Below are 144,179 nucleotides of genomic sequence, written 5' to 3'. Positions count from 1 at the left end.
GCTCAGGGAGTGAGTCACTACAATATATGTGGTAAAAGCATAGTGGTGCAGAGAATACCCTGTGTGAAGGCCCTGGTGGATACAGATTTGAAATATTAAAACAGTGGTTCTCAAAGGGTGGCCTGCATTTTTTCCTACTTAAAATGTCTGAATCAGGATTTTGATGTGGCCACTCCTCCTATGCTAGGGCATTGGGCTTGCCAGGTGGAGAACCTCCATCAATCTATTAACTAACCTCATCTTCCAAGTTTTCCCTCTATGTAAAAGCATCCACTACTTGCAAAGTGATGCTGAGGTTTAAAGAGAGCTTGTCCATCCAGGACTCAGTACCAGCCTAGGCATGTGGTAGGACACACTACCTGGTCTTTTTTTGGTATTATCACTGTACGGAAAAGAAAAAAGATGTTTTTCATTGAAATAGGCAAAATTATACTTTGGTTACAAAAATGCTCACATCTCATTTGCTCTTTTTCCCCATAAAGCCCACCGTGGATTCAGATGACACCAGGGCAGATGGTTCAGAGATTCATCCTGCCTCAGTCTTGTGGAACCGCCATCCCCCATGGTGCTGCCAGCACCATGGGGGATGGCGGTTCCACAAGACTGAGGCACAGCAGTGGATATGAGCACATAAGGGTCTCACGCAGGTGGTTAAATGCTTTAATCTGGAGGTAACACACCTCTCCTGTGCTTACAGCCCATTGGCCAGGACTGATCATATGACCCACCCAACAACAAAAGTAATGGTGAGGAGTGGCCCTCCCATGGGCTGGGAGCTGTATGTGGCCAACATCGGAAGTCCCCACCACAAAGGTCCATTCGGAAATGACTCTCCAAGATATATGGCTAAGCAGGGGCACTAACAGGATGAACACCAGCTCTGCCAAACTACAAAATCCTTGCTCTCCTACCACATCCCATGCTGCTACAAAGGTCTCCTTGGCAAATAGAGAAAATTCCTCTCAGATCTCAACTGGCTGCTGAGTAAAACCTGAGGTGGACAGACTTCCGAGGACACCACGCAGAATCTGTTCAGAGGAATCCCAAAGGAGCGAGATCACACACAGAGAGTCAGAGGAGGGATTCTCCCAGACTGAAGACCAAGGTAACACGAGCACATCTTCAAAGCAAAGACATCACATGTGATACTCTGGAAATGCCTCTTCACAACAGCATCCTCTGCTTATTGTCAGTAACCCACCCACCATCCCTGGGTCCGTACTTCTGGGAAAATGGCAATTGCTCTGTTCCCTAATCTCTAGTCAAATCAAATATCTGGCTTGTGTCTCTTTTATTGGACAGCTGCAAAAGGCACCATCATTGCTCTGGCATTCGGACAGCTGAGCAAAGCCTGAGCCCAACTGTCACCTGTGCGTGGAGAGAACCGGCTTCCGCTCACTTAGTTCATCCAGAATGGGACTTGGTTGCTCCCGGTCTGGAGTCTGGAGAGTCTCTGTGAACAACAAAGTGTTCCTTTGTAGACAGATCCCAGTAGAAACAAGCATCTTTTGACAAATCTCCACAAGACAATAATAGTGCTCAACAAGAAAACTCAGGAGGGAATTTCATTTTAAACATGTGCTCCATAAAATGGAAACCAAAAGCCCAGAGGATGCAGCTTTGGGGCAATTTCCCAAGTTCATATCTTGCTGCTTAAAAAGATCCCTTTGACTTCAGCACTAGTGGGTCAAGCCACGTTTCCTGCCCTTCATCAGGCTGCTTCCAGGCCAGCTGTGGTGCCAGGTAACACAGAGGAAAAATGCTGTCTTTTGGAACTAGAGTCCTGAACTCAAGGCCAAGTGCCCCATTCTAGCTGTGTGAGCAGCAAAGAGTGGCTCAGTTTACTCATGTGTAAAGTAAGGATGAAAATACTGCTCGTGCAAAGTTGAATTAGATAAAATGAGACATAGTGAAACACCTAGAATGGTGTCTGGCTTAAAATGACAATTCGATCTGTTGTGCCGGTCTTCTTAGTTATGTGAGTACCCTTAACCTTTGAAAGGAAAGTCAAAGACAGTGCTGATGAGGTGACATCAGAGGGTACCCAAAAAGTTGGTGGCCCTCAGTGGGGCATCCTTTGGGAATGCATCAGGTCCAGGGTCTGGTCCTTAGTCTCTGAGGTTGAGAAACTAGTTCAGCACACTCAGAGGATCAGTCTCTTACTGATGGGTGGATATAAGAAGTCTACCCTTTCCTGGGAACCCTTCCTAAATATCAAGTGTTAGTCATCAAAATCATCACAGATTGAGCAAAATGAAAGAAAAGGCACAGAAGGGCTGTATCCAGATGCCATCTAGACTGCTGTTCTCCAAAGTTTAATTTTCATTTAAATGTTGTGTTTTCTTTTAGATGACAGTCTAAAAAGAGCATGTAACTACATTCTGGATCTGAACTACCATATGTGGCTACCAAAATTTTAAATTCAAATTAATAAAAATTAAATAAATTTTAAAATTCAGTTCTTCGGTCACACCAGCCACATTCCAAGTGCTCATGGCTACATGTTGGACAGCACAGAAAGTTCTATTAGACATTGCTGTTCTAGATGACTATTTCATCCATGAGTATTGGTGTAAGATTTAAGACCTCCAATTATGATTTGCCTTTACCACTGAATAAGAGCCAAACAATACCACTTTGTTGAAGGCTGGTACTAAAACGGACCAAGAACATAATTGGTATGACACAGTCCCAGTAGCAGCAGTAGCAGTACTCAAAGTTGTCATATTAAAAGAGAGGAGAACAGGTGGGTGACAGCAGGAGTGGTCACTCTACTGGTATGTGCAATCACAGGAGTCCAAGCAGCAGAGGTTTAATCTGTCACTTAGAGTCCACGATCATAGTGAGAAAACAGAATTGTCAGGCTCTAAAGGAGCCCCTGCCTCCTAATTCCTCCCAACCCGTTCAGAAAGTCTCCACAGGTTGTCCCCTGTGTGCCTGCGAACACACAGACTGTTGTTTGGAAACGCAATCCTCTGGGCCGTGGGACACAGCCTGCCATTTTGTCTTTTCCTGCCAGGCCTGGCCAGGTGATACATCTGCCACTTCCTGCTCCAGAGACAGGAGACCCCTGTGGCCTCCTCCCAACCTGGGGAAGCTTCATGCAGAAGAAATATCTACCACCTGTATGCCTTTGTCTTACTAAGTGGCAGCTTTCAGACTTTTCAGTGATGTTGCAGCCTTTGTTAGTTTTTTATTGGTGCATCTTCCTCTTTTCAGGCACCGGCCTGAGTCCCAAGCAGGAGGCAGGGCCAGAAGGCTAGCCAAGTGCTACATACCATGCTTTACTCACCCATCCCTCCACACCTAAAGGTTTTGGGATCGGGGGGGGGTGGTGGAAATGTGCATCTTCATTTTCTTTCCCATTGAGGTGCCCTCCTCTGGGCTAAGTGGAAATTTTTTTAAATTTAAAATTAAATTTTTTTCACACTGCTATATTTAAAATAAATAGCTAACCAAAACCTACTGTATAGCACAGGGAAAGCTGCTCTATATTCTGTACTAACCTAAATGGGAAAAGAATTTGAAAAAGATTAGGTACATGTATAAGTGAATCTCTTTGCTGTACACCTGAATTTAATACAACATTGTTAATCAACTATGCTCCAATATAAAATATTTTTTAATAAATAAATAAAATTCATGATGACAAAAGTAAAAAAAATTAAAATTTTTTTAATTTAAAAATTTAAAGAAAAAGAACCTAAGATTCTCCATGTAGAACTACGTTAAATACATTTGTAAAAAGAAGGAAAGAAAAAGTATTTCCTGTGGTCAGGTCTGGGTAGTGGGATTCACTTTTTCCACAACTATCTATTGGATGCCTTCTAGGTGCCAAGTACAGTTCAGGCACTGAGGATATAGCTGTGAACACAACAAATATTTACCTTCATGGACTCTAGTGGAGAGACAAACAGTAAAAGCAAAACAAGTGAGATTTAGTCTATCAGATGGTGATGAGTGCCATGAAGAAAAGTGAAGCAGAGGTGGGAGACAGGTAAGGCTCGGAAGGTGGAGGTAAGTGCTGTTTGACAGTGTTCATTCAGCAAGGGCTCCACTGACAAGGTACCATTTAAGCATAGAAAAAGGGAAGGGAGTAACCCAAGCCCAGTGCAGATTCTGAAATTCCTCCTTGTGGGGCCTCAGCCCTCTCTCCTTCAAATCCTCATGAATCATTTCTGTCTTCCAAGTACCACCAACCCAGTTTTGTTGAACTTCCAGGAATTTGCATTAACAAAACAATACCCTGGGTTGTTTGGGGTTTTTTTTAAGCACTCCAAATATAAAATTATGTTCTAATATTAAATATGTTCTTTTAAATGAAACAGCCATTGCCCAGAAATTCTGATGGACGCTCTGTCCCCAGATAACTGCCTTATGGAAAACAATACTTACAGCAGGTGGCATTCTTCCAAAACCCACTTTGGCTTTTGTCTTTCTGAAAAGTCTGATTTTTCACATTTTCTCTTACTCGGAGACATTCGTGCATATTATACCTTATTAGTAGCAGTCAGGAATTAGTCAGAAAAATACACTGTAGGTATTTCAAACAGGAAGGGAAATAGGTTCTAACAAAATCATTGGAAGAGTTGAAGAAGAGAGAGTTAGGGAAAGCTTCCACCAGATCTCAGATTCACCACTAGTTTTTAGAGGATTAGCAAGTTGCAGTCATAGAACAACCACTGGTGACAACCACAGGCAACAAAGAGACAGGTAATCCGAGGATAACATCTGGAGGCCATTGCAAAGCCTCCCATTTGCCAAAACTCATGCATCTGCCCACCACTGCTGGAGAAGGAATAATATTGTTTTGGCCTCTGTTCACCTGGTGAATCACATCTTAGTGCCTGTGGTCATTGATGAAATCTAATCTGTAACCTTGCTGCAAGGAATTCTGGGAAATGCTGTTCCCAGGCTCCAGCCTCTGTGATTTAGGGGAGAGCATGATATCTTCACCCTAGATGGGTGAGAATGGTGCCTACATGGACAGCAGACTCTCCTGCCCAGTCAACTCACTGTGATTTTCAACTGATAAATGTAACTTGTGCAACAGTGGTATCCCTCCCCCACTATCCCAACTAAGCACTCCAAGAGGCTCAGTTTAGCATCTCAAGTAGAGTGACAGCACTTTTATCTCCTAGGTCTCCTGAGTCTTTCAGTTGTCCTGAGGGAAGACAACAGATAGAATTCTCCCAGTGACAGAACTTAGCTCCCTGCGGGAGTGGTCAGCTGGTGGGCTATTGACCCGGCACTGTTCCCACTCAGAGATGAGAGTTGACCAGCACCGGAAACAGGACACCCTGCATTCAGGTTCTCTCCCTCTTTTTCCCCTCCTCCTTGTAGCTCCATCACCCCATCCCATCCCACTTGGCATTCCACACAGAAAGCCCTGGAGTTTAAGATCCTTCTCCATTGACCCTGATGGGCCATCAGAAAGGGGTTCAATGGAGCGTTAAAATAGATACTCTAATTAGTAGAAATTAAAGCTCATTCCCTTCTCCTCAAGGGCCACATCTACACGAAACATTGTCTATTTCCATTCTCCTGGGGAGGTGTTTTTTATCAATCCAGGGAGAGATTACCCGCCCCTATAGAATGACCTAAAATATCACTTTCAGTTCCAGAAAGGAAGACAAAACAAGTTGAGTGTCCATGTAATTTTGTAAAGGTGTTGAGCCCCTGGTATGTGCACTACAATAGGGTTCCCAGGCACTGAGAGTGAGGGATGCAACAATTGTGCATTTGAGAACTCCCCAGATTAGGACTCTCCTGAGTTCTGACTGTTGGAAATTATGGCGAATTTTCAGGAATGCAGTCAAAGACAGTCAGACCGTGATAAAATCATATGGTGTGAAATTTACATTTTACAGAGCACAGAATTGTTTTTATTTGTTCCAAGTAACTTGGAATGGCTCTATCAGTAGACTGTGCAGATGAAGTAAATCCAAATGCAATATGTCTCCTAAAAAGAAACTGAAATCGCAAACACACTTAGTTTGCAGAGCAAGTACTCAAAGCACACTTGTGTGGCTGAAGCAAAAATGTATTCCTGTATAAAAACCGAATGTTCCATCTTCTTAAGTAAGGCCAGGAGAGTGTTTAATGTGACCTAGTACGAAGTCCATGATATGGCCTTTGGCCCTAAGAATACCTAAGGTTCTTAATCTTTTCGATCACAGACCCTTTTAATGTCTGGTGAATGGTGGCCTATGTTTGCTATAGTTTTACCTGCTCTGTGTGCTTTCTCATCTCCCTTCTTCTGGGGCCTGTGCAGGACTCCTCTCCCACTCCACGTGGTTCTGTAAGACTGTCAATATCACTGTGGGGCCACAGGGTGCAGATGTGACCCAGGTAGATCAACAAGAGTGGCTCAATGCCCTAAACTCAGTGAATGGTGAAGGCATGTCTGAGTGACCCAGGTAGGGGGCTGAGAGTCATTCTCTTTCTACTCGGTAGTACTAAGCTGGGAGGTGTGAGTGCAGGGTTGCTGACAGCCTTTATGTTTACCAAGTGCAAAGAACCTTGAATCAGAATGAAGTGAGAGGCAAGCTGAGTTGAGGGGTGGAGAAAGTGAGAAACAGAACAACCATATTCAGCCATTCTGGAAGCTATTATTGTCCTGGGTATGAGCCCATGGAAAATAAGCCAATAAATTACCTTTATGCTCAAAATTTCTCTCTTATCCAACTAATAGTTCAGGATAAACAGATCCTCTGCCTAAAGAAAACACACACACCTACAACCTGTGTGCATAAAATAATTCATATAATATCAGAGGCTGAAGTCCTTCCAAGGACCCTAGGTAAAGAGGTCCTGCCCATCCAGTTTTCTAGATGGTCCTAGAGTAGAGCTGATTTTACAGTAAAAACCATCTTCTTCCTACGCATCAATGTTCTGTTACACATTAAAATGTTAGCCCCTGGAAAGATAAATACCACGAGCCATTACCAGTTGTAACAACCATTAGCAAACAGTCCAAGGGTCATAACTATAATTCAGAACTACCTGCATAGACTTATTTGGCCACAGATGACAGACAAGTGACATTTTACTCTTAGGATTTGAGTTCAAGCAACTCATTTTCCCCATTTGTGCAGTTTCCCTATTTGTATAATGAAAACTTTGGACATGTTTCCAAAGGTCCTTTCACTACCGGGTCTGTTAAATTAACCACAAGTGCTTCTTCCATTTTCGATTATAATATCATCTAAAGCCAAGTCAAAAAAGGAAATATTTCTTCAGGGAGCACAGCACTTTGCTTTCCCCCATCTGTGAGTCCTGATGTTATACAGACTAGCTTTGGTTTCCTCTCTACCAGAGCTGTTTATTAGAATAGTATGCAGAGGAGGCTACAGATTAATAAAGACAACCCATTACCCTTTAATGGCTGTTCTTTTAGTTATTCCAGAAAGCCTCCAAACTCAATTAAATTCTCTAGGTTCACAATCTCCTTGGGAAGTTTGGGAAATGAATGTGTTAATAGTTATATTTATTCATAATATTTTTAAACAGATATATATGTATAATTAATATATATTGTAATTATATACATATTATATATAAATATATATTTAAAAATAAGTTCATATATGTGTATGTGTGTATATATATATATATATATATATATATATATATATATATATATATATACATATATGAACAGAGCAAAACATTTTAAGATACAATGCCCAAATACATGGGAAAATTCTCATTGGAGGAATAAAATTTAGATCTTGCAATTTGAAACATGGAAACACCTTTGTGCTAGAATCATCTCCAGAGGAGAATGTGTGAACAGATAACTATAGCCGAAATATAGTGTTTTTCTCTTTGAAATAATGTAATGAGGGTCCCACTCTGAGCCTCATCTCTGCCCACCCTGAGGTTTATTCACAGCCTGCAATGATGGATGCACAGTGAGGCCCCAATGAGATTTATTTCAATAAGGGAGAGAGAGGAGAGCACCCTGGTAGGGAAAAGCTTATGAGTGCCTTTATACAAGTTTGACCAGAGAGCAATGTGTCTGCACCTGTGGGGTGAGTCTGGGTACAGCTCACACTGTCAGTCAGAGATCCCTGAGTCCTACACAGGATCCGAGCCTGATTTGTGAGAAGGAGGCTACCATACAAAAGCAAATACAAGTTAGAACAATGGGACAAGTTACGTGTAAGTTACCCGCAACCTTGAAGCCAGCAGCTGAGGCACCGTTGGACAAGGTGTATTTCAGGCCAGTTTCAGTGGCCTTGAGCAGGCACTGGTAGGTACCAGCAGTCCTGCTGAAAGCTTTGACAATCAATGTCCAGAAAACATATTGCACTAGAAATCAAGACTGGGAGAGGAACGAAGCTAAAGCCAGACAACTCCAAAATGACAGGTTCCTAGAGGAGAGAAGACGGACCCACTTCCTGGGATTCTCAGAACCATATGGAAGGCTTTGGAGGATACTTGGAAGCTGGAGTTTCTCCCCATTCCACTCCCACCCTCCCCCTGACCCGTGCAGTAAGGCAGAGTTTCTTTATTTTTTATGTTCTGCATTCTATGCAGAAAACCACCCTATTACCCCTCAAGATGATATGGCCTGGGCAGCAGAAGTACCAGTGAGGTAGGCCAAATGGAGCTTTGCCCTACAGTGGTCAGAAGATAATTAGAACATGGAAATTCTGGGCTGGGTTCTACCATTTCTGGCCCTCTGCCCAAGTCGACATTATAGATTCAAACTGAGACCAGCTGCCAGATTTCCAGTTCTCCTTTCTCTGGATTCCCTATTTGTAAAACAATGCTACACCATTTGGATACCTTTGAACGGAAATATCCAGTGATTGTCAAGGTGATGAAATGAGATTGGAATAGTCCAGAAACAAATCTATATAAATGACACTTGGAAATCTTGGGCCTGAAATGAGGAAAGAGTGGGCAGACCTGTGTAATGGTGACTGACTCTAAAAGTCACAGTTCACTGTTCCCTGGTCTGTTACCCAAGAATCTAGACTGTATACAACTCAACAACAAAATCCAAACAACATGGTTTAAAAAGGGTCAAAGGATATGAATTGATATTTCTCCAAAGAAGACACACTGATGGCCAAAAAGCACATGAAAAGATGCTTAACATCATTAATAATTATGAAAATGCAAATCAAAACTGCAATGAGATACCACTTTATAACAGATGGGTGGATAAACAAAATAGGGTATATCAATGGAATATCATTTGGCCAGAAAAAGGAAGGAAATTCTGACACATAACAGGATGAACCTTGAAGACATTATGCTTAGTAAAATAAATCAGATACAGAAGGACAAATTTTGCATGATTCCACTTCTATGAGGTCCCTAGAGTAGTCAAATTCATAAAGAGCAAAGTAGAGAGGTGGTTGCCAGAGGCTAGGAGGGCAGGAAAATGGAGAACTATTGTTTAATGGGAACAGAGTTTGCATTTGGGAAGCTGGGAAAGTTCTGAAGATGGATGGTGGTGATGGCTGAACAACAATATGAATATACTCAATGCCAATGAACTGTACACTTAAAAAATGATTAAAATGGGGCTTCCCTGGTGGTGCAGTGGTTGAGAGTCCGCCTGCCGATGCAGGGGACACGGGTTCATGCCCTGGTCCGGGAAGATCCCACATGCTGCGGAGAGGCTGGGCCCGTGAGCCATGGCCACTGAGCCTGCGCGTCCGGAGCCTGTGCTCCACAACGGGAGAGGCCACAGCAGTGAGAGGCCAGCGTACCGCAAAAAAAAAAAAAAAAAAAAAAAAAGATTAAAATGGTCAATTTTATGTTATGTATGTTTTACCACAATTTTTAAAAAAGAATCTGGGGCCTCCCTGGTGGCGCAGTGGTTAAGAGTCCGCCTGTCGATGCAGGGGATACGGGTTCGTGCCCCGGTCTGGGAGGATCCCATATGCCGCGGAGCGGCTGGGCCCGTGAGCCATGGCCGCTGGGCCTGCGCATCCGGAGCCTGTGCTCCGCAACGGGAGAGGCCACAACAGTGAGAGGCCCACATACCGCAAAAAGAAAAAAAAAGAATCTGTACTTGCCACCCTTTCCACGTGCCTTTGAGCAATGATCACGTGTTCAGGTTGAGTGGCTCTGGCTCTCGCTGGCACCACACCATTTGCTAAGTTGGATGCCCTGTCACCAAGAGGTGGCTTCAAGTACTCTGATGAACAAAGTTTACACTCTGAACACTCCCATTTGCTGATGTGACTAAGTGATTCCACAAGATCCTGTGCAACCCAGGCTACCACCGTGTGGCAGAGAACAGGAAGGGACAAAGAAAAATTGGACATCAGTGTCAGAACGTCAAGCTCCTGCTGTCTCAAGTGGCTGGAGGAGCCCTTAGAGGCACCAAGCCCACTGCAGGGGGGCCGTGTGTCCTCAGTCCGCTCAGCCCCATCTCAGAGAGGCTGGCTTCATTTATGCAGCGCATGTGGTTTACAGAAAAGAGAAGCAGCAGCACCAAAACCACACCACTCCATATGCATATGAAGCCCTTGTTTAGAGAGGCTCAAAAGGGAAGTTCTTAGTCTATAATATCTCTTCCCTGAAAATTCCTTCCGGGCCTCCTCTGACCTCAGCACTATATAGAGATGTCAAGTGTTTATCCAAGTCGCCTCCTGCTTTCTGTGGCTCAGCCTATTCAGAAAGAATGTGGCTTCTCTGTTCCCTGCCCCTCTGAACATTCTGGCTCCCCTTGGATTCCCATAGCTGATTTTCTAGCTTTCCTCTTGCTCACCCATTCTTCTGGTTTTCAAATTGATTTTTACTTCACTTGCTTGTGCAAAGGACCGGTGAAGCACATATATACATAAAGATTAGCAAAATGACACAATCAGGATTGAAGAAGAAAAGGAGAAAGAAAATACTTAAGCTGTAAAATTTAGCATAGCTACTGTCGCTTCTGAGAGACGCATTGTTACACCAGCTCTCCATGCCAAAACGAAGACGCCTAGAAATTTCTAAGGGAAACAGTGCTTTTGAGGATAGTAAATTCTGAAATGTCTTACTTTATAAAAGGGACATTGACAGTGAGACATTGTCACACTTTCATGGGATATGAAAAATTTCATATGGCTTGTCGTGTTCCCATTTTTACTGCTTCCAGATTGGTTAGACCGTTTTTTCTCGAGTTCGATTCTCTTTTCAGTGGCCAACTTGGAGATCAAGAGTTCTTCAAGTTACAAACTTTTCTATGCCATATTTCCTATTATGTGGAAAAACTCGGGTCCTATGGTAAAGACAGTGAGGAGCTATGGTGTCAGCCTGCACCAGGAAGCCCTTCCTCCCCTATAGATTACTCTCTAAGTCAGGATATCTGACCATTAGATGCCTTTGACTACCTAACCCCTTACCCACTGCCCCATCCCATTACTGTGTCTAAACAGTTGAAAAGCAGACAGAAGAGCTTTGTGGTGTAAATTTTCCAACATGATTAATGGTGGATCAGTGACAGCAACTGGTCACAATGCTGCATCCTATCCCCTCCTCCTTGATGTGAAGGGAATAGGGCTCAACCTCTCATCCACCCTGTGTAAGACACAAAAGCAAGCACCCAAACTCATCTCCTTTAACTACTACAGGACAGACAACAGTCCAGGACACCTAAGATTAACCCACAGAGGAAGAGAGAGAGGAGAGGAAAGGGCAAGCAAGAAGCATGCTTGAACAATGACCTTTAATATGGTAAACCCACCAATTACTAATTTAGGACAGTAGTCTATTTTTAAAAAAATAATTTCATTGAGTCAAGTGAGACTGTAAGGTGTATTACCCCCTGGATAGACCTGCTTGGCTATTTGTTAATTATTTCCCAGTGTGGCAGACACTGTTGGTTGGCTGTCATGTCTCAGTGGCCATTTCCAGACCCTACTACATTATCCATATATTCTATATTGTTCTAAAAGCTAAAACTTGATCTCCTGGCCTGCCCTGAACTAGGGATGGCCTTGTGAGAGTCCAGTGAGAGACAGGAAATAGCCCCTTGGGGAAGGTGTCTGTGGTAGGCAGAATAATGGTCACCAAAGCTGTTCGTGTCCTAAACACTGGAACTTGTGGATGTTTCCTTCTCTGGCAAAAAAAAAGACTTTGCAGATGGGATTAAGGCAAGGATCTTGAGATGGGAAGATTATTCTGGATTATTCAGGTGGGCCTAATGTTACCCAAAGGGTCCTTATAAGTGAAAGAGGGAGGCAGGAGAGTCAGAGAAGGAGATGTGACACAGAGCAGAGTGAGAGTGATGTGATGAGAGAGTCAACCAGCCACCGCTGGCTTTGAAGCTAGGAGGGCTTCACAAGCCAAGGAATGTGGGTAGCCTCTAGAAGCTGGAAAAATCGAGGAAACAGATTCTCTCCTGAGAGTTTCCAGAAAAAACAAACAAACAAACAAGCAAACAACAACAACAAAAAAAAAACCACAGCTCTGCCCACACTTTAACCTTAGCCCACTGCAAATCCTTTTCGACTTTTGACTTCTAAACTTGTGTTGTTTTTAGCCACTGCTGCTTTGGTGTTAAGTTTGTGGCAGTTTGTTACAGCAGTAATTAGGAACCGTACAGTGTCTCTTCCCAAATAAACATGCTTCACTCTTTTTCTCCTTCCCCCTTCTTGCTGAGTGGGATGTAGATACAGGGTCTGGAGGGATAGCAGCTTTCTTGCAATACCCATGAGGATGAAGGACTCAGGATCAGGATAGCAGAGCAGAGTCTGGGTCTCCAAAGGCTTCACCAAGCCACCAGCCCTGGGCTGCCCATCCCTGAACTTTATGTCACATGAAACAAATAAAATGTGATATGTTTAATTCACTATTGTAGGACTTTGTGCAGTGGTGTGCTGGAGCTGACTCAACAAGCCCCTGAGAGGGAATTATTAAATTTTCAGGAATTTTGTGATCCAGTTATTAAGTACAAACATTATTAAAACTTGTTATATAGTCTTACAATCAAATAAATTATGTTAAAAATAAAGGTAATAGATACTTATACTCTTTGGTTTCTAAAATATTTTACAAATTTTACTCTTACCTTTGCTCTTGAGACTATGTACCTCTATTGTATCTGAATGATGTTTTTTATTTCCCAATTCTATATTATGTACATAGTATATACTATACTAGATACTATATACCTTCACAATTCCATATCCAGTTCCATCACACTCATAGCTTAAACCCAGCCATGATGGGAGTATTTCTACTATGGAAATCAGAAAACACTACTAGTCAGGGTTTTTTTTTTTTTTCCCAGCATCAACTGTTAATCATTTACTTATCCGACACTGGTTTTGTATTTCTGCAGCCAAATACATTTCTAATTGATGCATCCCTAATGGTTTTTAATGCTACTTATAGTAAGAGAAAAGCCACAACTTGTCAGTTCAAATTATATTTGTAGGGAACTGGATTCTCCTTGTTTCTTTTAAATAAAGATTTAGGTACCAGGCACTGTGCTAGGCAGGCTCTTTCATATTCTACCTTATATAATCCTTCCCGTATCCCCAAAAGGTAGATATTATAACCACATTTCACACATGAGGAGACCAAACCTCAAGGGAAGAAGGGATTTGCCAATGATCTGTGGCCCGTTAGAGGCCAAGAGAGGATTTGAACACCCTTTCGACTGAATCTGTGCTCATTCTTCCACAGCACAATGGGCTTTGAACATAGAAGGCACTGAATAGATAGTTGTTGAGTTATTGAAACAAATATTAACTCTTCCTTCCAGATAGTTGGGGACCCAAGATGCTGGACTCATGTGCAAGGCGGCTTTCACACCATATGTGCAAAAGACATTGGCACCAAGCAACTTTTCCTGAACATCAAAGAGAGCCCTGAAACACTTATGGTTAGAAGATTGAGTTTCATGAAAGTATTAAATTTATGTTTTTTTGAAAAGCATCACTGGGGGAGGCACCGTGGTTACAACTCTCTCATCTTGAAATAGACACAGAGTAATTTCCTCCTTTGCTGGTTGTCAGCCTGGCTCCCAATCATTCCCCCCAGAGCTGGCAGAATTTCAATGACTCTAAAATTAATCTGTGGGGCAGAGAGTTTGTCCAGTGCCTTGAAACTCTGGGAGCTTTGCTGTGGTCTCAAAGTCAGTGCCTGGGATGGAAAGTCAGGAGGTCAAAGGTGAAATCCCAATTCTTGGCCCAACTGGGGACTTTGGACAATCCTGTGGACACACTTATCCCCTGGTTTTATGACAGAAAGCCCCACAAATTATTCTGAACTAGAATGATCTAGTAACTAATAGAATTGCTAGGCACATATATGGAATTTTTAACTTAATTTTTTCAACATTTATTTGAATTCCTAAGAAAGACAGGCATGTGAACAGTTAATGTGATGTGTGTAGTGAAAAAGACATGGGCAGGCTGCTATGATTGCACATAACTTCAGGGTGACTAAGTCCAATGAGGTGGAGAGGGAGAGATCAGGAAAGGCTTTTTGAGATGATGATGCCTGAGGTTAGGTTTAAAGAAAAAATGGAACTAGATAAGTGAGAAATTGGGGTGGGGATTACAAGCAAAGGGAATCATGAACCTATGAAGCAATTAAGATGGCTAAACTACAAGCAGCTCAGTGTTATAAAGTAACACACAGAATGGCAGAGAAATAGTTACAGGAGTAAGCAAAGGAACGGACACATAGGAAACATGGATGTTACAGTAGAGTACCTGTGGTTTATCCGTTATGCAATGAGAAGCCATCAGAAGTTTTAAACAGGGGTTGACACAGTCCTGTTTGTGTTTAGAAACTATCCTGAAGGCCCAGAGATCCATGAAAAAGTTCTTGCAAAAGAATAGGTAGGAGATGAGCATCAAGGATGGAACTGTGGTTAGAAGGTAGAAGCTCAACATACACATTCAGAAATATTCATTGGAAGAAGCATAAGACGTACAGATTGAGGTTAGAGCTAACCTAGGGTAATGCTGAGTTTCTGACTGGAGCAACTAGCTGGATGGTAATACCGTGAACTAAGCATGGGCACTGGAACAGGTCTGGGTGAGAGTTATAGAATGAGTTTAATATAAGTTGTGCATGTGTCATCCAAGTGGAGATGTCCAACATCAAATGGACATATGAGTCTTCAGAGAACAGCATGCTTTATTCATGTCTGAATCCAATCTAGAGCAAATCCTGGCATATGCAAAGCTCTTGACATGTATTTGTAAATTGGAAGGATGGAAGCCTGAATAAAACTTAGGAGAAGGGTTCAAGGTAGGAACAGAGGTTTGATGGAGTGAGGTTAGCAACTTACTAAGTGTGGTTTAAACTGAGAAAGAATGAAACTCCAGAGAAAGAGAGAGTCTCTAAAGTGAGAAGAGGGCCAAGAATGAGATCCTTGGGAGCACCAACAAGCAAGAGATGGGCAAGACAGACCATGCAAGGAGATGGAGACTGGGGCCACAGAAAGACTGGAGGGGGACAGAGACAGACATCCCAGAAGCCAAAGGAGTCAGGTGGAGAAGCAAGATACACCCTGAGAAAGGTCCATGGGAGTTCTGTGGGAGCCTTTGCAAGAGCAATTCCAGTGGAATGGAGAAGGTGGAAGCCAGAATACCCTGAGATGTAACACAGGGGTGAGGCAAGGAATATTAGATAGGGTAATAGTGGGACTCAAGGTCAAGGGGGTGATGTTTTAGGACAGGAGAGCCTTACACATTCTGGAAGTGTTAAAGGGTTGAAAATATAAAAAAGAGATGGCATTATCTACACTATAAGATTCCATAGGAGGTGCCCAGGTAGGAGACTGGCAATAAAAGTGGAAAGAAAGGGAGATGTGGATTTGTCTGAGACTAAGATACAGGCTAGGCATGGAGATTCCTTTGAAAGTGAATCATTTACTTACATCATTTACAGAGGATGCAAAGTGCATCATTTACTGTAGCTAAAACGTTAGGGAAACCCTCTGTGTCCAAAAAAAGGGAAACGGTTGCATAATTATGATATGCCTATCCAATGAAATATTTTACATTTATTAAAAGGAATAGTTATGAAACCATGTCATCATATGAAAAAAGGAGTTATAAATGATGCTAAATGAAAAGGATGGAAGATTGCCAATTCAAGAGTTACAATTATTTTTAAAAGAAACTTCAGAAAAACTTCTGGAATATTAACACCAACTATGATCATGTTATAAAGATTTTGAGGGTGCTTCTCAGTACTTTGTGTTTGATTTTCTACAAATTTATTTAACTTATTTTGAAAATTAAAAAAGTAGAGTTAAAGTAGGACTTACTTGATGATAGCCAAGTTTTTCCATTAGCAATAATTCTCATTCTTCTGTGTTAATACAAGAATCAACGCTCCATATAGCATTTCCCTCTGCTAGAAACCTTTCCTCCATCTCAGCTGCCTCATAATTTATTCTTCATCTTTTCCTTCACAGCCCTTCCCCTGGAGAATCTGAAGAGTACCACTGTCATGGACATAGGTTTTCATTTGGAATGTCCAAAGAACTATGTCCAATCCACAGGACAGCATCTGTCCTCACCGTAAGGAAGGTGGCCAGGGTGCCAGCCAGCCCTGAAGTTAGAATATGTTTCATTTGACACTTTGCTTAAGGTCTCACTTAATTCTGAAAATGTAATTGAGACAGGGAATTTAGGGGGAGAACTCAGGTGTTGGAATGAGACAGAACTGCCTTAGAATCTCCATGCCTTCTTCCTATTAGGGCAAAACAATTGTGGAAATGGAGCTTCAGTCTCTGCATTTGTAAAATGGGGGTAATGAAACCTACTTCACAGACTTTTGAGAATCACAAAAAAGGCATCACATATGTGTGTGTACGTATATGTCTTATTATATCTATAAAGGACAATATCTATATCTATGTATCTATATTTAAATCTATATTAACTTTAGAATTTCTTAGCTTGGGTTTGTATTTTAGTGTGGTCACTTACAAACTATGTGAGCAGGTTACTTAACTACCAGTGATTGAGAATAAGACAGGATAATGGAGGAGGAGGATTGTAGTAAAGGTCAAATGGATCAGCCTCTAAAAAGCTTACAGAATTTGCTCATGACCCTGGGGAAAGATGGGACAGACCACTCAAGAGTAAATGGGACTTGAGACAAAAATTAAGTTCATTGTAGAAAAACAAAGGTATATTTCTTGCAGCCCTGAATTTGTGAAGTGAACATTACCTGGTAATTTGGGTGAAAAGGTAGTAGTGGAGATAGTTGGCAAATGTGGAAGGAGATAACAAGACAAACCTTCTGTTCCATTCCTGGTCTAATAATCTCATTTTACAAACCGGTCAACGGAGGCCCAGAAAGATGAAACAAATTGTTCATAGCAAACTAGAACTCAGGTCTTCTGGTTCTCAGACACATGCTGCCTCCCAAAATAGTTTTGTTATGGTTTTACCAAAAAAAAAAAAAAAAAAAAAAAAAAAACACAGAATAGGAAGGCCATGTGACCATGCTCTGGGTTAGAATGAACCAAAGCATTGAAGCTGAGCCATTTTCCCAAAGTGCAATTGCTCGAGGGAAGAGTCTTCATGGGAAAGGTAAAACCAAGTCTCTACATTTCATCTGATTCCTGAGTTATATCTGATGACACATAACCAGTGCATCCTAACTGGTTGGCCTGAGAGATTTTCATCTATAGAGTACACTTATATCAGGTTTGGCTCAAGCCATGATAGCCCAGGCTGATGACTATCAACTAATTGCTTCAGCTCTCTGGCCACTCCAAAATCTTTCAACAGGGTACATTCTTAGGTTCAGATTGCCTGTGAGAATCTCTGTCAATGAGCCTATCTTGAACTGATCCAAGTGACATAGGGTCATTTTCTAATCTAAATTATTGTGTTGCATAAGACTCCTTTGTCTGCAGGTGACTGCAACCTGCTTTGAACTAACTTAGGTAAGTGTGCAAGTTTCTTATAAGGATGCTGGGTCTCACTCAAGGACAGTATTTGGACTCCAGGACATATTGGAACCAGGGGGTTGAATGCCATCAAAAAATCTGTCTCCATCTTTTATTCCTGAGCCACTGTGTCCTTCCTAAATTGAGGAATCCTAAAGAAGGAACTCACTGGCCTGTTTGGGTCAGGAACTCACTGCTGATCAGATCAACTTGACTAGAGAAGGTGAGTCACAATAGTGTCTCTGTCTCAGCTTCCATGTAAGAATGAGGTAGGAATAGATAGGCACCAAGTGTTAATTTTAGTATTTACTAAGTGTAGGGCTCTATACTAGGTTCTAGGAAACAGGAAGCAAGGGCAACCAAAAGCTGGAGAAGAATCAGATTCCCCCTTAAGGATCCTCCCTCCCTGGAAGAGAAAATGACATAATACAGCCTAGGCACTGCCCCCACCATGTTGGGTAGAGAGAATGGAATTCCATCTTATACAGGGCTTGGATTCTGAAATTAACAAGCAAAACAAAAGAGGTCTATAGTCAAACGCATTTGCCCTAAATACTTGAATCACACACCACACAAGATGCTCGCGGCACGAGAGACAAACAGAACCAACACTGACTTAGACAACTCAGGTCCACATCTCCCACCTCTCACTCCAGGGTACGTGCTCACTGAATAGATGGGCAGGCAAAATCACCCCCACTGTCAATAATCATCCCTCTTCTTCTCGTGTTCTTTTACCAAGCTTGCGGAGTTAAATCTATGGAAGTTAATCACACATAGGATGTGACTTATTAACTTACCAAAGCCACACAGCACCAAGTTTGAGAACCAGGATCCAAGTCCAGGGTTGCCTGACTTTTCAGTCCATGATCACACCCTTACACTGGGAAGGCTGCTAGAATTACTTCATGCCCGATTCTCTGAGCCTTTTAAAGATGGAGGTCCCCACCTTCTCCTCCTTGGAAATCCCTGGCCCCCAGGATGGAGCAGCACAGAGATCTGCTTAGGTGGGTCCACATGTGTAGGATTGGGTTGGGCTAGGCTGGGCTGGGATGGGCCAAGCTGAATTGGGAGGTCATCTGGACAAGCACAGGGGCACAGTAATTCTAGGGCAGCTGGTGGGAAGCCATTCATTTTCCTACATTGTATATGCTATAAAGGGCTTATCAAGGAGATGTTTACAAATGGGGAGCCTTGCTGTTTTTAACAGATTAACTGTAACATACTGATTCAGTGACCTGACAACCCATTTCCATGAACTGCTGGTTTACATTTGACTCTTTTCCTGGCCGGTAGGTGGATAAAGAGGCCACCAGGTTGACAGGGATGAAGCTGGCCATGCCCATAGCTTCCATTAAGCAATTAAGCATGGGCTCTGCAGGCTCTGATACACCCTAGGATCCAGCCAGAACTCACACCTCACTCTTTCTTATATGGTCACCGAAACCTTCCACCCAACCCTGCCTAGGGCAACGTTCTGACCAACTCTGTGCCAAGCCTCTGCTCCAAACAACACAGAGGAACATTGCTGTTGTTTCTTTAGTCAATGAATCAGGTTGCAACCACGTTGGACAGGCCAAAAGGCCTCCAGGGCAGGTCCAATTATATTTTCTGGTCTGGAACAGGAAAATCTGACCTCTAGGGACATTAACTTGTATGTACTGAGCCCTAATCCATGTCAGCTGTTGTCACTGCCTTGATCTCATTTAACCTCAGAACACTCCAAGAGGTAGGCAGTATTCTCTTCATTGTTTGGGTAAGAAAGCTAAGACTCAGAGAGGTTAGGTTTACCAAACTGATGCAATTTACAGGTGGTAGAAATGGAGTTCCCACTCAGGTCTGTCAGATTTTAATGTATTTTTTTTCACAATACCATGTGGCCTAATCCAGATACCCTTCCTGTACCTGTATTGGCAGATGCATTTGTATAACTACTACACTGCCCTTTCTAGAACTTCAATTGGCTCAGATGTCCTATGGCCATGTTTTTCACTGAAGACTAGGATGCTCCCCACCCCAAGGATGGAAACTTGGAGAGTCTAAACCAATGATTCTCAACCCTAGATGCTCATCAGAGCTCTTTGGAGTGTACACACACACATACACACACACACGTGTGTATGTGTGTGTGCACAACAGGGCCCCAACTGAGCCCAGTTAAATCAATCTCTAAGGGTAGAACCTAGACATCTGTATGTATTTTAAAGACTCCCCAGCTCAATCTCAGTCAGAGTTGAGAATCACTGGCTCTAATCATTTCCCTTACCACTGGTCTGGGATGAGCATCTGATAAAAATTCTGGCCAACAAAAGGGGTGAGAAGTCTTCTGGAACCCTGGGTTTTGAGGAAATTATTCTTCTTTATTTAAAAGAGGCATGAGGATGGAATGGGCCCCCTTTTCTTTTTCTGACCTTTGGATTTCGTGCTGTAAAGATGTGACGCCTGGTGTTATTGCAGCTACCTTGAGACCACAAAAGAGCCAACCTAACAGCCAATAGGCTGAGGATGGCAAAGAAGAAAGGTAAGAATTTGGGAACTTGGTGGCATTTTTGAGCAGCTTAACCCCAGAATCACCTTACCCTGAGAATACTTGTTGTGAGAGGTGACCAATATTAATTTTTAAGACACTTTAAGTTGGATATTCTGTTGCTTGCAGCCAAAACGATCTCAACAGATAACACCCCCTAATGAGCTTCACCTGCCTACTGCCTGGGCTATTTCTAATAGGGGCAGAAGTACATCAACTGCTGGGGCCCACCAGACAGTAAGGCCTAAACTCAGTCTTGCTGCCCAAAGGACTAATAAATAAGTGAGCCTGGGTGTGTCATTAAACAACTAGTTACCATGAGAGCTATTCCAATAATAACCATGACATTTATTATGCACTTACTTCATGCCAGGAACTGTGTGAAGCAAAGTGCTATAAGTATGTCATCTCTTTCCATCCTTATAATTAGGCAGTGAGATAAGTATTGTTATCTATGTTTTACACATTAGGAAACAGAGACCCAGAGAAGCTAAGGAATTTGACCAAGTTTGCATAGCTAGAGAGTGGCAGAGACAGGATGCTAACCCCAATCTGTCAAACTCTCAAGATTTTTCTTAGTTCCAGGAGACCATGTTGTTTCATTTCCCTGTGACTTATGATGCTCTGTGTGCTCACACATTCACTGAAGTGCTTAACGATGCGAATAAAAGGCATTCATCATTGTAATCCCTAATGGAGATAACAGAAATATTAGCAAAGGCTGAAGTGAAAACAGTTCAAGTGAGGCCTAATTTTTCCAAGGCCAAGGAATAATTTACTTTATCACAGCAAAGAATTTTATTTGACAAATGCACACTTTATCATCTCTGGTCTGCTGAAAACGTAAGTTTACATTTTTCCTAGTCATAAAATTAAAATAATTTTGGCTCCAAAAACGTAGAAGAAATCCCATTCTAGGTTCAAGCATTTGCCTGGAAATTTAAATGCTAAATATGGAGCGTGAATAAACACCATTCCTGTCAGGCAGGGCAGACTCTTGAGTCAATCACAGCAGGGTTCAAATCCCAGTCCTGCCTCCTGCTGACCAGGTGACATTGGACAAGACGTTTCACTTCTCCATCTCAGCTTCCTGATCTGGAAGATGAGAATCACAGCTCCCACTGCAGGCCTGGGATGAGGGTTAAACTAGATGCCCTACATAAACTGCGTGGCAAAGGAGATGTGCTATAAAGCTTGGCTATTGTGAAAAATATATACAAAGTGCCTAGAATGGGACCTGGTGCAGAGTAGCTCCTCAAGAAATCTTTGATGCCTTCCCTCTCTCTTCCCTCTCTTGTTCCTCATCATCAACAGTCTTCAGGGGTGGGCCTTCAAAGAGAGCACCGAAAACAAACTAGACTAGGTCCCCCCTGTTCCTGGTTGTGGGAGGAGTAATGAGACAGCGCCCACATCTTGGTTCACTCAGCTTCTTGTCAGCTTTTACAGCATCTTCCCTACACCTCACCCAAACACAGGGCAGCCAGCCAATCTGTGAGTGGGCCACCTGCCAACTTGGAAGACAAATTGGAGAAAGTGTCAGAGGATTGGGATAAGGGACAGAACAGGGAGTAGAGGTGGGGTGAGAGGAAATGGTTAAGTTGGCTCAAGAGCCAAGGGTTTTGGGGAAGCTGGAAAGAGACGGTCCCCCCTCTCAAGTTAGAAACAAATGAGGGGATTTCAAGAGAATCTGGACTGCTAGTGGGACAAGCAAAACACATGGCCTCAGCAGGGCATTACCTAACATGGGGGGCTCTATTGCTGCTCTCTAAGTGTTGGTTAGCCAAAACTGGACTCCAAATCACACTGAGAAAAGCAGACAGAAAAGGCCAACAGTTCATGTACATGTTTAGAATTGTTATACGTTTTTAAGATCCTCCCCAACCATGATTAGAGTTTCAGTTCAGCCCCATGGAGTTCTCAGGGCAGTTACCATAGTTATCACCCCCATTTTACAGATTTGTAAACTGAAGCTTCAAAGCTGGCAATATGTTCTTTGTCATATAAGGGAGAAGTAGATACACAGAGAAATGAGCTTGTCTGGCGGTTCCCAAACAGAATCCAGGACCCTACATCTGGGGTGGAGACACAGAATCAGTATTTTTTTAAGCTTCCCAGGTGATTCTGATCATAACCAGGTTTGGGAACCACTGATAGCATCTAACAAACTCACTGCAGATAAAGAAATGGAGCCTGACGACAGAAGTGGAGGAATTTTCCCACATTCACATAGCTGGTTAGTGGCTAAGACAAGGTCAGTCTCTTAGCCGACAGTCTCCAGGACAGAGCTCCTCCCAGCTCACCCACTGGGCTGTTTAGTTGCTCATGACAACCTACAATACAGATGAGTTTCATTCATTCAATAAACCTTTATTGAGTGCTTCTTCAGTGCCAGGCGCCAGGGAGATACAAACAACAGGGTTGTTGGCCTTAGAACCCTGGGTGGCCTGGTGGTGCTATAAGCTCAGGGCTAGTGCTTCTAGCTCAGGGCCTCTGGTGAGGCTGTGGTGAGATGAAAAGCTGGAGGATTCACTTCCTTGTACAAGCAAAGGGTACAAGAAAGCTTGGTAACTTCTGTTTGGGGGGGTGGAGGGTGGGCAGGGGGACTTATAGGGAGGACTGAGGCTTCAGAGGAAGGGAGAGAAAAATAAGGAAAACAAAGGCTCCTTATATGGAAGGTGGGTTACTTTTGTTTTAATAAGCCACTTGTGTGCTGTGACTTTATACAATTCAAGTTAGAATAAACAATTCTGAACTAAAGCTTTCTAAGGATATTTACTGGGTATAAGAAACAATTTGACATTACTGAAATATGTTAAGACCAAAATAGAGGCACCAGGAAAACATCCCTGTAGGCACGAGTCTTCACTACCACACAGAGATCATATCTGCCTTTGCTCACGGTTGCTGGTGAAAGTCAGTCCACACCAGTGCCATGTAGAGGACTATACAGGTCAGGGAACCCACTACATTTGCATGAGGAATTTATCGTCTCTAATGCTGCCAAGGTCATGGGGAGGTGGGCACTTTCATTTGCCATAAGCAGGATAAGTTGTACAACATTTCTGAAGTGCAGTTTGGCAAATTTTATAAAAATATAAAATATTTTCAAAATACCCTTTGAACCCAGCAATTCTACTTTTAGGAATTTATCTCAAGGATAAATATATAAAGGAAAACATAGAAAGAGATACATAGGATGTTCAACAAAGCATACTTTATAATAATAGTGAAAACTTGAGGGGAAAACAAATGTCCATAGATTGCAGAATGACTAAATTATCCTGTTACACACTTGAAAACCATGAAACCATTAAAAATGGTGATGTGTATTTATGTTTATGGATGTGGAAAATGTCTATAACATCACTTTTATTGACAAAAGTTACAAAATGAGTTATTTAGTATAATGCAATTTATTATAAGTATAGCTTCTGGAAATATGCATTTATGCATATTTGGAAGATGGTTTTTCACTAAAATGTCAACAATAATGAGCAGGGGAGGGGTGATTTTAATGTCTTTATTTTTCTCTGTATTAAATATTTTACAGTACTTCTACAGTCAGAACAAATGATAGAGTTATTTTCATTTGGAGATTAAAATGTTTAAAGAAACTAGGCTAATTCCAACCTGATTTAATAGAGATTGCAAATATTCATTCATTCTTTATTTTTACAGGCTCCCCTTGTAAATATATATTCATGTAATTCATTTATATATTCAGTCATGAAAACAGTTGTTCATTCATTTGAAATTGTTTAATAAGCACCTACTGTGAATGAGTCACAGGAATGGTAATAAGTAAGTATAACATGATAGCTAAGAGGTCAGGCTTCTGAGCCAGGCAGACCTGGGTTTGGATCCCTGTTCCATCACTCCCCAATTATACAACCTCAGATAGTTTATCAAACTGCCCTGAGCCTCAGTTTCCCTATCAGAGATAATACAAGTACCCATTGTATTAGTCACCTATTGCTATGAAGCAAATTACTCCAAGATTTAGTGGCTTAAAACAATAATAATGATTTATTATCTCTCATAGTTTCTGTGGATCAGGAATTTGGGGGCACCTCGCCTGGGTTCTTCTACCTGGAGGTCTCTGGTGAAGTTGCAGTCAGATGAAAAGCCAGAGGGTTCGCTTCCAAGCTGGCTGCATCAGAGGGCTGGCAAATTGATGGCAAGGATCATAGGGGCCATCTTAAAGGCTAACACATATATCAAATGAGAAGAGGTTTATAAAGGGCTCAGTATATCTGCACTGCATCCATTGTAAGCCATGGTGATGATAAAGAGCACATATAACCTTATTCACAAATGAGCCTCAGGAAACAGCCCAGAGACATTAAGTGGTTTGACCAGTCACACAGTCAATTAATTTTTGAGCCAGGAGAAGAAGCACATTTTCTAACTTGTCTCTACAGGGTCCCTCTTTCCCTATGGGAAATCCCAGTGGGGAGACAGAGGTGAGGGACCACTTGCTAGAACAAAGTAGTCACCAGAGTTGAAGATAAACAGATGTTTCAGAAGGAAGGATGGGGAAGCTGTCAGAGGATTCTGAATGTCAGGCTGAGGAAGTCATTTTCCTGTGAAGGAAAAGGGCATGAGGAGCCATGGGGGGTTTGGAACAAGAGTGACTTAATTCAAACCTGTGCGTCAAATTCAGCAGGCTGTTGGAGCAACCCAGGCATCAGGGGATGAGGGCAGCAGCAGTGGAAGAGGAGGAGGGGCCCGTGAGACACGGTGGCTGAGTCCTATTCGTGTGCAACCTGCGGATCTAGGTTAACTAAGGATTAAGGAGGCTGGGTCACAAGGCTTCCATGAGAACGGCTAGCTGAGCTGGTACATGTACAGCGCTGACGATACTTGCCTCCCTCGGCCCGAACACCAGCCCTGAGTCTCTTTCAATCTACAGTGTAAGAGACCTAAGAACATTCAATATGACTTGGAAGCAGGGCTTTAAAACAAATAGTCTGCCTTTCCTCTTACTTCCAGCTCTCCAGTGTGGAAAACTGATGAAATGAAGGGCGAGACAGAATGGAATGTATGTGGTCTGAGCTCAGCCCAAAGGCCCTGCTCTACTGAAAGGCTCACTTCCTGGGGATGAAGGTGCTGGGAGGGTTGTCTCACTCAAGGCTGTCAGGCCAAGCCTCAATTCCCCTGTCAAACCGGTTCTGACCACTCCTTCACCCCTGTCTGGAGGCACTGAGCTGCTCTCAGCATGCTGCCTACCATTTTACCAGGATGGATTCTCTCCTGATACCTAGGATGCCAGGATGCTCTGCTAACTTGAGGGCAGAGACTGTTTCCCTAGGCACATCATGTCCTGAGGGCTTAGTCTGAACACTATGATTCCGCTCTCCAGAAGAGTTTGACAAATAATTTTCTCCCCTAATTTCATCAGCTTTACATCCAGACACTGAGGTTGTGATCCAAAGGGATGAATTCATCCCATCAATAGGGTTGCCATTCATATCACAGGTCTTGTAGATTTAATCACCCATTTTCCAGGACAATTAAGTGACTGGCTCTAACAAAAGTGTGACAATTTTCTAGAAGAGGGAAATAAAGCAATGTGAGAAAGGAACTTTTTTTTTTCTAATTGGCACAATGATTCTAATATATGGCTTAGCAGTAGCCTTATCCATACAGATTTTATTTGGCCAATATAACTTTAAAAATTGGATTGGAATGGCTTTAGACAGGCACATGCTCGCCAAATCACTGCCCACTCCCTACTGTCTTATGCTCTTTAACTGCTTTGTATTCATTCATTTACCTACCTAGCCCCTGATGCCATATGAGTTTGCAACCCTGCAACATGACCCAACACTTCATAAAGCATAAAGCAGGGGTTTGCAAGGTTCTTTCTTGGGCTGGATCAAAATCTTCTTTCTATAGCTTCTATCTATCCCTCCTATTTCTGGAGTCCTATAGGTTCTATATTGGAAGTTTAACCTTTTTCTAAAGCGTGGTCTTTCACCTATTTGGAGATGACCATCAGAGGATCTCTCAGGCCCTCCCTTTTCCATATTAAGCATACTGTCTCCCTTCAACTATTTCTTATGATGCTGGATCCCTTCACCATAATCAGAACATGCCCTCTTAAAGAGGGGCACCCATAAGAGGAAAAATAATGCAGGAATGGTCTAATCTCTTCTAATTCAAAGTGTAATCCAAAAGCCAGCAGCATTAGTATCACTTGGTAGCTTGTTATAAATGCAGAGCCTCAAACCCCACCCTAGATCTACTAATCAAGATTCTCCAGGTAATTCATATACACAAAACAACTCAAAGAACAGAGACTCTTTTGGTATTAACATAGCCTAAGATTACATGAGTCAGTCTTTTAAGAGGCAATTATATTGTTCACTCTGATTCCTGTTATCTGAATTCCCTGTTTTTTCACTCACTGCTAAGCCACATCTTCCTATACGATATTAGGGTTTTATTGAAGCATTTAACAGTCTGATTACAGAGTCTGGTAACTCTGTTTGATGAGTTATACATGTACCTAGACTAAGATTTTAAGGATAAAACACAGATCACATTCATCTCTTTGATGCCAAGCAAAGGCCCTGATACATGACAGTTGCTTATATAAGAAGTAACAAAAAAATAAACTAACACTTGCCAAAATGATAAAGGAAACTGAGTCACGCTGTTAAACGATTCGTGGCATGGCGTGATCTGGGGCTCAGTGTCGGAGACTGAGATTCTCCCCACTTCTCACCTCTGCTCCCTTGGGGTCAGCTCTGTACTTGGGTAGGGTCACCCTTTGTGTCCTCAAGACGGCTGCCAGTGTTGCTCAGAGCTACAGCCTTCTCATCCTAGTTCAGCGGGCAAAGAGTCATTTGGAAACTTGAGGGGGTGGGAGCTTTCTTCTTTTTTCTTTTTCAGAAACCTCAGCAAATGTACCCTCCAGTTTCATTAGCTCGGATGGAATTAACCACTCATTTCTGAGCCAATCACTGAGGCCAAGAGGAATTAATATCCTAATAGGTTTAAGCCAATGAGAATCTACCCCTAGAGCCATGAGTGGCTGAAAATGGAGGAGGGCTCCATCAGGAAATCAGGAAACTGTTGCTGGGAGAAGTGGTGACATGATGTTGGAGAGGAGGCCGACAGATGTCTGCCACAATGCTCAATAGGTCTGCATTTCCATTTCCTCTGAATCTTGCAACTGTTTTTCAGGATGTACAACATTATAGCAATCAACAGAATGGGTTATGGCCAGAAAACTTTTCTATTTTTAAACGGCACACAAATTATTATGCCCCATCACATTGTTTCAGTGATCGACTTTAAAGGGCCCTGGCTTACCTCCTCCTGGAATAATAAAGCAGTCACAGGAGGAGTTCTTTGGGCCACTCCAAAAACCACTCCAGAGTGGTTTGCCACACATAATAGAGGGTGCATTTGAAAGGCAGCATCCAATGACCAGTTCTGGCTGAAAACTTTTGTGTTTTCAAAAGTTCAATAAGCAGAAGTGACCACAATGTGTTTGAAACTTTATAGCATGCGTCTTCAGGAGACAAAGTGCCTAAAACTAGATGGAAAGACTTGTAATTTTTTAAATTAAAAACTGTAGACAGGAGAGGTAACAGTCAAAGTAAAATAAGCATGAATCCTACGTTTTTGTTTCAAAAATAAAACCCGAGGTATGGGGAAAATTGTAATATGGAATTCAGAAATCTGCTTTGGCCATATGCTCTATTGCATGTTCACTGTGCTTGCTTTCCTTGAGCCAAAAGGCTCTCAATGACTGGTCAAGCTTAGAGGGGAGAGACATAAAACCAATGAGACCAAAGGCAGGGGAGGCATTTTTCTGTCCTTACCTCAGTGATCAGAGGGCAAATTTACAACCACTAGCCTCTCTGGACACACAGCTTGCTCGTCTAGATGGTCGGTGTGATAAAGTGGTGATGGCCAGCACTGGCCATCACCGCTTCTCAAAAGAACAACATAACACCCAGGCCTGGTCAACCCCCAGGAAGGTCAGTTGTGATCTTCACAAATGGAAGGCAACCTAATTCAGTACCCAGCCTAGTCCATCCCATCTCAGAAATGGTTTGTGTGGACCCTGGCTTTACCACTTACTCGAAGAGGGACTTGGTGTAATCACTCACTTCCCACTTCGATGTCCTCATGTGCATGACAGGAACAGTGATAACCTTCTCATAGATCAGGGTGAAAATATAATAGCTCATGTGATAAGTGCCTGGAAATGTCCCGGACAGAGCAAGCCCACAAAGGCCATTCTCTTGCCTGCCCCGTTCAGGCCCATTCGGTGCTCTGACTTTACAAACATATAACTAAAGTATTTTGGTCTGATCATAGACCTTATATAATTTCTCTCAGCCTTCTCCACATGCCTGTACCATCATATATATATGTGTTAAGTTATACCTTTTAGTATTGCAATAATTGGGACTGAAAAAAAAGAACTTTTGAAAACTCTTCAAATTTTCACATACATATATAAACAACATGAAATGATCAAAAGGGCATGGCCTCACCCCTTACTGAATGTAAAGCCTTGGGTAAGTTTAGTTCAGTAGTAGACTTCAATCAGTCACAGCTTTAAAACAGCAGCAGCAATAACAAACATCTCTCCCACTGGACTGTAGGGTCCTTGAGGGTTGAAATCTTTTACTCAACTTTATATTCTGCTAAAGGCCCTAGCAGACTGACCAGCATATATTAGAAAGATGTTGAAAGGAAGGATAAACTGAACTATCTTGAAGGGCATGCCACCTTGAAAGGCTTAAAAAGGCTGTTTAGCTGTTATAAAATGAAAAATACAGAAATCAAAGTAATGAAAGACTGGACTCAATGTCTAACAAGTACAGCAGTCACAATTTTTTTTTTTTTTTTTTTTGCGATACGCCGGCCTCTCACTGCTGTGGCCTCTCCCATTACGGAGCACAGGCTCTGGACGCACAGGGTCAGTGGCCATGGCTCAGGGGCCCAGCCACTCCACGGCATGTGGGATCTTCCCAGACCGGGCCATGAACCCCTGTCCCCTGCATCGGCAGGCGGACTCTCAACCACTGTGCCACCAGGGAAGCCCCACAATTTTAAAATTTCTTAAATTTCAAACCACTCTTGAAAAAGTGTCACCCTGGCCGAGAGGCAGAAGATCTCCTATGGGGTTTACCTCTGTTATTCCATGACCTCTTGCAAGTTCCTTTTTTTCTCTCTCTTTTTTTTAATATGATTATACCAGAGGAGCTCACGGACCTGCCCCTGCCCAGGTACTGGGACAGCAGGGAGAGCCAGAAGCAGTCCTGCTCACCCAGCACCAGAACCACCAGGGGCTTCCCCACCTCTGGCAAGTTCTTTTTTCTCTCCAGACTTCGGTTTCCTTAGCCACACAAGATGTGAAATAACAAGTTTTCTAAAATCCCTTACAGCTGTAAAATTAAATGTCCAAAATTTCTACACATACCTCTGGCAAGTCTCCTATGAGGAACGCACCCCAATAGGCACTCCTGAAGGACGTGAGAAAAAAGAGACCCAGGACTGTCCTTCAATAAGCTCATGGTCTAGGAACAATAAAACACAAGGACACAAATAACTGTGATCCAAGGCTGGAAGGTGTAATGGCCATCCAAGAGGTGCTCACATGGAATTTGCAGCTGTGGAGACGGGAGTGGTCTTGCAGAGGAGCAGCATTCATCCCTTTTTGATGTGGCCAATACAGAGCACCCAAATGCCAGCCAGGCACTGTGCCTGCACACAGAAAACGCAACACAACTGTTAGCAAGACAGAGAGAGCGCTGCCCTCATGGTGTCTAAAGGCTGTCTGAAAGAAGGCAGACATTTGGAGAGGGGGAAGGAATTCCAGTCAGAGGGACCTGTGAAGCAAAGACAGGAAGGCAGAGCATCAGAAAGCATCAGTCACACAGGAGTGAGCCGTGGCTCCACTGGCACAGAGGCAGGCAGTACACAGAAGAGCAGCAGGAGAAAAGGTAGGCGGGTAGGATGCAGCTGATATGGAGCTCCTGAAATGCCAGGCTATGGGGTCTGGATTTTAACTAGTCCAACAAATACCCTAACAACTCTAAGTGACTGAATGTTTATTAAACTTCACATGATCACTGATTTGTATCCAAAAACACTTTGTTTTTCTGTAACTAAAGGGAAGATGGCTGGAAGAAAATTCTCCCCCCAAAGTAATTTAAATAAATTTATTTGCAGGAGAAAAACGTCTGAACATCAGGTACAGTCTGATCCACAATGATCCAACAATAGTCAGAATTCATTCTGGAAGTACTCTTACACAGTTGGCAGGAGAAAGTCCACATGCAGCATCAGCTGAACGTTTATCAGAATTCACAAAGCCATCTAACCTGAGTATTACACAATACATAATGACCATGATATAATAATAAAAATACAATATCTAATACTCACTACTTTGTGAGCTACAGTTAAAATATAAAGAATTTAGGCTCTTTTTTAAAAAATGAAAAAAAATATTTCTATTATAGCTTTATTTCAAGCATTTTCAGTTAGATACAGCTTTATATATTTTCACTCACAATAGACAGCAAAAGAATGCCTTCTTAAGTATCTGTAGATAAAATATATTACTCGTTTAAATGTTTGCACTCTGAAGCATACTTTGCCAGGTATGAGTTCAGATAAGAGTATGAAACTGTGCTGTGGCAAAATCCTGGCTGATGATCAAGACTTAGATAGTTTTCATATTTGTTTAAAACAACTTACATCAGGGAAAAAAGAAGTGAGGACATAAAGAGAACCAACATTATTCTTTTTCAATGAAGCAGTCTAATTCCAGAGAACGGGCTTTCCATTTTGAATTCAAAGTGTGTGGTCCCAAAGTTGAATTCTTTCCAGTCCAAGGAGCTGCCTGCGGCTGAGGCAACAGGCAATGATGAAGCGAGTTGAGAGGAAAGCGTTAACTGAACTACAGAGATGGTCACTGATAAAACAAGTTCCTACAGGTCCTCGAGCCCACACAGAGGCGAAGGGCAGCCAGAACTATCAATACAGAAGAAAAATGCGCTCACTGAACTGCACACACAGAGCTTCTAGGAGGGTTAACAGTTCTTGACATAGGTTCCTGGTTGTAGTTTACAATATCTGCCTTCACCACCCTCTGTCATAAAAGAAAACAAAGTTATTATCAGGACATCAGAACATTTAGAAAGAGCTCCTTAAAGTATATTTTTATTTTCTGAACTTTGGTGAACTCCTGATGATAGACATCATAAATGAAGCAGGAGCTGATATTAAAAGAACCAGCCAGGACCAACTAAGGTCAAGCTGGGATATATTTTGGTGGAGGGTGAGGGAGTAGCGGGGCAGGGGTAATTCTGTTAAGGATGTAATAGCATTTCTTTTACTGAGTCTTCTCTGGTTTTATGACAATAATAACTTAAGGTTACCACAAGTCTAATAAAAAATTGGCAAATCAATATGAAAAATTAAGCCCTGGTTATAATTTAAAGCAAAGGAATTAAAATTAATCATTTATATATCTTAATTCATAGATAAGACCTCACCATTTCAAAGAATATCATTATTAATATTTCCATAAATCATTATATCCAGTCATAACTTTTTAAAGAATGTTTATCAATTTGTGAGTTAGTGAAAAGAGATATAAATGTCAAAGAGAAGTTACATATAAAGAAGAAATGTTTTAAGCAACCCATTTTTAAAACTGTTCTCCCAAATCCCTAACTTACTTCCAAATAGCTCACTATTGGTTATGAATAATGACTCTAACAAAATATAGAATAATGAGAAAGTTAGAAAATTACCTCATATTCATGTTTTTAAAATAATTTAAACCAAAAGACACTTTTAACTCTTCCTTTCTTCCCTCTAACACACACTTCAAGGAATATCTTAAACAATGAATTTAGCAATATGCCCTAACATTCATCTCTAAGTAATTATTTAAGGTAAAACAAATCCTTCACTGGTTTCAACTCTTTTACTAACTCTGCACACACAAGCAGACAAAGAAGGGTAACTCAAGGCAAATTTTAAAAATACTCTTTCAATTATCAGGCTATTTCAGGAAAAAAATGGTAAGGAATGAATAATGAAATAACTGCCTCAATTCTCCACTTCACTGCACATGTAATAAACACAACCATAAAGACAAATACGTTTGAAAGTAACTGAAATATTATTTTAATTTTTTCCCCAATTCCTTGTGTAAGTCATAAGTCTCCCAGCAAAGGATCAATTTTTCAAAGTTCTAAACCAGGACTTATGCAATATTAATTCCCAATAATGTATAATAATCATTTGAACTTCTCTATTCATAAAGAATAAAGAACAAGACAGCATTCACTAGTTCTCCCCACCCTCCTCCCCCAAATTGCAACAGTTTATCAATTAATACCTGCACTACTGTACTGAACAGATTCTACTCTGAGCAGAGTTGGTATGTTGATTATCTTCTTCCGGGTACTTCACTATTTCTGCCCTGACAATATGCTGTCAATGCCGTACAACATAAATAAGATGCAGAAGAAAGAGGAAAAAAAGAAAGAAAAATGGAAAGTTTATTCAATGACTGAAAATAGAAGGGAACAAACACCAAAGTAGAAAAAGAAATACACACATAAATTTAGACATGTCACAAAAGAAATAGCAAAATATATGCATACAAAAGTAAAGAAAATGAACAAAGATCCAAGAAACATTATTCTCTACAATTCTATTTAATTACTGAAATAGACATGTCTACTGAACCTCTCAGAGAAGCTGTGGGTTCTATTTATGATATCACAATTACACACAATATATATAATGCCCAATATTTCAGAGGGCAACTAAGAATTTGGGGGCTTTTCTATGCTAAAGTGCAGCCAAGGTACCAATTCAATTTCTTTTTACAAACATTACTGAGGATCTACTATGTGCCAGTTGCTCTACACTAGGAACAAATGATGAATTACACAGGATTTGTTCATAAGTTGCTATGGACCTAATGGGAAGAGAACATGTACACAGCTAACTGTCATACCAGATAAGTGCTTTACTAGTGGACTTAAAAATATGTTGTGGGAACAAAGAAGGAGTGATTCATTTTCTTTGAAGGTGGGGAGAGGATGCATAAATCAGAGGAAGCTATATCATTTACAATTTTTACATTTAATAATATTTATTACCTTTCAAAGACTTTCTTTTGAAGCTCATTCCCCCACCCCTCACACAACCCTAACCTCCATGTTTCCAAATTCCATACAGAAATAAATAAGTTCAAAACACACTTTACTATCGTTAAAAAAAAATTCTGACATACAATATTTAAGCACAACAGCTGTTGTTTTCAATTATCTAAGAGTTTCGCTAAATAATCAAAACTAGTTAGGTTTTTTGATTGCTATAACCCTTAAGATGAAAAGACTACATATGACAAATATGATAGAGGTAACACGCTCCCCCAAGTTTTTGGACTTGAAACTATCCTCGCTTTTAATGAGTTCAAATATTTTATTTCAGAAATATCTTCCTTCATAATAGCATCTATTAATTAGCACATACAGAAAAAAACATGTTAATCAGGTTGCTGCTTGTGATAATGTTTATAAAGATAGGATAAACAACTGAGAGTGAATGAACAGGACACTACAGTATATTAGCCTTGGATGGGCTCTGCTTCAGTTCTCTAGCAGGCACTATTAACTTCTGGATAAGACTCATGATTTACTAGGCACTCAGCCTGATGCTATCAACAGAAGCATTACCAACTGCCACATGACATATGAGGGGGGTACATCAGTGAAACGCTGAACACCATCATCTGGCCTCCCCAAAACTAATTGTTTCACACCAAACTATGGGTTACAATAAAGAGAAGGGATTTTCATAATCAGTAAGCAACTCATTAATCCTCCAAAATGATGGTTTAAACCCTATCCTATAAACACAACCAGGTTACTGACCTGTGGTCAAGACATTCTGGTCAAAGTTATTGACTAACATAAATGACTTGGATTTTCACCATTAATTCTCATCAAATCAATGAAGAACTAACAAGGCAACATCTTTCTTGGGGGCCTTGGCTGTTTGACATAAAGCTTTGCACAAAGTTCCTGAACTGGAAGCCAGAACCAAAGCTCTGCATATTCAGAGCTTTGCTTTCTATGAGTAAAAAAAGCATAATTTCCATGTCATAAACTTCATGATAGGTGATTTCACAGTAGTCGGCTTGTTTACAAGTCATTCATTCATTGACATTTTCAGAGAAAATGTTTCCTACAAAACACCCACCTTTATTTTTGGAGCCACAAAGTACACTCAATTACTCTCTGCTATTAGTCAGTTGAGTGAAAATAATGCAGTGGCCCTAAGAGGAAGGGAGCTGTGTGGTTGAACACCAGCTTAACCCTTGTTTTGTCAAAGAGTTGTGAGTGGATACCGGGAATGGTAGCTCTCCATAAGGGTAAGAAAGAAAGCAACCTAGGAGTTGAGGTAAGGTATAAGCAATAGAGACTGACTCTTCAGAAGACACTAAAGATAAATTTGGTCAATTCTACAACTGTGTTTTAGTCCAGATAGTAGTAACAAATTTACCTTTGCAAAAGTCATAGTTTATCATGCTCAGGATATGGAGTAAACATACTCTGACAGCTGAAACACCTGTCACTATCACTCATTCAAAGCAAACCACTATTCTAGGTATTGGAAACATTCATGTAAATAATACATGATCTCTGTTTTTTGAGACGCATAAGAGTCTAGCATGGAAAACAGATGTGTAAACTATTAAAGAATATTAAATAAATTAAAGAATACTATGATTGATACAAATTCAAAGTGCAAAGATTATAGGTTACCATTTAAAGCATGGATATAACATTTTGAAAAGCATGATATTTTACAGACAGTGGGAGCTTTTTCTTCTGTATAATGTGCCATTATAGGCTGCCAGTGACATTCACAACTTTGGGCAAGTTACTTCACCTCTTTGGTCTTCACCATCTCCTAATTTATAAAACACAAGGTTTATCTACATGGTTTTATCCCACCTAGTTTTGAAACTATATGAAAAAATCAATTTTAAAAATGAATAGTAAAAGAAAAAAATGGAATATGATCTATAGGCCTTAGCAATATTTTTTGGAACTGCCTCCTCAGGCAAGGGAAGTAAAAGCAAAATAAATAAATGGAACCTAATTAAACTTAAAAGCTTATTCAGAGAAGCACAGGGAGATCAGCTCAGTGCTTTGTGACCACCTAGAGGGGTGGGATAGGGAGGGTGGGAGGGAGACGCAAGAGGAAGGGGATATGCGTATATATGTATACATATAACTGATTCACTTTGTTGTACAGCAGAAACTAACACTACATTGTAAAGCAATTATACTCCAATAAAGATGTTTAAAAAAGGAAAAAAAAAAGCTTATGCAGAGAGAAGGAAAGCATCAACAAAAGGCCACATTAAATAAGCATTAAATAATGAAAAGGCCGCCTAATGAATGGGAGAAAATATTTGCAAATGATATATCTGATAAAGAGTTAATATCCAAAATACAGAAAAAACTCATACAACTCAATATAAAAAACCAAAAAAACAAAAACAAAACAAAACAAAAAACAGACTTAAAACTGTTCAGAGGACCTGAATAGGCATTTTTCCACACAAAACATACAGAAGGCCAAGACACATGAAAATACGCTCAACAATGCTAATCATCAAGAAAACGCAAATCAGAACCTCAATGAGATTATCACCTCACACCTGTCAGAATGACTACTGTCAAAAGGACAAGAAATAACAAGTTGGCAAGAATGTGTAGAAAAGAGAACCCTAGGGCTTTCCTGGTGGCACAGTGGTTGAGAGTCCACCTGTCGATGCAGGGGACACGGGTTTGTGCCCCTATCCGGGAAGATCCCACATGCCGTGGAGCGGCTAGGCCCATGAGCCATGGCTGCTGAGCCTGCGCGTCCAGACCCTGTGCTCCACAACGGGAGAGACCACAACAGTGAGAGGCCCGCGTACCGCAAAAAAAAAAAAAAAGAGAACCCTAGTATACTGGTGGTGGGAATGTAAATTGGTGCAGCCACGATGGAAAACACTATGGAGCTTCCCCAAAAATCTAAAAATAGAAATACCATATGATCCAGTAATTCCATTCTTGGGTATATATCTGTAGAAAATGAAGACACTATTTGAAAAGATATATGCACCCCAATGTTCATAGCAGCATTATTTACAATAACCAAGATATGGAAGTCATGTAAGTGTCCATCAACACATGAATGGATAAAGAAGATGTGCCATACACAAACACACACACATACAGACACACAATGGAATATTACTCATTTTGCCATCTGCAACAACATGGATGGACTTGGAGGTTATTATGTTTGGTGAAATAAGTCAGATAGAGAAAAACAAGTATTATGTGCTTGCACTTATTTGTGGAATCTAAAAAATAAAACAAACAAACTAATATAACAAAACAGAAATAGACTCACAGATATAGAGAACAAACTAGTGGTTACCAGTGGGGAGAGAGAAGAGGGAAGGGGCAGGATAGGGGAAGGGGACTAAGAGGTACAAACTCCTAGGTATAAAATAAATAAAATACAAGGATGTAATGTACAGCACAGGGAATATAGCCAATATTTTTAAATAACTTTATATGGAGTGTAATCTGTAAAAATATCAAATCACTATGTTGTACACCTGAAACCAATATAATATTTTAAGTCAACTATAATTCAATAAAAAAGAAAAGAAACTAATGCATACCTAGTTCAAACCAAACAAAGTCATAGTTTATTAACTGGCCAGTGAAAATGTCACTAATTGGGAATTGTAAAAAAACGCATACTTAACATATTTGTCTGCCTTCATGTATTCTGGGAGTCCTTGAGGACAAGGACTTTAACTTATTCATCTTCGTATCCCAGATTCTAGTGTTCTGGCACAAAGTATCGACTCGCAAAAAGTGTTTGCTGTATTAATAAGCTGTATTCCCTTTCTTTTCTCCCTCTTCCCTTCCTTGAAAAGCTTGTAAAGTGTGTTGACAACTCATTTTATATGACTCCAAAACAGGAATATTCTAGGTTAGAATTAAAATAGCAGAATCTCTTTAAATAATCAGTGAATGGAACTAAGACTAAAACCTTATTATAAGTATTTGTCACAAATGAAATTACTATAGTGTCAACTTGCATGTAACTGGTGAGTCTATAGCCTAGCTCCTTCTGTATAAAATAATACAAAACACTTTATCACTTTGTGACACCAAATTCCCTCAGGAATCTTTCAAATGACATAAAAACTACAGAAAACAGGTGCATAAGCTCTCTCTCTCTCTCCCTCCCTTTCCTCCCTACTCTCCCACTCTCTATAGATATAAAATCTGAACTTCTTTGGTTTTAAATGAACTTTCAGAAGACATCAAATGGCCAACACGTACATGAAAAGATGCTCAATATCACTAATCATCAAATTAAAGCTACAATGAGATAGCACCTCACACCTGTTAGAATGGCTGTCATCAAGAATATAAGAGAGGGCTTCCCTGGTGGCACAGTGGTTGAGAGTCTGCCTGCCAATGCAGGGGACACGGATTCATGCCCCGGTCCGGGAAGATCCCACATGCCGCAGAGCGGCTAGGACCGTGAGCCATGGCCGCTGAGCCTGCGCGTCCAAAGCCTGTGCTCCACAACAGGAGAGGCCACAACAGTGAGAGGCCCGCGTACCACAAAAAAAAAAAAAAAAAAAAAAAAGAATATAAGAGAGAAGTGCTGGTGAGGATGTGGAGAAAAGGAAACAGTTATTCACTATGGGTGGGAATGTAAATTGGTGCAGCTACTGGAAAACAATATGGAGTTTCCTCAAAAAGTTAAGAATAGAACTACCATACCATCCAGCAGTTCCACCTCTGGGTATTTATCCGAAGAAAATGAAACAATAACTCAAAAACGTATATGCACCCGCATGTTCATTATAGTGTTATTTATAATAAGCAAAATATGGAAACAAACTAAGTGTCCATTGATAGGTGAATAAAGAAAATGTGGTATATATATATATATATATATATATATATATATATATATATATATACACAATGTAATATTATTCAGCCAGGAGAAAGGAGGACATCCTCTCATTTGTGAAAACATGAAGAGACTTTGAGCATATTGTGCAAAATGAGATAAGTCGGACAGAGAAAGACAAGTACTGTAGGATATTACTCATATGTGGAATTTTAAAAAGCCAAACTTGTAAAAACAAATAAAATGGTGGTTTCCAGGAGATGGTGGGGGGACAAGAAAGATGTTGTCCTGTCAAATGTTGTGTCAAATACATTTCAATAAAAAAAAACACTGTGCTTAACACAGCCTGCAAGTATGTTCTTAGAAACATCTTTTAAAAATAATGCATTAAAAAAATTTTTTAATAAAAAAATTTAAAAAAAATAATGAACTTTCAAAAATGTTTCCACTGTGAAATAAATAATTTAACTGGCAAAAGCACCAAACTCATTGATCTCAGGAATGGAGAATGAGGTTTCCCTATACAAAAGATTCTGACAAACACAATAAAGGAGGGCTCTAGCAGCTTGAATTCATCTTCAAATGAATGAATTCAAAGTCAACACCAACAAACTGAAGATAGAATTAAACTTTATAGCATAATAAAGAAGATGGGGTACACTAACAAACAAGGTGGGGTGCATAAGGAGGCTGGGGAACTATGTAGTTAACACATCTGATGCTGCTTTAGTTAAAATATGCCTAGATGTTACGTCCATCTCTAAAGTCCAAAGAGTAACTCTTTGGCTCCTGTGACTAAGAGTGAGCTACAAATATTAATAAAGCTTCCCTAGAACTCTGTCTTTCAAAAGTATCCCAGTTACTCCATCTCTCTGGAGTTGTCACTGAACCTGAGCACTGCTCTGGGGCTCAAGCGATGTACACTCCCTTCTCAGTGCAGCCTCCTGTGCCACACCAGTACACCTTCTCCTCTTGGGGGGGGCTCATCACTGGGTCTCCCCTTTTCTCCATTACTCAGGTGAGAAACCACAACGTGATCTTGGACTTCTTCTCCCTTTTACCCAGTCATTCCACAAGTCTTACTGATTCTTCTGTGAAATGTCTCTTATATCCATTCTTTCCCTTCCACCCCTATTCTGGTCCTTATCACATGAGGACAGTAACCCAGTCTCCTTGCTTTCAATCTCTTTCACATCCATACACACACACACAAATCCCATTAGATTAATCCTATCTAAAAACTGCTTTCATTTATTTCCCTGCTTAAAATTATTTTCCACTGGCAATACATGAGATAAAACTTATCAAACTTGGCATTCATAAATCTCCATAATCTTTTTCTCAAATTCCCTTCATACTCCAACACAAATGGTCATTTATTTTAACCAAACTACTCTTTTGTTTCCAAAATACAACTTAAGCTTTTCAACGTGTTCATGCCAGCTTCTTTTTCAACTCCCTACTCCAAACTACACAGTAAATCTTCCCCTAATATGGCAGAATGGAAACATTAGGGGCACTGTTATCAGACAGGCCTGAGTTCAAATCCTGACTCCACCACTGCCTAGCTGTAGATTAGTAGATCAAGTTACTTAACTTCTCCACAGTCTGTTTTCTACCCATAAAATGATGAAGTGCCACCTGCCCCACAGAGTTATTATAAGGGTAAAATGAGATAACACAGTGCGTACCACATAATATATTAATTTTCTTCACTGAAAGCAGGGACTGCATCTTTTTGTTGTTGTTGTTGTTTTGCGGTACCCGGGCCTCTCACTGTTGTGGCCTCTTCCGTTGCGGAGCACAGGCTCCAGACGCGCAGGCTCAGCGGCCATGGCTCACGAGCCCAGCCGCTCCGCGGCATGTGGGATCTTCCCGGACCGGGGCACGAACCCGTGTCCCCTGCATCAGCAGGCGAACTCTCAACCGCTGCGCCACCAGGGAAGCCCGGGAGTGCATCTTAAACTCTTTTAAATCTCCTCTGAATTCACCACTAAACCACACTTATAATATATGACTAATAAATCATTTATGATTGTTTGATAATCATTCATAGACTATCAAATCAGGGAGAAACATCATTTAGGAAGTGAAGCTAAAAAGCAGAGGAAATCACTTGACCTCTGGGGTCTGCCAAGGTCAGTATTATCAAGCAAATCATGGTAGTTTCTCTTTCTTGTATCCATCCTCCTAGGCCAAAACGAAGTAGCTATTTTTGTGTCTGGGAGCAATTTATATGGCACAAATATCGGAACACTGTGCCTGGCCACAGTAAGTGCTGAAATGTCTTTTGAATAATGAGAAATAAAAGTAGATTTCCAGAGTTCCAAATATTTTAATGAAATTCTAGGAACAGCCATATCAGCATAATAATTTTCTTTTATTTTTTAATTTTTTTTATTAAAAAAATTTTTTTTTACATCTTTATTGGAGTATAATTGCATTACAATGGTGTGTTAGTTTCTGCTTTATAACAAAGTGAATCAGTTATACATATACATATGTTCCCATATCTTCCCCCTCGTGCCTTCCTCCCTCCCACCCTCCCTAAACAATTTTCAATTGATATCTGCTCAAGTTGTTTAAACACACTCACATGCACACACAAAGAGCGACCATGACAGAACTAACTCTAAAAGAACTGAAGAAAAATTTAATGATGGGGAGAGATTGTTATACCTTTTTTAGCTTCACAGAGCAGGGACAGAGTGGAGGGGATTGAGGGAAAGTGTAATTTATATGTTGCTTCTAAGCAAATCACTTCCGAAGCCTGACTTTAAACTACAGACTCTTGCTCTGATTTTTCATTCAATCAAACATGTGAATTGGTATGCTATTGTAGTGGTATTTTTAAATGCTTGATTATTGGTATTCATGTTTATTTCTTAGTCTAAGAGAACTGTCTACGAATAGTGAAAGAATTCAGAAATCCCCAATAATTAATACCATTATTAAACTAACAATAAAATAACATGAAGAATTAATATCATTACAAGGCAGGACCTTTTAGAGAAGAACAGAGAGCAAGACTTTAGAAAAAATAATGTTTTACCAAAGCAAACATGGAAGATGCCAAATGGGGTAAATTCTTACTAGTTAAGACTAACCTTTGATAAATATTATAGTTGCGATTTTGTATAAAATATAAAAAGGATATTGTACAGTAATCATGGAAGAAGAACTTTAATAAAGAAGTACAAAATAATACAGTCAGTTCCTTAACCCATTATTTAACCACTGATGAAATTTTTATTGTATTAATCTCATTTTTCCAACAAAAAGGACAAAATGAGGTTTCAATGAGGTTCCATCATTTGGCAAAAAGTTAACATCCTCCATCTTCTGCAATAAACACTGATTCATACACACATTCTATTTTTAAGGCTTTTAGGTATATGTACATAGAATGCATGAATGTAAAAGGATTCAGGGTGAAAATTAATGTCTTTTAAGAAATAAATTATTTTTTTTAAATATACAGTTCAATTTAATCACCTGTGACTGTTCTATTTCTGCTTTGTTTAACTTGATTCCAAGGATTTCAGCAGCAACTTTCTGAAAACACAGGAAGACCTACATAACAAAAACAGGTTTAAATGATTTAAAACAGGCATGCTTAAGTTACCTTCAAATAAATTGAACTTTCTAAAAAGTGATAAACAGCAAAAACTGCAAAAAATATGATGTACCAGGTTATTCCAAAAATAGCTTTATTTGTCAAATACAGCAACATTTTAAGTATAATAATTTTTTAAATGATTAAACCATAATTTGAAAAGCCATACACTTCACTGAACTGGTCTAAATATACATTTATCCCTAAAAACTTAGGCTTTTAAAGATTTAACATAAGACAATTAATTATAGCTACCAAATTAAAAAAACAAAACAAAACTACTAGCATAATAACAAACTCCTATAAGTCCTGAAGAAAACGAAAATAAATTAGTCTATACTTTACTACCTGGGTAAAGTTTCTCACTGCCAGTTCTACAATGGTCTTTTGATCTGGCGTTAGCCTATATTCAAAGGTCTTACTTTACAAGTCTTTAATAATCTTTGTGGTTCTCATCAATTTTAATAAATTCTCCATATCTCTTGAGCAAAAAACTTATAATCTTTACTGTATTTTATCAAACAGAAAATGAGCAGTATACTCCATTATCATTAAACAAAAATCTATAGACACGAATCCAGTCACCGACTGTAATGCATAACTTGTCTTTGTTCTGTAAGTGCTCTATCATATTCTTATCCCTACTTATCTCATGATTACTTACTGAATATTTATCACAACTTTACTAATTTAACTTTGATCCCTAATCAAAAAGAGATACATATCCCCAAAAGGTTTATGTCATTTGTACCGCGAAGAGCATTATATATTATAGTTCATTGATGGTCAATGTTCAAGGAGAAATAAGAAAGCTAGTGTGGTGGAATGGAGAGAAAAGGGGGATTGTAAAAGAAAACTAGCAGAGAGATTAAGAGTGTACAAATCATGTAAGATCTGATAAACTATGTGAAGAACTTTGGCTTTCACTCTGAGTGAAATGGAGGGTGGATTGACGTGACTTCTATTTAACAAGGTCAACCTGGTTGTTGTATTGAGTATTCACTATAGAAGAAGATCAAGGGTAAAAAAGAGAAATCATCAAGGACACTAAGGTAAGAGATGATGGAGGCCTGAAACTAAGTGGTAGCAGTGGAGATGGTAAGAAACAGTCACCAGATTACGGATATATTTTGAAAGTAGAACCAACAGGACTTGGTGATACATGTGGTATGTCAAAGAAAGACAGGAGTCAAAGATGACTCCAAAATTTTCTTGGTCTTAGCAACTGGTAGAAGATCTGCCATTTATTTAAGTGGGGAAGACTGTGAGAGATCTGAAGAGGGAATATCAAGAGCTCAGTTCTGGACCTGAATTAAACTGGGACTGGCTGTTAGACACCTAAGCGGGAGTGCTGGGGTATATGAGTCTGGAGTTCAGGGAAGAGGTCTGGCCAAAGCCATGAGACTAGATGAGGTCGCTAAGAGAATAAGTTTAAAAAAGAGAGATATCCAAGGATTGAGCCTAGGGCACTTCAATATTTAGAAGTTGGAGAGATAAGAAATTAGCAAAGGCGACTAAGAGAGTAGTTAGCAAGGTAGGAGGGAAACCAGGAGGTGTAGTACTCTAGAATCTAAGAGAAGAAGGTATTTCAAAGAGCAGAGAGTGATCAACTATTTTATATGCTGCAACTAAATCAAGTAAGATAAGGACTAAGAACTGACCACTGAATTTAGCAAAAAGGAGGTGACTGGTAGACCTTAATAAGAGCATTTTGGGGTGAAATATTGGGGGCAAAAGTCTGACTGGAACTGCTCAAGACAAACTGGGAGGAGAGAACTGGAGACAACTCTTTCAAAACATTCCACTGGTAACTGGGGGGGAAGTAAGCAATAGCTAAAGATGTGGGATCAAGAGTTTTCTTGTATTTAAGATAAGTCATAATATTTTGTGTGCTGATAGAATAATCCAGTAGATAGAAAAAAAAATGATGCAGGAGTGAGAATTGCTAAGCAATGTTTGTTACTAGGCAAAGAGAAATGGGACTAATGCACAGTGGAGAGTTGACCCTAGCTAGGAGTATAGATTATTCATCCATAGTAACCTTGGAGGAGACAGAAGATATGGGAAGGGATACGGGGTGGGAAGGAGAGTTGGGGTAGATGTGGTGGCAGGAGTTATGTGAAAGTTGTCTTCTGTTTGTTGCAAATATTTTATAAAATAAGAAAAAAGGGCATCAGCTGAGAGAATGGACAAGGAAGTTTTGAAGATTTGAGGAGAGAAGAGAAGCTATGAAACAGTGGTATAGGTGAGGGGGAGAGATAATGACCTAAGGACATGCATAATTACTGAGCAGCATTAAGGGCCCACTTGAGGTTAGCTATTGTGAAATGTAAGTGAAACCTCCAAAATGCCTCTGGGTTTTTTTTCTCTGACCACGTTCAAATACAAGAGCGTAACCATATAAAGGCAGGGGCTTAGTTAAGGTTTATCCAGATGAATCAGATAAAGTGAATGAGCAGAAAGGGACTTGGTAGTATATGCATGGTAATGATTTCATTGGCCATGAGATTAAGCTACAAAGAAAGGAAAATGAGGACATGAAAGGAGGACATTGAAAAAGTGTTAGGATCAATGTCTTGTAGGTCCTGCTGGGGTTGCAGACTGATTGGGTTAGGGCATTCAAGGGTGTGAGCCAGAAAGACAAGATGGTCAGTGATTAGGATGCCTGATATTGCAATATGAGATAACAGAAGGGCTGCAGTAATTTGAAATGACAATGCATGGGAGTTTGTGGCTGAGGTGGGGTGGAAAACAAAGATACTGAAATCACTAAGAATTATGACAAAGGTAGTATTAGAGAAAGTACAGTAAGCCAGGAGCTCAACTCCCTAAGCAATGAAGGGAAGTAACCTGGGATTGGAGATGACTGCAAGTCTTAAAGTGACTTCACAAGAACAAACCATTTCAAAGTTGCATTTAAAAAGAAAACAATGAGGATTTTTGCAGGTGGTTCAACATAAGTACACAAAAGATACTAAGTGGTTAAACGCAAGCTAAAATACTGGAAGTTAAAATAATTCTAAAATGACAAAAGATCCCCAGGAAGATACATGAGGGTAAAAGCCTAATCCATGGATGGATTTATCAAGGAATATTGATATTATATATTTTTTAAATGACACATGTGGGTATGTGCCCATGTTTGCATTATCCAGGGGAAAGGGTTCCAAAATGTCACATTTTTAGATGAGTCTGATCCCCCCAAAAGATTAAATACCCTTTATAATATTTAATATTTACCCTAAGCATAAAAACCATCAGTGAAATCATACAGGAAGAACATCAAAAAGATTAAACCACAGAAAAAAATTCAAACTTCCTTTGGTTGAAAATGTCAAGAAAATTAATGGTCAAACAAACACCTGGGCAGTGGAAAATATTTGCAAAAATTATGACAAATGGCTGTTATCCCTAACATAAAAATGGTCATAGGAAATTTTAAAAAGCAATAGAAAATTATAAACATATAATAAGCAGAAAATTAATAAGTAATGAATTTTTTTAAAATTTCAACCTCAACAGCAAAGAAATTCAAATTTAAATAGCAAAATACCTTTTTTTCCTTGTCTACCAAATTGACAAAGATTTAAAAATAAATAAATAAATTCTGAATGTTAAAAAGAGTACAGTGATATGGCACTCATACAATGCTGGTGGTAGTATAAATTAACGTAGGCTTCCTGGTGGTAATTTGGCAATAGGTCTCAATTCCCTTCCAAGGAAATAATCAAAACATCACAGCTTATGGACAAAATTTTACATTAGAAATTTTGCAAAATTTTACAATGTACTGAACTTAGAAATAATCTATATACCCAACAATAGGGACGTGGTTGGATAAATTTTTGAACATTTATTTAATGGATTATTAACTCTAATGGATTATTAAATCTATTTAGTAATATTAAGTAACATAAAATTTTCTACAGATAAGTATATTAAATTAAAAAAAAATTATTTCTATATTATGATCTCAATTTTATTTTTAATAAACATTTAGCATGATTAATATGGTGAACCCTGGAATGTCAATCCTTAGGTTTACAAATCCTATATCCACCACTTATTCTGTGCACCCTGGACCCCCACTACATAACGTCTCTAAGACTATTCTATAAAATAGAGATAATCACTTAGGATTGCTGGAAAATAAATCTGAACTATATGTGAAGATATTCTGGACTATTTCAAAAATATTTTAACATCATTCTAAGTTTCTTGTTTAAATGGTTATGGTGATTTACACAACAAACATCCAGTCAAATATGAAAAAATAAATTAATTTAATTAAATAGAGATAATCAGAGTAGTACAGTGCCCATCATAAAGTAGGCACTCAGTAAATGCAATCCACTAGCACTAGTGGCAGAAGCACTAATATTTGTGAGCATCAGAAAAATAAGTCTAGAAGGAATCATATGAGGTTATGAATGGTCATTTCTGGAGCTGAGATTATGAGTGATTTATATTCTTTTTAACTTTTGTATTTTTTAATTCCCTAAAATAACCATGAAATTATGTTAAATGAATTATAAGAGGAACATAAATAGAATAAACATGTTATATCTAACCTGATATTTTATGTCTTCAACAGGAATTAATTTGTTCCAAAAGTTAAGTAATAGAAGTATACTTCCTATGAAAGTAAAAGTAAAACATCACTTGTAATATTCAGTATTCATTATTTTACTTACAGAGTCTCCTGTCTTTGCTGAGACAAAGTGGCTACTAAAACCATTTTCCTGGCAAAACCTTAAGTGTTTTTCAGGTTTTACTGTTCGCATATGCTCCAAATCAACTAGAAAAGTGAACAAAAACAGAGAACAAAATTCAATATTAGTTAATCAATACATTTTTAACATGTTTAAATTTGACTTATTTTCCAGTACTGTACCCCAGCTTAGATATGAGCTGTGTAATTTTGGGCAATTTCTTCAACCTCTTTATGCCTCAGTCTCTAAATCTAAAAGCTGGAAATAACAAATGTATCTATCATATATAGAGTTCTTTGAGAATTAATCCATGTTTACTGCATAAGGACCAGCACATGATAAGTGCTCAAAAAACTGAAGGCTATCATTCCTATTATCTATATAGCTCCAGTCACATTGATGATACTCAAAAAAGATCTACTTAGTATAATGTGTTTAAACATAGTGATTAATTGCAACATGCACTTACTCAAGCATATCTGGTTTGATAGTTTAATTACTTTAATAATTACAATAGTCCTGTAATCTCTATAAACGTTAATGTTAACACAAATGCATGACTAATATTCTGCTAAAAGATACCAATATTTCATTGTATATTTACTTTATTTACAGCCATGGTTTAATTTCACAAAGATACAGCTCATTTGCTTTCCAAAACTAAAAGTATCCATTTTGAAAGTAGTAATGGGCCAGGATATATTTTCTTGAATAGTTGTAGGTACTTTAAAGCAAAGCACAGTACTCATATCCAATACTGGTTTTATCCAGCACAGTCTAATTTTTTCAAATGTGATCTTTTATTGAACAGTTTCTCTTTTTACAACACTACAGACCCTATAAGGGTGTTCACTCAATGCTGTCAAATTATAAGGCAAATATATTCACAGGATTTAAGGACAACTAGGCTCTTTGAGTCAATATAGGAAAAAAAAACTTAAACTGATTTCCTGAGGAAGGGACCCAACCAACTTGTAAAAACTTGTAAATTTGCAAATCTAGTAAGCCTACATAATAGTGGCAATTGATTATCAACTAAAAAATGCTCTCATACTACATAAAAGGCTTTATTTAAAATTACATTGAAGGTCTTTAGTTTGTAAGCTCAAGAGATCTTTCTCTAGGAAATTTTTGATCTAGTGGGGGATTCCTTAGCCCCATTTATATTGCTTAGCTTGGATAACATGCAGCTTTTTTCTTTTCTGGCCACAAGTTGCTATTCCTTAAACATCACTGAGACTTTATTTACAAGAAGAGGCAAAAAAATGTCCAGATACCACAGGCATCAATTTGTAGAAGACTAAAATACTAAGCTATTAGCTCTGACATTTATACATCTAGTTTATCATAATATTGAAGTTAAAATACTTTCCTAATTCAACAAGAGTAAGAACAAATCATGTCACTAGGAAAGTTCCCCAGTGAAATTACTGTCCAGTTAAAAAAAATAAAGTCTGTCATTCAACATGTATGTGCATTTGTCTTTTCTAATGGAAGAGTCTATCATTGTGTCTTTTCTTCCTTTTTTCTTCTCTCCCTCCCCCTCAGCCCTGCCCCACAACTCCTCAACTACTTATATAGATAAACTACTATAAGCATTGGGGGATTTACTAGCCAAGCAAAAGTTTTTCTCCTAACAAAGATAACCATGAGAGACTAATACGATCACTGATCAATTGATAAAAAATTATTCAATATACATTTATTGAGTACCTATTATATACCAAGCACTGTGGTAGGCAGTGAGAACCCAAAGATGAAAAAGATACAATCCAGGTCCTAAAAAAATCACCACCAGTATTATGAACATAAAAGACCATGAAGGATCATAAAAGTTATTTTAAATAACCAAGTCTCTGAGAATTAGACAGCAGATATAGGAAAAGCCCTCACAGAGCTTGAGTATGAAGTTTTCCTCTATTGTGTTAGAATTTAGTGAGCAACATTTAAGAGGACTTAGTTACTAGAGTACTTCACTCTAAATAATGCAGAAATGTAAATTCTGAAGATGAAATTACAGTGAGATACTGGTAAATTCTTTCATTTCTTCTATCTTTAAAACCATCCTTAAAATTATTATCCAGTATTCATCTAACATACATGTGATAACAATCTTACTACTATGATTTAATTTCCCTTGTGTCCTTCAGTGAACAACATCATTTTGCTAGTTCTTGTATTGTATTTTTGAAAATTGAATTAAAATCTCTTAATAGCATTAATACGTGAACATTTCCCAAACATTCTGAACGACAATTATGAAAACGATATAAAAAATGCCACTAACTAGAGACAACTACTGTTAACATTTTGGTGTATATACTTCCAATATCTAAGCAACTGAAGGACAAAGGCATTAACATTGTAACATGCAACTTCTTTTAGCTCAACCATACTACACCCTGCTTAAAGTATGCTTAACAATTTCAATGGATAACCACTTTATTGATCATTCATTCATTCATTCAACAAATATTTGAGTGCCTACTATGGCCAGGCACTGTCCTAGGGGCTGCAGATACAATGAACTGACATTTTAATGAAAAGAGACGAACAAGTAAATTACAGTGTATGGCAAATGCTGATATATCTTATGAAAAAAATAAATAAAGGGTACATGAGAGGAATTACTATTTCAAACAGGTAGGTCAAAGACCTTAAGAAAGCTAAGAACAAGGAAATCCAGGGAAAATCCTTCCAAGCAGAGGGAACTGCAGTGAAAAAGGCCCTAAAGGAAGATTACACTTAGTAGATTCAAAAAAAAGCCAGGAGGCCAGAGTGGCTGAAAAGAGTTAGCAAGAGAGGGAAACAGCAGGAAATGAAGTTTAAAAAGCCAGGAACCATATAGGTCACTGTAAGAGAGATGGGAAGCTACTGGGGGGTTGTAAGGAAAAAGAAAAAAAAGACGTAACCTGACTTACATTTTAAAAGGTTCAGGCTGGGGCTTCCCTGGTGGCGCAGTGGTTGAGAGTCCACCTGCCGAAGCAGGGGATACGGGTTCGTGCCCCGGTCCAGGAAGATCCCACATGCCGCGGAGTGGCTAGGCCCGTGAGCCATGGCCGCTGAGCCTGCGCGTCCGGAGCCTGTGCTCCACAACGGGAGAGGCCACAACAGTGAGAAGCCCGCGTACCGCAAAAAAAAAAAAAAAAAAAAAAAGGTTCGGGCTGTTGTGATGAGAATAAACTGTAGTCAAATGTAAAGCAGAGAAGCCATCGAGGGGGCTATAATAAAAATCTAGGAAAGAGAAGATGGTAGTTTGGACAAGAGTAGGAGCAACAGAGATGGTAAAAAGTGGGGCAAATTCTCAATATATTTTTGGAATAAAAAGTGAATAAGAAATGCTAATGGATTTGACATGGGATGAACAAGATAAAGAGAAATCACTTGAAGATAGTTAACTTGAATTTTAAATGAGACAGTATATTGTAGGTTTTGTTCCAGGTACACTCAGCTGCAATGGATGGAGGTACTGAGCAGATGAAGATTTGCATTTAAGTAGAGCTGGGGTTTTCTCCATCATGTACAATTACTGAAAAGAAGGGCAAGTAATTGAAGATAATAAATGTAAGGGAGTGATTATATTTATAGACCATGGAACTTAAGTTGGTAGGAGGGGGGTTCAGGAAAACGAAAAATTGGTAAGATCAACTGATGTTAAGGTCTTATGTGGGTTTAAAAATTACTGGAATTGGGTTACCAAAGGATGTGAAGTGGAAAGACAGGAAATAATAGACTGGGATACATGAAACTGATAATTGATATTATGAAGAGGGTATGGAAACTAATACTGACTAGGTCTTCAGAACAACTATGTTAGTGTAGGTGGGTGGAAAGATTATGGCAGATGAAGAATTCAAGGAACTGAGAGACCAAAGTATTAGAAGGATAATCTGTATGTGTACCAAAATTACCAAGAATCATGATAGCAATTGTGGAGTGACTGTGACCCAAAGCCAAAATCTTTTAAGAAATTCAACGCAGTGATTCAGGGGTTTGCTGATAACTCCAACAAATATAAGTAGGAGTAGGTATAATCATATGGCTTGATATTCAAATCTAAGGGTTTTTAGGGAAGATGAAGGAGAATGTTCTGGAAAGAGCAATATGAAACAAGAAGGTAACTACCAGTTACCACTACTCCAGTACTAGTGATAAAGTAGATATAGAAGGGGATGTCAACATTTGAAAGAGCTTCAGGGGACAGCAGCACTGTCATTATGGGAGAGCTAAGTGACAGAAGTAGTTTGAAAACTTTTGTCAAGAAAGATGTTGAGAATATGTACAAGAATTTTATCGATACCTTATTTGTAAGCTCCTGAAGGCCCAATGGAAGGATCTCAAAAGTTAAGAAAGAACAGAAACTGGGGTCTGAAAAGTGAAGGACAGAACTGTATAGGATAAGAATGCAGGAGGTAAATCAACTACATCAATGTCAAAGGCTTTCTTGTGTAGCTGACATAAATGGGGATAAAAAACCATGAAGATGGGGCTTCCCTGGTGGCGCAGTGGTTGAGAGTCCGCCTGCCGATGCAGGGGACACGGGTTCATGCCCCGGTCTGGGAAGATCCCACATGCTGCGGAGTGGTTGGGTTCGTGAGCCATGGCCGCTGAGCCTGCGCGTCTGGAGCCTGTGCTCCGCAATGGGAGAGGCCACAACAGTGAGAGGCCCGCGTACCGCAAAAAAAAAAAAAAAACATGAAGATGAAAAAACTCTAAGACTGTGTTAGACAGACAGGAAAATCCAAATATTTCACTGTCAAACCCAACTGTGCAAAAAAAAAAAAAAAAAAAAAAGAATCACTTAGCTCACTTACCCTGACCTGGAAATTAAAATGGAAGGAAAGAAAATAAGTTATCAAGATACTAAGTCTATCTGCCATGTTCTTAAAATCACATGGTACGTGAAATAGTAGTCTTAAGAAAATCCAATTAACTTTGCCTAACAAGAATAATTTTGATAACAACTTGGAAAGCTGTTTGAAAGAGTAATATGTACAATTTTTAGTTTAATAAACTTAAAAAATACAAATTACAGTATTTCATATTTTATAATTTAGGTTTACAGCAAGGAAGAGATACTAACAAAAGTGCATTTCAGGGATTCATGGAATATTAACAATCCACTAAGAAGTAACATTTTCTCAGAAATGTAACTAATAATATTTTACAGAACGTTAGACCACCTTAAAAGGACTTTTATAATGTTTCACATAAACCTGTGAAAACATTATTCAATCTCAGTATGTAAAGAAATGCAACTGAAAAAAATGAAGTACTGAGTTCACCTTTCAAAATGAAAAAAGAGAGAGAGAGAAAGAGAAAGAGAGAGAGAGAGAAGACACCCGGTGTCTTTCTGAAAAGCGACTCAAAAATGTGTGTTGAGCTTTACAAACATTTCTACTCTATGACCAAGTAATACAATTTGGAAGAGTTTATCATGAGGAACACATTAGGGATGTATAATAAGAATTATAAATTAAGATATTCACCACAGTCATTTGTAATATAAAAAATATTGGAAGCAATGTAAATGTCCCAGAATAGAAATACAGTTAAATTATGATACAACCCCACAATACAATACTCTTTGGCCATTAAAAATTACAAACTTAAAGGGAATTCCCTGGCGGTCCAGTGGTTAGGACTCGGCACTTTCACTGCCATGGCCCGGGTCCAATCCCTGGTTGGAGAACTAAGATTCTGCAAGCTGCACGGTCTGGCCAAAAAACAAACAAACAAACAAACAAACAAATCATGACTAGTAAGTGAGGTCTTGGGGATGATTTTTTTGTATTTGATACCAAAGACAAAGGCAAATAATCAAAAATAAACAGTGGGACCACACCAAATTAAAAAGCTTTCAACAAAGAAAACCATCAACAAAATGAAAAGGCAACCTATGGAATGGAAGAAAATATTTGCAAATCATATACCTGATAAGAGATTAATATCCAAAATATATAAAGAATTCATACAACTCAATAGTTGTATGAAACAAACAACTCAATTAAAAATGGGCAGAGGAACTGAATAGATATTTTCCAGAAGAAGACATACAAATAGCCTACAGGTACATGAAGAGATGCTCAACATCACTAATAATCAGGGAAACGCAAATCAAAACCACAATGAACTACCACCTCACACCTGTTAGAATGACTATCATGAAAAATACAAGAGATACCAAATGTTGGTAAGGATGTGGAGAAAAGGGAACACTTTTGCACTGTGGGTGGGAATGTAAAATGGTATAGCCACTATGGAAATCAGTATGAAGCTTCCTCAAAAACTAAAAACAGAACTACCATATGATCTAGCACTCTTACTTCTAGGTATATAACCAAAGGAAATAAAAACAGAATCTCAATGAGATATCTGCACTCCCACATTTATTTCATCATTATTCACAATAGCCAAGACACGGAAGCAACCTAAGTGTCTGTCAACAGATGAACGAATAAAGAAGATGTGATACATACACATATATAACAATGGAATATTATTCAGCCATGAGAAAGAAGGAAATCCTTCCATTTGTGACAACATGCATGCAACCTAAGGGCAATATGTTAAGTCAGATAGAGAAAGACAAGTACTGTATGATATCACTTACATATGGAATCTAAAAAAGCCAAACTCACAGAAACAGAGAGTAGAATGGTGGTTATCAAGGGCTAAGGGTTAGGGGAAATGAGATGTGAGTCAAAGGGTACAAACTTCCAATTATAGGATGAATAAGTTCTACGATTCTAATGTACACATAGTGATTACAGTTAACAATACTGTATTATATACTTGAAAGTTGCTAAGAGAGTAAATCCTAAATGTTCTCACCACAAAAATGTTAATTATATGAGTTGATGATGGTAGTAATCATTATGCAATATATGTGTATCAAATCAATGCACTGTATACCTTAAACTTACATCATGTTATATGCCAGTTATATCTCAATAAAGCTTGGAGAAAGGCTATCAAGTGAAATACACAATAGTACAGGATGTTAAAGAGTATAAAATTACATATAATAAAACTCCTACTCTGTAAACATACTATATATGTATATATGTGCATTAATAGATGGCAAGAAAAATACACTCAAATTTTTAATAAATTTGTAAAAATTAAAGTTGAGAAAAATAAAATTTTTGAATGACAGATTTTGTTTTGGACTATTCTTTCAAGGATGTTTGTATGGCAACTTACAAAGAGAGAGTGTCTTCCTCAGGAATAAAGTGTAAGTTTGTTCGTCATCTGGTATAATAAAGATAATATCTCTCACCAGAGCAAAGTTCAGAGATTTACTTGGAGACCATTATAAAAGAGATAGGTTTCCTAAGTTCAGGATTCCTCAGCTGTGAGACCAACCACTAGATACAGATCATCTGTGTGGGTCCTCTCACACCGTCCTAGCAGAACCAACACAAACATGGAGCTCATCCTACTTGCTATGCTGGGAGTAATAAATTCCTTTATCTCTGATCCAGGAGCCTCATGTCTTCTGCCAGTATCCATGGCAGTAGCAGGCTAACTTGTTAGTTTCTAAGTAGGGTAAAATCTCAGATCCTTCACTATTTTTGACAAAAAGAAGAGTAGAACAGACACATAAGTATAAGATGAGCAGACTGGATAGCTGTTCATAACCTATACTACATTTTCCAGTATGACTTGCAGTTAGCTGTGGCCATAAGACTAACTTCTGACCAAAGTAATGAATAAATGATATGCAACACTACTAGGCTTGACCCACAAAAACCTTCCATGTATGGTAGTCCTTACTATCCTTTTTCATGGTAGCCCATGAAACCAACTGTTGAAGATAGCAGTTCCAGAAAATGGAAGGAGTTTGGGTTCCTGAAAGGGAGATGAGCCACTGATAAGCAGTACCTGGTTTTGGTCTTTATGTAAATAAGAAATAAATTTCTATTGTGCTAAGATATTGAAACTTTAGGGACTGTCTGTTTATAGCATCTAGCATTACCGTAACTAATATAGATTGCCTTAACTAATATAAAATAATATAGATTTTTATCTTTCTTGTTAACAATAAACCTCTCCCTGAGTATATACTGGGTCTTGAGTTATTAAAAATGATAACATTAAGTTATAACTAGCAAGATAATAAAATCTAAGCATTACAATTGTCTCTGAGATTCTGGTTACGTCATATTCAATTAAATAGTTAAAAATTACATTAAACAATTATAAATTGAGAGGCATTTGCATTTTTAGTTACCAGGGAGATAAAAACAAACAAAACACAAACCACTGGAGAAACTTTCTTTCTTCCACCATTAAATGGCTCAAGTAATACATGGAAAACAGTATGAAAACAAAAATGCATTCTCCTTTGTTAATACATTTTGCTGGAAAATATAAAATGCCTGAACAATAATCAAGTCATGACCAATCTTGTTCCATCCATATCCCTACTCTTAGATTATTTTAAAGCAAATCAAACATCATTTCATCCATAAATATTTTAGTATGATATACTCTTAAAACACTTTGTTTTGGTTTTATTGAGGTATAAAACTTTGATTTAGAAGCAACAAATTAGAATTCTGAATCTAAAGCTGTCACTTTCATCCTTCATTTGGCCCTGCTGATTCCAATGGAACATTAATTCCCTAAATTGATGTGATGGTTCAAAATTTACTTACTTGGATAACTTTCAGGATAAAGTGGCCTGTATATTAGGACACAGAAACAGATTTTGATGAGTAATAGAAAGTAAATGATGTTTAATAAACAATACATGATTCTGATAAAAAATGACACTATGTCAAATATCATCATAAAGAAAGTGTCATTAGAGCAATTTTTTCATATCCCAATAAATGATCTTTGTTAGTATTTTACTATCTAGGGTGGTAGCTTATATACAAACTCTAGTCTCATACAAGAAATAACTTTTCTGAATTTCTCAGTTGTCTGCATTATGGCAAATGCAGAAGAAACAATGGTTCCTCAATAATTCACTCATTTATTTGGAAAGGAAGTAGGACATGGTAGTAAAGAATGCAATCTCCAGAGCCAAAATGCCTGGGCTTGATGCCTTGTTACTGTTTGTGGAACCCTGAGCAATCAATCTCTCTCAGTTTTCTCATCTATAAAATGGGGACAATAATAGTACCTCATAATGTTATTGTAATAGATAAAATAACTAAATACATATAAAGCACACAGAACAATGACTGAAACATAGTAAGGTAACATAGTATGTGATTGGCACATACTCAACAAGTATTAGTGTTATTGTCATTTGTCTATCCATTTATTCATTCATGAACTATTTATCCAGGGCCTTCTAAGTGCTAACTGCTAGGAAGGCTGAGAGGAGCACATGTAGAAAAATATTATACAGTGAAATTCTAAGACCAAGGAACAACAGTGGTCTGTATAAGACAAGGTACAACAGGAGTAAAAGGGAAAGGAAATTTATAGAACTGCTTGGGGGTCAAGAAAGATCTCACAGAGAAGATGATGCTTCAGCTAACTCCTGAAGGATGAGGAAAAGTTAGGCAGACAACCTTGGAGACAGGGTAGATGGACATTCTTTGCCAAAAGAATGTGTGCAAAAGCATCTGAAAGAACCTGGCTTCCAAGAGATGATGAAATCAGCAGGGATGTGCATGAGGGTCTTGTATGGGATGATGAGAAGTTCATATGCATGTAGGTAACTTATACACCGATTCCGTTTTCACCCAGCTTACCTCACATATTTCAGTCCACCTGAGCAAAAATATAAGCACAAGAAGGAAATCCTACAGGTGATATATACTGGAAAGGTTTCAACTTTCCCCTGCTGGATTGAAAGCACTTCCATTAACTACACAGTGACAACTTTTGTTTCTAAATTCAGACACTATTCAAAAGAAAATTACAAATGTTAAAAAATGTTGCACTCCTATAGATTTCAGGAATATGACATTTTTTTTCTGTTCAGGCATCTTGTATACATAAATAGTTGCCATTATCTATATCATAACTTAAAAAACAGAAGATGGCAAGTTTTATACTTATACACATGCAGCTGATTATTCTTTCTCCCAAGTCATTACAGTCATTACATTGCATATTAATCAACCTAAAGATGATTCAGATTAACTGTGTAGTTGCAAAAATCACAGCCTCCCAAAAAAAAAAAAGTTCATGTACTTCTTCAAAAGAAGTAAAATAACACCTTAAAATTCATTTATTAAATGTAAACACTTATTATGTGTCAAGTATTCTGCTAAGCATAAGCAATAAATTAGAGAACAGACACTATCCTTACTCTCACATTCATGAGGGAGAAAGACTGATAAACAAGTGAACACATAAATAAACAAGTCAATGTAACAATTATAATCAGAAATTGCCGGGGGGTTGGGGGGATTGTTGTTGAGCAGGTAGAGAGTAAGAGAGTCACAGGAAACAAGATAGAAATTATGACAACTTTATACAGTAGCTCTGAAAGACCTCTTTGATCTGAGATCTGAAAGATGAGAATAAGCCAACCAAGTTAAGAGGAAGTTGGAAGAGAAAAATGTTTCTGTCACTGGAACAACTAGCATGCAATCTAGAAGAGGAAAATGACTGAGTGCAATTGAGGAAAACAAAGAAACATAATGAGCAAGAGTGGGGATGTGCAGAATAACAAGAGGATATCACTGAAACACAGCAATGCAAAGCCATTGAAGGCTTGTAAGCAGGGGCACAATGTGATCTTTGCATTTTGAAAAAAATTACTCTGGCTACTACGAGGAGAAAGAATCCAGAAGGGTAAAACAGATGCAAAGAAACCACTTTAGGAGACTTCTGAAGCAACTTAAAGTCTGTTTCAAAATTTACATAACACTTTGGGCCCTCATAACAGTCTTGACAAATAGGTAAAGCATTAATCTAACTTCACACACAAAAAACCTGAGGCTCAGAGTGACTTACCCCAAGTCCCACTGCTAGTCACCTGTAGCACCAGAATTAGAACCAAGCCATCTGGTTCCAAATCCAGTTAGTGTCTCACAAAGAAGAAGGAACATCAGCTTTGGGGATGACCACTTAACGGTCTTTTATTTAGAGTTTTAATTAAAAGAATAAAGACATACAAACTTTAAATGCTCATTATTATAAAAGAGTAAACTATTATATACCTGGTTATTGCTTACTGGTACTTTAAAAGCATTTATTAATAACAGTAAATCATAAAACTGAGCCCATCAGCATTATAAAATAAGATACTCTGCCTTAGCACTTGATTACATAAAGTCCTTTACAAAGTACTTGCAGCTGTACATACAAATTGTGAAATTACATAATGTTTAAAAATGATCCATCATGATTAGCCCACACATGACAAGTAAAATACCCTTAATAATTTATTAAATTTGATTTACATGTGCTTAAAATTATGTATATATTTTGACTTCTAAAATACACACACTAATGCTAATAAGCCAAGTACATGACAACATCTCTTTTTAAGTCCTATTTTTTTTATAAGTCCTATTTGTTTACTGGCATCTAGGCATCCATATTCAGGATCTCCACTCTATCTACTTATAGGATTACTGGTATAATGAACAGAATAGTCTTCCAATATACAGTACCAAATGTAATAAATAGCTTAAAAACTATATATCAAATGTATAATAATCAGAGCTACTGATCAAACTAAATAGAAAATTTTAAATTAAGTAAAATTTTTAAATTCTGAAAAACATTATGATAGTTTCTATATTATTTTTATATTGGCCTAGGAGTTTACAATATTCCTGTCTTCCTAAATATTCACTTTTCAACATGCTATAAGAATATATTCTATAATGAATATGACTTTTTCATTCAAACTAGAATGTATTACTTCCTATTTTTTTAAAAAAGGGAAGTATTCTATGATGCTAATTTATTATATTATTGTCTATACCCTGTCAATGGAAAGCATTAAAAGTATAAACTATTTAGGCTTCTTAGTCCATATATGGCAAAAACAGAATATTCTCTGTGAAATTACTGTAAAATACGTTGCTGCCTAACTTAAAGAAGCAAAATACAAATATAGCACTTGTACAGATTTTCACAGTAATTTTTAGGTTATCAAGGAAACATCTAGAGTGTTGATCTGGTTATACTCAATTCAAACAAACTACTTGTCACATTAACTACCTCCAGGAAGTTACTCCAAACACAAAATAAACTGTTTATGCCCCTACTCAGATAGATAACATGACAGATTGTTATTAGTTGAAGACAGATGAAATACATTAATTTGATTGTGAGCATATGTTTAATTTTACCCTGCCATGTACACTCTCTAATGCTGTCTTTCTATGATGACATAGTAAATCATACTGTATTAGAAGAATTGCTAATGCAAGAAAATAAAAAATTACCAGAACTTGACTTCGACTTTGTAGATTCTTAAACCAAACTTCTTAAAAAAACACAACTGCCTGAAAATCACTGGGTTCCACAAACACATAAAGAAAAAAGGTGTCATCAAAGAAACTAATTTCTATTATAAATCTAAAAACCTCAATGCAGTTTAACATTTTTCCTATATACTACTTTTTATATTGCTTCGTGAAATGCTTCTTCCCTCCTTTTCCCATTTTGTTTTCAGTGTTTATCTTGTTAATGTGTTTAAGTGTTTTCTATAAGAAGGACATTTGCTATATTTGTTCCAACATTTGTTTCCCTCAGGTTAGGATTTTCCTTTTCATGATGCTTTACATAGAAATTAAGATTTTATGAAATCAAATACACTTAGAAAATAAGCTCATTATTATTTAAGCTGCACTTACTTGGTTCTTCTGTTATAAGCAGCTGAAAACAAAAACAAATAAACGAAAAAGCACATAACACAATAGCCACTCAAAAGTACTTGTTGAATAAAGAAAAACATTTTTAGGCTCTTAAAAGAAATACAAAATATCAAAGGTGTCTAAAATAATATATATCCTTCATTTTACAGGAACACTATACAGGACTGAAAAATTAATGAGTTAGAGTCTCACACCACAATAAGAATGAATATCCCAAATGTTTTGAGCAAACGAAGAAAGACATTAAGGAATACACATAAATTATAGCATTCATAGGAAATTTTGTTTGTTTATTTATTTTTAATTTTTGGCTGCATTGGGTCTTCGTTGCTGCACGCAGCATTTCTCTAGTTGTGGCACGTGGGCTTCTCATTGTGGTGGCTTCTCGTTGTGGAGCACAGGCTCTAGGTGCACAGGCTTCAGTAGTTGCAGCATGTGGGCTCAGTAGTTGCAGTGCGTGGGCTCAGCAGCTGTGGCTCGAGGACTCTAGGGCATGCAGGCTTCAGTAGTTGTGGCACACAGGCTCAGTAGCTGTGGCTCGCGGGCTCTAGAGCACAGGCTCAGTAGTTGTGGTGCACAGGCTTAGTTGTTCTGTGGCATGTGGGATCTTTCCGGACTAGGGATCAAACCCATGTCCCCTGCATTGGCAGGCAGATTCTTAACCATTGTGCCACCAAGGAAGTCCCCATAGGAAATTTTAAAATGACAAAATTTACTATTACTTAGTAAAGCATACACAGATGATAAACTAAAAAGAACACCAAGGAAAAGATCAGGACAAAGGATAGTAGTTAACTCTAAAGGTAGAGAGAGGGTTGATAAAGGTGTCTGGTTGGCCTCTGGCGTGCTTGCCAATGCTCTATTTCCTGACCTAGAAATATCTATTCTTTATACATAAACTTTACATACTTTTCTGTGTGTATATCTCACTATATTAAAAATTACTAATAAAATAATAATATGACAATCTTCTCTTTAAATCAAATTTTTCATATAATCATAAAGAAGGGTCACTGTTATAAAAATATTCATGGTTTTCATAATCTTTCCCAAGGACCTCTAATAACCCCTTATTATCAAATCATACTCCTTTGACCTACCTATATATGTCATGAATCTTGTGGATTTTCTCTTTATTTATCACCTGACTCTAACAGATCCTCATCTGTTAATTACTTTTGCTTCTAGTAATTCTCCAACACTTTTATATTCTCTATATTGCTATAAGATTTACCTAATCACTTTTCATTGTATTTCTATTGTATAGTTATATACATATCTACAAACAAACCTATAAGGATTCTTAGGGGATAATGATGAGTACCATTAACTCTGTAGAGTCACCAGAACAACACCAACAGCAGCCAGTGTCGAAAGGGCAAAAAGGAGAGTATGTAAAAATTCATATTATTTCAACTGATTTAGTACCATTAATTACCTAAATTCCCTCTGGTGGTAGAAAATGACCAACTACCTCTCCTCTAACTTCAGGATAAAATGTAATAATAGATCTAAATGAGGACGTAACACCATGGGGTAGGTAAATCTTTCTATATTTGTGACTGTCTATAACTTTTATTGCTTACTGACGTTTCTTATTTTGATTCATGTTTTGGGCAGTCTCCACAGGAATTCTTATTAGAGAATTTCATACTGGCTTAGTACAACAGAGGTTTATTTGCAAAGTCTGCATGATAGATGAGTAAATAGTATAATAAGGTCCCAGTTCACTTATGCCTTTCATACATAGATTTGTATGAAAAAAAGAAGTGTAGGGCCTCCCTGGTGGCGCAGTGGTTGAGAATCCGCCTGCCGATGCAGGGGATAGGGGTTCGTGCCCCAGTCTGGGAGGATCCCATATGCCGCGGAGCGGCTGGGCCCGTGGGCCATGGCCGCTGGGCCTGCGCATCCGGAGCCTGTGCTCCGCAACGGGAGAGGCCACAACAGTGAGAGGCCCGCATACCGCAAAAAGAAAAAAAAAAAAAAAAGAAGTGTATTTGTCTTCCCTAGACACCAGTATACCCTGGGATTGTAGAAGGAACAGAAGCTATAGTAAGAACGGCTTCAATTGGCAATTATATTATGGTTATTTATTATTATTATTATTATTATTATTATTATTATTTTGGGTATGCGGGCCTTTCACTGACGTGGCCTCTCCCATTGCGGAGCACAGGCTCCGGACACGCAGGCTCAGCGGCCATGGCTCACGGGCCCAGCCGCTCCGCAGCATGTGGGATCTTCCCAGACTGGGGCACGAACCCATGTGCCCTGCATCAGCAGGCGGACTCTTAACCACTGCGCCACCAGGGAAGCCCTATTATTTTTTATATTTTCCTCTCTTTTTTAATTGCCCTCAATGACCATAAACTAGATCCACTGGGAGAGGCAGAATGATAAAACATGATTTTAAATAACAACAAAAAGTAAATAATAAAGACAAAACTGCCCAGTAACAATACAATTCAGAGTAACAAGAATAGCTAACATTTATCCAGCACCACACTGTTTTATAGGCACTTTACACATATTAAATCGTTTAATACTCACAACAACCATCATTTGACAGATGAAAAAACTAAAGTATAGAGAGGATAAGTGACTTTTGTAAGGATACACATCTAGCAAGGGGTGGAGCCAGAACTCAAACCCCAGGCAGGCCAGCTCCAGAGTCTGCATTCTCAAATCTGACACACATGACATTGTTTCATGCATGTCATCCCAAATGGAAAATATCATTCACTTTCACTGCCATATAAAATATCTTTGTATGAACACACCACAATTTATACAATTTTTCTCCAATCAACAATGAAGCACCATGACTACTCTTAGTATATGCCGCCTGATACATATGTATAGAAGTCTGTTTAAGATATAAAACTGTTGGGCCTCCCTGGTGGCGCAAGTGGTTGAGAGTCCGCCTGCCGATGCAGGGGATACGGGTTCGTGCCCCGGTCTGGGAGGATCCCATATGCCGCGGAGCGGCTGGGCCCGTGAGCCATGGCCGCTGAGCCTGCGCGTCCGGAGCCTGCGCGTCCGGAGCCTGTGCTCCGCAACGGGGGAGGCCACAACAGTGAGAGGCCCGCATACCGCAAAAAAAAAAAAAAAAAAAAAGATATAAAACTGTTGAACTGTAGGGTCTATGAATGTTCAACCTTACAGAATGCCAAATTATTTTCAAAGTAGTTTATCAATTTATAATCCATCCACAGTGAATATAAATTCCTGTATTCACATTATGTCTCTGTAACTTCTTAGCTTTTTTGATTTATACCTTATTACTTACCTGTGGTCTATTTTTTTTAAAACATATTTATTGGCATATAATTGCTTTACAATGGTGTGTTAGTTTCTGCTGTATAAAAAGTGAATCAGCTATACATATACATATATCCCCATATCTCTTCCCTCTTATGCCTCCCTCCCATCCTCCCTACCCCACCCCTCTAGGTGGTCACAAAGTACCGAGCTGATCTCCCTGTGCTACACGGCTGCTTCACACTAGCTATGCATTTTACACTTGTTACTGTATATATGTCAATGCCACTCTCTCACTTCATCCCAGCTTCTTGTTCTCCTTCCCCATGTCCTCAAGTCCATTCTCTACGTCTGCATCTTTAATCCTGTCCTGCCCCTAGGTTCATCAGAACCATTTTTTTTCTAGGTTCCATATATATGTGTTAGCAAACAGTATTTGGGTTTTTTTTAATAAATTTATTTCTTTTATTTATTTATTTTTGGCTGTGTTGGGTCTCCGTTACTGTGCACGGGCTTTTCTAGTTGCGGGGGGGGGGTGCTACTCTTTGTTGAGGTATGCGGGCTCCTCATCATGGTGGCTTCTCTTGTTGCAGAGCATGGGCTCTGGGCGCACAGGCTTCAGTAGCTGTAGCATGCAGGCTTAGTAGTTGTGGCTTGCAGGTGCAGGCTCAGTAGCTGTGGCGCGTGGGCTTAGTTGCTCTGCAGCATGTGGGATCTTCCTGGGCCAGGGCTCAAACCTGTGTCCTGTGTTGGCAGGCGGATTCTCAACCACTGTATCACCAGGGAAGCCCATGTTTTTCTCTTTCTGACTTACTTCATGCTGTATGACAGATTCTAGGTCCATCCACCTCACTATAAACAACTTGATTTCGTTTCTTTTCATGGCTGAGTAATATTCCATTGTATATATGTGCCACATCTTCCTTATCCATTCATCTGTTTATGGACACTTAGGTTGCTTCCATGTCCTGGCTATTGTAAATAGTGCTGCAATGAACATTGTGGTACATGTCTCTTTTTGAATTATGGTCTTCTCAGGGTATATGCTCAGTAGTGGGATTGCTGGGTTGTATGGTAGTTCAATTTTTAGTTTTTTAAGGAACCTCCATACTGTTCTCCATAGTGGCTGTATTAATTTACATTCCCACCAACAGTGCAAGAGGGTTCCCTTTTCTCCAAACTCTCTCCAGCAATTATTGTTTGTAGATTTTTTGATGATGGCCACTCTGACCTGTGTGAGGTGATACCTCACTGTGGTTCTGATTTGCATTTCTCTAACGATTAGTGATGTTGAGCATCCTTTCATATGTCTGTTGGCGACTGTATATCTTCTTTGAAGAAATGTCTAATTAGTTCTTCTGCCCATTTCTGCATTGGGTTGCTTTTTTTTTTTTTGATATTGAGCTGCATCAGCTGCTTGTGTATTCTGCAGATTAATCCTTAGTCAGTTGCTTCCTCTGCAAATCTTTTCTCCCATTCTGAGGGTTGTCTTTTCATCTTGGTTATGGTTTCCTTTGCAGTGCAAAAGTTTTTAAGTTTCATTAGGTCCCATTTCTTTATTTTTGTTTTTATTTCCATTTCTCTAAGAGGTGGGTCAAAAAGGATCTTGCTGTGATTTATGCCACAGAGTGTTCTGCCCTGTTTTCCTCTAAGAGTTCTATAGTGTCTGGCCTTACAATTTAGGTCTTTAATCCATTTTGAGTTTATTTTTCTGTATGGTGTTAGGGAGTGTTCTAATTTCACTCTTTTACATGTAGCTGTCCAGTTTTCCCAGCACCACTTATTGAAGAGGCTGTCTTTTCTCCATTGTATATTCTCCCCTCCTTTATCAAAAATAAGGTGACCATAGGTGCGTGGGTTTATCTCTTGGCTTTCTATCCTGTTCCATTGACCTATATTTCTGTTTTTGTGCCAGTATCATATTGTCTTGATTACTGTAGCTTTGTAGTATAGCAGGAAGTTCGGGAGCCTGACTCCTCCAGCTCCATTTTTCTTTCTCAAGATTGCTTTGGCTATTGGGGTCCTTTGTGTTTCCATACAAATTGTAAAATTTTTTGTTCTAGTTCTGTGAAAAATGCCATTGGTAATTTGATAGAGATTGCACTGAATCTGCAGATTGCTTTGGGTAGAATAGTCATTTTCACAATATTCATTCTTCCAATCCAAGAACATGGTGTATCTCTCCATCTGTTTTTGTCATCTTTGTTTTCTTTCATCAGTGTCTTATAGTTTTCTGCATACAGGTCTTTTGTCTCCTTAGGTAGGTTTATTCTTAGGTATTTTATTCTTTTTGTTGCAATGGTAAATGGGAGTGTTTCCTTAATTTCTCTTTCAGTTTGTCGTTAGTGTATAGGAAAGCAAGATATTTCTGTGCATTAATTCTGTATCCTGCTACTTACCTGTGGTCTTATTTTGCATTTCCTTGATTAGTGATGAGACTGCACTTACTTTCATGTCTTTGGGAAGTAGGTCCTTCTTCTGTGAAATTTCTGTTCATGTTTTATGTCCCTTTTTCTACTAAGTTGCCTTTCTTGTAGATTTGTAAAAGTATACTAATCTTTTGTTAGTTATTTGGGTTACACACACCTTCTCCCAGTTTGTGGTTTATCTTTTTTAATTACTTAATGTCACTTGATAGAAACAAATGTGTTTATCTTACATGGTTGATATATTCAACATTTAAATTTAGCAGTTACATCTTGTTTAAAAAATCCTTCCAGATCCCAAGGTAGGAAAGATATTCTTTCATTTTTTTCTTCTAAAAAAGCTGTGCCATTTACATTTCAGTCTTTAATCCATTTGGAACTGATTTCTGTGTATGGGAGTATTATCGGCACCATTTTCTTTTTCTCCATAAAAATAAACAACTATTCCAGGACTACTTATTAAACATTCTCTTCTTTCTTGAAGATCTTCAATACCACTGACATTATAATAACAGAGCTACCTTTATGTGAGGGTTTGTTTCTAGCATCTCTATTCTATTTCCTTGAGTGATTTCCTCATTGTCTTTATTACAAGCTATTTATAAAAACTTTTGATCCCTGGCATAGCAAATGCTCCTGACCTTGTAATTCAGGAACATGTTAACTATCCTTGGCCCTTTTATCTATCCATATACATATCAGACTCATTTTGCTTAAATACCACACACAGATAGCATTGGGTTTTGAAATTATGCTGAATCAATATATCAATTTGAGATGAACTGCTCTTTATAATATTGACTCTTTGCATCCTTGAACATGGGAGTTGTCCTCTTTTATTTGGGTCTTATATTTATAGCTTATATTAAAATTGTATACTTTTCTCAACATGGGGATTTTTGATATAGCTATTCATATCACCTGAGAATTTGGTAGTTTTATCTCTTCCTTTTTAAGGAAGGTCTTATATATCTTTTTTCTTCCAGTTTTACAACAGCTAGGACTTCAAAAATGATGTTGAATAGGAGTGGTTAGAGTGGACATCCTTGTCTTGTACCTGATCTCAGGAGGAAAGCATTCACTCATTTGCTATCAAGTATGATGTTAACTGTAGGTTTTTCATAGATGCCATTTATCAGGTTGAAGAAGTTACTTTTCATTCCTAGTTTGTACAGAGTTTGTTTTTTTAATACCATGAATGGATGTTAAATTTTATCCAATGTTTTTTATGCATTTATTGAGATCATCATATGGCTTTTCTTCTTTAGCCTATTTATATAGCAAATTATATTAACTGATTTTGAATACTTGAACCAGCCTTGCATTTCTAGGATAAACCCCACTCAGTCATGACATAGTATCCTTTTTATATATTGCTAAATTCAATTTGTTAAAATTTTGTTAAGGAGGTTTTTTGTGTCTATGTTCATGAGGGATATTAGTCTGTAGTTTTCTTACATCGTCTTTTCCTGGGTTTAGTATCAGATTAATCTTGCTGTTATAAAATGAGTTCAGAAGTGTTCCATCCTCTTTGGTATTCTGAAAAGGTTTACATACAATTGGTATTATTTCTTCCATACGTGGCTGGTAGAATTCACCAATAAAACCATCTGGGACTGTAGTTTTCTTTGTGGGAACATTTTAAATTATGGATTTAGGGGGTCTTTTTCATAAATATAGCAATATTAAGTTATCTATTTCTTCTTTAGTAAACTCTGGTAGTTTGTATTTTTAAAGGAATTTGTTTATTTAATCTAAATTGTCAAACTTATGGAAGTAAAACTTTTCATTATATTCCCCATTCTCCTTTTAACTACCCACAGGATTTGTGGTAAATTCCCCTCTTTTATTCCTGATATTGTAATTTGTATCTTCTCTCTTTTTTCATGGTCAGTTTGGCTAGAAGTTTATCAATTTTATTGATGTTTTCAAAGAACCAGCTTTTGATTTCACTGATTTCTCTATTACCTTTTATTTCTACTTTTAGCTTTACTTTTTCCTTTCTTTTGCTTGTGTTAAGTTTAATTTGCTTTTCATCTTCTATTTTCTTGAGGTGAAGACTTAGGTCATTGAGTTTGGGAATTTTTTTCTTTTCAAATATAAGCATTTAGTAACACTAAACATTTCTCTCTAAACAACTATTTTAGCTGCTTCCCACAAACTTTGATATGCAGTGCCTTCATTTTTATTCAATTCAAAATATTTAATTTTTTGTGACTTCCTCATTGATTTGTAGGTTATTTAAAAGTGGGTTGTTTAATTTCCAAATAATAGGGATATTACAAATATCTTTATGTTATTGATTTCTAGTTTAATTCCACTATTGTCAGAGAACATATTCAATTCTTTTAAATTTGTTTTTATAGGCCAGAATATGGTCTCTTGTTCGATGTGCACCTGAAAGCAATGTGTATTCTGCCCTTGTCAGATTAAATGTACTGTAAATGTCAGTTAGGTCCAGCTGGTTGATGCTGTTCATGTCTCTGTATCCTTACTAATTATTTTCTACCTGTCCTATCAGTATTGAGAGGAGTGTTGAAATCTCAACTGCACTGGTGGATTTATCTATTTCTCTCCTCTGTTCTGTCAGTTTCTGCTTTAAGTATTTTGAAGTTCTGTTGGCAGATTTATATACATTTAGGATTGTGATGCTTTTTGTAAATTGACCCTTTGATCATTATGTAATGTCCTTCTGTATCCCTGCTAAATTCCTTGTTTCTGGTATTAACGTAGCTACTTCAACTTCCTTTTGTTTAGTGTTTATAGAATTTATCTTTTTCCATCCTTTTACTTTTAACCTAACTGTATCTTCATATTTCAAGTGGATTTCTTATAGACAGCATATAGTTGGGTCTTGCTTTTCTATCCATTCTGACTATCTCTATATTTTAATTGGTGTATTTAGACCAGGTGTCACAAACATTCTCTGTAAAGGGCCAGACAGTAAATATTTCAGGCTTTACAGGTCCTATGTTCTTCACAGCAGCTACTCAACTCTGCTGTTGTAGTAAAAAAGCAGGCATAGACAAGATGTAAACAGATGAGTGTGGCTCTGTTCCAATAAAACTATTTATAGACACTAAAATTTGAGTTTCATGTCATTTTCAGGTGTCAGAAAATATTATCCTTCTTTTGATTTTCTTCCAACCATTTAAAAATGTAAAAACCATTCTCAGGTAGTTGGCCATATGAAAAAGCTGCATGGGCTGTAGTTTGCTGACCCTTGCTCTACACCACTGCTCAAATCATTCTTCAGCTTACAATCCCTTAGTGACTTTCTATAGCTCTTAGAAGAAAATCCAAACTCCTTAAAATATTGTCTCTGCTTCTCAACTCTTCCTGCCTTGCACCCTATGCTCTCACATGACAAAATGCTGTAAATTTCCCTTACATTTCAGACTATTTCCTAGCTCCTGAGGCTTTATTCATTCTTTTACTTCTTCCTGAACTGTTATTTCTTGTCCTTCTTTGTATGGCACATTCCTGCATATCCCTTAAGATTCCTGTTAAGTATTTACTTCTGCTGTAAAGTCCTCCAGTACACCAAGTACTTTACTCTAGGACAACACTATCATACTATATCCCCTACCACTGTGCTTAGTACATCAAAGGCACTCATGAAGGAATGACTGAATGAATGCTTTAAAATATAAGAGGAGGCTTCCCTGGTGGCGCAGTGGTTGAGAGTCCGCCTGCCGATGAGGCGGACACAGGTTCGTGCCCCGGTCCGGGAAGATTCCACATGCCGTGGAGCGGCTGGGCCCATGAGCCATGGCCACTGAGCCTGCGCATCTGGAGCCTGTGCTCCACAACGGGAGAGGCCACAACAGTGAGAGGCCCACAAACCACAAAAAAAAAAAAAAAAGGAAACTGAATGTGTGCAAATGTTTACAATAGTAAGAACAAAGTCAAATTCTAAGAGGTAGCTATGTTTTTATGGTCATCGAAACATTTTAACTAAATTGATTAAAGAAAAATTTTTTAAAATTCTCATAAAAACTGAAAGCGTTTTCTTAATTATAAAATATCTATTAGACTTTAATATTAAATGTAATGTAACAAACTCTCAGAAGATGGTGCTAGCCCAATATGTCAATAAGCCAAGAAATAAATAAATAAGACAACTGACCAAAAAAGAAAGCTTCATCTAAAAAAAATAATGGAACTACTTAAGGAAAAGGCACGAGTACAGATAACCCCTAAAAAAAACCTTTTTCTGAAAGAGGAAAACTTCATTCCTGAACCTAAGACTAAACATAAAATTTAATCAATTTTCACCAATTCTTATTAAAGTATAGAATACCAATCAGTAATCTTTAATGGTTCAAAAAGACACCCTAAGGAAAGAGTGAGCTTAATTGTGTGAGCTTAATTGCAAACCTGAAAACATTCATCTCCACTGATAAAGAATTCAATTCATAGTTTCAATATATTAGCATATCAAATTAAAACTCTCTATATAAATGGCAGGGGTAGGGAAGAAGATGGAATAAAGAAGGAAGCAAAATTATACACCCATCTTTGGTATTCAGTTTTAAACCAATGTCTTACACTGCATTACACAAGTGATATATTTTAAATAACTCACTATGCTAATACTTCAATATGCGATATAAATACATGGAAATAAAAGTGGTTTTTAAAAACCATATCAATGGCAATTGTACTTTAAAAAGTTATAAAATTATTTTATCAATATTTAATAATATATTTTATTAAAATTTAATAATACTTTTGGACCTCTCCATTTGGCATAACTCATCCAACAATTATTTATTTCACTCTCTTTTATATATGTGTCTTGTAAGAAAATAAAGCATTATAAAACCTCATTTGGGGCCAAAAGCGGGTCAATTAACCTGAATGGTTAAATAATTCTGTCTATTGCAACAAAAAAAGTCAACCTCAAATATCAAAAATATACTATCTCTGATATTAAATAAACATGTTGAAAACAAAAGATCCACAATCCAATTCCAATGAAGAATCACATGACACTGAAACAGGTGATCAAACTTTAAAGCTGCCAAAAAGAAAAGTTTAAGACCTTACTTCTTAATTGATCACATCATATTACATTACACATCTAGAGCATAATGTGAAAATGAAAGAGGAGGGAAGGGGGTAGGGCACAACCTTTAAAACAATGATATAGCCATAAGACATGACAAAGACTGGTTAGAACCAACTGGGTCCACGATGGCAGAATATTCAACTTCCAGTGGACCTTGAGCCTCATTATATGCTCATTGTAATACATTAGCTTGCTAAATGACACACACACCAGCACCATGACAGCTCTGAGGCTAACCATAAAAGGCCAAAAAGTGGGCAGTGGCCCAATTCATGGAAATTCCCACCCTTTCCCCCTGAAGTAGCTGGAATAATCCTCCCACTCATTAGCCTATGAAATTACCCAGCCCATAAAAACTAACCACATCATATTTCGAAGCTCTCTTGCCTTCTGAGATGGCCCACACTCTGTCTGTGGAGTGTGTTTCTCTCTAAATAAATCCACTTCTAACCTATCACTTTGTCTCTCACTGAATTTTTTTTGCAATGAGACATCAAGAACATCAAATTCACGGAGAACAAAAATATGTCTCAACGTTGGTTGTCAAAAACCTCTCACTATGCCTTTGCCATAGTGCTGATTTAAAATGACACTTCTGTCTCAATCTAGGCCATTTAAATGTAAAAACTAAGTGGGTCTTTATGGTAAGAAGACTTCAACTGTTGTTTTATTTTTAATCTATTTATTTTTATTTTTATTTATTTTTGGCTGCATTGGGTCTTTGTTGCTGTGCACAGGCTTTCTCTAGTTGCGGTGAGCGGGGGCTACTCTTCATTGCAGTGTGCAGGCTTCTCATTGCAGTGGCTTCTCTTGTTGTGGAGCACAGGCTCTAGGCACACGGGCTTCAGCAGTTGTGGGACGCAGGCTCAGTAGTTGTGGCTTGCGGGCCCTAGAGCACAGGCTCAGTAGTTGTGGCACACGGGCTTAGTTGCTCCGCAGCATGTGGGATCTTCCCAGACCAGGGCTCAAACCCGTGTCCCCTGCACTGGCAGGCAGATCCTTAACCACTACGCCACCAGGGAAGTCCGATTTCAACTGTTTTTAAGAGATTGTTACATTTGTTTAAATGTTTTTAAAACTAATATTTAAGCACAATAAGGATTTTTTAATCCAAACTATTAAAGGTTTAAAATCCCACTGATATACTGAAGAAATATTAAAAATGAGAATACATAGCAGCACTAGGAAAAAAAAAAAAAAACTAAGGAAAAGGTGCCAAGAGTAGAAAAGAAACAGAAAAATTTCTGGAAGATAAAATGAGCTGGTAGAAATAACTCTCTAAATACTAGATCTAATATTAACATTTCTACTATGAACCCTGTAATAGGTAGGGTGTCTCAGTTAGGGTTCAATAAATGAGGCAGAACCAGTATGGGTGATAAAGAAGAAAGATTTATTACAATGGTTAGACTTTACATAACTGTGGGAGCTACTGAAGCAGTAGATGTAGGCTACCTACATTAGATGCCGCTGCATCTCATCTTGAGCCTGAAGTCACTATAGGTCAAGCAGACCAACAGTCAGGAAGGGAACTGGATAAGGAGAAGAGCAAGGACAAATTGAAACCTGTAAGGATAAGCTGGAACTGATAAAGACAAATGAAATCTGCAAAAACAAACTGGAACCTGTGGGGATGACAGGAACCGGCAATGACAAACTGAAACTCGCATCTGTCTCTCACCAACCCAACCCTGACACCAAGGGTGACTATAGGAGAAGCATGCACCCTTCACTACAGAGCTGTACATGCAGGGCAAGTATTCAGAGATGCTGGAGGGGGAAATCTGACAGGAGCTGAAGGAACTGCAAGTCCACTTGCTATCCCACACATACAAGGTGAGCCAGCAAATCAGTGATACAGTGTGAGAGCTGCCGCAGTGCCTAGTACTCGGTGCTGACCCTCAGAGTCAAAAAACATGCCTGCCGCTTCGCTTCCCTCTTACAAATCTTCCACAAAATGTCTTTTGTAACCAATGCTAACTGACCAATACACGGAGGGAAATTTTAGGAAACATATTTCCAGTTTAGCCAAGCTAAACTAGTACACTGTCACCACAGAGAGAAACAGCAGTGCACCCACATAACCTCAAGCTGTCACAAAGGTATAAAGAGAGAAAGGAATGACATCTGTACAGAGTGGTAAACTCTAAATCAGTCCAAAGTAATTCCTTTCTAACTTCTACAATGGACAGGGGTCTCAGTTATTGCCTGGCTATATACCCATGTTAGAAACCTGACTGTCAATATATATACTCTATAGTAAGGGTGAAATATATTGCAAACTCTGAAGATTGTCCTCACATTCAAGGTAAGAACTACTAAGAAAATCCAATAATGACCTTCATCATAAATTTTAAAACCCAGATCAGCTACTAATACTACTCAATTCTATCTTCATATTTAAACAGGAATAGGCAAGAGTCTACAAAGCTGAAGAAATCAAAAACAAGAAAAGGAGGACACAGAGCTATTAACCCTCAAGAAAACAGTCAATAAAGAAAATGAAGGACAATGAAAAAAAAAAGCAAGCATCCCATTCTTGTCATCTCCAATCTCTTCCCACTCTGGCAGTGGAGGCTACAGAAGTGGCAACAGATGCTGCTGATTCTGTTTCTTTCATTTCAGCTTTGTGGTTGTAGTAATGGCTTCAGCAGGAATTGGAGGGCAATGAGGAAGGCTGGGGCACATCTGGGATGGTAATGTTCAATATTTTGATGAGGCTAAAGGTTATATAGGTGCATAATTTGTCAAAATTAACAAATGGTACACTTAAATTTTTTTCATTTCACTGTAAGTAAATTTTACCACACCAAAAAAAAAAAAAAAAAAAAAAGAAAGAAAACGATCTCTAAGTAATGTACAATGAAGTGTTTAGGTGTAAAGTGTACTGCCTACAACTAATTTTGAAATATATCAAAATATAGATGAATTGCTTAGACTGATAGAGGGATGGATAGATATGTGATAAAGCAAACAGAACAGAATGTTCACTGTAAACTCTAGATCGGGGTCAGCAAATTATATAGCATGTAGGCCAACCTGGTCTGCCACCTGTTCTTATGGCTCATGAGCTAAGAACAGTTTTTACATTGTTACAAAGTTGAAAATAAATGAAAAGAATAATTCATGACATAAGAAATATGAAATTCAAATTTTAGTGTCTATAAATAACATTTTATTGGAACACAGCCACACCTATTCATTTACATATTGTCCATGCCTGGATTGGTACTACAATGGGACAGTTGAATAGTTACAACAGATGCTGTATGTCTTGCCAAGCCTAAAATATTTACTATCTGGCTCTTTTCAGAAAAAGTTTGCCAAACTTCTGCTCTAGACAGTGAGTATACAGGTATTTACCGTAAAATTCTTTCAACTTTCCTGTATGTTAAAATTTTTATAAGAATGTTTAAAAAAAAAAACAAAACAACAGAGCAATAATCATAAACTGACTCTACAGCGGCTCATGAGGGGGAGAGAGGGTCCATCAGTCCTGAGTGCTGCAACCAGCTTTTCTAAATCCTACCTGCAAGAAGTCATATGCTTGGAATTGCAAAAAGGTGAGAAAACTACAACCAAGTTTGTAGTCTTGAAGAGATGTTCTGTCCCTTAAAAATCGGTCTAGTAACACTCTACCCACCAGCCAATGAAAGTGTCAAGGAAGCTTGATGTTATATGAAATCTTAGGTCAAAGAAGAAAAAATTTAAAAACACCCATAAGAAATCAAAACATCAAGCCTTCCCCCATTCTCACTCTCGGTTGAAGACTGGTATCAGTTTCCAAGGGTGCTGAAACAAAGTACCATAAAATAGGTGGCTTAAAACAGTGGTAATGTATTCTCTCAGAGTTCTGGAAGCTAGAAGTCAGAAATCAAATTGTTGGCAGAGCCATGCTCCCTCTGAAGGCTCTGGAGAAGAATCCTTTCTTGCCTTTCCTTAGCTTCTTGTGGTTACTAGCAAACCTTGGCATTCCTTGGCTTGTAGCACCATCATTCCAATCTCTGCCTCCATCTTTACATGGCTTTCCTCCTTAAGTGTCTGTATCTCTGTCCAAATTTCTCTGCCCTTAAAAGGAAACCAGTCATTGGATTTACAGATAATCCTAACCAAGTATGACTCATCTTAACTTGCTTACATCCATGAAGACCATATTTCCAAATAAGGTCACACTCACAGGTACTGGAGGTCAGGATTTCAACATATCTTTTAGGGCAGGGGTCCCCAATCTGCCAGGCCGTGGACCACTACTGGTCCATGGCCTGTTAGGAACCAGGCCGCACAGCAGGTGGCGAGCAGCGGGCAGGCGAGCGAGTGAAGCTTCATCTGCCACTCCCCAGCACTCACATTACCACCTGAACCATCCCCCACCATTGCTCGCATTACTGCCTGAACCATCTCCCCCCACAGCCCCCGTCCGTGGAAAAATCGTCTTCCAAGAAACCGGTTGGTCCCTGGTGCGAAAAAGGTTGGGGAGCGCTGTTTTAGGGGAAAACAATTTAATCCACAACAAGGACTGTGCTTTCCATTTCACTGAGAAACTAGAAACAGTCAAGAGTTCTACATGTCACCAGATCTACACATCAAATATAGTATAGGCAGTTGTCTATACTCCTGTTAGCATGAATCAGTAAATGATCCATGCTCCTACCCAAAGTCAAACCATTTATTTGTACACTAAATCTTACACCCCTCAACTACTTAATGACATCACTCCAGCAATTCTAACATCTCTCTCTTATATCATCAATTTTACTCACTCTATTTCATTTCTATCAGCATACAAACATATTTTTCCCATCCTAAAAAATGAAAGCAAAAACAATTCCAAAACTCCTAACCCTACTCCCCACTTCCATTTCTCTCCTTTCTTTACAGCATACTCCTCAGAAGAATCATCTATACTTAATAATTCTAATCTCACTTTTGTCCTCACCACTTCACCAAAATTGATCTTATAAAAATAAACAATGAATGGTTGCTAAAGCCAATAGTCAATTATTGATCCTCTTCTTACTTACCTATCAGCAGCATCTGACACAGTTGATTCCTCCTTCCTTGGAACATTCTCTTCAACTAGCTTCCAGAATATCATACTCAATACTAAACACAGACAACTAACATTCCATGAAATGTTCTATAGGTATGTTGAGATATAGGACTTTTAAGGCATTCTTTGAAATTATATCAATTTCATCAAGAATATCAGCAAGGGGCTTCCCTAGTGGTGCAGCGGTTGAGAACCTGCCTGCCAATGCAGAGGACATGGGTTCGAGCCCTGGTCTGGAAGGATCCCACATGCCGCAGAGCAACTAAGCCCGAGAGCCACAGCTACTGAGCGTGCACGTCTGGAGCCTTGTTCCGCAACAAGAGAGACTGCAACAGTGAGAGGCCTGTGCACTACGATGAAGAGTGGCCCCCGCTCGCTGCAACTAGAGAAAGCCCTCACACAGCAACGAAGACCCAACACAGCCAAAAATTAAAAAAAAATAAAAAAGAATATCAGCAAGACTGCAGGATGCAAGATTAATATATAAAAGACAACCACATTCCTATATACCAGCAATGAACAAATAAAATGTGAAATCAAAAACATTATGCCAATTACGTTAATACCCCCCCCCAAAATAAAATACCTTGGTGTAAATCTAACAAAATATGTACAAGATCTATATCTTGTAAAGGAAATGTACATATAGAGAAAAACTATAAAACTCTGATAAATAAAATCAAAGAAGAACTAAATAAATGGAGAGAACTCAAGAAATGGTGATATATTCCATGTTCATGGGTAGGAAGACTAAATATTGTTAAGATTTCAGTTCTATCCAACTTGATCTATAGATTCAATGCAACCCCGATCAAAATCTCAACAAGTTATTTTATGGATACTGACAAACTCATTCTAAACTTCATATGGAGAGCCAAGAGACCCGAGTAGCCAAAACAATATTGAAAGCGAAAAACAGAGTAGTGACACTACCCAACCTCAAGACTTACTAAAAACCTCCAATAATCAAGACCATGTGGTACAAATCTACAGATTCAACGCAATCCCTATCAAACTACCACTGGCATTTTTCACAGAACTAGAACAAAAAATTTCAAAATTTGTTTGGAAAAACAAAAGACCCCAAATAGCCAAAGCAATCTTGAGAACAAAAAACGGAGCTGGAGGAATCAGGCTCCTTGACTTCAGACTATACTACAAAGCTACAGTAATCAAGACAGTGTGGTACTGGCACAAAAACAGAAAGATAAATCAATGGAACAGGATAGAAAGCCCAGAGATAAACCCACGCACATATGGTCAACTTATCTTTGATAAAGGAGGCAGGAATGTACAGTGGAGAAAGGACAGCCTCTTCAATAAGTGGTGCTGGGAAAACTGGACAGGGACATGTAAAAGTATGAGATTAGATCATTCCCTAACACCATACACAAAAATAAGCTCAAAATGGATTAAAGACCTAAATGTAAGGCCAGAAACTATCAAACTCTTAGAGGAAAACATAGGCAGAACACTCTAGGACATAAATCACAGCAAGATCCTTTTGGACCCACCTCCTAGAGAAATGGAAATAAAAACAAAGATAAACAAATGGGACCTAATGAAACTTCAAAGCTTTTGCACAGCAAAGGAAACCATCAACAAGACCAAAAGACAACCCTCAGAATGGGAGAAAATATTTGCAAATGAAGCAACTGAAAAAGGATTAATCTCCAAAATTTATAAACAGCTCATGCAGCTCAATAGCAAAAAAAACAAACAACCCAATCCAAAAATGGGCAGAAGACTTAAATAGGCATTTCTCCAAAGAAGATATACAGACTGCCAACAAACACATGAAAGAATGCTCAACATCATTAATCATTAGAGAAATGCAAATCAAAACTACAATGAGATATCATCTCACACCAGTCAGAATGGCCATCATCAAGAAATCTAGAAACAATAAATGCTGAAGAGGGTGTGGAGAAAAGGGAACCCTCTTGCACTGCTGGTGGGAATGTGAATTGGTACAGCCACTATGGAGAACAGTATGGAGGTTCCTTAAAAAACTAAAAATAGAACTACCATATGATCCAGCAATCCCACTACTAGGCATATACCCTGAGAAAACCATAATTCAAAAAGAGACATGTACCAAAATGTTCATTGCAGCTCTATTCACAATAGCCCAGAGATGGAAACAACCTAAGTGTCCATCATCGGATGAATGGATAAAGAAGATGTGGCACATATATACAATGGAATATTACTCAGCCATAAAAAGAAACAAAACTGAGCTATTTGTAATGAGGTGGATAGACCTAGAGTCTGTCATACAGAGTGAAGTAAGTCAGAAAGAGAAGGACAAATACCGTATGCTAACACATATGTATGGAATTAAAAAAAAAATGTCATGAAGAACCTAGGGGTAAAACGGGAACAAAGACACAGACCTACTTGAGAATGGACTTGAGGATATGGGGAGGGGGAAGGGTAAGCTGTGACAAAGCGAAAGAGAGGCATGGACATATATACACTACCAAACGTAAGGTAGATAGCTAGTGGGAAGCAGCCGCAGAGCACAGCGAGATCAGCTCGGTGCTTTGTGACCGCCTGGAGGGGTGGGATGGGGAGGGTGGGAGGGAGGGAGATGCATGAGGGAAGGGATGTGGGAACAGATGTATACGTATGACTGATTCACTTTGTTATAAAGCAGAAACTAATAAAAAAAAAGAAATCTAGAAACAATAAATGCTGGAGAGGGTGTGGAGAAAAGGGAACACTCTTGCACTGCTGGTGGGAATGTGAATTGGTACAGCCACTATGAGAACAGTATGGAGGTTCCTTAAAAAGCTAAAAATAGAACTACCATATGACCCAGCAATCCCACTACTAGGCATATACCCTGAGAAAACCATAATTCAAAAAGAGACATGTACCAAAATGTTCATTGCAGCTCTATTCACAATAGCCCAGAGATGGAAACAACCTAAGTGCCCATCATCGGATGAATGGATAAAGAAGATGTGGCACATATATACAATGGAATATTACTCAGCCATAAAAAGAAACGAAACTGAGCTATTTGTAATGAGGTGGATAGACCTAGAGTCTGTCATACAGAGTGAAGTAAGTCAGAAAGAGAAGGACAAATACCGTATGCTAACACATATATCTGGAATTAAAAAAAAATGTCATGAAGAACCTAGGGGTGAAACAGGAATAAAGACACAGACCTACTTGAGAATGGAGTTGAGGATATGGGGAGGGGGAAGGGTAAGCTGTGACAAAGCGAAAGAGAGGCATGGACATATATACACTACCAAACGTAAGGTAGATAGCTAGTGGGAAGCAGCCACAGAGCACAGGGAGATCAGCTCGGTGCTTTGTGACTGCCTGGAGGGGTGGGATGGGGAGGGTGGGAGGGAGGGAGACGCAGGAGGGAAGGGATGTGGGAACAGATGTATATGTATGACTGATTCACTTTGTTATAAAGCAGAAACTAATAAAAAATAAAATTAAAAATAAAAATTTTAAAAAAAGACCATGCAGTACTGCAAAAGAACAGACAAATAGATCAATGGAACAAAATAGAGAGACCAGAAATAGACCCAAATATAGTCAACTCATCTTTGACAAAGAAGTAAAGATAATACAATGGAGCACAGATAGTTTTTTCAATTGGTGCTAGAAAAACTGGACACACGTGCAAAAAAAAGAAAAAAAAATGAATCTAGACACAGACCTTACACCTTTCACAAAAATTAACCCAAAACGGATCACAGAACTATTTGTAAAATGCAAAACTATAAAACTCCTAGAAGATAACATAGCAGAAAACCTAGATGACTTTGGATATGGCAATACCTTTTTAGATATAACAGCAAAGGCACAATCCATGAGAGAAAAAATTGATAAGCAGGACTTTGTTATTAAAATTAAGAACTCTGGGAAAGACAACGTCAAGAGAATGAGAACACAAGCCAGACCTCACCAAAGAAGACACACAAATGGCAAATAACATATGAAAAGATGTTTCACATCATACTGTCAATCAGGGAAATGGAAATGAAAATGTCAATGACATAGCACTATAACCTACTGGAATGGCCAAAATCCGGAACACTGACAACACCAAATGCTGGTGAGGATGAAGAGTACAAGAAACTCTCATACAATGCTGGTGAAAGTGCAACCTGGTACGGCCCTTTTAGAAGACAGTTTGGCAGTCTCTTACAAAACTAAATATACTCTTACCATTAGATCCAGCAATCGCACTTCTTGGTAATTACCTAAATGACTTGAAAACATGACCACACAAAAAACTGCACACTGATGTTTACAGCAGCTTTATTTATAATTGCCAAAACTTAGAAGCAACCAAGATGTCCTTCAGTAGGTGAATGGACAAATAAACTGAACTAAAAAGAAATCAGCTATCAAACCATGAAAAGCCATGGAGGAGCTGTAAATGCACATACTAAGTGGAAGAAGACAATCTGAAAAGGCTACGTACTACGTGATTCAAACTATATGACACTATGGAAAAGGCAAACTATGGAGACAGTAAAAAGACCAGTGGTTACCAGGAGTCGGGAGGAGGGGATAGGTGGGGAGCACACAGGATTTCTAGGGCAGTAAAAATACTCTGTATGATATCATAATGATGGATACATTCCATCACATATTTGCTCAAACCTTCAGAATGTATAACAACAAGAATGAATCATAATGTGAACTATGGACTCTGGGTGATTACAATGTACCAGTGTAAGTTCATCAATTGTAACAAAAGTACCACTCCCGGGGTATTAGTAATGGGGGTAGGGCTATGCATATGTGGGGGCAGGCGGAATATGGGAAATCTCTGTACCCTCCCCTCAATTTTGTTGTGAACCTTCAACTGCTCTAAAAAATAAAAGTCCTAATAAAAAAAAATTTAAAGAATATCAGCAAGCAGGCTGATTCATTCTAGAATTAAGCTCCCTTGGTTATTACTAAAATTAAGGACTGAATCCCGTATAAAACTAGGTCAAGAAATGTTGTTTTCCTCAAATCTTTCAATCCTTCACAGTAATTTAGCAAAGAGTTTTCTACTTCAGAAACTCTAACATTAGCAAATCTCTAGCATCATCAAAAGCACTCAAGATCCTACTTTAGGGTGCTGTGTGTGTGTGTGTGTGTGTGTGTGTGTGTATACAAATGAGCAGGAGGAATTCTTAGAGAAAGCCAAATTTGGTCCATATACATTTTTTTAAGATCTTGATGAATTTGGCATCATAGGAGAATTAATAGAAACTTTTAACATCTGACAAAGTTCTTGGCTTTTATAGGTCGTGGCAGTTTGGGGGATTTTGTTTATTTTTTTTTTAATTTAATACATGTGCACAGAGTTCTGTGGTAAGAAAAATTTGACAGTATAGTAGTCATACTTTGGAGCAGCATCAATTCTAAACAACACACAAGTGATTATCCTCGTAGGATTATCACTTTGAGGTACTAGTCTCCCTTTCCATTCCCTCTCAACACCTGCTTGTATTATAGCAGTGAAATATAAAAGAAAAATAAAAGCTTAGGTTAAAGGCAAGATGTGATTTAAAATGTCACATTGACAACTTTAAGTTTTATGACTATCATATTATCAAATTTATTATCTCTGGTGTTTTAAACTTGAGATAATGTTCAAACTGAAGAGTACAAAAAGTGTACCTGATTGCTTAGTTCAACCGAAAGAACCCCTCTTTGACATTCTCATCTTTTGGGAAAAAAATTTCCTGTGAGACGTTCATAACGATTCAATGAAAAAAGGCTTATTGGGAAAGAGAGGGCAGAAAAGAAATCATCCTCTTCTTAACCTCAGGTTATCACCTAGCTTCATCCAACCTGATAAGATTTGTGCACAAAAGAGGATACAACTTTGAAAAAGAATCTCTGAGGAGAAGAACAAGAATTGAGACCTTGATACAATGAGAACCATGAGGAAGAAAATGAAATGCTTTTATAAGATCCTAAATGATGCTTCATCCACATCTATGACTTTGACTTTTATTCCACAATCTGCACATGATACTGATCCTTTACCTTGATCTCCATTTAATATCCCACCTTCCCATGACTGTGCATAAACTGGTCACTATCCATTTTTAATCTTATAATCCAACCTTGCTCATAATTTTACGGCTATATCTTGAAAACTATCAGGTCTTTAAGGGTAGGGACCATATCTTATTCTTTTTGTATTCCCAGTATTTAGCACAATTCCTGGGCAAAACAGGCCCTTAACAGATGTTTGCTAAATACACATATTACCTTACTTGTATTGATGAGATTATTCTCATGCTACTCAACAGCATTAATCAAAGTATTTGGCTGACTTTTAAAATAGTTTAGTATTAGTTTTAGTCTTGGTAACCTTTACTCTCAGGATTATGACTAAGGAGAATATTTGCACCCTATGGGCACAACACGTACTTTAGACATTTGGATTTTCAAGACCAATCCCTAAAAAGAAAATTTCAGTTTATGTGTTTTTTAATCATCAACATTGTCCTTTTCCTCCTTGCTTTGCATGAATCAAGATATGTATGGTGTAAGAAAATGGTTCAGTCTCATGATCCAAACAATCAGAATTCCCCATAGATCTGATATTCTGAAATGAACTGATCCATTACTGAATTTTTCTGATTATTTCTAATTTTTAAAACTCTCTTCATAGAAACAGCTAAGAAGAAAGAAGACAGCTACAAAGAGGAAAAGGTCCAGAAATCTTTATAAGAGTCTCCTTGAGTCTGTTCTTGACTACAAAACTACACATGTACAGGCAAAACTCCATGAGACTGGGCAAAGAAGAATGAGAAAGCTACAACTAGAAAAATTCCCAGAATGCAAACAGAACTGGGAGATACTCAACTTCCAACCACTAAAGAGGAAAGAACTCATTAAATACCAGGGCATTCAATGGAAGAACACAAAAGGGTAACACCTTAGGAATAGGGCTAAACTAGCCCTAGAGTATGGTCACTCTACCAAAGCTTATAAACTATCAAGTTACAAAAAATTTAAGTGCCTACCAAAGTACAAAATAAGATAACAAAATCCAGGACTCAAGAATGTAAAATAGGGCTTCCCTGGTGGCACAGTGGTTGAGAGTCCGCCTGCCGATGCAGGGGACACAGGTTCGCGCCCCGGTCCGGGAAGATCCCACATGCCGCGGAGCGGCTGGGCCCGTGAGCCACGGCCGCTGAGCCTGCGCATCCGGAGCCTGTGCTCCACAACGGGAGAGGCCACAACAGTGAGAGGCCCGCGTACCGCAAAAAAAATAAAAATAAAAATAAAAATAATTTAAAATATCCAAAGCCCAGTAAAAAAGTATTAGATATATGAAGAAACTAAAATACAAGTAATAACCAGGATAAAAAATCAATCAGAGAAACAGATCTAGAAATAACAAAGATCATGGAATTTATCAAGCACTTTTTAAATGAAAAATTCACTAGAGGGGCTCAGTAGCAGACCCAAGTAGGCAAAAGAAATAATCAGTGAACCTGAAGGTAGGTCAATTGAGATTATTCACAATCAAACTGGAGTAGAGGAAAAAAAGCAAATGATTATCTCAATAGATACTGAAAAAGCATCTGACAAAATCCAACACTCTTCACGATAAAAACATGACAAAGATATCTGTTTTCATCACTTCTGTTCAATGTAAGTTCAAGCTGGGGCAATTAGGCAAGAAAATGAATTAAAAAGTATCCAAACTGAAAAGGAAAAAATCATCTCTACTTGCAGATGGCATAATCTCGTATGTTGAAAGTCTTAAGGATCCACACACGCAAAGAAAAAGAAACTATTAGAGCTAATAAACTTTTTCAGCAAGGTTGTAGAATATATAAATATACAGAAACACATACATTTCTATACACTAGCAATGAACAATATGAAAATGAAATCAGAAAAACATTTCCATTTATAATAGTACAACAGCATGAAAAGTACAAAATACTTTATAGACAGGTGAATTTTATACCCTGAAAGCTACAACGTTGTTAAATTAAAGAAAAAGTAAATAAATGAAGAGACTTCCCATGTTCCTGGATTGGAAGACTTAATATTGTTAGGATGGCAATACTCCCCAAATTGATGTACAGATTCAATACAAATTCCCAGCTGATGTCTTTGCAGAAAATGACAAGCTGATCTTAAAACTCATACGGAAATGCAAGGGACACAGAATAGTCAAAACAATCTGGAAAAAGAATAAAGCAGGAGTATTAGACACTTCCTGATTTCAAAACTTACCACAAAGCTACAGTAATAAGACAGTGTGGTAATGGCATAAGGATAGAAATACATATCAATGAAATACAAGCAAGAATCCAGAAATAAATCCATATATCTATAGTCAATTGATTTTTGGCAAGAGTGCCAAAACCATTCAATGGGAAAAGAACAGTCTTTTCAACAAATTATGCTGAGACAACAGGATATCCACATGCAAAATGAATTTGGACTCCTACTCACACCATTTAAAAATTTACTCAAGGGACTTCCCTAGTGGTCCAGTGGCTAAGATGCTGCGCTCCCAATACAGGGGGCCGAGGTTCCAGCCCTGGTCAGGGAACTAGATCCTACTTGCTGCAACTAAGAGTTCGCGTGCCGCAGCAAAGATCCCACATGCAGCAACAAAGATTCTGCGTGTCACAACTGAGACCTGGCACAGCCAAATGAATAAATAAATATATTAAAAAAATTTACTCAAAATGAATTGAAGACCTAAACTTAAGAGCTAAAACCATAAAACTCTTTAAAAAATACGTAGGTATAAATCTTCATGACCTTGGGAGTTCCCTGGTGGTGCAGTGGTTAAGAATCCGCCTGCCAATGCAGGGGACATGGGTTCAGTCCCTGGTCTGGGAATATCCCACATGCCACAGAGCAACTAAGCCCGTGCACCACAACTATTGAGCCCGCGTGCCACAACTACTGAAGCCTGCATGCCTACAGCCCGTTCTCTGCAACGAGAAGCCACCGCAATGAGAAGCACGCACACCGCAATGAAGAGAAGGGTAAGCTGGGACAAAGTGAGAGAGTGGCATGGACATATATACACTACCAAATGTAAAACAGATAGCTAGTGGGAAGCAGCCACATAGCACAGGGAGATCAGCTCCGTGCTTTGTGACCACCTAGAGTGGTGGAATGGGGAGGGTGGGAGGGAGATGCAAGAGGGAGGGGATATGGGGATATATGTATATGTATAACTGATTCACTTTGTTATAAAGCAGAAACTAACATACCATTGTAAAGGAATTATACTTCAATAAAGATGTTTAAAAAAAAAAGGGTAGCCCCTGCTCTCTGCAACTAGAGAAAGCCCGCATGTAGCAATGAAGACCCAACGCAGACAAAAATTAAATTAAATTAAATTAAATTAAATTAAATTAAATTAAATCTTCATGACCTTGGATAAGGCAATAGTTTCTTAGATATAACACCTAAAGCATACAACCAAAGAAAAAAAATAAATTGGATTTCATCAAAGTCAAAAACTTTTGTGTATCAAATGACCTAAGAAAATGAAAAGCCAACCTGCAGAATCAAATAAAATATTTATAAATTGTATATCTGATAAGGGTATAATATCCTCTAAAGAACACAACAATTAAAGACAACAAAACTTAAAAACAGGCAAATGATTTGAATATGTATTTCTCCAAAGAAGATATAGAAATAGACATTAAGAACCTGAAAAGATACTCAACATGATTGTTAGGGAGATGAAGATCAAAATCATGAGATATCACTTCACACACACTAGGATGGCTATAATTTTTTTTTTAAAGTAAAATAACAAGTGGTGGTGAGGATCTAGAGAAACTGCAGCCCTCATACATCGCTGGTAGGAATGTGAAATGATGCAACGGCTGTGGAAAACAGCCTGGTAGTTCCTCAAAAAGTAAGTTACCATATGACACAGCAATTCCATTCCTAGGTATCTTCCCAAGAGAAATAAAAACCTATGTCCCTGCAAAAACTTATACATAAATGTTCGTAAAAGCATTATTCATAATAGCCAAAAACTGGAAAACAACCCAAATGGCCATCAACTGATGAATGGGTAAACAAAATGTGGTAAGTTATATCCATACAATGGAATATTATTTAGCCATAAAAAGAAATGAAGTACTGATACATGTTATAACATAAATGAACCTTGAAAACATTATTATAAGTGAAAGAATCCAAACACAAAAGGTCATATATTTCATGATTCCATTTATACAAAATGTATAGAATAATCAAACCCATAGGAACAGAAAGTAGATTAGTACCTCGCCAGCAGTTAGGGAGGGGAAATGGCAGGAAGGAGAAAGGGCAACAGTGACTGCTAATGGGTACAAGCTTTCTTTTGGGGGTAAAGGAAACGTTCTAGAATTAGATAGTGGTGATGGCTGCACAACCCAGTGAATATACTAAAAACTGTGTACTTTAAAATGGTGAATTTTATGGTAGGTGAATTATATCTAAATTTTCTTTAGAAATCCCATAACTATAGCATCCCGTAACTATGACAAAATTTTTTAAGTATAATATGGTCAATAGTCTCTTGAGGTGATAGAAAGTGGTTTGTTCCTATTTCACCGCTCTGAATTAATAAAGCCAATAAAACTTTAGATCATGCATACAAAACTCCTAAACCCTCTCTTAATCCCTAAATTTTGCTCAAATACACAATGAATAATGCCCTCAAACACAATTACATATATACAATTCCCAAAGCACTAACTATATTTCCACCCATTCCTCGCTCTTTAGAAAGCATATCAGAATATAAACTGTAATCATATATATTTATCACATTATATATATTTATAGTATTTATAATACAGAGCCCAACTGATCACATCAAGTGCATCATGACTGCCTTGCTGCACCTGAAAATTTTCACTGTGATGATCCACTTGAAGAACTATCAGTAACAAATCTTTGATTATATGGAGACTATATGATAGATTATAACAATACTAGGTAGAGCTTCTTATTAAAACTCAGTTACTTTTTATATGTTTCCAACAGATCCTTGGATAGTTCATTTGTTCCTCAACATCTTCCAAAAATTTTAAAGTTTATATTTCCATTTGCATCATATTTTTTAAATTTGAAAAAAGTCAACAGAAAACCATCAGTTCAAAAAGAGATAAAATAGACCATCTTCTGGAATTAAGCCTAGCATATTCAGCAAAAAAAGAGTTCACTTGAATGTTAGATACAGGCATACCTCATTTCATTGCATTTCACTTTATTGTGCTTCGCAGGTATTGCATTTTCTAAAAATTGAAGGTTTGTGGCGACACTGCATTGAGCAAGTCTATTGGTATCATTTTTCCAACAGCATTTGCTCTCTGTGTTTTTGTGTCACATTTTGGCAATTTTCATGATGTTTCAAACTTTTCCATTATTATTATATTTCTTAAGATGATGTATCATCAGCGACCTTTGATGTTACTGTTGTAATTGTTTGGGGGCATCACAAACTGAACCCATATAAGACTGCAGACTTAATCGATAAATATTGTGTCTGTTCTAACTGCTCCATCGACTGGCCATTCCACAGTCTCTCTTTCTCTCTTCATGCCTCCCTATTCCCTGAGACACAACAATATTCAAATTAGGCCAATTAGTAACCCTACAATGACCTCTAAGTGTTCAAGGGAAAGAAAGAGTCACACGTCTCTCACTTTAAATGAAAATCTAGAATCATTAAGCTTAGTGAGGAAGGCATGTCAATAGCTGAGATAGGCCAAAAGCTAGGCCTCTTGTGTCAAAGTTAGCCAAGTTGTGAAGGCAATGGAAAAGTCCTTAAAGGAAATTAAAAGTGCTACTCCAGTGAACACACAAATGATAAGAAAGCAAAACAGCCTTACTGCTGATATGGAGAAAAGTTTTTATTATAGTTGATTTACAATGTTTTGTTTAATTTCTGCTGTACAGCAAAATGACTCAGTTTTATATATATATATATATACATATTTTCTCTTTCATATTCTTTTCCATTATGGTTTATCATAGGATATTGAATATAGTTCCCTGTGCTATACAGTAGGAGCTTGTGGTTTATCTATCCTATATATAATAGTTTGCATCTGTTAATCCCAAACTCCCCATCCTTCCCTCTCCCATCCCCTCTCCCCCTTGGCAACCACAATCTGTTTTCCATATCTGTAAGTCTGTTTTTGTTTCATAGATATGTTCACCTGTGCCATATTTTAGATTCCACATATAAGTGATATCATATGGTATTTGTCTTTCTCTTTCTGACTTACTTCAGTTAGTATGATAATCTCTAGGTCCATCCATGTTGCTGCAAACAGCGTTATTTCATTATTTTTAATGGCTGAGTAATATTCCACTGTATATATGCACCACATCTTCTTTATCCATTCATCTGTCAATGGACATTTAGACTATTTCCATGTCTTGGCTACTGTAAACAGTGCTGCTATGAACACAGTGGTGCATGTATCTTTTCAAACTATAGTTTTGTCTAGGTATATGCCCAGTAGTGGGATTACTGGGTCATATGGTAGTTCTAATTTTAGTTTTCTAAGGAAGCTCCATACTGTTCTCCACAGTGGCTGTATCAATTTACATTCCCACCAACAGTGTAAGAGGGTTCCCTTTTCTCCACACCCTCTCCAGCATTTATTATTTGTAGACTTTTCAATGATGGTCATTCTAACTGGTGAGAGGTGGTAACTCATTGTAGGTTTTTTTTAATAACTTTTCTACTACTTTCTAAAATTTTTATTTTATATTGGAGTAAAGTTGATTTACAATGTTGTGTTAGCCTCTGGTGTACGGCAGTGATTCAGTTATACATATACATGTATCTATTCTTTTTCAGATTCTTTTCCCATTTAGGTTATTACAGAATATTGAGCAGAGTTCCCTGTGCTATACAGTATGTCCTTGCTGTTTACCTATTTTATATATACTAGTGTGTATATGTTAACCCCAAATTCCTAATTTATCACTCCCCCCCACCTTTCTTCTTTGGTAACCATAAGTTTGTTTCCTAAGTCTGTGAGTCTATTTCTGTTTTCTAAATAAGTTCATTTCTATCATTTTTTTTAGATTCCATATATAAGTGATATATGATATTTGTCTTTCTCTGTCTTACTTCACTTAGTATAATCTCTAGGTCCATCCATATTGCTGCAAATGGCATTATTTCATTCTTTTTTATGGCTGAGTAATATTCCATTGTATCTATGTACCTCATTGTAGTTTTGATTTGCATTTCTCTAGTAATTAGCAATAATGAGCATCTTTTCATGTGCCTATTGGCCATCTGTATGCCTTCCTTGGAAAAATGTCTATTTAGGTCTTCTGCCCATTTTTTGATTGGGTTGTTTGTTTTATTGTTATTGAATTGTAGGAGCTGTTTGTGTATTTTGGAAATTAAGCCCTTGTTGGTTGCATCATTTGCAAACTTTTTCTTGATACAGAGAAAGTTTTAGTGGTCTGGATAGAAGATGATCCAGCCAAAACATTCCCATAAGTCAAAGCCTAATCCAAAGCAAAGCACTCTCTTTAACTAACGAAGGCTTAGAGAGGTAAGGAAGCTGCAGAAGAAAAGTTTGCAGCTAACAGAAGTTGATTAATGAGGTCTAGGGAAAGAAGCCATCTCCATAACATAAAAGTGCAAGGTGAAGCAGCAAGTACTCATAGAGAAGCTGCAGCAGGTTATCCAGAAGATCTAGCTAAGTTAACTGATGAAGGTGGCTACACTAAACAACAGATTTTCAATGTAGATATAACAGCCTTATATTGGAAGAAGATGCCATCTAGGACTTTCACAACTGGAAAGAAGTCAATGCCTGCCTTCAAAGGACAGGTTGACTCTCTTGTTAGGGGCTAATGCAGCTCATGACTTTAAGTTGAAGCCAGTGCTCATTTACCATTCTAAAAATCCTAGGTCCCTTAAGAATTATGCTATATCTTCTCTGTCTGTGCTCCTAGATGGAACAACAAAGTCTAGATGACAGTACATCTATTTATAACATGGTTTACTGAATATTTTAAGCCCACAGTTGAGACCTACTGCTCAGAAAAAAAGGATTCCTTTCAAAATATTATTGCTCACTGACAATGCACCTGGTCACCAAAGAGCTCTGATGGAGATGCACAATGAGATTAATGTTTTCATGCCTGCTAATACAACATCCTTTCCATAGCCATAGATCAAGGAGTAATTTTAACTTTCAAGTCTTATTATCTAAGAAATACATTTTGTAAGGCTATAATTGCCAAAGATAGTGATTCCTCTGATGGATCAGGGCAAAGTAATTGAAAACATTCTAGAAAGATTCATCATTCTAGATGCCATTAAATAACATTAGTGATTCTTGGGAAGAAGTCAAAATAACAACATTAACAGAAGTATGGAAGTTAATTCCAACCCTCTTGGATGACTCTGAAGGGTTTAAAACTTCATTGCAGGAAGTAACTGCAGATGTAGCAGAAACAGCAACAGAACTAGAATTAGAAGTGGAGCCTGAAGATGTGACTGAATTGCTGCAATCTTATGACAAAACTTTAATGAATCAGGAGTTGCTTTTTACAGATAACTAAAAAATGTGGTTGCTTGAGAGGTAATCAACTTCTGGTAAAGATGATGTGAAGACTGCTGAAATGACAACAAAGGATTTAGAATATTACATAAACTGAGTTGATAAAGCAGCAGCAGGGTTTAAGGGGATTGGCTCCAATTTTTTTTTCTTTGTCAGGTGACTATTTTTTGTTGTTGATTTTTTACTGAAGTATAGTTGATTTATAATATTGTGTTAGTTTTAGGTTTACAGCATAGTAATTCAGTATTTTTGCAGATTATATCCCATTATAGGTTATTACAAGATGACTGGTATAATTCCCTGTGCTATACAGTAAATCCTTATTGCTTACCTATTTTATATATAGTATTTTGTATCTGTTGATTCCATACTTCTAATTTGTCCCTCCTCCCTTCCCTCTCCTCTTTGGTAACCACAAGTTTTCTGTATCTGTGATTCTGTTTCACATATACATATATATTCCTTTGTGTTATTTTTTACATTCCACATATAAGTGATATCATATAGTATTTGTCTTTCTCTGTCAGGCTTATTTCACTAAACAGAATATTATCTAGGTCCATCCACGTTGCTGCAAATAACAGTATTTCATTCTTTTTTATGTCCGAGGAAAGAAGTTCTACTGTGGGTAAAATGCTATCAAACAGCATTGCATGCAGAAGAGAAAGCATTTGTGAAGGGAAAAATCAATCAATGAGGCAAACTTCATTGTCTTATTTTAATAAATTGCCACAGCCAGCCCAACCTTCGTCAACTACCACCCTGATCATTTAGCAGCCATCAACAATGAGGCAAGGCCCTACACCAGCAAAAAGACGACAACTTGCTAAAGGCTCAGATGATGATTAGTGTTTTCTTAGCAATAAAGTATTAATTAAGGTATGTATGTTGCTTTTTTAGACTTAATGCTATTGCACACTTAACAGACTACAGTATAGTGTAAATATAACATTTATATGCCCTGGGAAACCAAAAAATTTGTGTGACTCACTTTGTTGTGATATTCGCTTTACTATGGTAGTCTGGACCTGAACCCACAGTATCTTCAACGTATGACTACGTGGTTCTAAAAGTCATATGTGATACTCTATTTCTGTAAATCAACCCACTTTCCTTTCCTTTGGCTTCCATTATAATTTCAGAAGTACCAGAACAGAACAAAAAGGAGGAGGGCACCATTTGCTTTTAGAAGCATTCTTCCAATAATTTGCATAGTATGTGCATTTGATTCTGATAACAAACAAAAAGTTATTCAAATAATCTGACTAATCCACAGTTTCAAATATTAAATATTCAAAGGTGGTCTACAAATTTAACGTCCATTGATTTTAATAACGTTTTCAAAAGAGCTCTTATTTTGGTTTCCTCATTAGTAAATAAAATAATAAAATCAGAAGATTTCTGTATTATTCTAGCTTCAACTTCTATGATTCTTTGAGATTTACTTCTAACATATTAAAGCATAATGGCTCTGCTTTGGGCCAAACTATGTCAACCCTGCCCTCCCTCAAATTCATATGTTGAAGTTTTAACCCCCAGACCTTCAGAATGTGACTTTATTTCAATATAGGGCCTTTAAAGAAGTAATTAAGGTAAAACTGAGGTTATATGGATGGGCCCTAATCCAGCATGACTGTGATCCTTAAAAGAGGAGATTCGTACACAGACATGCACAAAGGAAAGACCATGTGAAGATAAAGGGAGAAGACAGCCATCTACAAACCAACCCTGCAGACACCTTGATCTCAGACTTCTAGCCTCTAGAATTGTTAGAAAATAAATTTCTGTTGTTTAAACCACCCAGTTTGAGGTACTTTGTTATGGCAGCCCTGGCAAACTAATACAGGCTCTAATATTTTTTGTTATTTAGATCCTCCTAGCATGGAAACAAACACCAAAATATGGAAGTGGAACTCATATTTTAAGAAACTCTAAAATGAGTTCTTAGGAGATTCTTTTTTTTTTTTTTTTTTTTGGTAAAAAAGCCAACATTTAGATCTTCTGCCCATTTTCTTTCTTTTTTTTTTACATCTTTATTGGAGTATAATTGCATTACAATGCTGTTAGTTTCTGCTGTACAACAAAGTGAATCAGCTACATGTATACATATATCCCCATATCCCCTCCCTCTTGAGCCTCCCTCCCACCCTCCGTATCCCACCCCTCTAGGTTGTCACAAAGCATCGAGCTGATCTCCCTGTGCTACACAGCAGCCTCTCACTAGCCATCCATTTTACATTTGGTAGTGTATATATGCCAATGCTCCTCTCTCACTTTGTCCCACTTCCCCTTTCCCCCATGTCCTCAAATCCGTTCTCTATGTCTGCATCTCTATTCCTACCCTGACACCAGGTTCATCAGTACCATTTTTTTAGATTCCATATATATATGCGTTAACATACAGTATTTGTTTTTTCTCTTTCTGACTTACTTCACTCTGTATGACAGTCTCTAGGTCCATCCACCTCATTACAAATAACTCAATTTTGTTCTTTTTTATGGTTGAGTAGTATTCCATTGCATATATGTGCCACATCTTCTTTATCCATTCATCTGTCGATGGATATTTAGGTTGCTTCCATGACCTGGCTATTGTAAATAGAGCTGCAATGAACATTGTGGTACATGTATCTTTCTGAGTTATGGTTTTCTCAGGTTATATGCTCAGTAGTGGGATTGCTCCTTCTGCCCATTTTCTGATTGGGTTGTTTGTTTTTTGATACTGAACTGCATGAGCTCTTTTTAGAGATTAATCCCTCGTTGGTCACTTCGTTTGCAAATATTTCCTCCCATTCTGTGGGTTGTCTTTTTGTTTTGTTTAAGATTTCCTTTGCTGTGCAAACGCTTTTAAGTTTAATTAGGTCCTGTTTATTTTTTGTTTTTATTTTCATTACTCTAGGAGGTCTCCATAAAACACACACAGTTGGCCTAAAAGCACATGAAAAGATGCTCAACATCACTAATTATTAGAGAAATGCATCATCAAAAAATCTAAACAACAAATGCTGGAGATGGTATGGAGAAAAGGGAACCCTCCTATACTGCTGGTGGGAATGTAAATTGGTACAGCCACTATGGAGAACAGTATGGAAGTTCCTTAAAAACTAAAAACAGAACTACCATATGATCTAGCAATCCCACTCCTGGGCATATATCTGGAGAAAACCATAATTTGAAAAGATACATGCACCCCAATGTTCATTGCAGCACTATTTACAATAGCCAAGACATGAAAGCAACCTACATGTCCATCGTCAGAGGAATGGATAAATATGTGGTACATATATACTATGGAATATGACTCAGCCATAAAAAAGAGCAAAATAATGCCATTTGCAGCAACACAGATGGACCTAGAGATTGTCATACCGAGTGAAGTCAGACAGAGAAAGACAAATATCATATGATATTACTTATATATGGAATCCAAAAAAATGGTACAAATGAACTTATTTACAAAACAGAAGTAGAGTCACAGATGTAAAAAACAAACCTACGGTTACCAGTGGGGAAAGGAGAGTAGGGATAAATTGGGAGATTGGAATTGACAGATACACACTACTATATATAAAATAGATAACTAATAAGGACCTACTGTATAGCACAGGGAACTCTACTCAATCTCTGTAATGACATATATGGGAAAAGAATCTTAAAAAAAGTGGATATATGTAAAACTGATTCACTTTGCTATACACCTGAAACTAACACAACAATGTACATCAACTATATTCCAATAAGAAATAAATTTAAAAAAAATTTTTTAAGTCAACATTAAATTCCAAATGCAGAGATACCCTTGAATTGGCTCAACACTTACCTATAACAAGATGTATCCAAACCCTACCAGTTTTGCAAAAACTCAGTTTGAGGTCTACATTCCTCTTAATCCTTTCCCTCTCATTGATACAGTAGTGCTAAACTATATGTTGTTTTTCTTTTGTACTTTTTGTCCATTATGCTAATCTTATTTCCACAAAAAGACAAGTTTCTTGAAGGCTGGATTCATGATATATATGCCTAGGAAGCAGCCATGTGCTCACAGAAAGAACTTATTACTTGATGGATTGACTGTCTTAAATACAATAGTTATATTAAGTTTGCTATTATCTTTCTATGCTGCCTAATTTTACGGTATTTCAAATTAGAAAGAACTGAGAACATGCCTTTAACACATGTATAGAATCACATAGATGTGAAAACATCCTACAAGAATTACCTAATTTAGCCTAATCATCTAATTAATTATTTAATTATTTAAAAATACAGACCATAATATTTATTCTTATTTTTTCCACTGTTAGCAATATATATCTTTTACAGTATACAGTGGTTAATTTTTACCATTCCCTGAATGATAATGAGAATATATTTTCACAGTAGCAATTGGTGACATTTCAATAAATCAATGTGCTGCAGTGATACCTAAATAAAAGCTTATTTCACTATAATGATGCTTCCAGGCTTCCCTCAAGTCAGGTGGTTACTTGCAGTTAATGATCTGTGACATGCCACACAAGTAGTCCTAAAAAGACTTATTATCCACCGCATGTGCAACAATATTTGCTTTATGGATGGCTAAATGAATGAAGACATTCAATGTAACTGTAAAAGTAAAATCAAAAGAAAACTTACAAGTAACATGTTTTCTTTAAGTAAAAGGGCTGTGACCATTTTCCATTAATACTTAACCTTTTGCTGGAGCAGTGCAACCACATATAATGCTCAAATCCATAAAGCCCAAGAGCTGTTCTGGGTTAATGCTAATTAACTGCCCCCAATCAAAGGAGCAGTAACTTTCCAAAAATGTGATATCATCAGCCTTTATTATTGATGTCAAAGTCACATCACAAAGCTTAATGAACAATTAAAAAAAGACAAATATGCTTTATACATAAGTTGAGAGTATGTCTTTCAGTCAAATTTACATATAAACATACAACAAAAACACACCAAGAAAAGAATTATTACTATCATGCTTCAGAGAAAATTTGCTAATCTCAAACAATACACTATCTTTTATAGCTGCCAGACTTTGTAAGCATTCAAATCTTTACCATTTATAATTTTATTTCATTTACTAGACTCAGCTTTTGTCCACCATATGTCCACTGTGGATTAACTATTCCCTTAGGTACAATTAAGGCCTTTCCATTTGTTGTAAGAAGAGCTAAGTATGAAGGACACAGCCAGAAATAACATTTATACCTCAACCAAAAACAGAAGTACATTCAAACTCCAACGATGGTTTATGCAGCATCTTTTTTTTTATTAGACACATGTCTACAAAGCAAAATAAACTTGAGATAAAAATTCATGGCAACTGTACACCAGCTTTCACCATTCAGATTGAATATCAAAATTATATCACCTCCATTAACTGAATTTAAATATTTTTTCAGAAAAATATACTTCTAAACTACAAGTTAAATGAAGGGTGACTTCCAAACAATAATTATAACCAAAATTTTAATCATTTTTTATGTATTTCAAAGACATTTCACAAAATTTTTAATGTTTTTGATTTTTAAATCCTTAAATTAAAAAAATACGAGACTTAGCAATACTTCCTCCCATTACCCATAACTAGAAGAGAGGATCTGGAGAAAGAGTGGGAAATACAATAACAACAACTAACACATATAGCACCTATATATACCAGGCATGGTTTTAGGAGCTTTATATATATTTAATTTTTATAACGACCTCCTTATAAGGTAGGTGCTATTGTTATTTCCGTTTTACAGATGACAAAACTAAGGTACAAAGAGGGTGAGTACCTTATCATGGTCACACATTTAAATAAGTGAGCCCATATCTAAACCTAAGTGGTCTTACTTAGAAGTCTGTGTCCTTGACCACTACTCTATACTGTCTCTATATTAAAGATACTAAGGTGCTAGAACACACTATAAAATAAATATCCATAAGGGAAAATACCACTTCTCATCTTTTTAAAGTTAAAATTTTGACTGAAAATTAAGCGATGAGGGCTAAGAGTTTAGTTTTCAAAAGAACTATGTGTGTAATGTAAGAGGCATTTTACATGATCTTATTTTTTTTTTTTTTTTTTGTTTCTTTTTGCGGTATGCGGGCCTCTCACTGTTGTGGCCTCTCCCGTTGTGGAGCACAGGCTCCGGATGCGCAGGCCCAGCGGCCATGGCTCACGGGCCCAGCCGCTCCGCGGCATATGGGATCCTCCCAGATTGGGGCACGAACCCATATCCCCTGCATCGGCAGGCGGACTCTCAACCACCGCGCCACCAGGGAGGCCCTACATGATCTTATGTAGTAGTAACTCATAAGCACCAAGCGAGGCTGTTATTATATGCCTCTTCCAGATGAAAAACTTAGCCTCAGAGTTTTACAAAAGCTAGGGAAAAAAACAGTATTACTTTCTCTTTATCATCTCAAAATTTCCATAGTTTTATCTTTTACTAAGGTAGAGAATTAATAATTTTCTAGTCATTCATAACAAGTATTTATTGAGCATTTTCTGTGTGCCAGGGACTGAGCTTGATACTAGAGACACAGCAGTGAACAAGGTAGACAAGTCTCTGACTTCATGGAGCTTTAGTTACAGAACACCTACATAATTCCAAACGGTAAAAAAATAAAATAAAAAACTCTGCTCTAAAAATGGTGACTTTTCAGAACATTATAGAGATCAAACTAGTCATTACCAGTAGAGAGAGGGAAGGGAAGAGGGGCAAGATAGGGTAGGGGCTTAAGACGTACAAACTACTATGTATAAAAGAAATAAGCTACAAGGATATATTGTACAGCATAGGGAATATAGCCAATACTTTATAACTTTAAATGGAGTATAATCTATAAAAATATTGAATCATGATGTTGTTTACCCTAAACTAACATAATATTGTAAATCAACTATACTTCAAAAAAAAGAAATGCTATTTTTAGAGCCCCAAAAGCACTTGAAAGTTGGTCATATTTCCAGGGTGTGCCTGGCAAATACTAAGAATTCAATAAATCTTGGTTATATTTATTGTTATTAGGTATATGCACCTATTCATGTATATAGAAAATGGATACTTAATAATCTAATAACTGAATGATAAAATGAGCCTAAGAAATCATCTCTGCAAAGATAAGAAGACAGGATTTCAATCACATGAAAAGTTAAACTCTCTTAAAATTGTATGGCGGGCTTCCCTGGTGGCGCAGTGGCTGAGAGTCCGCCTGCCGATGCAGGGGACGTGGGTTTGTGCCCCGGTCTGGAAAGATCCCACATGCCACGGAATGGCTGGACCCGTGAGCCATGGCCGCTGAGCCTGCGCGTCCGGAGCCTGTGCTCCGCAGCGGGAGAGGCCAAAACAGTGAGAGGCCCGCGTACCACAAAAATAAATAAATTAAATAAATAAATTTTAAAAAATTGTATGGCAACAAATATGTTCAATTAATCAGACTTACAACTAAACATAGTTTGGGTCATCATATTTTAGGAATAGAAGGTGCTCATGATTGCCTAGTACAATCACCTTATTTTATACATGAGGAGGATCATCTTAAGTGATTAAATAAATTGCCAAGGTAATGTAGCTAGATAAAATGACAGTAGCAGGACAAAGTTTTCTGATCCCCACTCTAGTGTTCTTTTAATCTATATTGGATTTATTAAACAATCACAGCAAATATAAAGTAAAATAAATCATTAAAGGGACTTAAATTACATTAATAAAAATCTCAAATCTTTTCACAAAGTTTTTATAGCTGTATTCTTTTTTAATATTTTATTTAATATTAATTCAATATTTAATAATTAATTGCTTCTAAAATTTAAAATCAGTCATCATAAAAGAAACAACAGGTGGATTATGCTTTCTTTAGCATTTAATAAACTTCCTCTATCATGACAATGAAAGACAGACAGAAATCATATAAACAGATTGCTATGACCGAAATGCTTACACAATTCCCCCAAAACAAACAAAACAAAACCACAAAATCCTTAAACTTCTCAAGCTAAGTAAACTGTAATACTGCCAAAATGGTTTAAAGTAGGCCAACTAAAAAAAAGTAACTATGAATTGACATAATAACATCACTGCAACAACTGTCAGGTGAAAAGTGGTTTCTGATTAGTATTATGAAAAAGCACTTATTTGACATTTTCTTCCCCAATATATCAGTCACAACACCAGTGTGAATGCAAGCTTATGCATTTAATTTGATAAAACTACTCAACCAATTAAACCTGAAATACTATCAGTGTTCTTAAAGTACAGTAGGAGTATGAAATACCACATAAGAGAACAGCTGTAAGCATATGTATTAAAATACTCTCTCACTCAGTATACAGAACACTGACGCTATCAGTATCAGAATAAGATGCTACCAGCATCCTCCAGTATGTAAATAATCATGGCTCTATTTGACAAATTTACATGTAAAGAGAGGAAAAAGAAAAAAGATAAAAAATGAAACAACAGAAACCTTAGGTCCATCTGAAAAAGACACTTGGGTCTGATACTTTTGGGATTACTATCACCAGAACAAAAAGAACCATATTAAAGTAAATGGGTAAGGCGCAGAATGTTATAATTTAGACTGTATAAACAGAATGAACTTTTCAAATCCTCAAAAGAGTTTTTGTTTATGCTTTATAAATTGTAAACTCTTTTAAACAAACTGGTAATAATGACTCACTTGTTCACTTTGTTAAAATATTGTAGATGATAAATTTTATAGAACTTGATATGAATCCTTCAAAACAGGAATCAAAGTATATGTTACTTACTTCATAGTTTCACATTTCCACTCTCCAGATACAATAAGAATTTTTGAAAACTCAAAAGAGTCACAGAATAGGTAAGTACTTTCATGTAAATTCCCATAAAGTTCTTAAAGCTGGACATAAAGCCATCTCTTATACTCATCTATTACTAAGAATAAAGAATAGTCTTTAAAAGTCTTGATAACTTTACTGAGCATCAGTAAAATTTTCAACTTAAAATTTACTTGTTTTACTAATACATTTCCATGGAGTTCAGGGAACACAACTTACAGGGTACATTAAAATGTAACCTTTGAACCTCACAGTGTAAAACATCACTTCCTGGGCAGAGATAGTACTCCAAGAACAATCAATCACTGTTAAGAAGAATATACACTCAACATTGTTAATTAGTGTTGATGCACTCTTCTCTATGCCCTCATCTGTCATGAAGATTGTTTAAAAATCTGAGTTATTAGTCTTTATTTGGGAAAGGATCTGTTTAATATCTTTAAGAGCAGAAATCATTCATCCATCCACTCTATACTGGAGCATGATAATTCCTACTCCCAATACAAGTTACTGATAACCACCACCCCTCCACTAACTAAGATGCTATAAATCAGGAAGGGGGCAGCTCCTATGCAACCCTGTTAATTTCTGTTTACAATCTATCCAACTGAGAATGTTAGCTAGTCAGGGAAGAAACTAGGTGATGGATCAGATAGTAGGAAAACATAACAGCTTAAAGATAGAAAATAACAAAATGACAAATTAAAATGCCATGTGGTTATAAAACATGGATTGAATACAAAATTAATCTTTAAAAAATTAATATTCCTGAGTGTTCATTTCATTTTAATTTGAACTTTCCCTGAAACACTAAAAGAAAAACTAAAAGTGTATTTGAGTGCAGACTCTGATTTTTAAATAAAGCACCAAAATTTAAAATTTGTAAATAAAAAGTTGAAAGTGTTAGTTTCTATCAGTATGGAAAAGTCACAAGAAAATGCGGCAAAATTCTTAATTTTTTTAAATTTATTTAACCTAAAGTCATGATATAAAATCTATGACATTTTATCTCTAACATGATCCAGCATAATATAACTTCAATGTGTTTCTTAAGAAACTCTGACATTATTCACCAGAGTGGAATTCACTAGGCCAGTTGGGCCTGAAGGCCATCTAATAAGTTCCCTGTTACCTACTATGTATTTTTCCTTATTAAGAAAACCATTTTCCCTGAATAACATATCCCAGGCCATATACACTTTTAATTTCAACAGGGTCTTCCTGAAAAGACTTTTATCCATTCATTTGGTATTCATTCATTCAGACATTGTTCTAAGTGATGAGGTCCCTAGCTTTCACAGAGCTTAGACAGACAAGAAACAAACAAGAAATGATATCAGATGACAATGAGACTATGCAAATAACTGAAACAGAACGTCCTGACAAAAAGGGACTTGATGACTCGTTTAGATTTGAGTGGTCAAAGAAGGCAACTCTGAGGAGATGACATTTAAGATGAGATCCAAATGACAAAATGGAGCCAGCCAAGACAAGTGTGCCTTACACATATAGTGGACAAGGGAGCATTTAGTAGAAAATGAGGTCTGAGATGTAGGTAGGAGCCAGATAACCCTGTGCTTGATGAAATTGGATAAGGAGTTTGGATTTCATTCTAGTGTGATGAGAAAGCACTAGAAGGTTTTAAGGAGAGAAGTCATACAGTATGATTTGCCATTTGGGAACTGGATTTAGGAGATCAAAGCTAAGAGCAGGAGGAAGAGTTAGGAAGCTAGTGCCATAGTTCACATGAGAGTTGATGATTGTGTGTTGGGCCATGGTCAGGTGCACCTGTAATAAGCCTGTAATAAGTGGTCATATATTGAAAATCCCTAGGTTCTGCAGTGCAGGCTCTGATCAAGTGAGAGTGCCCCGATGCTGGGAGAGCAAGACCTTGAAGGCCAGGAAATCGGGTATTAAGCCTGGTGCAGAAGTTGCCTTAGATGGTAATATAATTGTTTCCAGGTGCTTCTGTGGCTATATTCATAGCCAATCAGACAATGCACTATACTTGGAGCCGAAGACATCATCAAACTCCAATGGAACTTCCACAAAACACACAGAATAAGTAGATGACTTACCCTTTCCCATTTTTTTTTAATAAATTTATTTATTTATTTATTTTTGGCTGCATTTGGGTCTTTGTTGCTGCACACAGGCTTTCTCGAGTTGAGGTGAGCGGGGGCTACTCTTCGTTGTGGTGCGCAGGCTTCTCATTGCGGTGGCTTCTCTTTGTTGTGGAGCATGGGCTCTAGGTGCACAGGCTTCAGTAGCTGTGGCACGCAGGCTCAGTAGTTGTGGCTCACAGGCTCTAGAGCGCAGGCTCAGTTGTTGTGGCACACGGGCTTAGTTGCTCCGCGGCATGTGGGATCTTCCCGGACCAGGGCTCGAACCCGTGTCCCCTGCATTGGCAGGTGGATTCTTAACCACTGTGCCACCAGGGAAGTCCTCCCTCTTTCCCATTTTGAAAGTTACTACCAGGAATATTTTTTTACCTCACTAGGGAAAAGTAGGGCCTTCCATGGAAATTTGAACATAATTTTATTTATTAATCCCAACAACCAGACCAAGCAAAAGAAATCAAATTCCTAGAAAACTTGAAGATGGTAGAGAAAAAGAACAAAATTAAGACACAGATTAGCAGGTCCCAATCACTCCTTAAGCATTCTCTGTGGTTCAACCTTTGCACAAATTAACAATGGCTAGCTGAATACACATAGCTGGCACTCGAGAATGTTTTCTGAATGAATTGCCCTACCAAACACACAGCATGAGAACTATCATGGTAAAAAGCAAGGAATAAGATGGCAACAAAGGAATTCTCTAGGAACCATTTTCTTCAGGCTACTTTTGTAAAATATCTATGTCAGTTGTACTAATTTGGAACTTGTGATCTTTCTAACTGAAGCTATAGTCCATGCTTTTAGAAGGCTATTATGGTTAATAATAATAACTAATAGTTACTGAGCACTTACAGTGTACAGGAAATATGTTCTAAGTGTTTTTATGTAATAGCTCATTTAATCCTTAAACCAACTTTATCAGACAGAAACCATGATACTTATTTCCAGATGAAGAAATTGAGACTTAAAGACATAAAGTAAATTGTCTGATGTTACACTGCTGATAAGTGAAGAAACTGGGCTTGTAAGCAAAGTCTGTCTAAACTTAAAACCCTCTGATCTTAACCATGACTCAATACTTCACTTAAAATCTTAAACAGTACAAAGAAATAACACTACTGTTTTATAACCTTTTAGAATTGAATATAAAATAAAATAAATTAATTTGTTTTAAGTACAGTTGACCCCTGAACAACACTGGTTTGAACTGTGCAGGTCCACTTACATGCAGATTTTTTTTTAATAGTAAATACGACAGTACTACATGATCCGAAGTTGATTCAATCCATGGATGCAGAACCGTGAATAAGGAGGAACAGAGTTTACAAAGGGCTGACTATAAGTTAAACGTGGATTTTTGACTGCAGGAAGGAACTATGCCCCTAACCCCTGTGTTGTTCAAGGGTCAAATATATTATATACTTTTAAGTATTATATACTGAAATAATTAACTTACTAATTATCAATTCTATTTCATTAAAGCAAGTCCCTTCCTCTGCTGGCTATATCATTAACCTACACTAGTTAAACCATAATAAAATGCAATTTTTACAAAAATAAACCTGTAATTCATCTTTGCCTAAAACTATTCTCAATCCTCAGCCCAAATTTCTGAGAGTTTACCATACTTTAATAAAAAGTACATGATTTTATAACTTACTAATTATAAGCTCTTACTATGGGACAAATTCACACACACACACTCTTTGTATGGAAATTTTCTCTATCCCGTCTTTTTGCTAAACTTTGGCTAAAAGTTAGCTACCGCTGCCAATATTTTCATAGCCTACACATACTTCTTTTCAACATATGCTTTCTATTCAAGCAAAGAATAGGACAGAATAACGAATTTTTAAAAGCTCATTTAGGCAGATGATGACTCTGTGTAGATAATGATCATAATAATTCAGCTTCAAACGTCTTCCCATCATGCTTCCTTTGCTTTGCCTTTAACCAGTATCTAAAGTCTTTGCTTTTAATTGAGGAAATTCATTGTCAATAGATCTACTCTAAAAGAAATGTTAAAGGAAGTTCTTCAAACAGAATCTGCTATCAAACAGACTCTTGGATCTAAACAGATAAATAAAGAGTGCTGGCAATGTAATAAGCAAATGTAAAATAAAATGTACCTTTTTTCTTATTTTTAATTGCTCTTAAAAGCCGAATGATTGTTTAAAGCAAAAATTATTTATAGAATATGTAAAAATATATCTGACAATAATAACACAAAGGATTGGGGCGGGAGGTAATTAAACACTAATGTTTAAGTTCCTTATACTACACACGAAGAGATATACTATTATTATTTGAAGGTAGACTAATTAAGGATGTATAGTGAACATCTTAAGGAAACAACTAAGAATATAATATATAAATATATAATATGTATAAGTTAATAGGTGAAATAAAATAATAATAATAATAATAAATGATCAATTAACTCAAGAGAAAGCAGAAAAAGAGGAATAAAAAGAAACAACAGATTGAACAAATATAACACTCATCTGATGAATGAAAAAAGTCAGATGAAACAACTGTGAAAGCCTTGCCATCTGGAACATTCTCTGAATCTGGGAGCTGCTTCCTTAACTTGGAAAACCTTCCAATGTTTCATGAGGCCCTTGATATAGAAACTCTTAATAAAATCTCTTTAATTAGTTTGGTGTTGCTCAAAAACAAAATCTTTGCTTTTTAATATAATTATATCCCCAAAATGAGTACATACTACTATAATGTAACATCAACTTGTAAACACAAATTATAAGATCATTCACTACATGATCATATTGATCATATGAAACTGGGCCGGTGACAGATAGCAGTAAATAATATCCAGGAAAATGTTCATCTCTAATCACTTAATTTTACACATGTAACATTCTGTGTGACTGCATACTCTATTATATGATCGCATTCTGAAAGAGAGTATTATAAATACAAGAAAGGGGTTAGAGCTAAACCAAAAGTAAAAAAATTCTTTTGACTTTCATGCAATTAAATCTCAAACATAACACTGTAACAGTTTTTTGCATAAATTCATATAATTATATAAATGTTTGTTTTTGAAACCCAGGAATGGCATCACCAGCACAGTCCAATAGCCCATCTAGCCTGACATCCTGTCTTAGACAGTGACCAATGGCAGAGGCCTCACAGGATAGCATAAACACATAACATAATGTATATAATTTTGCACCACTACACCATTACTCCAGATGTAGTTAGATTATATCCTGAAAGAAATGAAAACAAATCCAAACCCCCATCACTCCCTTACTCTATAATTTCCCAAAAGGTGAAGGAAAACTTCCAATAAAGCACAAATTTAACTATAATATAAACCAATGCTTTGGTGACATGACTAATGACTAACAAATGATCTCCTAAAATGAAAAGCTGCACTCAGAAACAGAACCTAAGCTCATCAAAACTTATGATTTGTAAAGGGGGATTTCAATGAATTGAAAAGCATCTGATTCACTCAATTAGATCTAAAAAATAGATGAGCAAAATTTAATTAAAGCTTTAAAAAAAAAATGTTTCTTTTACCCAAGCCATACATTTTGTGATATGTGATACTGTTTTCTAGAAAGTATTATAAAATTTATATTTTTAACTCTTCAGAGAAATGATATCCACACCTGTTTTGTAATGGTTTTGAAGTAAGGCTTGGATTTATTGAATGTTCATCTAAGTGTGCAAAACCACATAATGAAAAAATCATGACTTGGTCCTTCAGGAAGTACTATTTCCTAAACAATTATAGACAAAAAAAATGCACTGTATTTTTAAAGACTTTTGGAGTAGATAATTCCCTTGGTAGTATACTTGGGTATTGATTTAACAAAGCTTATAGTCAGGAAACAGTTCCTGACCTGAATCCTCCATGGTATAATTTAAATTCATTTTCTCTTTTTCTGACCTCAAATAAGTTGTAGAAGATTAGGTAATATCATATCTTATATATTTGAGAACTCTTATTAAGGTCCCCTTTACCAGGGTAAATGCATTGCAGGACTATGAACCAAATAATAATCCTGTACTGAATTCAGTCTTATAATTTTTATATGCTGTATATCATAGCCCAAGAGACAGATCTCAAAAATTACTTATCCATCATTTTTACCAAGCACCACTCCTCTCCCAATATACTCTTTCTCAAAAAAAAAAATCTATATTTAAGAACAAACCTCAAAAATTTAGAAAAGGAAGTTTATGAGCATTGAGAGCCAGGAACAATGCACACAAAATTCCATGCAGACACTGCTTCCTTCCCTAGAACAGGGTATCATTTAATGAAATGTATCTTTCAAAATCTCTGGGGCAGAGCTGAAGCTGCAGTGTAATATCATAAAATCTGCAGCTGTGTTGCTGTTCTTAATAGTCCACGCTGCTTCCTTAGACAACAGGAAGCCAAAACACACACACACTGCAGAACAGAACTTACCTTAACAAGGAATTGGCCAAAGCGGCAGAGCAATTACGATAGATCAAGCATCAAACTGTTATTGAAAAGACTGTACACATCTTTAGGAATTTTCTCCTCAACTTGCTCACTCCAGGAAAACAGTATCTATTTATGTTTCCAAACATCAATTTTTTTTTAGGAATAAAAACTACAGGATAGACAAATAAAGTTTACTATATATAAATAAACATTAATAACTTACTTTTATTGCCCACCAAGGCAACCAGTGGCTGAGTTTCAGACTCCTCACTCACTTTCTTCACCACAGAATACCAATCTTCTAAATTCTCAAAGCTTTGATAATTTGTAATATCATATACCAAGAGGATTCCCTGTCGCAAAAGAGTTACAAAATATTTAATATATACTACTTTAAAAAATATTAATACTGAACACTGTTAAGTAATAGATATGTTGAATAGAGTATAAAAAGTACAAATGTGGACTGTTTGTATCTGACTTCAATTTAGGTATTAGCAGACAGATAATACTGAATGTCTTCATTCAAGATAAATCCAGCAATTAAGATACAATGCAAGCTAAAGAATAATTTTATCAAACTGTAAGTGGTTTTCCAATGAGATATCTGGGATATGCCTGGTAAGTTTCAATAAAATATAAGAAAATCATATCATAGAGGTGAAAAAAGCTTCAAGTTCTACAATTCTGCCTGTCACTTTCATGAGGTCAAACATTTAAACCTTTCAATAAACAACCATCTGCTGCTGCTCTTTTTAAATATTTTCAAAAATGGAGATTCCATGACATCCCCTGACAGTCAATTTCAGTGTTTAACACAATTTTCTTTAAATGAAATAAGTCGATTTCCTCTTTCGGTCCTCTGTGCATTTGCAGAACAACATGAGAGTGTCCTCCTTATAATAACCCTTCATGTACTTGAAGATAGTTAAGTAACTCCTTCACCATCTCCTTTCAAGAATAAACAAACTCAATTCCTTAAACTTGCCTCAAAGGACCTATTTTCTATCCCTTTAATCATAGTTGTTGGTTCTTCCCAGGACATGCTACATATAGTTTTTTGACATCCTCTTTAAAATGAGCAATGTAAAACTGGACCTGATACTGTAATAAGAGCCTGAACAAAGCCAAATACAACAGAGGGATTGCTTCCTGCCTCTTATATATCATATTCCTTTTAATATATCCCATTATTTTGTGTGGGAAGGAGAAGAAGTATGTACACTCACAAAAATAACACTGCCACATTCTTGATTCTCATCCAATTTGTAGTCAAATACTTAATACAAAGCTCTCTGCATATTTAAGTCTGGACCCTAATGGCATTTATGTCTCCTTCTTCTTAAGTTATAATCATAAACGTTGACTACTTTTTTACACCTACTATGTACCAGACAGATATCTGGATCTTTCCATTAATCCTCACAAAAATCATGCAAGACTGGTATTATTATCCTCATTTTACTAATAAACACGAAGTCACATGGAGCCAGGATTTGAATCGAGGACTGAATGAATATAAAGTCCACCCATTCAGTCTACAAAAATTTGTATGCCAACTATATGCCAAGCATTGTGCTGGGTACCAGGGATATGAGGAACAACCTCAAGGAACTCACAGTCTTGCAGCAAAGCCAGGCACATAAACAGGCAAGTATATAACACAGAAGTCATGGCCAATGATATGCTGGTAAATATTAATTAACCAGCTTGAGGCACGGCAGCGGTGGGGAAGGGATGAGAGAATGTTATTTGAAGCATCTGCCAATTTCTGTAGTGTAAATACTCCCCTGTGGTCATTTTAAAGCTATCAATGTCACTTCACTGAACAGAGTTGGGTAGGACACCACTACACAGCACTTCCACCATACAGATACACTAGTTATAAATAACCTCAAGAGTGTAGACAACAGAAATATATAATAAAATAATCAGTAAGTGATGCATTTTGATCATATAAATCTTTGTTTTTAATATAATTTATGAGTTTTTATATGTTTTTAATCATGAATATATTCAATAACCAGCTCACAAAAATTCCTGAAAATTTAACAACTGACTTTCCCAATGTGGCTCTAGCTTACTACTATTATGAACTTCCAGTACTATGCTTTTTCCAGTTTTATTAAGAAATAGTTGACATGCATCACTGTACAAGTTTAAGGCATACAGCATGATGGCTTAATTTACATATATTGCATGCTCTTTTGTTAAACTACACTGGCCCCCAAGTCACTTAGCTTCTCTGGGTCTCAAGTTATTTTCCTCTAAAGTTAGATCATTGAATTAAACACTCTATATCCCTTTCAACTTAATTATTCCATAATTTTTAAGCAAAATTGTTTGTCTGATTTATTTTAGTAACTTATAAATCTATTTCTGCCTTCCCAAATGCTTTGAAATAATGGCCAGCACAGAATTATTTGAAATAATGAACATAATCCTACTTTTCTTATTAAGAATAATGTCCCAGAATTAGCCTCTGAACAAAGCTAATATTCAATCTATTGACTCCACCTCCAGATGACATGAGTGATACAATATATTATGTTGAAAGAGCTCTGCCCTAGAAGTCAGATTGCCTTTGGATTGTATTCCTGGCCCTACCATCTATTGATCTTGGGCAATGCTTCTGTCATCCACCTTCATAATACCTGTCAAGCCTAACTGATTATGTAAAGTAATAAAAATACACAATTTAAAACTAACAAACTACACATTTACTGGGAACTTTTTTATTATTATTCTGAATGAATATGAATCACATTTTCAGGGCAAATGTGAGACTGTTTTTCACTCTCATAAACTGAGCCTTGACCTACGGTGCCTCTTAAACCTTAAAATTTTTAGAACCCTTCTAACGAATATATTAAAATATTCATCGCAACATGGTTCAATATCTGAACATAATAGAATATATGCAAACAAAACATGGCCAGCATCTCTTGATAATCAGTACTAGACCAGAGCTATAGAATAAAAATTAACTATCACTGATCTAGACCAGGAGTTGGTAAACTATGGCCCCCAGGTCAAATCCAGCTCATAGCCTATATTTGTAAATAAACTTTTATTGAAACATAGCCACACTCACTTAAGTGTTATCAATGGCTGCTTTTGCACTATAATGGCAGAGTTGAGCAGCTGCAGCAGAGACAGTCTGACCTGCAAAACCTAAAATATTTTCTATCTGGCTTTTCAAGGAAATTTGCCAATTTCTCATCTAAACCAATATATCCCAATATTCTTCAGTCAGCAATACCTATGAATTGTCCAGGACTCATAAGAAAGATAGAAGGATAAACACCTTTTCATTAATCTAGCTATCTACCAACCCAAACATCTATCAGTTCATATATCCATTTCTCAAAACCATTTAATGCAAAAATTATGATTTTTATCTTTGCTCCTAATATGACAATTTTGTACCAGTTTTGACCTACACCCATGTGGTTAAAAACTGAGAAGGAGAAATGAGAAAACCAAAGACATTAACATACAAAAGAAGTTCTAAGACTTTCAGTTTCAGCTCAGACATGTAAAAAGCTTGGAAGTCATCACGTCTGTTCTTACAATAAGAAAAAAGCTGGACAAACTGAAAATCCATGACTTTTCTTGGACAAAACAGAGAGCTGAGTTTGCAGGGTAAATTGCCACCCTGAAATCAGGAGTGATGGGTGAATCCAGAGAGTCACAGCCAAAATCTGCTTACCTGGAACAAAAGCCACTAGAGCCAGTAAATAGTAGAAACATTTAAATGGTCATTTTGATGAATTGTTGGAGGCTGAATGTGGGCTAGCTTGAAGATGAGAAACTCCTGGGGGACACAGTCTTTGGGATACCCCCATACTTTCATGAGTTTTACCTCTAGGAACCCCACAAGATCCTCATGGTGAAGAGTCAAGAAAAATCCCCTCATGGCTCTGGCATGAGAAGAGAGAAAGTAACCATTGTAAAATATGCCCAGAGTATTATCTGTAAAATGGCATCCTCTCCAGGAAAAAAGCTCAGAGTCTTTTACCACATGAGAGAATGGCATTTTCCAACTCCAGCCCCTTCTAGTCATCCTGTCTCACCTAAATGAGAAAAGCTAAGAAATATCTAAGAAGGTCACAGCCCAGGGACACAGATGCTTAAGTCACACAAGGCTGTGACTTAATCATAAGAGTACAGAATGTTTCCCCTCTTCCATACTTTAACACACACCAATAGGGCTCCAGTATAATAGTAGATTACATTTGAAAGAGCTGCAAGACACAAACTCCAACTAAGGAAGAGTTCTTTGAGATGCCCAAAAAGACAGGGGAGGAAAAACACAAGGACATTAGAGGAATTTGATGGCTCTGCCATCTAAAGATTCAGCAAACATTAAACACAGACCAACTCCTGGCCAAATTAACATAAAACCTCACACTAAAAGCCTATTTATTTGAGTTCTTATTACTCAATACATCATGTCTAGTTTTCAACACAAAATTAAAAGGCACACTAAAAGGAAGTTTGAAGAGAAAAAGCAAACATTAGAATCAGATTCAAATCACATTTTGGGGCTTCCCAGGTGGCGCAGTGATTGAGAGGCCGCCTGCCGATGCAGGGGACACGGGTTCGTGCCCTGGTCAGGGAAGAGCCCACATGCCGCGGAGCGGCTGGGCCCGTGAGCCATGGCCGCTGAGCCTGTGCATCCAGAGCCTGTGCTCTGCAACGGGAGAGGCCACAACAGTGAGAGGCCCGCTTAATGAAAAAAAAAAAAAAAAATCACATTTTGGAATGATTAGAACAGGAATTTAAAATAAATGTAATTAACATTTTAAAGATTCTAATGGAAAAGGTAGACAACATGAAAGAACGGTGGGTAATATACACAAAGAGATGGAAACATTAATAAATAATAAAAAGGAAATGCTAGATATCAAAAATACTATAACAGAAATAAGGCCATTGATGAGCTCATCAGTAGACTGGACACAACCCAGGAAAGAAACAGCCAGCTTTAGGATAAGATAATAGAAACTTTCAAAACTGAAATGTAAAGAGAAAAAAGAATGAATAAAATAGAATACCAAAGAACTATGGGACAATTCTGAATGTATATGACACATGGAACTGGAATACCAGAAGGAAAAGAGAAAATGGAACTTAAGAAATATCTGAAGTAATAATGGCCAAGAAATTGCCAAAATTAATTAGACACCATCCACAGATCCAGGAATCTCAGAGAACATCAAGTAGGATAAATACCAAAACATCTACACCTAGACATTATATATTTAAACTCCATAAAACAAAACACAAAGAGAAAATCTTGAGAAAAGGTAGGGGGTGGAAGCCAAGAGGAGGGAGAGAATACCCTATCTATAGACCAACAAGGATAAGAATTATAGAGAATTTCTCATCGGAAACCAAGCAAGTAAGAAAAGAATGGAGTGAAATTTTTAAGGTGTTGAAGAAAAGGACCAATCTAAAATTCTAGACATAAAAAATCCTTTTCTAAGTAAGGAGGAATAAAGACTTTCTCAGATAAACAAAAACTGAGGGAATTCATAGCCAGAAGACCTTCTCTGGAAGAAACGTTAGAAGAGGTTCTTCAAGAAGAAGGAAATGATACTGTTCAAAAACTCAGTTCTACATAAAGAAAGGAAGCGTATCAGAGATGGAACAAGAAAAGGTAAAAAAAAATCATTAATTTTTCTTATTCTTAATTAATCTAAAATATAAATATTTAATAACAGTAACAAGGTATTGAGTGATTATAGAATATGGAAAAGAGAAATGAATGACAGTGATGCCATCAGGGACAGGAGGGATGAACTGAGAATATTCTTTTATGAAATATTTTATGAACTACACAGGAAGCAATGTAGTATCATATGAAGGTGGACTTAGATTAGTATAAGATGTATATTGCAAACTCTAGGGCAATTGCTTACAAAACAAAGTTTTAGTATAATTGACAGACTAAGAGATAAAATGCTCAAATAAAACAAGAAAAGAAAGAAAGAGAAAAGGAGGGGGAAGGAGGGAAGCAAGCACAAGGATCAGAAAACAAACATGAAAGATATGAATCCAACTATATCAATAATCACTTTAAATGTGAATGGTCCAAATACACCAATTAAAAAACATTGTCAGAGTGGATGAAAAACCAAGACTCAACTATATGTTGCCTACAGGAAACATGCTTTAAATATAAAGACACAGGTTAAAAGTTAAGGGATAAAGAAATACCATGCTAAAAGAAGTGAAAAGAAAGCTGGAGTAGCTATATTAATTTCAGACAAAGCAGACTTCAGAATAAGGGAAATCATGAGGCATAAAGATAGGCATAATGGTAAAGGGGTTAATTTTCCAAGAAAACATAACAATCCTTTGTGTATATACACTTAATAACAGAGTATCAAAATATGGAGCCCAAAACTGATAGAACTGTAAGGAATTCAAAATCCACAGATCCACTAATATAGTTGGAGATTTCAACACCCCTTTTTCATTAATTGATATATCAAGCAAGCAGAAAATCAGTAAGTTGACCTGAACAGCAGTAACAATCAGCTTCATCTAACTGACATTTATAAAACAGTCCATCCAACAACATTAAAATGTACCCTCTTCTCAAGCTCATATGAAACATTCACCAGATAGACTACATTCTGGACCATAAAACACACCTTGACAAATTTATAAGAATAGAAATCATACCAAGCATGTTCTTAGATTACAATGGAATTATCAGAAATCAATAATAGAAAGAGCTGGAAAAACTCAAAATATTTTGAAATTAAACAACGTACTTCTAAATAACACCTGGGTCGAAAAAGAAGCCTCAAGAGAAGTTTAAAATATCTTAAACAAAATACAACCTATCAAAACTTGAAGATACAGCAAAAACAGTACTTCGAGGAAAATTTAGAGCACTGAATGGATATATCAGAAGAGAAGAAACATCAAAAATCTAAGCTTCCACTTTAGAAAACTGAAGAAGAAGAGCAATTTAAACTTAGTGCAAGCAGAAAAAATAGTAATAATAAAAATCAGAGCAGAGATCAATGAAACTGGAAAGAGGAAAACAACAGAGAAAATTAATAAAAACCAAAAGTTGGCAACCTCTAGCCAGATTAACCAAAAAGAGAGACAGAGACAGAGTCAGAGAGACAGAAAGATAAAGAAAGAGAAGGCACAAATTAATGAGGGGTCATGACTACTGATTCCCACAGACATTAAAAAAATAATGAAGGAATAATATGAACAACTCCATAGCCCAAAATTTGAAAACAAAGATGAAATGAACCACTTCTTTGAAACACACAAACTACCAAAACTCATACAAGCTGCCACAGACTCCCAGGGCCTCTACCCACCAGCTGCAGCACACCAAAGCCAGACCTCTAAGTACTCATCTCTTTGGGAGCCTATAATATAAGTACCCTCAAACCCCTGAGTCTCTCACCCCATCAATCAATCCAGTTCTCTTCTGATTCCTTTCAAAAAACTATCAGAAAGTACAACTCCCTCGGAAGTGCAACACATCTTGGCAACAACTCAAGTCTTAAGAAGAATCTACAGGGAACTGCTGGAAATAACTGTTTCTTGGCAATCTTGTGGCCATCTAAACCCACCACCATATCTCATGTCCCTGATACCCTCTTTTATCACCTAACCACCGTTTATCCTTCTGCTATGTCTTCATCTCCATACTGTCCTGTGCTTCCTCTTCCTAATTTACCCTCCACCTGCTCCTCTTTCTAAATCTTTCTGCCATGACTTTTGGAAATAAGACTTCAAGTTTAATAAATCCTTCTACATCTTTGAATTCCTCACAAAAATTTCCTCCATCTTCTATGTCTTAACTTCACTTTCCCCAACCCCCACAACTGCCAAAAGGTATTACCATCCCTTCTCTTTATAAACCTTAAGACTTTTAGTAAATATTACATAATATTATATAGTACTTCGTTTTCATCTATTTCACTTATCACCATATCTAGTAAGCATGATGAGTCAGTAAACCAAATGGATACCATTTTCAAAGGAATAACTGACAGCAGTCTTGAAGGAACAAACACTGTGGCAACACTTAACAGTATTATAAGGTACTTCAAACTTCAGTTCTAAAATTTAACAGATACAGTACATACAATTTAGTGAAAGTTACCCACTTCCAAAATACAGGTATTTTTTTCTCCCTGATTTGTACAACAAATAATCTACTTTAGTTTTTAATTATATAGAGAAATGAATTAAATCATATAGATTATACAATAGTCGTAACAACATATACTGTACTTTGCTGTATAAGTACAACCTGTAAGAAGGAACACTAATGCAAGAGAGGTCTGTAAATATAGTAAGTTATAAGTTGACAAATATCCAATGAAAAAATTCATGGTAAAAGACAGCAGAGAGACTCAGGGAGTCCAACTTTGAGATATGCTCTCTCCCCAGTTGTCATACTGGCACCACATGCTTTTGTTGGTGGTTAACAGGGTGGCTCCTCTGTGTGGGGCACTGGTACACAATAGTAGTTATGTTCTACCTCACAAATGAGTACACTTCATTGAGTTTATACTCAGTAGGGCAGTGTTTGCAAACCACTTAGATTCCAGGACGGAAAGAGCTACAAAAATGAAACATCCAGTCCTTCTCTGAGGCTTGTTATTAGCCTCTGTTAGCCACAGGTTACAGGGCACTAAACACTATGTACTGTGTGTTTGCTTGTAACCACTATGAAAAATAGCCTATAACATCCTTCTGAAGACTCCTAGAAATTTTTAAGTTAATTTGAACTCTGGGAATTTAACTGGGACATACTTCAATTCTTAGAACTACTTTCTGACAAAATACCTCACTAATTCTTTCTTCGGTGTCTATTCAATTTTGTTTCAACCAACACTATTCAATACACTATCACCAAAATTTAATGCAACTGGTGGGGAAAAAGTGAAGAGGGTAAAATAATCAGTTTTATTTGAAGCTAAGCTAATTCCAGCCTACAAATAAGCTTCTTCCTGGATAAGAAATGCTTTAGAAAAATGGATTCACACAGCTTAATAGCCCAGATACGTGTAAGATAATTCTTTCCATACACATTACATAAGTTAGAGAACCTAAAACAAAATCCTAAATAAGACATTATACTGATGTCCTCAAAACAGCTTGTCAAAGCATTTCTCAAAGATTTCTATCATGTAGCATGTGCACAAAAATCCAAAGTATTCGTGAGATGGGCAATGTACAGCATCTACAACAACTCTAGAAACAGTATAGATCTACTGTGAAGAATAGTTATGTAATTATATAAAATTATTAAAAGCTATTAAAATGTTTATGAAAGCACTGTTTTTTTAAAAGTAATGTTTCTCCCAATTTATGGTAGTGAACTGTAGCCTGAGCTTCTCTGGCCTGGGTAAAAAATTTACATGTATTTTAACAAAAGAAACTACTGGCAAATGTACTTAATTGTATTTTACATAGCATTTAATTTAGAATCTCTGGAAAACAGAGAAAATTTATGACAACTCATTTTATCATCTCAAAATTCCTACTTTCCTGGGACGATTTCATGAAAATGTTCATTAAATTCCTAGAAATACTTTATTACCTTGTTTTTTAATAAAACAGGGTATATGATTTACAGAGATTGTAAAGTATAAACAATGTAAGACACTGTCAAAAGAGAAAAAAAATCAACATGTACCTTCGAAATAGAAATCTCATGTGACATTCTCTTTCTCCCAAGATGTGAAGTACATTAGAAAAGAACAGACATTTCAGTAAACTCAAGTATCCTCAAAAATGATGGAAATTTTTTAAATTTCTACAAATTTGCCCATTAATGTCTGCTGATTTTAAGCAGCTATGTAATAGCATAAAACATACACTTATGTAAAGAACTGATTTGAGGGGATGGTCACACAACATTGTGAATGTACTATATACCACTGGTTATATACTTTAAAAATTGTTAATTTTATATTATGTGAATGTCATATCAACATTAATTTTTATATAATAATTTTATAACATTAATAAATTTAAATTTTCTATAAATCAATAAAATTTTTAATGATTTGAAGTAAGGTAAAATTAAGAGTCTAACCCATAAACATTACATTCCCCTAATTTTTAAGTGAAAAAAAGGTATTAATTGAATGTTTTATTATTATTTACTCTGAAATGCATAAAAACTTCCCATTCTCCACTAACTTTAGATATATCTATAAACCATAAAAAGCTATTCTATTTGACATTCAGAGTCAAATATCATTAGAAGCTTGACTAATCTAGTTTTCTTTTTTTTTTAAATCCAATATGTGTCCATGAAGATAGATTTTAATGGAGCAAAGAGGAAAGAGATTGTTATTTTCAAATCCCATTTTACCAATTAGGTGAATGAAACAAGGACTGTGGCTTCCCACAAATCTCTGTCCAGCAATTTTTCTTTAATATCTACTTTAAACATAATCAGTTTAAAACAGAAACAAACAACAATGAAAAAGCCAGACACAAAAATCTGAGACATATTTTTAAGAGAAAAATGAACAGTCATAAAATATTAAGTCATATGGTCACAAGTGAAAAGGTGAAGTGAGCAGAAATATTTTCCAGGAGACAAAGAACAATGTAGAAGAAGAGGCAAAGAAGGTTCTCAGAGCCAAATCTATATATCAATAACGCAAAAAACAAAACCCTAGGGACTTTATACATGATTAAGAACCATATGAGCCTCATCCTTCTCTGAATATTTTATAATTCAGAATCTATTTTCCATCCAAAATTAAGGCAATGGTATTTGTTAAGTATCAAACTTCATACAGCAGAGTGCTTAATATTCTGTCTTCATCTTCTAGATTCATTTCTTATGAGCAACCCAGCTCCACATAACCAAGTTATGATTCTCGACTTAAAATATCGAACTCCAATAAAAAACTAAATGAGGATTATGAATATTATCCCCTCAATACCTCATGATCATATGAAAGATACACACTAACTCAAAGTAGAAGAAAAAGCAAAAATAAACAGCATGTCAATAATTAATTTGTTAAGTATATTAATTACTACTATGCATATTTTCTATTTGTATAACTTAATTTTAAAACTTATAAATTATGTCTATATAAGCTAATGTACCAAAGAATTTTTGTTATATTATCATTCAAGTGGTTTTTCTTACTCTACATAGATTTTCTTCTGAAAAGACACCACACATGACCATCATGTTAAAATGCTGTATGTGCTTCATATATATAATTAGTCATATTTAGTTTTCTGATACAATATATTGATATATCTGAAGAACTATAAATATTTACTAGACTAATTCACGGCACAAAAATATATAGGCATACATGTATGCTTTTTGTCCTTACAACTTAAAATGAAATTAAATTTTCCTCTCTAATATTTATCATTCAATTTATGTATTCTGTAAGTAGTCCATAGAACTAAATCAGTTACTAAATATCAAAATATCATTTATCACTGCATGTATTCAACGTGCTAACAATAGTATTAGTAATATAAGTAGCATATGAAAGCTATTAGGGTCATCCAGTTCCCTGACCCAAATCATTCCAAGCATGATTTTGGGGGAGGATGGAATCAAAGGATTAGCACAAATGTAAAATCAGTCTCCCTACATATCAGATAAAAATCAAGGTAGAAAGAGCATGTATGTGTGTGTGTACCTGCTTGTGTGTTTGTAAGGAGAGTATCTTCAGTACTGGAATAATCATACAATTTGTTTCATACCTGTGCTCCATAGATATATTTATCCAACATCTTGCCTCCTATTGTCTGCCCTCCTATGTCCCAAACTTGAAGAGTAACATTCAAGTTTCCTAGAATATAAAAAAATGAATATAAAACTAAGAATATAAAAAAAGTTAAGGAACAATATAACAATTGAATACAGTTTCACAGAACATTAAGTCACAGTGATAAACTCTGCACCTAATTGGTCTTTTATTCTGCATGTTCACATGGTCACATATTTGGAATTGTGAAATAATGTTGTCCAAAGAGATAACAGTGGGAAATTTAGATTTACACTTTACCCCATTTCCATGAAACCACATTTATAATCACCTTCAAAACAAAATAAAGAAAGCTTTAATTCACAAACTTCTTAAACCTTAAAGAATTTCTTTTCTTAAACAGAGCATAAAACAATAAAGCACTTATATGTGGAATAAGATATATAATTTAAAAATTAAAAGTGAACTTTATATACTAATGTACCTTATTGCACATAATGAATTTTCCTGTAAGTTCTAAACTCCATAGGTTCTAAAATTCACAGATTACTAACAGACTACAAAACTGTTCCCACAGTTTCAACTTCAATGAATTTTTAAATTTAAATGTCAGCTACTATATACAATAGTGAACATAATTTTAAAATTATATGTTTTGAAATTTAACCTATAAAATATAAACATTTTGACAGCCCTCTTCAGAACTGATGTAGGTTACATACCCAGTATATCACTAAATATTATGATGCATTTATATCTGTTCAAAGCGTTCCACTGAAACAGATTATAATATGTGCTTCAAAGCCCTCATAAAATAGTCTAACAAATCTCTTCCCCATACAAACATATAAAAGCATTCTAAAATACTAAAGGGCAATCTTTAAAATTATTTTGTCCATTTTGCAAAATATTTACTTGTTAAAAAAATTATAAGTTATTCTCTACTATCAATGCAATTACAAAATTTAAAGATCAAGTTCGATATGCTTTACAGTTTAACATTTCAAACTATTTCTCCTAATAAAATTATGCAGCTTTCTCCAAAGGCAGACAAAATCTCAACTAGTACCTTCAAAATGAGCTCCCACACCAAAAATGTATATTTCTGAATGATTTGCAAATCAGGAAAACTCAAAAACTTAGACACTAAGAAACTAGTCTCACTTCAAATACAAACCAGAAAAGGATTATATAGATATGAATTTTTATGCCAATGCAAAACACTAAAACTGGAGAATGTTAGTCACACCATTCAACGTTGCAACTGAAAAGAAAGTACGACACTGGATTAACCAGCCAAGTTTTACCCTTAACTCTAAGTCTTGTTGGGTCTGTATTACAATCTTTCCATTATTTGGATGTAGGTCTGTTCCATCTGCCAACCTGCAGAGGATTTACATGAGCAACTTCCATTAGCATTAATGAGAGCTACTAAAGTTCATTACCCGTCATCATTCCCAAATATACACACTTTCAACGCTCACAGTAATGACCAAAATGTTCTTAAAGGTCTATGAATAAAAAAACCAAAATGTCACAGACTAAGACTTACCCAACAACTTATGTAAACCCAATATCTTAAAAGTCTAAATTTTTCGATACTCAAAATTCATTCTCCTACAATGCTGTCTCAAATTAAGCAGGTGAGAAAGGGCTAGTCGACACTATAAGTATATCAAATAGTTTCAGAAGCCCCTAGATAAACAGGCAGTACTCTGTTCATTTTACTCTCAAAATTCTTTAGTTATTTGTTTACTTCAAAAAACAGTACTCAACAATATTAACTTTTTTAAGTAAGATTTTAGGCAACACTTAATAAAGGGCATTTAATCCCATTTTCTTCAAGGTCAATAAATCCTATCACTTAACTTTGTATCAAGAAATATGAAGCTTTTTTCCTTTAAGTTCTGATATTAAGTTATGATATTTAGATCCTATCCTATCTGTAACTTTAGAAACATGATATTCAGTACATGTTTTCAAGTTCTGACTACATCATTTCAAGACTGACTCTAAACCGTTTATAACTATCTCCCACCTGAGAGGTTTATATTTGTGTGTTGAGGATATTTTTAATTCCATACTTTTCCAAATAAACACTGTTTGTTGTTCTTGGCTTGTTTTTCTTTAATACACATATTCTAGTGCCTCAGATAAAAATAGCTATGCAATACTAATAACCCAATAATACACAATGCTAGCCAAAAAATAAACTTTTGCTATCGTTATAGCTTCAACAAATGATATTAACTTCATAGTTATTTCATGTATCTAGAAAAGTATTTTTAACTTCCACATTTGAATTTTAGGCTTATTAACACATAAAAATAAAAATAAATGGAATTCCCTATTTGGGAAACAAAATAATATAGAATTCAAATTAATATTCCTTTTAGTTTTTGCAAGCATATGAAGGCTTCCAGTATATTTTCAAAATGACATGCGTATAAAGCTATATAAGAATTTTCAAATAATCAACATTGAAAAATTTTTAAAAACCAAGAATCTATCTAATATAAGTTTCTAACTAATAAAGAATGTTAAGGAGGAAACTGTCAGCAATCTAATCCCAAATGCAAAATACTATAAAATTCCTGCTCTTCTGTAAGCAATGACATTTAACTAGGGAAAAAAATAAATAAATGAGGTGACAAAATACAGGTAAGTTGCTTTTGGTATGAATCAAAGCCACCAAGAGGATTCAACAGTGACCTTGTAAAAGTACACTTGGTGCCTTGGTTAACCTTACTTAAAGTGCTGCATAGTCAAGATGGAACTAAAAACACAAGTCTGCCCACTTCTTGTACTAAAGACTTAGAAATCCTTTTCACAGTAGAACACTGTTTACTGACTGTACCCACAAGCTTCCTGAAAGTATTTTGACTAAGGCTCTTAAGAAGCTCTATCAGCAGAATCTCTGACTAACAGATACACTATTTTAAGCAGTAAAATCTGCACAGTGGTTGCATCCAGACTATACAGCGTACCAGATCATGAAATATACTAACATGGATGAGTATTTGCAGAGTAATGACCTTGAAAACTTGCATGAAGAGAATGTCAATAGATGAACAGGAGGTATTACACCTCTAACAATCTGAATGGACAGAAGACTTACTAGAATACTAACAAATAGATTTGCCTCCTATGCTGCTGTTCCATAAATTCAATTAATGCTGCCTGTAATGTTTTAGCAAATGATACAAATATTAATCCTTGGACACAATGAATTAAAATTAAAGTTAAAGTATATAAAGGGTATACTATAAACCTTTTAATTTATTAAACTCATTTCTTAATGTACCTATTAATATAAAATCAATTTACATTAAAACAATTTTTTCTTACTGAAATTTCTACCACAATTTTGAGTCAATTAAATAGAATAAAACCAACTGCCGTTTTACAAAAAAAGATATTTTTTCTGGAATTCTACCCATCAAAATAAAACCTTAATCAGGAAAATTAAAATATATATTCATTAAGAGTATATATTTCCTAATGTCATTTTTAACCTAAGTACTTTCTAACTCTAAAATATTATATTATAAATTTGGATTTCAAAAATACCAAATATTTTTTACAAAGTCATCAAACTTTAAAAATCGGTAGTATTGTGCAAAAAATCAGAAATCATCATATATATTACGTATATAAAATGTCCAAAACCAGTCTTAAAATGTTTTTCATGTTTGAGTAGGTGCTTGCTCCTTTATTTAAGTCTTTGAACTGAAAAGTCAGAAAAATTAAACAATATTAATAATATAGAAAGTTAGTGCTTTTGCTAATTAGCATCGAAAACAAAACAGTCAGTAATTAAATACACTTTGAGGCTGTCTGTGTACAACTGTCATCTCTGAAAAAACTGTTGCAAAATAAGTTTTCAGTATGTATATTATGTGATTTGTACATGTATTCTACTAGTGACTGTTGTAAATATTCTGAAAGCAGTATTAACCTATCCATAAGAGTGAGAATAATAAAAATGAGATTTTCAGTTTTGAATACATTAAAAGAAAATACAAATGAAACAAAATACACGTTTCTCATTAAACCTCTTTCTGAATAATAACTTAGTAATGGCAAATTGGAATTTTTTTCTCAAGCTATTTCTTCTAATTTATTTTTCATTGGTAGCTGAATACCAACCATCACAAAATATATGAGAGTATATTACTAGTGAGATATGCAGAATACCTTCAATTACCAAGAGTTTTCATTAGCTGTTCTAAAACATTCATAGAGTTGATTGATAGATGGAGTATTTGAGAGGTTAACATATTTCAAAAATATTATAATTTATTAAACCGCTTCCCACTATATCACTCACGTTCCAGTATATGAATCTGACACTACACTTGCAACTGTTTTTATTCAAATGTGTTTCCTCAGAGAGGAGAAAGATGGACTAGTTTATGAAGTCAATCAAGATAAACTGCTTTTAATAAAATACTTTAAACATATAATTTAAGCACAAGTGAACAGACAGAGCATTTTAAAGCCCCAATTGTTCAGAAACTAACTTAAAACAGAAACCACTCTTTTTTTGTTATTATTTCCCTGTATTTCCCACAAAATGTGCTGCAACTGGCATCTAAATAGTTTCTTTGCATGGTGAACTGAAACATCTTGAATGCTCAAACTGTATTTTTATGAGTGCCTAGGGACCCTAAATTTTAGTGGTCTATTAAATGCCAGCAATTTCATGCTGCCTTGCATAAAACAGCATTCACATATTAGAGCACAGAAGTTCCATAGCTACATTATACTTCTGTTCCAACTTTCTCTCAAACAAAAAACTGAAGCAGAGGTTAATCAAAATAATATTTAAAAAAATAATCCTTTCCAGTCTTCTCACATTTAGTTCATACAATACCTGTTGATAATTACATGGCATTTGATTTTGTTTTTAACTTTAGAATTTTATAAGCAACTATTGTTTACCTTCAAAAAATGTGCAGTGGCCAAAAACAGTGGGAGAGTGGGGAGGATAAAAACTTTTTCCTTACACACATGGACAGTATGTCTTCATGGTAGATGCTGATGAAAGTTAACCTCCCTAAGATAGATTTACTGATTACATATATTTTCACATACAAAGAGCCCCAAAATTTATTTTACACATTTCTGCTTATGTCTCTTATTGTCAGATATGGACAATTTTCTATGTTAAGACATTTTAGTCTCTTACCTGGCAATATTATTCTTCTCAAAAAGAAATCCAGTCCTATAGTTTGTTTGTACTGTTTCCCAAAAGTTTCTTGAGCAAAACACGTAGCTAAGGAGGTCTAAAAAATTGATGCACAGAATATCAAAATTAATGTCTTTGTTTTAGAAATGTAAACATAAAATCACTACTAAATCTTATTAAGTAATCTTAATATTTATACTCCCATTAATCCATCAAGCAACTTTAAGCAGTTCTAATCAGTTACAAGGGGAAGAGGGACTTAACATTCCACCAGGTAAATTTCACTTGCCAAACAGCTATCAGTGGGAACAATAGACTAATGGGCTAAATCTCTTTAAATCCCCTGATTGTCAAGCTCCCTACACCTTGCTGGAAATTAGAATTTGAGAATTATCAACAGAGAAAACTAAACCAACATGATTAAAGATCTGAATTTATATGTCGCTATGTATCAGTTCAATACAACTTTCAGAGATGTTTCATTTCTGAGGTTACACATCTGAGTAGTTGTGCTCTCAGCCAATAGGTAGAACTAATTAAGGAGAGGAAAGCCTGTTTATAGAATTTCCTTTCTTTTTTCCCCCCAAGAAACATGTCTAATTTTTCTCTATATTAAAAATGTTGTACTTCCCTGGTGGCGCAGTGGTTGGGAATCCGCCTGCCAGTGCAGGGGACACGGGTTCGAGCCCTGGTCCGGGAAGATCCCACATGCCATGGAGCAAGTAAGCCCATGCACAACTACTGAGCCTGCTCTCTAGAGCCCGCGTGCCACAACTACTGAGCCCACGCGCCTAGAGTCCGTGCTCTGCAACAAGAGAAGCCACCTCACCACAACAAACACCCAACACAGCCAAAAATAAAATATAAATACATAAATAAATTTATTTTAAAAAATTGTTAAATGAAAATGATTCTGTAGAATGATAATATTTATCTTTTAAATTAAGAAGTTGATATTTTTAATATTAAGCAGACAAAAATAAATATATTCCATCCAAGAACCATAAAGCTTAAAAGTCACAAGAATATTATAACCAGAACAAATATATATCTACATTTTTTAAATAACAACTCTAAGTTACATTCAAAACTCTAGAGTTTCTTTAGGGTAACATTTCTTACCAAAGCAAAAGAATAATCGAGTAACAACTGAAATAACTCAATAACTCAAAAGCTTCTTAAACATTTTAAATGCATTACTTATTTATTTGTAGACTTCCCCAAAAAAGAAGAGAAAGGGAGTTTCATGAAGGTTTTATGCTCTTCAAGACAGATTCCTAAAGTTAAGGAAAAATAGCTCTTTCTTATTTTAAAAGTTAAAATTAGATGTCAACTCCTAAATAATGAAAACTAAGATAAAATTGCCAAGATAGCTTACTATAATTAATTACAACATAAGTACAGTAGTGCAAAAGAAAACTTGGCCAAACTTCAATTCCTTTAAACAAAAAGACCTAAAATTCCTTTGACATAAGAACCATATTTTTCATATAAATGGCAATTTGCACACACTAACTCCAATTCTTTTAATATTTAAATACTCAGCATTTGTAAGAAATCACTAAAATATTTGGTAAATATTTATTGAGCACCATAAAAAAGATGTTCTGCTAGACTCTGAGAAATAAACTCACTACACCAAAATGAAAATTCATTTGGCTTCCTTGATAATATAAAAACTAAGAGATTAGAAAAAAAAAAAAGTAAGCACTTTTTTAAATCCTTTTTTCATTTAGCCTTGTTTATGCCATTGAGCTTATTTAACTTAGAGCACAAAATCATCTGTGAAGAACCTCATAGTTCTAGAGAAAAATAATTAACACTACTTATACTATTACAGATATTTCAAAATGTTTAATATATGGATGGCTGAAACACTTTTATAAGTCTAAGAGAAACTCAAGGCACATGTAACTTCAGCTTAGTGTTTCTTTTCCTAAAAATCGGACTTCTAGATTTTGAAAGTCTCACACTTTTGAGGTAAACATAAAGCTAGAATTTTCAATTGGAATACAGTACAATCTGTCAAAAGTATAGGTCATTGCGAACAAAGAATATTAAAATGGGTTCTTATACCGTCTCCAGACATCTCACTATAAAAATTAATCAGAGAATCAACTGAATCAGTGGGAAGGAGGCACATCCTCTTCAATTATCTAGATATTATGCTATCTTTCTCATTCAATAATTTCTCAGAAGTCATTGTATAAATACTCTTTTTAAATAATTATGAAGAGAACAACCATCTTTCATATCTGTAACTCTTTTTTCTGATTCTTTATAGTTTTTTTTTTTTGTTTGGTGAACTTTTGCTAACAATTTTTAACCATACTACATTTACTAATACTGAAAATACACCATAAAAGAATATTTTGCCTCAAAAAAATATCTTAAGAAGTATATAATAAAATCCGAAGTATGACTCAAAACAGGAAAGAAATAGAAACACGTGTTAATAGCAGGAGGAGCGAAATTTCTCTTGAATAAACTGTTAGTGGTCATCTCAATATTCTATTGCTTTTGTAAGGGTGTATAAAAATGCCCTGAGTTAGAACTAGCAAGAAAAACTGATACTAGAAAAAATGGCCAGGAGTTAAATCAGGATACAAGTAAGAATGAAAGAGAGGCTGAATTTATAATAGAAAACGACAGTAGAAGAAATAGAATGGGAATGTTGGTGGCTGCCAATAATGAGGCAATAATCTGAAAACTGAATAGGGTATGGAAAAAAACAAAAGCTGATATATGAATAATGAAAAAAGGTTAGATTTCTGATGCTGGTATCCAGAAATTTCTGGCAGAAAACAATCTTTACAATTTTAAAATAGATTAGTCAAGATGACAAAGACTAAATCAGAATGCCATAAACAGTATCACTGTTATCCTTTGAAGCAGAATGATAATCCTAATTCAATAATGTAGAAGGAAAAAAATATGCTTTGTTGTACACTAGATAAAATTTTTGACAGATGAAAAATCATAATTATTCACACTAAATTAGTAACAAGAGGAAAATGTATGACAGTCTAGATGAAAAACCTAGATAGAAATTATGAACAAATTTCAACAGAGAAATACATGTATGATAATGGATGAATACTGGGAAAAAAATTAACAAAAATTTAAAGAATTATGATAGAATGTAGGATAATGGACAATTTTTGTGTCTTTTTATAAGTGTATTAGTGTTATAGACAGTCATTATAGTTTTAAACAGGAAATAAATTCAGTTACGAGTTGACCATAAAAAGATTTAGGAAATGAAAAACTAGAAGACATTCACAAGAAAATACGAATGATGAGAAAACTATAAAAATAGAACTTAAAATGTTTACTGAATAAGGGTGTTAGAAACAATGCTGATTCATTTAAAACAACTCATCCATTCAAAAAGTTGTTACAAGTGTACAAAAAGTCATATAATTAATAATTTATAAAGAAAAGTGATCCCAAGTTCTTTTCTTCCTCAAAATGTTTAAAAGTAATCAGAGCATATTAAGTTGTTTTTCCTCAATAATAAAAATCAATAACAAAATATCAGGGATGGCAAGAAAGAAATTAACAAGAATCCTCCAAATCCTGCATATGAATGACACCTTTCCCTAGGGCCCTAGGAACTCAAATCTCAGAACGAAAGACAGGAGCAGCTGTGCAGTGCCAACTGCCAGGGAAGATGTATCAAGCAGTCGTCACCATAGGAACCAGGGTCCAAACTACACCAGGAACACGAAAACGTGAAGCCGAAAACGGGAAACTGGTAACAATAATAACCAGCGTTTCTGAAGCCTCTAGTTGGGAAAGCGGATGGAAGAAGAAAGGAGACAAACTCTAACAATATTCCCAGAAACAGTGTTGGCGCCATTGATAGGAGCAACAGGTGTGAAGGTTGGCCGGGCAGAGGCTCTTCACCTTATTTGGGGCGTGGATCAAGAACCCTTTAAGATCTTATGGACCATCTCCAAAGAGCAAGCACCGGGCAATGTTTATTTCATCTCAGGAGCTCCACAACCCTGGGTTAAAGACCTGTGCCTACGAGGTAAGGGGACTGGCTGCCAGATATTCTCACGCACTCACTCTCATTCATTCAACCAACTGTCACTGAAAGACAGACTTTAAGGCAAAGATCCCCTCTGTCATGTTAGCAGCTCTGCCCTCAGCATCCAGCCCAGAATAGGAGTTCAGTAGATATTTGTTGAATGAATGTTTGTGTTGACAGGTGCTGTGCTGGGAACAGAGATGAACAGACATGATGCTCTAAAACAGCAACTAACGTTTAGTGAGTGCACACCACGTTATGAAAGCTTTATGTAGATTTTCATATTTAATGTGGATTTGCACACTTCACCCTTCGAGGAGACCCCTATCAATATACCCATCTTACAGATGAAGTACAAACAGGATAGCAATTTGCCCTCCAATGATCCGACAAGTAAGTGATGGAGCCCCAATTCTCTCACCCAGGGAGTCTGATTCCAGCGTCAAGTTCTTGGGAGCTCCCAGTACAGTGGAGCCATCAGAAACGGTAAACGGGGGGGAAAGGAGCAAAGTGTGACCTGGACTAAAGTAAAAAGAGGTAAGATGCCTTGGCAGATCCTTGCCAGTCCTCAGAGGCGAGAAGCTGGAAAGCTTCCCAGGGAGGCGATACTGGCTCGTGTCTTCAAGAAGTAGGAGTTCGAGATCCAGGCAGGGGTTAGGCAATGACTTTTTTTTTTTTTTTTTTTTAATTTAAGAGGAGCTGGACAGCTCTCGACGGACTTCACCAAGCGCCTATTAGTGTCGAACCCCGGGCCACAACCTCGCGGGCCCAAGCCCAGAGGCCCAGGGGCTCGGGGACATAAGGCGACGCCGGGGGGGAGGGGCGGGGAGGAGGCTGGGGGGCGCCAGGGCCGGTCGGGGTTCCTGCAGGCCTGGCACGGCGAGCCCGCTCGAGGACTGACCTTCCCGGAGGTGCCGTCCCCCAGCACGACGATTTTCAGTTGCCGGTCCTGGCTCTCCTCCTCAGAGTCCGACATGGTGTCCCAGGAACCAGGCCCACCTCCCCTCCCTCCCCACCGAGGTAGAAGGAGGAAGGGAAGGAGGGGGTCTCTGGGGGCGGGGGAGAAGAAGAAGGGCAGCAGTGGGGGCAGCACCCCCCGTCCCGGTGTCTCAGCGGCCGCCGGAGGTATCAGGGCAGAATCACTCGCCGGGAGCCATCTTGCCCACCTCCCCTCCCACTTCGCGCGGCCCCGCCCCCTGAGCGCGACGTCAGGCGCGCTCCCCCGCATCTGTGCCAACCGGCGCCGACCGCTAGCCTTCCTGGCGGGCCGACCCATCCGCAGGCCTGGGAAAAGGAGGAGTTCGAACCGAGGAGGCGAGACACGGCGCCACACTCGCAGGGACAGTTGGCAAGAGAAAAAAAGATGTGTATAACTTAAGCTAGGTAGAAAAACGGGGGCAGAGTAGCACGCAGACGTTCTATTAAATTCCCTTGTTTACATCTCCCCCTGTGAAGGTTCCTGAAGCGAATGGTTTAGCCCGACGAGGAGGGAGGGTGGGGTGACGCCATGGCCGCGCGCCGCGGTTGCCATGGAAGCCAGGACACAGAGGAGAGGCGGCGGGACAGGGCCTGCCTCCGGGCGCCGGGGACGCAGGTTGCCAGGCGGAGCGCGCAGGGGAGGGGCCTCTGGAGCAGTGTGGGCGCCGGGGTTAGCGCCCCGGGAAGAGCGGCGACTTGGTGGAGGAGGGGGCGGTTGCTAAGGAAGTAGCTGCTGCGCAGCGAGGCTGCCGGGCGGCGCGAGGCGTGGAACGTATCTCTGGTGCTGCCTTGATTCCTCTTCTCAGACCTTGGGTTTCCTCGTCCAAACAGCGGAATCTGATCATTCACGAAGCACTTAAGCTAGAGCAGCAGTTCTCAAAGTGTGATCCAGGGAACCCTGAGGGTCCTGATAAAGTCAAAACTATTTTCCTAATAATTCATTTATTTTTTCCTTTCTCACGTTCATGCTCTCACAAGTATACGTAGAAGTTTTCCAGAGGATGCATGACGTGTATATCACTGACAGCTAAGGGAGCAAACATTTCTCAGTATTCACTTCGATGCAGTAATGAGAGCTACAACTTACATAAACAAAAACTATTTGGGGTACACAATAATTCTTAAGAGTGTAGAGGGGGCCTTGAGCCCCAAAAGTTTGGGAACTGCTGTCCTGGATGGTTGATCTCAGTCTAGTAGCGTAGGTAAAAGACATAACTGGAAATTTAAATATAATGAGATAAATTCCACAATATTAATGCCGGCCTACTATATATGTCTCCTTGTTAATTACTTTTTGTGGATTCACGTTCACTCCTCATGGGAACCCTATAAAGTAGGTAGAATTATCTCATTTTACAGATGAGGAAGCTTAAGTCACAAAAAGCTTAGCTCAGAGGCAATAGTCCTGGAAAGAATATGGGAATTCAAATGGGAAAGCAGTACAGTTTAAAGAAGTACCCATCCCTGGCAGCAGCACTGAAGTTCTAATCACAGACCTGCGCTTATTAGACGTGTGACCTTGAGCCACAATTTCTTTATCTATCAAATAGAGGCACTACCTCCTTCATAGGGTTGAGAATTAAATGAAGTAATCACTGTAAAGTAACATAGCACAATGCCTGGCATATAATAAGCACCCTCATCGTCACCATTAGACATGGTCCATATTGGAGCATCACTGCTTTCTACCCAGGTTATCTTAAACAGGGTTCCTATGCAGAGCTTCAGTCCCTTCATCTGTACATAAGGTTATCCACAATAGTGGACACCCAGTTGTTTCCAGTTCTTCCAGTTCCAGTTCTTCCAGTTTTTCCAGTTCCCAGTTCTTTCCCTACTCCCCACCACCACCACCGACAACAACTTTCTACATCACTGGATGTGTTAATGAGAATTAGAAGAAAAAGTTAAGTGAAAGAGCGTTGCAAAGTCCATTGTAAATGTTAGGTAGAGGAATCTGTTTTTAATGAGGACAGATTTAACCCCTTCTTGTCCATGAGGTCAGTTAATGTGGCAGCAATTGGCTTTTCCACTGTTAATGGAAATGGTTATGTGACCCAGTTTGACCAATGAGACAGAAGAGGATGTCCTTTGGGAGACATCTGGGAAAGATTTTCCTCTCTGATTTAAAAAAAGAAGAAAAGAAAGAATAAAAGAGATGCAGAAGGAAGGCTCTCCCCCTTCCTTCCTTTGCTGTGATTATTTGGGTGAGGACATAATTCTTGGAGCAACTACAGCCTTCAACACCCTACATTCCAGGCTTCTTGTTATGGGGATAAATCTAAGGTACTTTAGTGATGTATTCCATTACTTGCAGACAAAAACATCCCAACTGGCACAAATATTTGGCTAAAAACTAGGTTTAGTTAAGGCCATTTAAGTGACTTTCATGTGTGATTTCAAACTTTGCATTTTGTAATCACCAATTTCCTGGACAACGGCTTTGATGGAGAGACATCATTTATTTGGATATGGATTCATCCCTGAGACAGTATTGCTACATGAAACAAAAAGCCAATTGCATTCTTTTAATGACCATATTTTCACATCTATCACAAGATTCCATGTTGAAAATTAGATTTGAAGACTAGGAGCCATATATATATAAATTAAAGAGAAATGGGAATCTTTTTCAGTGGTCTTAAAACTAATACCTTAACAAAGTGCTTAGAAGGAATTATCTGGCAGTCCAGTTAGGACTTCGCATTCTCACTGCCAAGAATCCGGGTTCAATCCCTGGTCGGGGAATTAAGATCCCACAAGCTGTGAGATGCGGGGGGAAAAAAATAAACCTTAGATAAGAATTCTGGAAATTTCAAAAAAAATTGGAGCTCTTTAGATAGAAATAAGTAAGATTAGTTACACAAGATAACCTGTCTGCTATCTGTAAAACCGCCGCCTTCCCACCTAACTTTAAAATATCTTTTCTAGTATCCCTAACAGGTGACAAAACAAACTTTGTTGGAATATATCCTGATTCAAGGAGTTTATTCCCTCATGAAGTAACTTGGACTATGGACAGATAGGCCTCGTTATTAGAATATTCTTTCTGAAATGAACTGAAGTCTCTCACTAAAAATTCCAACTAATGGTATTGGATGTGACTTCTGGAATAAAACAGAAATTCCTGACTCTAAAGGAAGCTCTTCAAATTGATTCCCTATAATTAATGATTGATTTCACAAATACTAAGTGAATGCCTACTGTGTGCCAGGCATTCTTGCTCCCAACTCTTCTGAGCAATGGGCACACACATACAGGGGCTCTGCTCCCACAGAACTTGCAGTTTGGTGGGGAGGTATAGTAGACTAAAGATATCAGGTCCCAGTCCCTGTTTTCTGTTTGACCCAGATGGGAAAAGAGAAGGCAGTGTGACCACAGAAGCAGAGACCTGAGTGATGGAGCCACATGCCAAGGAATGCTGGCAACCACCAGCAGCTGGAAGAAGCTGGGAATGAATTCTCTCCCTGGAGCCTCCAGAGAGAGTGCAGGCCTGACTATACCTTGACTTCAGTCCAGTGAACACTAATTTAGGGCTTCCAGCCTCCAAAAACTGTGAGAGAGTAAATTTATGTTGTCTTAAGCACCAAGGTTATGGTCATTTATTACAATGACCACAGGAAACAAACACGAGGAACATAAAAATTTAATAAATCAACAGGAAAATGTCAGATTCAGGTAAAAAAGTTACTAAAACAGCCAATGGTTGGGATAAAGAGTAAAAATATCCAAACATTTTTATTCATCACTAATGAATATGAGAAAATACTAAGTGGATCAGCAAGTAAACTGATTTAAAAAAACATGGATCTCTGCTATCATCTCAACAAATCCAAGAGTCATCTGTCAGTTTTCTTTGACTTTTTCCCAATATTTCATAGTTTTGAAGATTCAGAGCTTAGGACTAAAATTCTAAGTAAATACGGATTTGGAAATAAAGATAAAATATGATTAAGATCACTAATTATTAGAGAAATGCAAATCAAAACTACAGTGAGATATCACCTCACACCTGTTAGAATGGCTATTATCAAAAAGGCAAGAAATAACAAGTGTTGTTAAGGATGTGGAGAAAAGAAAACCCTCATACATTTTTTTTGTAATAGTTTTGTTGTTAACTTTTTGTGTTTTTTTGGCTGCATTGGGTCTTCGTTGTTGGGTGTTCCTTGCTGTGTATGGGCTTTCTCTAGTTGCAGTGAGCAGTGGCTACTCTTCTTTGCGGTGCGTGGGCCTCTCACTGCGGTGGCTTCTCCTGCTGCAGAGCCAGGGCTCTAGGCGCATGGGCTTCAGCAGTTGTGGCACATGGGCTCTAGAGCACAGGCTCAGTAGTTGTGGCTCACGGGCCTAGTTTCTCCGCAGCATGTGGGATCCTCCCAGACCAGGGCTCAAACCCGTGTCCCCTGCATTTTCAGGCAGACTCTCAACCACTGCGCCACCAGGGAAGTCCCCCTCATACATTTTTGATGGAAATGTAAATTGGTGCAGCCACTATGAAAAAACAGTATGGAGATTCCTCAAAAAATTAAGACTAGAAGTACCCGGTTCTGGGTATTTTTTTTTAATCTTTTTTTTTTAAATTTAATTTTATTTTTTTACACAGCAAGTTCTTTTTAGTTATCTATTTTATACATATCAGTGTATATATGCCAATCCCAATCTCCCAATTCATCCTACCACCACCACCCACGCAGCAATTCTGGGTATTTATCCAAAAAAAACAAAAACACTAAGAAAAGATATATGCACTCCTATGTTCATCGCAGCATTATTTACAATAGTCAAGACATGGAATCAAATTAAGTGTCCATCAATGGATGAACCAATAAAGAAGATGTGAGATAAATGTCACAAGTGGAATATTACTCAGTCATTAAAAAAATGAAATCTCTCCATTTCTGACAACATGAATGAACCTTAAGGGTATTACACTAAGTGAAATAAGTCAGATGGAAAAAGATAAATACCATATTATTTCACTCATATGTGGAACATGAGAAACAAACAAAACAAAATAAGTGAACAAACCAAACAAAAGCAAACACGTAAATACAGAGAACAGAGTGGTGATTACCAGATGGGAAGGGGCAGGGTGAGGGAGGTGGTGGGGAAGGGGAGGGTGAAATGGTTAAAGGGGATCAAGTGTATGGTAAGGGATGGAAACTAAATTTTTAGTGGTGAACACGCTGTAGTATATATAGAAGTCAAAATATAATGTACACATGTAACTTGTATAATGTTATAAACCAATGTCACCTCAATGAAAAAGAAAAAATCAAAAAATAAAAAATATATTGAGTAAGGGAAAATAATGGCCATGTTCCCAGCTTGTACACTTGATATTGCTGTATTTCTGCTGAAAACCTAAGAAAAATATAGAAATGAGCCCCAAAATTTATTGGTTTATTAAACTCCTAGAGGACAAAAATAAGCCTCTCTCCCTGAAATTCTCTTCTCCCTTGATGGCATATATATATATATATATATATATATATATATATATATATATATACACACACACACACACACACACACACACACACACACACACACACACATATATATACGTGTGTGTGTGTGTGTAACCATGACCTAGATCAAGATATAGAACAATTCAGAATCCAGCAAGCTCCCTTGTGCCATCTCTGAAGTCATTACCTCCTCAAAGGTAACTACAATTGTGACCTCTAGCACTATAAATAAGTTTTACCTGTTTTTGAACTTTATAGAAATAGACTCCATACAATATGTACTCTTTGATATGTGGCTCTTTTCACTAAATATTATGTCTTTGAGAGTCATCCATGTTATTATATATAGCAGTAGTTTGTACTTTTTCATTGCTGTACACTATTCCATCATATGAATTAACCACAACTTAGTTATCTACGCTGCTGCTGATGGACATTGAGATTGTTTCAGGTTTGGAGATATTATGAATAATGCCCTTTAGCACCCCTCCTCCAAAGGAAATCCCAGTTCACAAATAGCACTCTCCTCACACACACAAATTCTTCTATCTACATTTTATAGTCTTGAGATGATTGGAGCATTTAATAATCATGAAGCTGACTTTTGGATATACCTTTTTAACATCTACATTTGTTGATTTGCTCATGGAGTGTTTCACCTATTGTAACTAGTGGTCTCTACTGAAACTTCAGTTTTCACATAGTGTTCTGTTCAGCATTATAAAGATGTCAGTTCCACACAAACAGATTAAACTCATTTTCAATCAAAATCTCCCTAACTTTTTTTCATTGACAGACAATGCTAAGTTTTATCTGAAAGAATAAACACAGGAGGAAAATTAAGAGAAGTGGCAAGAAATGAAAAGATCATCAACAAACAATATAATTTTTCTAAAAGATACTAATTACAATGGCAACTGTATCATGCAGTACCTAGGAATTCATCTTAAAATATTATATGGAAAGAAATTACAAAACATTGAAAGAAATTAAGTAAGTACTAAATAAATGAAGAGCTAGCCCATGTCTATGCATAGAAATATAATATTGTTAATAAATCAGTTCTACCAAATGATCTACAGAGACAATGCAATTCCAATAAAATTTTTCATGGAATTTGAAATGATGCATCTGGAAGGCAAAGATCCAAGATTGCAAAGATATTCTAGAAAAAGAACAAAAAAACTTGCTTTACCAGATATTAAGACATCACAAAAAGTTATAATAATTAAGATGTAGTGTATTTATTGTTTCAGGAATAGACAAACTGAACATTATAACAAAATGGAGAGCCATGAAATAGGCTCTCACATACTTGGAACTTTGATATATGACAGATTATATATGACAGTAGATAAAAAGGGGAGATAGTTGGAAAGCATATATGAAAAGAATTGAAATTGGAACTCCTACATTTCACCACACACACACACACACACACACACACACATGCACAATTCCAGTGGAATTAAGAATCTAAATGTGAAAAACAGAAGTTAAATAATTTGAGGTGACTATCTTTCTTATCTTGGGATAGAGGATTTCTTGAACAAGACCCAAATAATTAACAATAAAGAATAATATAAAGAAATTCACATTAAAATAAAAAACTCCCCCATCAAAAGATACCATAAAGAAAGTGAAAGTGTAAGTCACAAACAAGGAGAAGATTTTTTCAATACATAAAATGGACAACCAATTGATATTCTGAATATACAGAGAAGCAGAAACCAATAAGAAAAAAATTCAATAGAAAAATGAACAAACAACATGAAAGGCATTTCACAGAAAAGGAAACATGTATGTTCAATAAACTTACCCAAAAAAAGTTCAACCTTCCTAATATAACTGGAGAAACACACACAAAAAATAGCTTAATGAGATACCATTTTATATCCAGTACATTAGCAAAATTAAGAAGTCCAACAATATCTTTATCAGCCAAGACAATAGAAACCACATAGTTATGTCATCAGAGATAATTTAACATAGGGAATTGGTTCTATGGTATTAAAAGACTGAAAAAAAAATAAAAATAAAATAAAAAACAGAAAGGGAACACTGCAGTAACACAAAGTTACTTACTATAGGAAGCAGTTACTACCCTTAACACTGAAGAACCAAGGGAAGAGGTTAGGGGCTACCCTAACATTAAAGCTTGAAGGAGAAGGCCTGAGGAGGTGGGCTTCGGACTTTTGCCTCACTGCTGCTGTTCTTCAGGAGTGTAGAGGAAGGACTCAAGAAACTAAGAGTCAAAATTCTGAGGAAGGAGCTCCACTAACTGCTACTGGCTGTGCTTCTGAAGATCAGTAGAGGGGCTACACAGAGCTGGAACTCACTTCTGAGGAGAGAAAACTGTTCCACTGCTTCTGGTGCCTCTAAGTGAGTACAATGAGGCTGATTCTAGGAGTGTAGAAAAAAGCTGGAAACTGGAAATAACCACCCTTATAACCAGCTTCTGCTACTGAGGTGAAATGCCATTGTTGGAAGAACATCGATTGGAAAATATCACACAAACAGAAAAGAAAGCCCCTTCTGTCTCTTCCTACTTTCCAAACTCCCTCTAGTGCCCCTTGCCATTGGCAAAAACTAAAAGGAAGCAAGCTAGAAAAAGAGCAATGTCATTTTCAGAGTACTAGTTAAGTCAGTACAGAAGGTGGGTTTGGAGCTTAAAGACAAAACCTTGACAACCAACAGAACGCCAATTGTTGAGGAGGATGTGGACCAACAGCAACTCATACATTTCTTGTGGAGAGTGCATGGAACCACTTTAGAAAACAATTTGTCATTATTTTGTAAAGTTAAAGATCTCCCTAACCTGGGGTCTAGCAATTCTACTCCTAGATATATTCCCTGAAAAATCCCATACATAAATGCACCAGAAGAAATGTACAAGAATTTTCATAAGCTCATTTCATTTGAGAAATCATCCAAAGGTCCTTCAACAGCAAAATGAATAGATTTTGGCATATTCACATACGCAGATATTATGCAGCAGGGAAAAATGAATTACAGCTACCTGGATTAACCTTAGAAATATAATATGGAGTAAAAAAAGCTAATCGTAAAAGATTACATAGAGCATGATACCATATTTATAAAGCTCTAAAACAAGAGCTCAAAACTAAATGTATATGCATCCATGTATGAAAATATATGGTAAAAATTATCCAAAAAGATAATAGTAAACCTAAAATTTTAGTTAATGGTAACCTCAAGATGGGAATAAGAATGTGGATGGAATAGGAGAAGAACATCACATTGGGGATTAAGTCTTCAACATATGAATTGTATCTCCCTCCCCCAAATTCATATGTTGAAATGTTTTTCCCCAGTGTGACTATATCTGGAGACAGGGCTTTCAGGAGATAATAAGGTTAAATGAGATCATAAGGGTGAGTCCTAATCCCACGGAACAGGTGGCCTTACAAGAAGAGAGAGAGAGAAAGCAATCTCTCTTTACACCCACACATACTGTGGAAAGGCCATGTGAGAACATAGCAAGAAGGCAGTCATCAGCAAGGCAGGAAGAGAGCCCTCACCAGAAACTGACCCTGCTAAATCTTGATCTAGGACTTCTAGCCTCCAAAAATAAATTTCTGTTATTTAAGCCACGCAGTCCACAGTATTTTGTTATGGCAGTGCAAGCTGACTAAAACAGGTTTTGGACACAATTCAGTCCAAAGCTAAATCTAGAAGAAAAATAAGTGGTAACTGCCTAATTTTTAAGTATTGGAAAGAGGTTAGAACTTCCAGATTTTTTAAATATTATTAAACTATCATAATTAAAATTATGTAGAATAGGTACTAGAGTAAATAGCTGTATTCCTTCAACAGAAAAGTTTAGAAATATTCCAATATATCAAGAAATTAAGCAGATAGTAAGGGGGGAAGTTTATTTCTAATCAGTGGGGAAAACACAGTGTTGCTCATGGTGTTAATTTTTAAAACAAAATCTACCTCATCCCTTACTCCAAAGTGAATTCCACATGAAATTAAAACATTTTTGAAGCCATAACAAACTAGAAAAAAAATTGGTAAATATTTATAGCCTGGAGTGGAAGTAACTCATGTAAGCATGGCATGAAGCTCAGTCAAAAGATTAAATACTGGGCTTCCCTGGTGGTGCAGTGGTTGAGAGTCCACCTGCCAATGCAGGGGACACGGGTTCGTGTCCCGGTCCAGGAGGATTCCCACATGCCGCGAAGCGGCTGGGCCCCTGAGCCATGGCCGCTGAGCCTGCGCATCCGGAGCCTGTGCTCCGCAACAGGAGAGGCCACAACAGTGAGAGCCCTCGTACTGCAAAAAAAAAAAAAAAAAGATTAAATACTTATAATATGTAGACATAAAATTGTAAACATTCATGTGGCAAAAGGCACCATTAGGATCATATAAGCTTCCACAAAAGATAGATTAGATGAGGAAAACTAGAAAAGCTACACATAGTATTTTTTAATCCATGTGAAATTATCAGAGAATTACCAAATTATGACATGAGTAATTATAGGGCCAAGAGGAAGGAAGCCCAAAGATCAGAAGCCAGCATTGAGGACCACTCTCCCCAGGAGGTATCTGCTGGTTCAAGAGCAGAGTTGAGAGACAGGATAAGTAGCACTTTTCACAGTCTCATAGTGCTGGGAGAAGAAAGGGAAAACAATGAAGTTCAAGGCACATCACAAAGGAGGAAACTTTATAAACCAACCCCCATTCTTTGGGTTAAGGAGTTCCTGAAAAGCTACATCTTAGGAGTTAGGGTGGGTGAACTGGAAATACATCACCTCCACAGAAATTGAAGCCAATTTTTGTGCTACCTCAATTCCTCATTGAACTAAGATGATCTGGGTTGCTACTGCTCCTGGGTGAACTACAGGAAACAAATCTCTATTCTCTCTTCAGGAGTATCAGATTACCTCTACAGTTTTTCATCATCAATATCTAACACTCAATCAGAAACTTGGTATATGAGCAGCGAGACTTGGTGACTGAAAATCAAGAGAAATTGTGAACAATAGAAGTAACCCACAGAGATCCAGATAATGGAGATATAAAACATGGTCATTAAATAGCTGGTATGTGTAAGGGTTTATACGACAAGACTGAGAATTTGGTCAAGAAGTTGAACATGTAAAAGAGAACCAAGTGGAAATTAGCAACATAATAACGGAAATTATCCCAATGAGTAAGTTTAATAGCAGGTTAGACACAGTTGAAGAGAGAAATAATAAGGCAGAAAATGAATTAGAAGATATTATCTGGACGGAAGGGCACAAAGACAGTGGGAAAGAAATAATAATCAGGTAAATGCCAAGGAAAACCACAATGAGCTACCACTACACCCTCACCAGAATGGCTATAAAATTACAAAGACTGACATTGCCCAGGTGTTGAAGATGTGGAGCCATTAACATTCCATGCACTGCTGGTCAGAGTATAAATTTCTGTAACCCCTTCAGCAACCTGTCTGGCATCATCTACTAAAGTTGGATATAGATATATATGTCCTATAGTTCAATAATTTCATTTCTTAGTATCTATCCAAGCAAGAGGCATACAAAGACATGCACAAGAATGTTCATAGCATCATTATTTATAATACTCTAAAACTGGAACATATCCAAATATTCATCAACCATTGAATTGTGGTATATTCATACAATGGGGTATCATGCAGCAATGAAAATGAATAAATTGCTACATGTTACAATATGAAAGAAGTCTAATCAATACAACATAGAATGAAAGAATCCAGACATGAATGAGTACATCCTCCATGATTCCATTTATATAAAGTTGAAAGAAAAAAAAAAAAAAAACCCTGTGGTATTAGAAGTCAAAACAATGGTTACCTCTGGGGAGGAAGAAGTGGGTGATGATGAAGACCAGGGCACAAGGGAAGCTTTCAGAGTACTGGAATCACTCTATTTTTTTTTTTTACTTGGCTGGTGGAAATATGACTTTGTCCACTTTCTTATCTGGTGGAGATATGAGTTTGTCCACTTTCTTATACTTCACTAAGGTATAATCTTAAAATTAGTGCAGTTTTCTATATGTTATTCTTAAATTAAAATTATAAATATACACATATGTGATTGATAGTAAATGCATAGTAAAATTAAATCTAGAAGAATATAAGCCAAGTTATTTATAGCCATTAATACTGGCAAGGCTTCCCTGGTGGTGCAGTGGTTGAGAGTCCACCTGCCAATGCAGGGGACACAGGTTCGTGCCCCGGTCCGGGAAGATCCCACATGCCACGGAGCGGCTGGGCCCATGAGCCATGGCCACTGAGCCTGCACGTCCAGAGCCTGTGCTCCTGAACGGGAGAGGACACAACAGTGAGAGGCCTGCGTACCAGAAAAAAAAAAAAAAAAAGTAGCAAGATTATAGAGAACTATCACTTTTCATGTTATATATTTCTGTTTTTTATGAATTTTTAAAATAAATTTATTTATTCATTCATTTATTTTTGCCTGCGTTGGGTCTTCATTGCTGCGCGCGGTCTTTCTCTAGTTGTGGTGAGCGGGGGCTACTATTTGTTGTGGTGCACGGGCTCTAGGCACGTGGGCTTCAGTAGTTGTGACAGGCAGGCTCAGTAGTTGTGGCTTGCAGACTCTAAAGTGCAGGCTCAGTAGTTGCAGCACATGGGCTTAGTTGCTCTGCGGCATGAGGGATCTTCCCGGACCAGGGCTTGAACCCATCCCCTGCATTGGCAGGCAGATTCTTAACTACTGCGCCACCAGCATAGTCCCTGTATTTTAAGAATTTTTTACAGTGCACATGAATGTGTGTTGCAATCAGAAAAAGAAGACATGAAAAAATACATGAATAACAACAGAAGACTAAATAGTAACCTACAGTCCTTTTCACAGTGAGCAGATGAGAACTTTGTGCAATAAGAAGATTCCACTAGTTTAGAAAACCTGTTAGTTTCATAATCATCTAAGAGTCTTTGTTTGAAAAGAAAAAAAAAAAATTCTTGTTTGTAAAAGGACCCCAGGCTGGTGTGTGAGCTTCAGTTTCCCAGCTGTCCACAGTTCTGCCTCATTGCTTGAGGATGTGCTTCATTGATTTTGAAAGCATAGCTCCAGACAAAACCCAAAATTTGTAAAGCAGGAGAGCTCTCAAATCACCTCCACAGCTGTGAAAACCAGACCCATCACAACTTACCAGTGAGTCTGGCATGGTTAAATAAGGTAATATGTGTGGAAATGTTTTGAAAAATTAGAAGTTATGGTATAAATGAAAAATATTATTTGAAACTTGATTGTGTAAGCCTTGGGGATGTGAATTTCCCTGACCATCAAGAACTAGCATAGAGAACTCAGTGAGTTTTAAGGAAACTCTGCATTTCCAGACTCCATGGACTGGCAGTGGCACAAATGTTCTCCAAGACATATTATCCTTTACTTTCACTCCTTCAGAAACCTTTTTACACAGCTCTCCTCTATAGCATAACTGCTTTACCTGTGATGGCCCCTTAGCTGGATCATCTGGGTTTCCGGTTTATCTATGTTTTGAAAATTAGGTTTCAGGCATTCAGACAAGTAAGATGATATTATAAAATATTATCTTAACTTTGGGATGGCGTCTCCCAAAAGCAAGTTCTTTGGGACACTAGTCCCATGAATTGCTGTTCAAATAAAGTTTGGAAACAGCCATAGCTACTCCACTTTTGGAAAGTGACAATGCACTTGAGCATAACATACTCTGAGAAATATTGCAATAAGTACTCTCTTTGGACTTTTTTAACTCAAAATTTCCCAAACTTATTTGACCAAAGTAATATTTTACTGATATCATATAGAACTAATGTTGTATATAAAACATTATTTCAGAAACTCTACTTTAAGAAATTCCAGGAGGGAACGAAATCTCAAAAGCAGTTAAGAAGCTGATTTTCAACACTTAAATCTTCATTATACAAAGTTCATATGAAAAAGGCTTAAATTTCTCCTTACGTATATGGAGAGTCCAATCTATTTGTACACAAATGTTTTGATTCAGAATGTATTTAAAGTTTTCTCAGTGCTTTTGTCATTATAACTAAAATAAATTAGTATCATAAGAACATTAAGGGCTGTGCAAACAGAGTGGTTAAAGCACTGGCCAAGATTCAAAGAGATCTGATGTTTATTTGTAGTCATGTTTATGACCTTGAAAAAGTAATTTAAATTCTATGCGTTTCAGTTTCCTCATCTATAAAATAGAGATTATAGTAATATACTTTCTTCATAGGGTTGTTATAAAGCTTATCAATAATATATGTATGCATACAATGCTTAGTACAACAACAAATCTATGTTTGGGCCTATTATTAAAGTGTCTCATTTTGAAATCAAATAAGCACATTAGAAAATAATAAGCAAATGAGTTTTGTCTATAAAACAAAGTCACCATGGCAAGCTATACAGTTAAACCAGTGATGCTAATATTTTTAAAATATCTTTTTTAGAAGGTGAGTAAACAGAGAGTAAGCTTTCCGACTAAATATGGATAAATTAAACTTTGGTGTGATATGTGAGAAACATTTTTCTAAAAATATAACTAAATTCAATAAAAACATTTGATATAGTCCCTGAATGTGAAAAGCCATGGATTAATACTACACGCTGTATGATGGTTAATTTTGAAACACTGAGGTTTCCTGGTGCAGAGACTCTACCTCAAGACTGCAACATACAAATCCTGCCTGAGTTTCCAGCCTGCTGGCCTACCTTAAAAATTTCAGACGTGCCAGTCTTCCACAATCACGTGGACCAATTCTATAAAGTCAATCTCTCTCTGTCTCTCTATCCACACACATGTGCGCATGTGTGCACACACACACACACACACACACTAATGGTTCTGTTTCTCTGCAGAACCTTGACTGATACACTTTGTGAGGGATACAAAGTGGAATTATGACTTCATGGGATTAGTATTTATGCTATCTTTGCATTTAAAAGAATTCCTCTTTTTTTTGAGTGCCCATTAGGAACCAGACACTTTATGAGGAACGTGAATATACATGATCTAATTTCATTCTCATAGTGATCCAACAAACTAAAAAGTAGTAGATTTTAAATTATTATAAACTGCAATTTATTAATTGCTTTACAGAACATAAGACCCTAAAAATGGGGGTAGAAATATAGAAAGAAATAGTAAGGAAACATGGAAATGAGAAAAATAAGGCAGGAAAAAAATTATTCTGAAAATCCATTGTCTTCTACTCAGGAAACATTTTGAGTTATCTTGGGCTGAACCTAAGTAGCTTTTTTCAAAGAAAATTTAATTTATGATATAGTGGAACAAAGTACACCTTTCCCTAATTACCCAACACTCTATTACTCCATGGCATAAACATAAAAATTGTTTAAGAATATATACTGGAGGGCCTCCCTGGTGGCGCAAGTGGTTGAGAGTCCGCCTGCCGATGCAGGGGATACGGGTTCGTGCCCCGGTCTGGGAGGGTCCCATATGCCGCGGAGCGGCTGGGCCCGTGAGCCATGGCCGCTGAGCCTGCGCGTCCGGAGCCTGCGCGTCCGGAGCCTGTGCTCCGCGGCGGGGGAGGCCACAGCAGTGAGAGGCCCGCGTACCGCAAAAAAAAAAAAAAAAAAAAAAAAAAAAAAAAGAATATATACTGGAAAAGTATGGAATAAAATGAGTCATAAAACATGAGTTTAATTTCAGCTCTACTTATTACTAGCTTGGAGGCCTTGGGTAAGTCTCTTAGTTTCAGCAATGGAAATAGGAGTAAGCACCTCACAAGAGTACTATGAAGATCACATTAAACTCCAGTATTTTAAAGAACTCTGTAGACTATACAAGGAGGTTACAAGTACTTGTTTTTGTTCATTTGAGCTTCCTAGCTATTATATCTTCATTTATCCTACAGTTTACTTAATACAGCAGAGACAGACTTGAAAAGAGGCTAAATTTCTGCTTCTAGCAGTTTTGCAAACTATATAAAGTCCTCCCAACATAAAACTAAAGACTTTCAAAAAAATTACACTTTTTTTTTTTAATGGAACTTTAAGAAGTGAAGGTTACAATCACTGAAATGAAAATCTTAGTGAATGGATTAAGTAGTACATTTGAAACAGCTCAGTAAGTGGAAGATAGAAATAATGACATTACCCAGAATGTAACACAAATATATCAGGAGATTTTTTTTTAAATGAAAGAAGGGGGCTTCCCTGGTGGCGCAGTGGTTGAGAGTCCACCTGCCGATGCAGGGGACACGGGTTCCTGCCCCGGTCCGGGAAGATCCCACATGCCGCGGAGCGGCTGGGCCCATGAGCCATGGCCGCTGAGCCTGCGCGTCCAGAGACTGTGCTCCGCAACGGGAGAGGCCACAACAGTGAGAGGCCTGCGTACCGCAAAAAAAAAATAATAATAATAAGATGGTGTAACACAATTAGAGTTGGAGAAAGAGGAGCAAGTAATGTGGAAGAAACGATATTCTACAAGGTTAAGCCTGAGGATTTTCCAAAACTAATGAGACATTAAAATGCAGATAGAGAAAACAAAATCTACTAAATGGAATAATAGAAAGTGATACCCAGACTCATTGTGGTAACACTTCATAACCTGACGAAGACCAAAAACATTTTTTTTCATGTTATATTTTATATACTAATCACAGACTCACATTGGTTTATTTTCTTGTAATCAGGAAAGTACAGAGTAATAATGTGTTATAATGATACATTTAATTGTTACTTTTAAAGTTTTTGGAGTTTCTCTTGTGTTTTGTTTCCTCTCTCTCTCCCTGTCTGTATCAGGCCAATTCATGACTTGCTGGAACCCATACCACAGAGCATTTTTGCCAACTATTTATGTTCTTTCCTTACTTAGGTAAAGTAAATCCCATACTTTCTCAGTGGGGTTAAGGTCAAGACTCCGAGGGGAGCCACTCCGTCCTAATTAGTTCCCCAGACTCCTCTTTTTTTTTCCTTTTTAAATGGCCACAACAGTTTAGAAAAATGTTTGGAGTCATAATCCTCCTGATAAATGAATCCCTGATCAAGCAGCTGGTTTCCAGAAGGGACTCCTTGCTGTGCTGCAATTATGTTGAAGCTGAACTCCAGTAGTTCAGGTCAAGCTGAAGTACCTGAGGGGACCATACCTGTCTCTGAACTCTACTGCATAATACGCTAAGCTAAGAGACTCCAGTTTCTCCTCCCTAAAGCTCCCACCCAAAATATCATTTTTTTTAGTCAATGAGAAAAATACTTATTGATGGGAATCCATGTGAAGGTCTTCTACTGGTGACCCAAGATGGGGGAAGATCCATGCTTTCAGAGAGTAATGACAATGTAGGACCATCCTAGAAATCTTGAAAATTATTTTCTATTTATATATAATGTACTTAATTTCTGAGCTACTGAATAGTCATATATTAATAGTGGCACCATATTATCTGTCTGATATATTTAACTCATTCTAAAGGGA

At 37.2% G+C, this 144,179-nt stretch overlaps 1 protein-coding gene across 2 annotated transcripts; it reads right to left on the bottom strand.

Moving 5' to 3' along the window:
- Nucleotides 1-30,583: 30,583 nt before the first annotated feature.
- Nucleotides 30,584-127,482, bottom strand: RAB28 (RAB28, member RAS oncogene family). Of its 2 annotated transcripts, none has more exons than XM_060086276.1 (7): nucleotides 127,199-127,482; nucleotides 122,262-122,358; nucleotides 117,066-117,154; nucleotides 105,541-105,670; nucleotides 46,731-46,834; nucleotides 41,916-41,993; nucleotides 30,584-31,533 (listed from the first exon to the last, which is right to left on the bottom strand). In XM_060086276.1, exons 1-7 carry the CDS (start codon nucleotides 127,271-127,273, stop codon nucleotides 31,441-31,443), a joined length of 666 nt encoding a protein of 221 aa, XP_059942259.1. In that variant the 5' UTR covers nucleotides 127,274-127,482; the 3' UTR covers nucleotides 30,584-31,440. The 2 variants fall into 2 exon arrangements, with proteins under 2 accessions (XP_059942259.1, XP_059942347.1); XM_060086364.1 differs by lacking the exon at nucleotides 30,584-31,533 and adding an exon at nucleotides 32,799-32,888.
- Nucleotides 127,483-144,179: the final 16,697 nt, after the last annotated feature.

This window comes from Mesoplodon densirostris, chromosome 1 (assembly GCF_025265405.1).
Source record: "Mesoplodon densirostris isolate mMesDen1 chromosome 1, mMesDen1 primary haplotype, whole genome shotgun sequence".
NCBI classification, from domain to species: domain Eukaryota; kingdom Metazoa; phylum Chordata; class Mammalia; order Artiodactyla; family Ziphiidae; genus Mesoplodon; species Mesoplodon densirostris.
The sequence above is the reverse complement of the archived record's forward strand: the minus strand, read 5'-3'. Positions and strand labels throughout refer to the sequence as shown.

Bases quoted from the DNA above. Each gene is read 5' to 3' on its own strand.
- RAB28 (XM_060086276.1), bottom strand. From the start codon at position 127,273: ATGTCGGACTCTGAGGAGGAGAGCCAGGACCGGCAACTGAAAATCGTC. The intron at 122,359-127,198 runs GTCAGTCCTCGA...TCAATTTTTTAG, and splicing joins GGGACGGCACCTCCGGGAAG to ACCTCCTTAGCTACGTGTTT. The intron at 41,994-46,730 runs GTAAGTAAAATA...TTTGTTATGTAG, and splicing joins CAGCAAAGACAGGAGACTCT to GTCTTCCTGTGTTTTCAGAA.